This window comes from Furipterus horrens, unplaced genomic scaffold (assembly GCF_987537825.1).
Source record: "Furipterus horrens unplaced genomic scaffold, mFurHor1.1.pri manual_scaffold_4, whole genome shotgun sequence".
Lineage (NCBI taxonomy): Eukaryota > Metazoa > Chordata > Mammalia > Chiroptera > Furipteridae > Furipterus > Furipterus horrens.
The window spans coordinates 176,061,222-176,186,719 of NW_028327174.1; the positions used below are offsets into that span (position 1 = coordinate 176,061,222).

Sequence of the window (125,498 nt, forward strand, 5' to 3'; positions counted from 1 at the left end):
CTGGAAAAAAAGAAATAAAACTGTACCTATTTTCAGATGGCATGAGTATCTACATTGAAAATCCCAGAACTAATAAGTGAATCCAGAAAAGTCACAGGATACAAGATAGACATACAAAAAATTATTTTTATATACTAACAATGAAAATGTGGATATCAAAATTAAAAATACAATACTATTTACAATCACTTAAAAACTGAGATATAAATCTAACAAAACATGAACAGAACTTGTATGCTGAAAAGTATACAATGCTGATGAAAGCAATCAAAGAAAATCTAAATAAATGGAGACATATACCATGTTCATGGTTGAAAAACTCAACATATTAAGATGCTGAGTCTCCCCAAATTGACATAGGGGTTTAATGTAATGTCTATCAAAATCCCAACAAGAGATTTTGTTGACATAGACAAGATTACCCTAAAACTTATGTAAAGGCAGTGAATGGAATTAGAATCATTAAAAGAATTTTGAAAAAGAAAAAGTATACCTTAGTCATTCGGGGCTGCTGTAACAAAATACCATAGGTCCTGTCTTCTCTGCACTGGGAGCAGCTCTCCTGCCACAGCCCCTCATCCCCCAAAAATGTATACCTGCGCCAAATTTGTGTCCATCCCCACCTTGGTCAGGAGCTCCTCTCAGCTGCTGAGCTGGTCACTATCTGCAGTGGTGGTGAAACGAACAGAGACACTGACAGATGAGAGCCTCAGCAGCTTGGCAGCCCTGCATCCTCTGACCTCACCTATTTCTAGCCGCAGCTTCCAAACCAGCGCCATTTCAAGGGACATCGACACAGCAGCCAAGTTCATTGGGGCTGGGGCTGCCACAGTAGGAGTGGCAGGCTCTGGGGCTGGTATTGGGACTGTGTTTGGGAGCCTCATCATTGGTTATGCCAGGAACCCTTCTCTGAAGCAACAGCTCTTCTCCTATGCCATTCTGGGCTTTGCCCTGTCAGAGGCCATGGGGCTCTTTTGCCGGATGTTGGCTTTTCTCATCCTCTTCGCCATGTGAAGGAGCCGTCACCACCTCCCATAGTTCTTTCTCCCATGTCTTGTCTGCCCTGTATGTTCCTTTTCCGATGCCTCCCCAGGCAGCCTGGGGGAAGTGGTTGCTCAGGGTTTGACAGAGGAAAGACAAATAAATACTGTATTAATAATATGAAAAAAAAATACCATAGACTGAGTGGCTTATAAACAATAAAAATTTATTTCTCACAGGTCGTGAGGCTGGAAGTCTGAGGTCAGGGTGCTGGGTTCTGGTGAGAGCCCTCTTTGGGGTTGCAGACTGCTGACTTGTCTTTGTATCCTCACATGGTGGGAAGAGCACAAAAGAGCTCTCTCTGGGGTCCTTTGATAAGGTCACAAATATCATTCATGAAAGCTCTAGCTTCATAACCTAGTTACCTCCCACATCTCCTAACACCCTCACATTAGCGTGAGGATTTCAACATATGAATTTTGAGGGTACAAGAACATTTAGCCCATTGTAAAGTGAAAGGAATGATTTACTCAGTATTAAGATTCCTTATATACTGCAAGAATCAAGACTGTGGTATTGGTAGAGGAATAGACTGTACCAATGAAAAAGAATAGAGAGCCCCAAAATAATAATAAAAAAATCTTAACCTAAGTCTCATACATTATACAAAAATTAACTTAAAATGGATTATACGCTTAAATATAAAATGTAAAACTATAAAACTTGTAGGGAAAAAACATGGTGGAAAACCTTTGGGATGTAGAACTAAGCAGGCAAAAAGTTATCTTTGAGACCAAAAATATCTATAACAGTAAAAATTGCTAAATGAGATTTAAATAAAATTAAAAAGTTATTTGTGAAATATACTATTAAAAGAACGCAGATTGGGACAAAATATTTTCAAACCCCATATTTGACAAAATAATTATATCTAGAATATATAGATGCATTCCCAAAACTTAACAGTAAGAAAACAAACAATCCGACCAAAAAATGGACAAAAGATATAAAAAGATATACTCCACTGAAGAGGATATGCAAATGGCAAGTAAATACATGAAAAGATTCTCAGCATCATTAGCCATTAGGGAGATGGAAAGTAAAACCACAATGAGCTATCACTGCATACCTATCACAATGACTAAAAAAAAAAAAAAAAAAGGTGACAACACCAAATGCTGGCAAGGAGTCAGATAAACTGAATCACTCATACGTTGCTGGTGGTAATGTAAAATGTGCCGCCACTCTGGAAAACAATTTGACAGTTTCTTGTAAAACTAAACATGCAACAACCATACGACCAGCAACTGCACTCCTGGGCATTTATCCCAGAGAAATAGAGACTTCTGTTCACACTAAAATGTAATAGCAAAGAAGAAAAGAAAAGAAGAGAAAAGAAGAGAAGAGAAGAGAAGAGAAAAGAAAAGAAAAAAGAAAAGACAAGAGCCTGGAAAAAACCCAGATGTCTTTCAATGGGTAAATAGTTAAATAAACTATGGTACATCTATATCATGGAATACTACTTAGCAATAAAAAGAATGAGTTAACATCCTTGGAATTATGCTGAGTGAAAAAAAAGCCAATCCAAAGGTACATGCTGTATGATTCCATTATATAACATTCTTGAAAAAATTATAGTGATGGAGTACAGCTTAGTGTTTGCCAAGTGTTAAAGAGAGGGTTTAAGTGGGAGTGAAGTGGCTGTAGATATAAAAGCACAATATGAGAGATTCTTTTGGTGGTTTAAATACTCTGTATCCTGACTATATGAATATTGTTATCTTGATTGTGCTATTATACTTGTGTTTTTATAAGATATCAATAATGGGAGAAATTGGGTAAAAAGTACACAAGATCTCTATATTTCCTACAAGTGCATGTGAATCTAAATAATCTAAAAGTATTATGTTTTAATATAAAATATGTTAGGTTAATAAAATAAACCTTGTATAACTATAATACTATCAGACAAACACATTTCATGAAAAAAAAAACCTTCACTAGAAGTAAAAATAACTCACTTCATAAAGATAACTTTTCAATCACCAGGAAGATAATGATTCTAAACTTGAATGAACCTAACAACAGAGCTTTAAAATATAGAGAGCAAAGTTGGGAAAATTAAGAGATTTTAACAAATACATCATCACAGTGAACACAACTTTCTCAATAATAATACTAGATCAAGCAAACAAAAATATCAGTAAATACAGGAATTACTTAAACAGCTCCATTAATAAGCCTAAGGTCACTTATGGAAATACGGCACCCAGCAAAGAAAACACATTTTTTGTTAGCACACATGAAACATTTATAAGTACTGACCAGATGCTAATCCATAAAACAAGTTTCAAAGGATTGGTGTCAGTCCATGAACTCTGACCACAGTGTATTTAAGTTAGAAATCATTAATAACCAAAAGAAATAACTAGAGAACCTTATGGGTTGAGAAAATTTAAAACAATTCTAAACATTCTGAAGAAGAAGTCCTAATGGAAATTATAAGATATTTAAGATCAAACCATAACTAAAATATGCATATCAGGTTCTGAGGAATAGGGCAAGTGTAATAATCAAAGGGTAAAGTACAGACATAATATTTACCTTAAAAAGAAGTGCCCAAGCCCTGGCTGGTGTGGTTCAGTGGATTGAGCACTGGCCTGTGAACCAAAGAGTCACAGGTTTGATTCCCAGTCAGGGCACATGACTGGGTTGTAAACCAGGTCCCCAGTTGGGGGAGCGTGAGAAGCAACCATACATTGATGTTTCTCTCCCTCTCTTTCTCTCTCCCTCTCTCTCAAAATAAATAAATAAAATATTTTTTTAAAAGTGTTCAAAATTAATTAGATAGGCTTTCTAACATTAGAAATTATAGCAATAATAAATCCAAAGAAAGAAAATAAAAGTAGAAAAAAGTTAATAAAATATAAAAATATACATTATAGAGATATCAACAAAGGTAAAATGCCTATTTTCAAAAAGTTTAATGAAATAGGCAAACTTCTGATGAGATTAATAAAAAGTGAGCGGCTCAAAATACAATTAATTGTGAAAAAGGGGATATAAACACAGATGCAGTGCATCTTGCACATGTACACCAGAAGGTGTGTACAAGGAAATTCACAGCACTATGTTCATTATAGTAAATATCTGAAAAACCCACAAATGTCCATCAACATCAGAATGCTTAAGTAAACTGTGGTATTTTCATATAATGCAATACTATAAGGTTGGTGCAAAAATAATGTCTGATTTTGAGATCTATTTTAAAAATGAAAAAGCCCATGATTATGAAAATATTTATTTGTTAACATAACCTTCTTTCCTTTCTAGAACCTCATTCCATCTATCAACTAGCTTATAAATGCCACGCTTGTAAAATTCTTTAGGTTTTGAAGCAAAATATGAATCCAACTCATTTTCAACCTCTTCTCTTTATGTCAACCTAAGACCATCAAAATGGTCCTGTAGTCCCCGAAACAAGTGATAATCAGAAGGAGCAAGGTCAGGAGAACATGGAGGATGAAGCAATATTTCCCAACCAAGCTCTTTCAAGAAAATTTTGGTGAGTCAAGCTGTGTGAGGACGAGCATTATCATGATGGAAGATGACACCCTTTCTGTTGACTAAGGAGGGTCACTTTTGGTTCAAAGCTGCTTTCATATGACGAAGTTGTTCACAGTAAAGATTAGCAGTAGTTGTTTGATTGTCGTCTAACAGTTTGTAATGGACAATTCCCTCCATATCCCACCATACACTCAACATGATCTTCTTTGGATGAAGTCCTCCTCTTGGTTGTTGAACTCTTCTTCCTCCTCAACTGATCCACGATCGGCGGCATTTAACGTTATGGTAAAGGATCCACTTCTCAGCACCTGTGACAAGCCTACCTAAAAATGGTGCCTGAAGGTGTCGCAAAAGCAATGATTCACAACAAGCAACACGCTGTTACAGATGCTCTGGAGACAGTTTGTGTGGAACCCATTTTCCAACTACTGAAACCTTTCCCATCCTTTTCAGTTGGTGTAGCACGGTTGTACGGGCTACGTTCAGTTGTTCTGCAAGTTCACTGGAGGTAATGGTGGGGTTTGCTGTGACAACAGCTTCCAACACTTCGGGATCAAGTTTTTTGGAGGACCCTCTTTTGGCTCGTTTTTCAAACTGAAATCCCCACTTCGGAAATGGGAAAACCACCTCCTGCAACTTCTTTCAGTCACTGCATCATCCCCATAAGTGTTCTGAATAGACTTTACTGCTGTGCTTGCATTGGCACCTTTATGAAACCCATAGAGTAAAACATTCCTAATGTGGTCTTTAGATGGGATAAATGTGGGTGCAAATATTGTGGACGATTATGAACAATACTTTGATAATCTGAAAAAATAAGGTATAAATTCATCACTGTGACATCAAAAAATTATAAGAAGAGGCACAAATTTAATAAATACTATCTAAAACTCTTTTTTTAGGTCGGACATTACTTTTGCACCGAAAAGTGGAAGTGATAGTGAATGAGCTACAGCTACAAACATCAAAAGGATACATCTTAGAAACAAAATATTGAACAGAAAAGAGAAGAGTCACAGATGAATACATTCCTTATGATTCTATTCATAAAAAGTTTTATATGGATCAAACCATTCTTGTTTAGGGATTTATACATATAGGAGTGATATTAGAAATAGTTGCTGGAAGCCCTGGCTGGTGCGGCTCAGTGTTTTGAGTGCCAGCCTGTGAACCAAACGGTTGCTGGTTTGATTCCTAGTCAAGGCACATGCCTGTTTTGCAGGCCAGGTCCCTGGTTGGGGCTGTGTGAGAGGCAACCAACTGATGTTTCTCTTTCACATTGACATTTCTCTGCCTCTCTTTCTCCCTTCCTTCCTTTCTCTCTGAAAATAAATAAATAAACATTAAAAGAAAGAAAGAAAGAAGAAAGAAAGAAAAGAAAGGAAGGAAGGAAGGAAGGAAGGAAGAAAGAAAGAAAAAGAAAGAAAGAAAGAAAGAAAGAAAGAAAGAAAGAAAGAAAGAAAGAAAGAAAGAAAGAAAAAGAAAGAAGGGAAGAAATAGTTGCTGTCTACTCAGCACAGGCACCAACCAATCAGAGTGGATACCCAGCCAACCAAATAGACACTAGCTGTAAACAATGGGAAATGTTGTAGCTGAGCCACTGGCTGTGTCAGTCCTCCACACCATCATGGTATAAGAATTACACATGAATGATCAGCACAAAATTCTTGTTAGTGGTTGTCTTGGGCTGGGAGATATGAGGAAACAGTAGGGGAGAGGAATAGAAAGGGACCTATGATCACATTCTGATCTCTTAAGCTGGCTAGTGAGTTCAAGGATGTTCATTTGATCACGATGATGATGATAATGTATACTGTATCAATTCCCTCTTTCATATGGATTATACATTTCACCAAAAACTTGTTTTTTAAAGACCACTGAACTTGAATTCAGAAGCCATACGTGCCATGTCTATAATAAATTTACTGATGCTCAGTGAGGTTGTGACTTAACCACAAATGGTAACAGCCTCAAACTAGCCTCTGACTTCCACTCCAGTCCTCGTTCCTCTACACCCAGTTCCATGTCGAGCTTCCTTGAAGCTCCATTCTCTTGGGCATGAATGGTTTGTCAAATGTTACAAGTGAAGGTTGTTGAATCCAGGGCTGCCAGTGTGTGCGACTCCAGGGTCACTGTGCACACCCTGTCACTTGGAGAACTTCTGAAAAAAGAAATTTCCCACTGGATTCAGGACAAAAATATGGTCTATGCCAACAAAATCATTATACAGGAGTTTAAAAAGTTAAAACTTCTAAATCTGAACCATCCTCCAACATCTAGTCCATCTCTTAAGAATAACCATTGTCATGGCCCAAATTTTACTCTTTACAAAACATCTCCATACCCATTATCCCAGTCCCACTCAGCCAATGCTCATTCTGTCAGAATCCACAGCTGGGGTTGGAGTGATCTCTTTCAGCTTTGGCAAGTTGCACAGTGATGTTCCCTGGGTGCCTCCCTCTCCTTGTATGTCCCATAGGGCAGTGCAACCTGTAGCCCACTCACATCCAACCACCCTTCTCCAAGGCCCTTACAGAATCCACCCCCCCCCAGGAGAAATGGATCTTTGTTACCCCATAATAACAGCACTACCTTGGCTGCTTGGCTCTGTAAGCCTGGAGACCCTAGCGGATTCATTTCTTTATTCTTCCGTTTTTAGGAATCAATAACCAGAGTTTTTAAACCTCAGCACTATTGAGATTTGGGGGCAGGTAATATTTTGTTATAGGGGACTGCCCTATGCATTGTAGAGCATTTGTCAATATCTCTGGCCTCTACCCACTAGATGCCATTACCTTCCTCCTCTTTCCCTCCACCCTGTTGTGACAACCAAAAATGTTTCCAGACATTGCCAAATGTCCACTAAGTGTTAAAATCATCTGTCAGTAAGGAGCACAGCCGTAGGCTATGAGCGCCTTGCGGACAGGGCAGTGCCTTATACACTTTGCATCCCTATTGTCTAACATTGTTCTGGCACATAGGAGTTTACCAGTGTAGAAATTTCAACTTATTAAGCACCTACTATGTACCAGATAGAGTCTGGTATAAATCACTGCTGACTGCCCTTCAGACATTCACAGGCCACCTTCTTGGATTTGCAATATCTGCATGCAAGCTATTAACTTGATAATGTCTTTACATGGACTCATTTGATCTCAAACCAGCCACCCAACATGGCACCTACAGTACCTGATACAGAGAGGGTGCTTAGTAAATATCTGTGGACAATAAATGAATTTCCCTTTCTATCTCTGAATATCAGCTTCATGGGAAAAAACTGATTCCTTGATTAGTCAATTATGGACTTCTCACTTCTGTAACAAAATAAATCACTGAATTTTGAAATTTTGACACAATGGGATTTTCTTTCCCATTCATAAATAGTCCATTTAGGATGTTCCTGAGTGCTCTGTGCGGCATTTCAGGGACCCCAGGCCCTTGCCGTCTCAAGGCTCCGCCATGCCTTCGGTTTCCATTTACAGTAAGTAGAGACAGCAAAAGGGGAGAGAGAGCATGGAGAAAGCACCCCTCTTCTTCACGGCTAAGTCCAGAAGTGATACCCATTGCTTACACTTGCTTTCCATTGGTGAGAACCACTCCCAAGGATTCAGCTCAGTGCAAAGGGTCCTGGGAAATGGAGTCACTGGCTAGCCAGCCACTTCCCAGTGATGACTCAACACTGTGGATCCAGGTGCACACATCTTGGTAGACACCTAGCTGGCCCTGCCTCAGGTCATGTAAGATACTGTCAGTTCACATCTCAGATGTCTGCTTTCACCCCATGGTACTCTGTCATCTGGGCTAGCTAACCACGCCTCTGATGTAGCCAAAAAGGAGCAGAGTGGGGAAACTCTTGTCTACAATGGGTTCTTGAATTAATATACCCACCCCATCCTTCCCACCCTTTGCCATTAGACAAATGGTGAAACCAAGAGCGGAGCGAGGACATACGCAGGATTACCAACCAAGTCAGGAGCAGTACAGACTCAGAGCTGCCCGCACTAGGCTGGCAGAAGTGGGCCCATCCACCCACCTTCCATGGAAGCAGCCCAGAAAATGAGTGCTGATGCCAACACCCTGCTCCTGACACCTTTGCTTGGATCTAAGCCTTTTCAAAAGGAGCATTTCAAATAGGAGCCATCAACACTTGCAGAGGGTGGGTCTTAATCCATAGAGGATCATTAACTTTACCCAAGTGATGGGACATCCATCAGCACTTCCCATTCTTCCAACAATTATCTATCTGCTAATTATCTGGGATTAAGAATTGACACGGAGCGACATGGTCTTTAACCACATATTTGCACGGCTTATTCATGTCAGTGGGGATGCTCGGTCTCACCCAGTCAAATTGGACACACCCACAATGCTGCACAACACATTTATTTACATCTCCTTGGCTGTCAGCAGCCAATAAAGGACTGCGGGATGTGTTTATTTCCAAAGGGACTCGGATCTTGGCAAAGCTTTCTTACAGGCACATTGGGCGTCTTGGCTTTCTGGCAGTACTGACCTCTGCTTAACTCAGAGCATGCACTCAATCATTTGTCAAACATTCATTAGCTCAAGCATAGTAGCAGGCACGCACTGTCTCTAGGAGGTTTTACATAGATGAATGAGACACTGTTCCTACAGCTTCAGAGGTTTATCTCCAGTTAAGGAAACACATGCAAGCAGAGAGAGCTAAGACCCATGAGAGAGGGAAAATCAGCATGTCATGAAATTACAACAGCAGGAGAGATCTTCTTGGTCTGAGAAATCAGGGAAGGCTTCACAGAGGAAGTGGCATTTTCAGCATAGAGCCAGATAGAGAAAGGAATTCCAGGTTGAAGGAACTGCCAAAGCAAGGGCTGTGTGAGGTATGAGAGGAGATGTGTGAGGAGAATGGGGAGCCATCTAGTGTGGATGGCACACATGCCACAGGTGGGAAGCAGGTGGCCTGGTGGACTGGGTTGCATCATGTAGAACACTGAATGCTCTGCTAGGTTTAGAAATGTTTCCTCTGGGTACAAGGAACATAAAAAGAATTTTTTTTGGTGTGTATGTGTGGGTAGGCATGTTTCTGTAAATTTTCTATTGAAGTATAACATACATAAAATACAAACATTTTCACAAGCTGACCACATCTATGTAAACTGCAGCCCAATAAAGATACAAATCACTACCTATACCCCAGGAATCTCTTTTTCCCCCTTTCAGGAACTCCCCAATCACAAGAGAAACCACTATCCTGACTTTAACACCATAAATTAGTTTTTCCTGTTTTTGATATTTGGCTTATTTTACTGAACATAATGTTTTAAAACTCATCCATGTTGCTATACATAAATTTAGTTTGTTCTTTATTATTGCTAATATCCCACTTCATGAATGTATCACAATGATTAAGGAGCATGTGTAGTTTCCAGCTGGGGGCTGTCAACCTTCTTGCTCACACCCTTTGGTGTTTTATGGATGCACATCTGTTGGGTACATATCTAGGAGTGAAATTGCTGGGTAAGAAGGTACACACATATCTACTTGATAGACACTGCTAGTTTTCCAAAGCTTTCTGTCCATTTACACACTTGCCAGGAATGCACAGGAGTTCTGGTTGCTCTGTATCCTCGTCAACACTTGGAATTGGCAGTCTTTTTATGTTTTATGCTTATTTGTTTGGAGAGGGTGCACGATCCCACCTAGGTTGAAGAGTAGTCACTCTGGCAGCAGCATAGAGTGTGGGGGTTAGGAAAGGGAGCTCCCACAAAGGGAAGCCAGGCAGTAAGGCCCAGGAGGGGGGTAATAAAATCAGTGGCAATACAATTGGAATAAAAAAGGCTGATTTTTTTTAAAGGCACCATCTATGCTGTACATCTGAAACTAATATAAAAACATGTTGAATGCAACTGGTAATTGAAAAGTAAACTTAAAAAAATAAAACCCAGGGGTTGGGGGGAAGGCACTGCAGAGGTGGAATACACAGGACAAGGATACAAAGTAGAAGCAGACTTAAGGTGGAGATGGAGCATGGTTTCTGTATGGGTGGCTGGCTGGGGATGGGGTGTCATGTTTGAAGGCAGGAGAAAACATCCTAGCTTAGTACACACTGTGTTTGAGATGTAGGGTGACAAGACATAGATATCCAATAAACTGTTAGTTATATGGGTCTGTTGCTAAGGGATGAGGTCAAGGCGGAAGCACAGTTAAGATTTATCATCACAGAGGTAGGGGTTAAAGCCAGGGGTGTGGTTGAGATTTCCCAAGGGGGTTGTGTGGAATGAAAGGGGGGAGAGCTGAAGACCAGCCACCTACCTTTAGGGGATGAGAGGAGGAAGAATGAGAGCCAACATCGCTTCCCTCTGAAATGCTGGCAGGGGCAGTGAAGCGTGAGTCAGGCCCCTTAAGTCCCAGGAGCAGCCTGGGGGACATCTCACCCGCCACAGTTTTCTCCTGAATGAACTTGCATCACCAGACTCAAAGCTGCATTGCGAAATCTGCATCAGATTGTGTATCTCTGGTGGCGTCCTAGGGACTATGGGCACCAAAGACTCATAGCATCTTGGGCCTGGGAGTCCTCCTCCCCGCCTCCACAACATCTCTGCCAACTAGTTATCCAGCGCCCGAGGCAGGGAACTCATAACTTCCCACGGCAGCCCATTCCGCCCTTGCGCCAGCGAGGATGTAAGGAAACCTTTTCTTACACATGCAGTCTTGCGATGCTGGAAGCCGAAGGAAAAGATAAAACTGCGCTCCAATGGTAATGACCCTGGGTGGAGTAAGACGCAAGGACTCTGCCTTCTGGAGAATGTTTCTGCTAGTGCACCTACCAGCATCTTCCTGTTGGGGCTGGGGTCATGGCGTTTTACTCCCCACAGAAAACTGCAGTGATTTCACTCCCATTCGCACACCGGATGGGAATGTGGTCATCTGCTGCAGGCGCTCCTCCAGCGTCGTCAGGCAGTGAGTACTGTCCTGGATCGCCGCCAGCCTCTCAGGACTGAAGCAGTGTGTGCTGCAGCACAGATCCGCCAGGCTGGATACGTGGGAAGAACGAGTGGCTGCTAGCTGAGAGCGAGACCCCTGCAAGGTGGGCACAATGCCATTCTGCTCAACTTTTTTTTTTTCCTAAATATTTACTTGCATCCGGCCCTGTGTGGGTCTCTGGAGAAGAAGAAGGAAGACAGAATGATTATGAAATGGCTCCCACCGTTGGGGATATTGGTAGAAGAAATAGGCATGCAAGAAGGAAAAGTAGCTGAAACATTTTTTCCTCTCTGTTTTTATGTCTCCAAAAATACCCACCTAAGCAGCCTCTGCATGATCTGAAATATGAAGATACAGTTTCTGAAAAGACATCAAGGAAAAACTGCCCTTGAGCCTCAGTGGAGTCTTACCCACGGCTGTTAACAATCGACATAGCATGAAACACCAAAGTGTCCATCCTGGGATACCTGTTTGCCAACTGAAAAGACAGGCCTCAGACTGAGAATTCTTAGGAATTTTCCAGAATCTGCAGACTTTGGAAGTGGATAGCTTCTATCCAAGATGACAGAACAAGATCAACTTTCTGATTCTACGGCATCTTTTTCTTTCCCTTTGCTTTACCTTGCTTACTATTGTAAATTGACACCCTCTCTTTTCTTAATATGATTCTCATTACCTTCATCCTGGTACTTCTGACACCCTATCATCATAAGGATTGCCCGACCCACAAACATGGACCATCCCACTGAGCATAGCATATGACCAGAGACTCAACTCCCAGTGAATGAGGTACGGGAGTAAACCCACGGTCATGGGACACACTGCTGGATATCACAGATTGTACCCAGAGGCAGCTAGCTTCATAGAATGCTGTGATGCCCTTCTAAGGCACATTGATGCACCATCTCTGAGGCAACATCCTGAAAGGACAGACTGCCACCCTTCATGATTCAGTGTATTTATTAAATCAGAGGCCCCTGTATGGTGACAAGCCCCCAGTGGGAAGGGTGGATGGCCTGGGAACCAAGGGGCGGAAACAGCACAAATGGAGCCAGCTCTTCCAGGATCTCCCCTCTCTGTGCAGTGAGTCCCTGGGGCTACCGTCCTGGTTTCTAGTGGTTGATTCCCTCCTAGTCTCTCACTTTGTCTTGTTCATTAGATTCCCTAATAGGGCCAGTCCACAGTCAGACTAAAGAATCTCCACACAGTCCCAGCCGCAGCCCTTGCCCCATCCCAAGGTACAGCCCACTCTTATCTCAAACTCTGCCCCAGTCTCAGCCCCTGCCTCAGGCCCATCTGTAATTTCCCAGATTAGGACCTGTGGCATGTCCTTCCCTAGACCCCATCCCAAGGGAAATTCAATCCCTGGATTGGCACTTACGGAAGAAGCTGGAACATGTATGCTGTTTGCCCTCTTTTGGTCCAAAAATCTCAGGACATCTTTAATCCTTTAGCTGCCAACATACCTCAGTGTAGCACTGCCTTCTGGCCCCAAGTACCCAGGTGCAGACTTGCTGGAGAACCTCCTATTAACAATGAGATCTGGTAGCAACTGGAGCACCACCTGCGAAAAAACTTCATCCTGGGCTAACTAGCAGGGGCTTCTCAACCAAAGGGCAAACATAGACCTGCACAGCCCCCTCTGGTAAGGGTCCAAGCAGCAAGGAAGAACTGAGGCCAGATGACACTAAGGCATCCAGGAAGTTCCCACATGAGGGGCCTGCCTGGCACAGTGCCAGCAAGAGAATATCCTGCCCAGTCTAGCGCATAGCCTGAGGAAGAGCCCCCAAATAATCTAGGTATTTAGAAAGCTACCCTATGAGACATTTAGGGCCTGACTGTGAGGAGAAAGTGACTTTATATTGAGCATGTCACTCAAGAAATGACTTATCGAGGGATTCAAGGGAGAGCCTAGAACAGAAGCAACCAGAAAACACCCTAAAGATTTATTTGGACAAGACGTTGGGTAGATGTCTCCAGCAGGAGCTCTGTAGATCTGTAGAGGATACACGGTCCCTTCCTGTGAAGGCCTATAGCTACTTGGAAACAGGAAATTCTGCACTTCAATAAATCAGGAACACTGCCTGAATACCTCTCGGAAGCTTTCATCTCCCAACCAGGCATTAAATGGGCACTACAAGCCCAGAGTACAGGGTTTGGGGTACAGTAAAGGTAGAGCTTACCTCTCAAGGTCCTCAAATCCATAAAACTGTTAAGCTGATAGAGGCCCAGCCACAGTCCCTTCCCCAGTCCACTTTTCTCTCAGCCACTTATGTTTCAGCAATGGCTAAGCCAATGTTGCTTTGAAAGAAACTCCTAGGCTGGTCAGAAGACAAGCTGATCACAAATTCAGTCCTCATCCTGTGTAGTCCTTTTCCTGCCTCCTTCGCTTTGAGCAAGGATGGCCAGAGGGCCCTTAGTCCGAAGAGGAGATCAGACAAACCTTTTAGCTCCTCACACCCATCCTCATAAAGTGTGGTAAAGGGGGACTGTATGGTGGGGAGGGGTGGAGGGGGCAGGAAAGAGAGGCAGTCCAGAGTCACTCCAAATCACACAATGACTCAAGGGCTAAGTGTGGAGCTGTGTTCCAACACACTCCAGTCATGCAGGAGAAGTGCACCAGAGGCAGAGAACAGAGAAGAGAGAGTGTCTGGAGTGGATCACAACAGAGGGGAGCATCTTCTTGGAGTTTCTACTTCAGGTATAGGATGTTGGAGATTAATTTAGGAATTCCTTCAAGGGCCAAAGAGCCCAAGAAGATTGTCACTCCTAAGCCACAATCAGAAGATGTCCTGAGAGCCATTGAGCTGGGAGATGCGCAAAAACTGGATGGCCGAGTAGTCTCAAGGGGCTCCAGTGACCAAGGAATGCCCTCCAACACAACAGTGTCGGTTGTTCAAGATCTGGAATGGCCAAGCTCTGAAGAATGGCTTGCTGCTGAGTTGAGGCTTGCGTTGGAGGTAGAGCTGAAGAGCCAGCCCCAGGGTTTTCCCATTGAAGTGCCCCTTGCCTCAGACAGCCTGCCTCCTCCATATTCTTGAATCTCTAAGTTTGAAGAGTTGCTATTTTTAATGATGCCACATTGTCCATTCACAAACATTGTAGATCGCTTCATGTATTTAGATATTCGATTTCCCTCAGTAATATAATTTTCTGTGTACAGATACTACACACATTTTGGTAAATTTTATCCAAGTATTTAATATTTTATGTTCAATTGTTCATTGATAATATAGAGACAAATTTCTGACCTATTCTGTGGCTTTGCTAAACCAATTCTAGTGGCTTTTTTGGTGATTCTTTAGGATTTTCTAAAGAATCGCTTGTAGCTGTAAACAGGATAATTATAGTTCTCTCTTTCCAGTCTGGATGCCTTTAATTTCTTTTTCTTGCCTTGCTGTATTAGCTAGTCATTCCAGTACAATATTAAAGAGAAGTGGTATGGACATCATTGTCTTTATCTTAAGGTAGAAAGCATTCAGTTGTTCGCCACTAAGTATGAATTTGGCTGAAGATTTTTTTTGTAGATGCCCTTTATCAGATAGAGGAAATTCCCTTCTATTCCTAGTTTTCTGAGATTTTTCACCACAAATGGATATTTGGTCAATGCTTTTTCTACATCTACTGAGACGACTGTATGGTTCTTTTTTAGTGTAAAAATAGGGCAAATTGAATCTACTGATTTATTTAATGTGAAACCAACCCCACATTCCTGGCATAAATCCTACTTGGTCATGATGTGTTATCCTTTAATATATTGTTGGGTTAAATTTCCTAAAATTTTGTTTAGAGTTTTTGCAACTATACTCATGAGAGATAGTGATCTGTAGTTTCTTTCTTGTACTATTTTTGTCTGGTTTGGTATCAAAGTAATATGGGGCACATAGAATGATTTGGAAAATATTCCCTCCTTTTCAATATTTTGAAGAGTTTGTTTAGATTTTTTCCTTCCTTAAATGTTTGATAGAATTCACTGGTGAAGCAGTCTGCTCATCTGTACCATGGAAATCATAACAGTATCTTACCTCATGATGAAATAACCCATGTAAACCTCTTAGCTTTATACCTGACCCCCAGTGCTTGATAAATGTTGGTTATTACTTATTATTACTCTTTCATGGCTTTCATTACAAAAATCCATCTTGCCCTAAAGACCCTTTCATCATTTAAGAATTTTTTTATGTCAAACCTTTTGTTAGATAAACTCCAGCTTTCCACTTCTCAACAGCATGGTAGCTAAATGTATAAGCTGGCTTTTGCTTTATAACAAACCACCCAAAATTAGTGGCTTAACATAACATACATTTTTGTTTTCCCTCGTGATTCTATGTGTTGACTAGGCAGTTTTTCCAGTCTCAGCAGACTCAGATAGAGCTGGATGATGTGGGATGGCCTTACTTGTATGTCTGGTGACTGGTTCAATGTCAGCTAACACTCAGCCATGTGTCTATAATCACCCAGCAGGCTAACCCAGGCTAGTTCATGGGGTAGTAGGATTCCCAGAAGGAAAAGAGGGCAAACTCTGGTGACCAAGCTCCTTTCCACTATGACCCAGTGGCCATTTTGTGCAGAGCTTCATTAACCAATCCATTTCATGTTCACTGTTTTCCCCTTGCTTTGTCATTTGCAAGCACTCCTTATTCATGTAGTCCCCTCTTCAGGGGAAAGGCTAAGGGAGTAAACCCCGACAGAAAATCCGGAGCCGGAGTCCCTAAGGCGGTTTGACGTTGTAGTCAACACCGGCAACTCCTGCGGCGCACCTGAAGCCAAGCTGTATTGACTCCGTCTTTCCCTTGGACCCTTCAGCTGCGAAGAGAGGGGGGGGTCTGCTGCATGGGCAACAGCAGACCCTCCATATCACCCTGCCCAGGCTCTGTAGCTTCAGCTTCACTGGAGAGGACACTCCAGCGTCATCGCAAGATGTCGATTCAACACGGGAGGAGACAGATACCGTGTCACTCCCGAGTCGGACTGCACAGCCATTCTCGGCAGTGCAGATAGACTCTTAAGAAGCTACACCATCGTCTCTCGAGACGGACAGCTGCCAACGACTATAACAGAAGATATCTTTGAACGTGACCTTTTCTCTTGGACAAGAATTAAGGAAGAAAAATCTCCAGCTCTGATATGAAGGGGTCCCTGCCTCGAAGTCCCTGAGGTGCCCTGGATAACCTGCCTAACCCCTCTGTGGTCATGGCCCTGCCAACTCTCTTAGACCTTGACTCCTCCCCCAACCCAACCCAGACAAAGCCTGAGTCTCCAAATCTATTGGCAGCTCTACTCCACCCCCACACACAAGCTCTGCTCTGCCACCTGCCAACAGGCCAGCCTGTCCTTCCTCCTAGTCTGCCCCACCTCCCCCTCAGCATAACTTCCTTACAATGGGCACAGCTGATCTCCAGCTCCAAGCCTCTTCTCTCCTGCTGCCTGAGCTCAGAGTTCCCATTCTGACACTGGGTAAAGGCCAGCGCTGGGGCTGCTGGGAAAGTGATCCCCACCGGTCACATGGCCCCTGAGTTCACTAAATGCATGCAGACAGAGAACCAGTGGGTGGAGCTGATGAGTGAGTGGATCCTGCAAGCAGAGACCCATCCCTTCGTCCACATTGGACGAAATGCACAGATTTGGCAAGTACTGGGCTAAGGTGCTCAGCCCTCTGCCAGCAACACTATCCACATGGGCGCCTGTCTTCTGCCCAGAGGCAGGATACTTGATCCAAAACTTTGTCTCTGGAAGAACACAAAACATCAGTGCACCCTCGGGAACAAACAGCCCAGGCCCAGCCGTTTAACTGCCCCAAACTGGCTGAGTTCCACAGCTAATGTGTGACCTGGATGGTTTCTGGTTTTAGGTTCCACACATGATGCTCCGGGAAAAAATAAAACTGTCTCTAACTACATTTACAAAAAAAAAAAAAAAAAAAAAAAGAGGGGGCAGAGAGAGGGAAGGAGGATAGTTATCTATTTAGATAAATAAATCTAATTTATTTATTAGAACATTTTATTCTCATGTTCCATGTATAAGAATGTGTGCTCATAATTAGAAAAATATCCCTAATATACTGAAGAGAATAAAATAAAAAGTTGTCTTCCCCAATGAACCTCCAAAGACCATCTCCCAGAGGCAACCACTGTTAGTATATTTTTACTCTTTCAGAAATTTTCTGTGTAACATGGATTTATATAACCTTGTTTTACATATATGAATCAGATATTATAATACATACTTACTATTTATGTTGTATTTATATGTTTTCTCATATAGATACATGACTAAATCATTTCAAAATATAGTCCCTGACTTAGAAGCACATGATAACCCCAAATTTAATTTGTAAATTACCTTTCTGGAAGGAACTCAAAACACCTTTTCAGAGAAATAATATTCTAAACCAGGGTCAACAAACTTTTTCTGTAAAGGACCAGATAGTAAAACATTTTCAGTTTTGTGGACCACAGTGTCCTCTGGGATTTTTTATTTGTATTTGTTTACAATACGTTTTAAACGTCAAGACCAACCTTAGCTCTTAGGCTCTACAAGTGCAAGCTGTGAGCCTAACTTGGCCTTTAGGTTATAGTTTGCTGACCCTTGTTTTAATTAGTGGTTAGGACCCCAGCTTAGGTCTCAGATGCAAAATTAACCCATACTATGTTGTTACGATACCAAATTAAATAATATATTTAAAATTGCTTTGTAACCCATAATATCTATATAGGTATGAGGAATCATTACAGTTCTTCAGTGTTTAGCATGTGGGTAATTTTTTAAAATAAAAATTGTTAATGCTGAATAAATACGTATCCTATAGTTTGAATTGCATAAAGAATTAGTGAAGACTCTGAATAGAATTCTCAAGTAATTTACAAGGCAGAAGAGGTAGATAACACTATATTGATCTGATCCTACATACACTCAAATCTGGTTTGTGTGGTGTGAATTCACAGGCCAAGTGGCCCCCTGCATCAAAAAGCAGAGTATATCAATGAATTTTTGCCCCCTGTGGGCACTGAGAAAGCTTTTCTTATGTTTGTTATGCAGCCATAAGCACTGACCCAAACCTTGAATCCTCTGTGGTTTGCACCTGCTGGCACCTACCAAGGAGAGCAGGGTCAGAGCGGAATAGAGAGGATGCTAAGAGTCATTTCTAACTATCTAGATTAGGAATAATGACAAAACATTCCCTATCACTAGTCATTGAGCTTTAACTTGTCTCTTTTCTGTCACAGAGGTTGAACTTACCTTAATATATTCTTCACACCATGACTACAATTTTATTTTCTTACAAAAGAAATGCAGTTTCCTGAAGTATCCGGGTAGAGCTCAGGAAAGAAGGTAGAAGGGAAAGGAAGCTAAAGAGGACCATGTGCGAGAAAGGGACTGAGCGGTAACTGCGTCCACCAACAGTGAAAGTGGTTCATGGCACACGTGCAGCCCCACGAGGGAAAGCCAGGTGGGAAGAAGTGGCCTTGGGCATGTGGCATAATGTCAACTGGGTCCTTAAGGTGGGGGCACTTTGTGACAGCTCCCTTAACAAAACATTCCATGACTTGCTAATGGAGTCCTTTTAAAAATCCATGTATACATTTCTGTATACAAAAAAGAAAACAGAGGCATCTATATGTTGGATTTAGGGAGCCCTTGATTCTCCTGAGTCTGCTTGTCCCACCAGCTTAGCTGGAGCAGAGTGGCAGAGGAAGGATGTTAATGATTATAGGCCCAGTAAAAACTGTACTTAAGTTCAGAGACTATTAAAGAGTTTAGAAAGTATTCTCCCAAACATTATCCTTGTAGCAACAAGGTCAGGGAGTTGGAGATGGATGGAGTGACTTGCCCAAGGTCACACAGCTAGCACAGGGCAGAGTAGAAAACAGCACCAGGAGTTTCTGAGGCAAAACTCAAGTGTTCTCCACATCTCCCACCCTGCTTCCCAGGAGGTTCCACACAGGCCTGGTGGGAATAGGCATTTCTGCCTTTATTCCTCTCTCTGTTCTTCAGTTAGTGGTCAGATTCCCGTGAGCATCAATCACTCTAAGTAAGGTGTCCTGTGCTTAGTAAAGCTATGGAATGCTGAGCATCTACATCCACACTGGCAGAGGCAGTAGAGTCTAGGTGGGAAGGGAGCCAGCTCTGGGGCCAGACTGGGTGGGTCGAAATCCTCAATGTGAGTTGACCAGCTGTGTGAGCTTGAGCATGTGACCTAACCTCGGATCAATGTATGAAAAGCACGTAGCCCAGTGTCAAGGACATGATACAAGTTTGGTAACTGACACCGATTTCATTATTATTGAGTCCTCATTTGCCTTCTTTGGGACCATTATTATAAAAAGAAAACTATGAACAAGAGGTAAATTCATGTCTTTGGCTTCATTTTCTTCTCTTCAAAGAAAAGAATCACAAACACATACACAGAATGAATGCCTTGCACATACATGCTTGTGGGTTTGGCTTATGAGCCTTCCTGGTTTTACAGTCTCCACATGCTGAAATAATGCATCCCACCCCTTAAACCAAGCTCCAATTAAAAAAATAAATGGCACTCATTCTTCTAACCTCTTCCTATACATGACTGACAAGCATCCACATTTCTTGTGGAAATTACTGTTCTGGAAAGCTGGAACATGAGGGCAGAAAACCCAAATTACCTGAACATCCTGAACTTCTGGAGTTGATCTCCAAACTAGTGAAAAGAATCAGCTATCAAGGGCTCCACCTACAGGCACCAAAAAGGAAAGGCTAAATGTAAGGTCGATGTCATTTAGCACAGTACAGTGAATTGTGTCCGTTTCTTCTTCTAAAAAAGTTTCCAAGATGAAAAGAGACATAAGACTTACTTAAAACTATTTCTCTTTCTAGGGAGGGAAGTTCATGACCTAGATATCCAAATTTCCTCACAACAAAACACTCAGGGGCTTGAGGATTGGGGTGGAGAAAGGTTTCAGAACATATCACATGAGAAATAGCTAAAGAAAATAGGGTGGTCTCATGACAGAGGACTAAAGGGTGAGAAGCTGGGATGGTATCTGACAGACTAACGTGGGAGTGAAATTAGCCCTATGCCACGTGGTCCCACTAGAGGGTGGAGTTATTGGAAAACAGACTTTATCTCATACAAAAGAAGGACATTTTAATAATGAGCACTGTCCATACATAATGAGGTAAGGAGGGACAGATCATCACTGAGGGTTTTAAGCAGGGGCTAGAAGGCCAAACGCTAAGAATACTGCAGAGACTGGTGGGATGGCAGAGAACTAAGCTGGATTATATTTAGGATTTTATTTTATTTTTTAAATAAAATTTTTTACTTTGGAATAATTTTAGATATGCAGAAAAGTTGGAAAGAGTACAGAAAGTTCCCATATAACTCACCCAGTTTCCTCTAACATTACCTTCTTACATTCCCATAGCACATTTGGCAAAACTACGAAACCAACATTGGTATGTTGCAATTAACCAAACTCCAGACTTTATTCAGATCTCACCAGTTTTTCCCTTAATGTTCTTTTATCCAGTCCAAGGTTCAATTCAGAATACCACATTGCACTTAGGAAAATACATATCTGTTTTATTTTTCAAAACATTTAGAACAGTGTCTGGTGCATAGTAAGCACCTGCTCTATTATTTCATCTTATTAGATGATGTTCGTGTGGGTGAGATGGAATGTTTCTAACACTTATACGTTAACAAGATTTTAGTGTCTACTTCTGGCCAAGATGCAGGCCTAGACAGACATGCTGCATCTCCCTCCACAACTAAGAAGGAATACAACTACCTCAAAACTAGAGACAACCAGAAGTTCCAGAAAATCGAACTGCATGGAAATCCAACAAACAAAGATATAAAGAAGAAATACTCATCCAGAAAGGTAGGAGGGGCGGAGAGGACGTGGTGTGGTGGTGGCAGCAGTGGTGGCAGCAGCAGGGTGCCAGAAAGCGCAGCCACACATTTTAAAAAGTCAGGAGGGACACCTGGGGAGCACTCCCAGCACCAGACCAGACCACACAGCTCATGGTCCCAGTGCCAGGGAAAATAAAGCCTCATTGCTTCTAACTGTGCAAACCAGTGGGGGTTGGGGTGGATGAAGAAACAGCTGGTCTCTCAGCAGAGTCTGCTTGTTTAAAGGGCCCCAAGGGTCCTAGAACATCCACAGACCCACCCACTCTGGGAACAACAGCCAGAGCAACAACTAGAGAGGTGCCAGTCCCATACAAAGTGGGAGAAGTGCCTGGAAAGGGGGCAAGTGCTGAGCAAGTGACACAGTTCCCTCTCAGACCCCTCCCCTACACACAGCGCCACAACGTGGTGAAACAGGTCACCCTCTACTGACAAGAAACCTAAGGCTCTGCCACTTACAATGTAACAGGAGCAACAGCTCTACCTAAGACACAGGGGCAAACAAACATAGAAGCCTGTCGGGATGAGGAGACAGAGAAGTATGGCCAAAAGGGGGAACGGATCAAGGCTCCAGTGGGAAAACTAAGCAACAAGGAGATAGCCAACCTAACAGATGATAAAGATGCTCACAGGCTTGACAGATATGCTTAAGTACCGCAAACGCATAAGGGAAGAAGTTAAGGCTATGCTAAATGAAACGAAGGAAAAGCCACATAAAACCAGTAGTGAAGGGAAGGAAACCGGTGTTCAAATTAATGATTTGGAACAGACGGAGGAAAACAACAGTCAACCTGTACAGAATGAGGAATCAAGAATTGAAAAAAATGAGGAGAGGCATAGGAACCTCTGGAACAACTTTAAACATGCCAACATCCAAATCAAAGGGGTGCCGGAAGGAGAAGAGGAAGAGCAAGAAATTGAAAACTTATGTGAGAAAATAATGAAGGAAAACTCTCCATATTTGATAAAGGAAATAGACATATAAGTCCAGAACGCACAGAGAGTCCAAAAAAAGCTAGACCCAAAAATCAAGACATATCATAATTAAAATGCCAAAGGTGAAAGATAAAGAGAGAATCTTAAAAGTAGCAAGAGAAAAGCAGAGTTATCTACAAAGGGGTGCCTATAAGACTATCAGCTGATTTCTCAAAAGGAACTTTGCAGGCAAGAAGTATTCAAGGTGATGAAAAGCAAGGACTTACAACCAAGGTTACTCTATCCAGCAAAGCTATCAATTTAGAATGGAAGGGCAGATGAAGTGCTTCCCAGACAAGGTAAAGCTAAAGGAGCTCATCATCACCAAGCTATTATTATATGAAATGTCAAAGGAACTTACTTAACCCTTTGAGTGTCATGCATAATTCAAAATTTGGATCAACATGAAAAAAAATTATATCAATATATAACCTGAGGTTCAAAAAAGAACAAAACATAAAATACGAATTATTCCATTGTTATTTACATTTGTAGCCACTGAAACTAGGTGAAGAGTACTCAGGACCTCCACACTATTTTTGCAACTTCTTTTGAATCTATTATGATCTCAAACTTAAAAGCTTTTAAAAATCAAATTAAAGATACTTCCCCAAGAGGTTCTAAGTAACCTCAAAGACAACTCAGTTTGATTCAAGAATGCAGTGTCATCAGCCACAAATGACTCTTCAAGTATCTGGAGGCAGCAGGGCTCATTTCAAAACCATGATCAATCAACTATTAAGATTTACAGTTGTGATTAAGAAAGCCTACGTCATGTTTACAGGTGTCTAACTTGGTTATGTTGATCATAAATCTTGTTATGTGAGATCACATCAATAAAATCACCTATAGACAATATATTCTTATAACTGCTTCCTACATGGTACTCACAGGAATCATGTACAGATTTAATTACTATATTTGCCTAACTGTAATAGTCATGTCCTTATGTCTTCCTCCTCCACTAACTATGATTTGCAACAAGAACTGCATCGTGTTCATCTCATTTTATCACCAAAACCTAATCCGATAGACAGCCATAGAATAAATAAGAAATAAACCAGTAATTAAAGTTATTTTCTTGGACTTCTGAGGGTGACTTTCTTTTTTGATACAAAGAAATAATGAGTCTCTATTCTGGAATCAGGATTAAAAATTGTGTGTGTGTGTGTGTGTGTGGTGTGTGTGTGTGTGAGAGAGTCTCTAAACCACAGGGGTTTAAACTCTAAAGAGCTTTATAACCATTTGTTTTTCATTTGTTAGTTTCCTAAGATATAGTAACTCAGTTTGATTTAGAATAAAATAGAGGTCAGGCTTTTCCACACAGAAAAACCAATATGAATTGTTGAACAGGTCCCCTCAGCTTGAAAGTCCCTGCTAAAATGATCTCTGCCGAATTTTATCAAGTGTCAAGAACAATCAGCTTCTTCCAGGCATCACTGAGACAGTATCACCTTTGGATTCTTCAACAGCAACCAATCAAGAAGCACACAGCAATTTCTTTAAATTGTATCCATTGGTTTATTAAAATATGTACATGTTTTTCAAATAAAGATTATGAACAACTCAAATCAATCAAAACAGTGAGACCACAGTGTTGCTTCTTTCTGTAAAGAAGGCACAAAATTAGCTTGTACAAAAAACTCACCAGTCACAACCGAAGTCAAATAGGCTGTGTCTTAAAGGAGTGATAGAAGACACTTATGATCCCAGAGACACCAAGGACTTCACAAGGTCAGTATTGTGAACAGGCTCAGAAGCTGGCTTGATCCTTAGAACCTCTGCAAAGCCATCGCCAAACCAGCAAGTGATGTGTGCTGTGTCTACAGTAAAGTAGAAAAGGCGGTCCTGGCAGAGCTTCCGTCGATATGTAGACCGAGGGTCGGCTGATAGCACGGCCACGATGGCACGCCTTGCTTCCTCTGCTGATTGAAAATACTTAAATGAAGCCCGACCAACATCTGCAATGAGAACACCACAACTTAACGCTCAAACTCATGCAGGTCAAATTCTATTACAGCGAACTTCATTGAGGAGTTTGGTTGGTTCCTTGAATATCAGTTGAAATGAACGGGTTGGAAATCTATTCAGTCATTTCAGAAAATGTCATCCTCAAGTGGTATTTAGACTAATATATTTTCCTTCAGGAAGCCTTCAACTGTCATAAAACTTATGTATCTCCCAAAACTTTCACTTGCTGAACAAAATAAGTCATGGTGATATTTTCCCTTATTCCCCTAAATAGGAGGGCTGAGCTTTCGTTTTCTGGCAACCTAAATGCCACTTTTCTATCCTTAGTGTAGACTTTAATTCAATTCCTTGTTATTTTCTTCTCAGAAGAAATGGAGGCCTGTTCAGGGAAATGCATGACAGTCCCAGCATTCTCAGGAAGCCACAAGAAAGAGGACTAAACCTGCACATATGCAGAGCACTAGCTACAGGCCAGGGAGGGTGCCTCAGAGAGCAGGTGTCACGGCCCAACAGTTAAGTGACACATCCTTTAAGGATCAAAGACATTGAGCAAGTACTCATGAAAACCGTAAAATAGCTACACTGACAAAGTTCAATGCTATCACTAAAGAACAGGCCACCCCGTTCCACCCAGGTGAATAGATGTTTACCCTGCTAAATGGCAAAACTTCCCACATTTATAGCATTGTAGATATTTTAATTTTAAAAAATAGTCAAATAAAAAATTAATTGTGACCCTGGCTGGTGTGGCTCAGATGGTTGGAATGCTGTCCCATAAACAGAAAGGTCACAGGTTTGATTCCCCGTCAGGGCTCCTGCCTAGATTGCGGGTTCAGTCAGGTCCCCAGTCAGGATGCACAGAAGAGACAACTGATCGATGTTTCTCTCTCACATCGATGTTTCTCTCTCTCTCTCTCTCTCTCTCTCTCTCTCTCTCTCTCTCTCTCTCAATCTCTCTCTCTCTCTCTCTCTCTCCCTCTTTCCCTCTCTCTAAAACTAAAAATCATGTCCTCAGGTGAGGATAAAAAAATTTTTTTAAATGAACTGTGACCTAATTTTTAATAGCTACAACATGACATATACATCCAAAAAAGGCCGAGCCCTTCCAAAAAGGCATGTGTTTTAAACAATGTTGCTCCTGTTCAAAATATCATCTAGAGTGGTTGTGGGCTTTTATCCTTCTGAAAGTAAATTCAATTTTTAGAAAAAACAGTCAATTTTCATTCTAGGTTATATCCAATAAATACGTTGGTAAGTAAAGCCATGAAGTCCATTTTTGGTCAAAAACCAAGGACCAATGACACAGTGCTAAGATTCCTTTGTTGCATAGCTAATAAAATGACTAACACCACTCGAAAAAGCGGAGTTACAAAAGCATCACATACAACAAAGAAAAAAAAGAAGAAGAAAATCACACACTTCAGCCCTGACTGGTGTAACTCAGTGGTTTGAGTGCTGGCCTGCAAACTGAAAGGCCGCCAGTTCGATTCTCAGTCAGGGCACATGCCTGGCTTGCGGGCCAGGTCCCCAGTTGGGGGTGTGCGAGAGGCAACCAATTGATGCTTCTCTCCCACATCGATGTTGTTCTTCCTCCCTTCTCCTCTCTAAAAATCAATAATTTTTTAAAAATATATATATCACACACTTCAATGACAGTGTGTCTGGTAGAAACTCCAGGTCTTTGCCTATCTGTTCATTTGGCATAGGTGCCTTCCCTCACTTCCCTGCCTACTTATCCTTCTGGGCTCAGCTCAGATACCTTTTCCTCCAGGAAGTCTTTCCAGATTCTCTACCCACTGCCCAAGTCAGAATCCTTCTCTTCCTCCTGTTCCCACAGTACTCTATCCTAGTGTCAATATCCATCCCCCTATTTCAATATCTTTCATCTTTTCTAGACTCTAGATTTTCTGAAGTCATTTCTTATTTCTATCCTGGCTCTGATTCTGCTGTTATATATCATCCCTGTTTTTTAGTTATATTTTGTAATTTCTTTTTAACAACTTTTAATCAATAAAGTACCACACTGTAGTTCGAAAAAGATAAAACTTTCCCAAGTAGGAAGCATTCAAAGATAACTACAAGTCAAGAGATAAGTATAAAGTATCTTCTATGCAGCACTGCTCTGTTCTATTACAAAAATCATTTTAAAACAGAAATTCTTCCTCCCTATCAACTGTACAGAGTGCTAAAAAAATGTTCATGAACAAAACTTTTAAAATAAAGGTATCAATTTAAAAATCAAATGCTCTGCTTAAACATTAAGCCTTAGGAAAGAATGAGAAGCACAACGCTCCAGTGGCAGATGAAATCTGACATCTCCTTCATAACTGGCGACTTCTTACTGGAACCACTGCACCCACCTCTAAATAGCCCTGTCCTGGCTTATATTTAAGTCTTTTATCCACCTTGAGTTTATTCTGGTGTGTGGTATAAGTTGGTGGTCTAGTTTCTTTCTTTTTTTTTTTTTTTGCATGTTCCTGACCAGTTCTCCCAGCACCGTTTATTGAAGACACTATTTTTACTCCATTTTATGCTCCTGCCTCCTTTGTCAAATATTAATTGACCATAGAGACCTGTATTTATTTCTGGGCTCTCTATTCTCATCCACTGATCTTCCTATGTCAGTGCCACACTGTTTTGATTACAGTGGCCTTGTAATATAGTTTGATATCAGGTATTGTGATCCTTCCAACTTTGTTCTTCTTCCTCAAGAATGCTGAGGCTATTTGGGGTCGTTTTTGGTTCCACATAAATTTTTGAAATATTTGTTCTAAATCTGTGAAATGTCATTGGTATTTTAATAGAGATTGTGCTGAATCTATAGACTGCTTTGGGTAGTATGGACATTTTAATATTGTCAATTCTTCTAGTCCATAAACATAGTATATGCTTCCATTTATTTGTATCTTCCTCAATTTCTTTCTTCAGTGTCTGTAGTTTTCCGAGTACAGGTCTCTTACCTTCTTTGTTAAGTTTATTCCTAGGCACTTTATTTTTCTTGTTGCTATAGTGAATGGGATTTTTTTCCCTAGCTTCTGTTTCTGATATTTCATTGCCGGTGTACACAAATGCCTTCAATTTCTGAATATTGACTTTGTATCCCACTATTTTGCCAATTCACTTATTAGGTCGAGTAGTTTTTTTGTGGAGCCTATAGGGTTTTCTATGTATACTATCATGTCATCTGCAAACAATGACAGTTTTACTTCCTCCTTTCCAATTTGGATGCCTTTTATTTCTTTTTCTTGTCTAATTGCTGTGGCTAGATCTTCCAATACTATGTTGAATAAAAGTGGTGAAAGCGGACACACTTGTCTTCTTTCTGATCTTAGGGGGGAAGCTTTTAGTTTCCTGCCCATTGAGTATAAGCCATGACACCATAAAATTCCTAGAGGAAAACAAAGGCAGTAAAATTTCAGATATCCCACACAGCAATATTTTCACCAATATATCTCATAGCACAAGGGAAATAAAGGAAAGAATAAACAAATGGAGCTGTGTAAGTCTGACAACCAAGGATTTAAAGAAGAGACATTCATCCAGATGGGTAGGAGGGGCAGAGTTGCAGAGACAGGCGGAGTGGCAGCGTGGCACGGAAAGGTGGTGGCAGCAGCAGTGGCAGTGGCATGGATGGGAGGGATACCTTGAGAGCAAGCAATCCCAGCCCCAGGTCAGACCGCATAGCCCAGGGTTCCAGCACCAGAAAGATAGAGCCCCATTACCGCTGGCTGTAAAAATTAATGGGAATTGTGGTGGTGGAATAAACTACCGGATTTTTGACACTTAAAGAGCAAGCATGTTCTAAGAACGTACACAAACCCACCTATTCCAGGATTCACCACTGAGGCACCAGTCACACACAGGAAGGGGGTAAAGTGACTGGAAACAGGGTGAGCATTGGGCAAACCACCAGAAGCCAGATGACAGTACTGTCCCCGCTCAAAGTCCTCGCTACACAGCCACAAAGCAGTGAAGCAGGTTGCCCCACCCTGACAATAACCTAAGGCTCCACCTCACACAACTTACATGTTCCTTTTCTACATAGGCCATGCTATGAAGACAGGGAGTGAAAGCTGCTCTACCTAATACACAGAAACAAACACAAGGAGGCTGCTAAATTGAAGAGACAAAGAAATATGGCCCAAATCAAAAAACACATAAAAACTCCAGAAAAAAAACTAAGTAAAACAGAGATAGTCAACATATCAGATGTAGAGTTCAAAACACTGGTTATCAGGATGCTCAGGCAACTCCTTGAGTATGGCAAAAAATAAAGGAAGAAATGAAAGTTACACTAAGTGAGATAAAGAATAATCCACAGGAAACCAACAGAAAAGAAAACATTGGATTCAAACCAATGTTTTGGAACATAAGGAAGAGAAAAACATTCAACCAGAACAAAAAGAAGAAGCAAGAACTCAAAAAAAATTACATAGGCTTAGGAACCTCTGAAACATCTCCAAATATGCCAACATCTGAATCGTAGGGGTGCCAGAAGGAGAAGAGGAAGAGCAAGCAATTGAAAACTTATTTGAAAAAATAATGAAAGAAAAATTCCCTAATTTGGCGAAGGAAATAGACATGCAAGTCCAGGAAGCACAGAGAATCCCAAACAAGCTAGACCCAAAGAGGATCACACCAAAACACATCATAATTAAAATGCCAAAGGTTAAAGATAATGAGAGAATCTTAAAAGCAGCAAGAGAAAAGCAGAGAGTTACTTACAAAGGAGTTCCCATAAGATTATAAGCTGATTTCCCAAAAGAAACTTTGTAGGCAAAAAGGGACTGGCAAGAAGTATTCTAAGTGATGAAAAGCAAGGACCTACAACCAAGATTACTCTACCCAGCAAAGCTATCATTTAGAATTGAAGGGCAGATACAGTGCTTCCCAGAAAAGGTAAAGCTAAAGGAGATCATCACCACCAAGCCATTATTATAAGAAATATTAAAGTGACTTATTTAAGAAAAAGAAGATCAAAACCACGAACATTAAAAAGGCAACAAATTCACAACTATCAACCACTGAATCTTAAAAACAAACAAACAAACTAAGCAAACAAGCAGGACAGGAACAGAATCATAATTATGGTGACCATATGGAGGGTTAGCAGCTAGGAGGGGGAAGAGGGAGAAAGATGCAGGGATTAAGAGGCAAGATTGATAGGAACAAAATAGGGGGAAGTTAAGAATAACATAGGATCTGGAGAAGCCAAAGAACTTACACACATGACTCATGGACGTGAACTAAGGGGGAGAATTGCTGGAGGGAAGGCGGGTACTAGGTAGAGGAGGGCAAAAGGGGGGGTGGAAATTGGGACAACTGTAATAGTATAATCAATAAAATATACTTTAAAAATAAAATGTTTATACTTTGCCTGAAAAAAATTTCAGATAGCCCATGCAGCAATATTTTTGCCAATATATCTCTTAGGGCAAGGCAAATAAAGCTAAGAATAAACAAATGGAACTACCTTAAACTAAAAAGCTTCTACACAGCTAAAGAAAACGTCATCAAAATGAAAAGGAAACCAATCATATGGGAAAACATATTTGCCAATGATACATTGGATAAGGGTTTCATCTCTAAAATATATAAAGAACTCATTTGACTCAACACCAGGAAGACAAACAATCCAATTAAAAAATGGGCAAAGGACCTGAACAGATACTTCTCCAAGGGGGACATACAGAGGGTCCATAGACATATGAAAGGAAGTTCAACATCACTAGCCATCAGAGAGATGCAAATTAAAACCACAATGAGGTTCCAGTCAAGAGGGCAGCACAGGCAGATATGGCTCACCTCTGCACAACCACATCAAAATTACAACTAAAATATAGAACAATCATCAACCATAACTGTGAGTAACTGAGTTGAATGGAAGTCTGACAACTACGGAATTAAAGAAACCACATCCATCCTGACTGGTAGGAAGGGTGCAGATGCAGAACAGGCTAGTCCCTCACCCAGGTGTGGTGGATAAAAATTCAGGAGGGATGTCTCAGGAGCGAGGAGTCCCAGCCCCACACCAGGCCCCCCAGCCCAGGGGTTCAGCGCCAAGAAGATAAGTCCCCATAGCTTCTAGCTGCAAAAACCAGTAGGGATTGAGTTGGTGGAAGAAAGTGCTGAACCCCAAGCAGTTCCTCTTAAAGAACCCACACACGGATTCACTTACTCACTTGCTCCCTCTGAGCTACAGCACTCGGCTGGCAGCTTGAAAAGCACCAGTGGGACACACGGAGGAACTGGTGTGTCTGGCATGAAGGCCAGCAGAGGCATTGTCTCTTTTCTAAACCCTCCCCCAACAGAGCTGGCAAGCTGGTGTCATATCTGAGACTCCATCAACCTAACACTGACCCACCTTGGAAATCCCCAGAAACTCCACCCCTCCCAACTTAGGCCTACCCAAACTACTTTTCCATATGAATGGCTGGTCTTGGCTCATGCTTCACAACTTCCTAAATCCTCTCAAACAAACAACAGCTGGCCTCAGTGAGCCCCAGGCCTGGCACTACCAGCAGCCAGCCTAGATTCACAGCTTGGCTTTGCCTGGGAATCTCCAAGCCCAGCACAGGTAGCAGCCATCTCAGATTACTTTATAGCTCAGGCAAAGAGGCCCTGAGCAAAACACAGTGAGGGCTGACCTTGGCCTGCAACACCGGGGAAACCTCAGTGGACAGCTACAGATCACATTGGATCACCACCACCCTGCCCCTGCACAGCTGATCCTCCACGGAGGGTGGAGGATCAAATGAACACTAAAATGACAACAAACTCACAACTATCAACAACTGAATCTAAAAAATAAAAACAAAAACAAACTAAGCAAACATCCGTAACAGGAAAAGAATCATAGGTACGGGGGTCATTTAGAGGGTTATCAGCTAGGAGGGGGAAGGAGGAGAATGGAGGAAATTATGCAGGGGTCAAGAAGTATAATTGGTAGGAAAAAAAATAAGGGGATGTTAAGAATAATATAGGAAAGGGTGAAGCCAAATAACTTTACATGCACGACCCATGGACATGAACTAAGGGAGGGGGATTGCTGGAGGGAAGGGGGTACTAGGTGGAAGGCGGCAAAGGGAAAAAAAATTGGGACAACTTTAACAGCATAATCAATAAAATATACTTAAAAAAATAAAATAAAACCACAATGAGATACCACCTCACACAGGTCAGAATGGCCACTATTAACAAATCAACAAACAGTAAGTGCTGGTGAGGTTGTAGAGAAAAGGAAACCCTAGCGCACTGTTGGTGGGGATGCAGACTGGTGCAGCCACTGTGGAAGACAGTATAGAGTTACCTCAAAAAACTAAAAATGGAACTGCCTTTTGATCCAGCAATTCCACTGCTGGGATTATACCCTAAGAATCCCGAAACACCAATTCAGAAGAACCTATGCACCTCTGTGTCCATAGCAGAGTTACTTACAATAGCCAAGTGCTAGAAACAGCCTAAGTGCCCATCAGTAAACGAGTGGATCAAAAACCTGCGGTACATTTACACAATGGAATACTATGTAGCAGAAAGAAAGAAGGAACTCCTACCTTTTGCGACAGCATAGATGGAACCGGAAAGTATTATGCTAAGTGAAATAGGCCAGGCAGCGAAAGACAAATATCATATGATCTCACCTATAAGAGGAACCTAATGAACAAAACAAACAAATGAGCAAAATAGAACCAGAGGCATGGAAACAAGGAACAAACAGACAGTGACCAGAGGGGAGGGGGGAAAGGGAGAAGGGAAAAGGAAAAGGGTCTAGTCAAGGAAATGTATAAATGACCCATGGACAGGGACAACAGGGTGGCGATTGACTGTGGGAGCAAGGGGGGAGGGCAGGGCAGGGGAGAGCAATGGGGGGGTGGTGGAAATTGGGACGATTGTAATAGAACAATAATAAAATAAAATTTTAAAAAAGAAAATTAAAAAAAAAAAAACACAGCCCTGTCCTTCATTCTAGAAGACCGCTTGGGATCTGTTGGAGAAACCAAGACAACGGTATTTTTTAAGAACCATGTGTTAAAGCAAACAGGCTCCAGGTAAAACCTCTGTGGCCTCTCTTCTGCAATAAAGTACTGTCTCTAGTGCTGGGACTTTATGAGGACAATTTCTGTGCTAAAAGACTTTGCCCTCAGAAATACAAAATTTGGCTAAATCTCCTACGAAAAGCTCATCTCTATTTAAAAATAAGACATGGACAGTACCTGCTTCACCTTCTGAACCAAGGTGTTCAAGGTCCCTCTCTGCGTGAGGAGTAAATCGAACTTCCAAGGCGGCCACAGGGGCCTCTCGCACCCAGGCAGGAACCACACTGCGGTGGGCTGCGTCAGCCATCGCGGAAGGGCAGTGAAGAGCCCCCAGCTGCACCTCCGCACTGTTTTCTTGTGTGACCACTACTTCTTTCCCTCTCCTTGGCCTCTTATCTGTACCTTCCTGCGCAAAGCTCTTCTCCAGGTGATACGACCCAATCTGCTCCTCTGCGACACTCAATCTCTGACCACTTCTTGATTCTAAATCCAAGTCTGCTGCTCTCTCCCTGTGCTTAGGCGAGCTGCGCTGGATTTTGGCTGTGTCACTGTGTTGCATGTTGTTTTCTCCTGAAGTTCTGTCTTCGGCATATTTAGGTTTCTCCTTGGTGTGACTACAGGGTTGTGGTTCATCACACCCTGAGATCCGTTGCTGGGCACAGCTGTCAGTCTTACCATCAGACCAGGACAGGGTTTTGGGGTTATATTGGTTATTCTGTAAATTACACTGCCCTAAAGGCTCAATCAAATTTTGTGGTGAGTCATAATCAGCTATGTAGGGCTTTATGTCCAGTACAGGTGTGCCATGAATCATGTCAATTCCAGAAAGGTATATAGCTCCACCTATAATGTAAAAAAATGCCTCTTAGAAAAGTGCAAATAATTGGAGAAGCAACATTACCTACCTATACCTCACCAAGCTTACTCACAGTTCTTTTATGTACCAGGATCTCTTACAACTGCTGCTGACGTACACTGGAAATCCATTCTCCTTATCTGTCAAACTCCTACTTGCTCTTCAAGGCTCTCATCTAACACCTCTTCTACAAAGCCTTTCTGGCTCTTCCAGACATAAGCATTCTTTCCTTTGGGTTCCAGAGGAACCTGTATACAAACCTCTCCTACAGCCCTTTTCACATGGTCTGACAATGACCTGCTTAGAGTCTCTCTTTCCCTAAACAGTGAGAACTTGAGCCCTTCAGCACTAGGTGGCGGTGACTCATTTTTCCATCACTGTGGCTTCTTACTGTTGCAGGCACATCAGTGTCTTCAGTGTATTTCTGTGGGACCAAGAAGGGTTTCCATTGTGGTAAATAGCCTCTAAGGTGTCCCCCATGATGCTCACCTCCTGGTGTTCATGACCCTGTATAATCCCATCCTCTTGAGTGTGACTTGCTATCACTCCAGTGACTACATTACATTATCTAAGATTCCTATGCTTGCTGGCAGACTCACTCAAGAGGCACTCTCTGTGGGCCTGATGAAGTGAGCAGCCACACAGGGAAAGCCCAGGCGGCAAGGAACTGCAGGCAGTGTCTAGGAGCCAACAACCAAAAGAAGCTGGGGCCCTCTGTCCCACAACTATAAGGAGGTGAATTCTGCCAACAACCTGACTGAGCTTGGAAGTGAATTCTTCCACAGTTAAGCCTCCAGATAAGACCTCATCCCAGCTGACACTTTAATCACAGCCCATGAGACCCTAAGCAGAGAATCCAGCTCCTGACCCTCAAAAACAACAATGTTTCAAACCCATAATAAACCGGTGTTGTTTAAATTGATAAGTACATAATTTGTTATGCAGAAATTGAAATCGAATACTTCAAGACTCAACTAAGCAGAACACAAGTCAGCAATATCAAATACTAAGAACAGGTCTCCTGTTCTCTCACTTACACAGCTGCTATCCAGTTCCTACTACGGGTGCAAATTCTACTAATTTGATCCTTGGAAAATTGCCCAACTGAGCATCAAAAACTACATGTGATCACATTCAATTCTGTCTCCATTTAAGAAAAACATGACTAACAAAGGACATTGATGTAAGAGTTCATGGGATTTGGAGTCAGACAACCCCCTGGCTAGATGCTATTAGATAAATTATCCAACATTAAAGAACATCACTGCCCTCATCCATAAAATGGAGACTGCCACCCTATCAAACCCACAAGCCACTATGAGAGAACATGATTGCTCTTTAGAAACTATAAATACCATGCAAACACTAGCAGTCACTACAATGCTTATTTAGTAAGAGTATCTAAAGTGCTACTGTCCTTGCCTTTCATCTTTTTTATTTGATCTCCGCCATGAGAATGTCTAAAATTATGCTTACTGTGAATGAACTCAGAACTTTGGAAAGATGATTTTGCATTTTCTAAGTGATTATGCCTAAATTTTTGACAAATGTAACAATATAAACAAGCTCTGAGCATCCTCTGAGAGCTTATTTTAAAGGGTTTCAATGCTAACATTTGTTAATCATTTCATTTTCTTCAATGTCTCATGGTTCTCAGGGTTTAACACCACTGGTACTTGTCTGAATAACAGCCAGGGCTGAACACTATGTTGATTTTATAAGACTTCTTTTTAAGGAAAAAAAGGTAAAAGTAGAAATGACATGTGTTACCTTCTACCTTTTCCAGCTTGGCCAGGGTCAGGCCTATTGCATTGGGACGGTGTGGGCTCCTTGTGGAGAAAACTCCAGTCTTCGCACCATTCAGCCTAGGAGGCTGCACTTTCGCCTTACAGCTCAGATGACCATTTTTGTGAAAAACAAACAAGATCCTATTAAAAAAACCCAAACCACAGAGTAAGAAGAAAAAAAAATCGCAAGTTAATTTATCATAATAAATTAAGGGGAAAAATAACTTTAATCCCCACCAATTAAAACAGAAATTCTTTTAATGGTATTAAAATGTAATCTGTGAAAAAAAAAAAACACCAGTCCTGTTTCTTGAAGGAAGACAACAGAGTCTTACACATAAAAGTGGCACATGGTAAGAACTTAACAGATGTCTGTCCAATGCCTGAATGAACAATACTTACTAGGTAAGTGCCAGTACATGCCAGGCAGTATATTAGACATTTTTATACTCATTTCATTTAATCTGCTTAAGAACCTTAAGAAGTATAATTTATCCCCCATTTTAAGGATGAGGAAATTTGAGGTTCAGAAATGTTAAATAAGATTAAAAGCAAGGCCCTGACCGGTGTGGCTCAGCTGGTTGGAGCATCATCCCATAGACCAAAGGGTTGTGGGTTTGATTCCTGGTCAGGGCACATACCCATGTTGTGGGTTCAATCCCTGGTTAGGGCACTTCTGAAAAGACAGTCAGTTGATGTTTCTCTCTCACATCGATGTCTCTCTGTCTGTCTGTCTCTCCCTTCCTCTCTCTCTGAAGGCAATGGAAAAAAAATGTCCTTGGTTGAGGATTAAATAAATAAAAGATCAAAAGCAAAAATCTATGAAGAAAAACATAACAAATCTGAAATCATTAAATTTACGTACTACAAAATGTCATCCCAGGAGAAAATGTTTACTGTGTGTGTAACAGACAATGGGTTAATATCTGTGATATATAAACTGTTCCTACAATCACAAAGTAAAGGACAACTCAGTATAGGAAAGTAAACAAAAAACATAAATAGGTAGTTCACAAAAGAAACAGAAACAGTTAACAACATATGAAAAGATGCTGAATCTCATTAATAATTAAGAAATTAAACTGAAAAAATATTGTTTTTCCCTTTCAGGCAAAAATGTAATAAACTGATAATATATAGTGTTCTCAAGGGTGTAGAGAAAAGGTCATTTCATATACCTTTGAAGCATAAATTGGTTAAGCTTTTTAGAGGGCAATTTGGCAGGAGCACTTCCAAATTATAACCCAATACAGCCAATTCTGATATCCTATTCATAAAAATATATAACTGCCCAAGAATGTGTATCTAAGAGAATTTGTTACAGCATTACTGTAATAGCAAAATAAGTCTCCATTAACAAGTGAATTGCAATAGGCAGCCATTAAAGAAAAAAGAAAGAAGGTAAATCCATATGTACTGTCATGATATATAAGAGGAAAACATTATTCCTTTAAAAAAAAAACACCCACTCTGTATGTGTATATTTATGCTTCTATGTGTATAAAAAAACACGAAGAGCCCTGGCTGGTGTGGCTCAGTGGATTGGGCACCAGCTTGTGAACTGAAAGGTCGCCGGCTCATTCCTGGTAGGGCACATGCCTGAGTTGCGGGCCAGGTCCCCAGTAGGGGGCATGCGAGAGGCAACCGATTGATGTTTCTCTTTCACATTTATGTTCCTCTCCTTTCCCCTTCCCCTCTCTCTAAAAATAAATAAATAAAATCTTTTTTTAAAAAACATAAAAAAAAAAGAAAGAAAATGTCTGGCAGGATATACACTGAGCTGTTAACAGTGATACTCTGAAAATTGTTGGGGGCAGGGGATGAAAGAGGAGAAACATAGGAGGGATAAGGAAAAAAATCTACATTCTCGAGTCTATTGTTTTATATCAGCAATGTTCGTTTTGTTTTTCTTAATTGATTTTTTTTGAGAGAGAGAAAGAGGAAGAGAGAGAGATAAAGAGAAAGAAACACTGATTTGTTGTTCCACTTATTTATGTACTCTGGTTGATTCTTGTATGTGCCCTGACTAGGGATCAACCCCACAACGTTGGCATATCAGGATGACATTCTAACCAACTGAGCTACCTGGCCAGAGCAACAGCAACGTTTTTAACTTAAATAATTCATCCAAGATCATACAAACGAGATCAGAACACTCATGTTCCTTCTACTCTACCCATGTTCCCAGATTAACATAAAAAATAACTAGTTCAGAATAAACATTTAATTTTAGGTCTTCACCAGTTAAATTAGACCAATTCAGACTGCTGATGCTGGGATGAGGAAGAATGGACAGAATTCCAAGTGACATTAATATAACACAGGCTTTAACATAGGCAACACTTTACTTAAAGTATCCAGATTTCTAAAGTATCTTTTGTCTTTTAGGATAAGTAGACTTAATTCTTGATGGGTTCAGAGCAGGGTCCACAAACTTCTTCTGTAAAGGGTCAGATAGTAAATACTTTAGGGTCTGCAGGCCAGCCAGTCTGTGCTGTAATTATTCAACTCTGCTGCTGTAACACATGCAAGTGGGTATTCCCATAAATTTGTTTACAAAACAGAAGGTGGTGTGGATTTGGTCCATGGGCCACAGCTTGCTGACTTCTGGAGTAGAGGACACAATGACTATCCATAGACAGAGTCAAGCTTTACAGATTTCAGCTCAACAGAAAGGTGTTGATCACAATTGAAACCAACTGCAAATGGATCGTACTCCTCAGTGAGTCCCGATCTTCCCTCAAGGTGTCCAAGCTATGCAGACAATCATGTGCATGAATACAGTATAGGAATTTCATGCAATAGACAAGGGTGGTCTGGATGGCAGGCTCCAAGGTTTCCTCCATCAGTGGTTGCATATCAACTGGAATACTTTTTACTCAGGGGAAAGATCTGACCCAAAGTACCACTTCTAACTATAAAACAACTTACCAAACATGAGAAAACTGTTCTAAACCCATTAAGGAATGTTCAGGATTATTAAAGATGCTCTTTCTAATTCTCAAACAAGCCCTTGAATGGCTACAAATGGATGGCTGCCTTGGAGTACCATTCTTGGCTGAGAAACAGGATTCCAAGTAGCCAATTGGCTCAGTTAAAAGATTCCCTACAGAAGAAAATTAGATAAGAAATCATTAGTCAAAAGATCATCAAAGATGTTGGGAAACAATGGCTTTTTTAATGTAGTCATTTCATAGTTTTAAAATCTACTAGGTATTATACAACTTCAGAACATGATTCTTATAATAGTCATGAATACATACAAATATTCTCATCATTATATACACACTGTTATATCCCTTTAGATTATACACCAGAAAGAGCACAAGTCTAAGAAATAAAGAAGGAAAGGAAAAGAACATTGTTAGAGGACCTACTATGACCACAATTCAAATTCCATGCTACCATTACTAAGTTATGTGACTTTGGTCAGGGCTAAGAGGGTATTTCAAATAGAGAAAATAACATGCACTAAGTTAAATGAGAAATATTATTGGATATGCAGGGAATGAGCTATCTTGATTGGCTGGAGTGTGAAATACATGGCAATGAATAGTGAAGGGAGACAGTGGTTGTATTTAAGTAAAGATGCTTTCAAGTGAAAACAACGTATGAAACAAACTAGTTTAATTAAACAATAACTTGAATGTATGGAATCATACTACTAAAATATCTACAGGCAAGTCAGATTTCAGGTTAGGCTTGGTCTAGTTCCTCTCTGCTCCTCTATAATATAAGCTTCATGTGGGCAGGAGATTTTCTGTTTTGTTTATTGCTATGTTCTTATTGTATAGCAGTAGTTGCCTGCAAGGGAGTATGTACTCAAAAAATTCATGTTGCTTGGAGAAGGGATTATATAAGCCTTAAGTGATTAAAATGGAAAGTGACAAAAGAGAAATATGTACAACATAATCTCATTTATGAAAATTTGTTTATATATTTACCTATCTAAATATGTACATATATATCTAGAAAGCTATCTGGAAGGATGTTCACCAAATGTTAACAGTGGTCAAAATGGATGGAGAGAGATCTGGAGTACTTTTACATTTAACTTTGTACCTTCTATAATATTTGAAAATTTTGAATTATTACAAATCAGTTTTAAAATTTTTTAAAAAGCAGCAACTTCTTTCAAAAGAAGAAAATATTGGCAATGCAGCAACAGGACAGGTCCAAGGTATCCACAATTACCATTCTCAATTTATAGAAGCTTTTTGTTTCACATTTCTTGAAGGCTTTATTAACTTCTTTTAAGAGATGATCTAAAAACACTGTAGACTCTCATTTTATTTCTGGCTTCCATTAAGTCTATCCTACCAGGCCAGATGGTAAGACTATAGGCCTGGAGCTGTCCCTCACAGCACCTTTCGTAAGTTTTCACTTTAAAAACAAAATTAATTGAGACATATAAAATATATGTAACACATATGTAAGTAATAAAGCATAATGTTATGATGCAATCCTGTGTACTCACCACCTAGCCCAAGAACTAGAGCATTGCCAATAACGTCCATCTTTTTTTTCTTTCCATCTTTTTATGTTCCTTCTCTCCTACCTCACAACCTCCTTTCACCTGGAGATAACAGAAGCCTGACTGTGGTCTTTATCATTCACTTCCTTTTTATATATGACTTTATCACATGCATATGCAAACTAAACAATACTTCATTTTGCCTTTGAGTTATAAAAACTGGCTTAAAACTGTATGTTATCTTCTGAGACTTGATTTCTCCCTCTCAAAATTAGGTTTCTAAGATCCATGCATATTGTGTATTTTTTCTTGATGACTTTAAATTTTTTCCAAGTATGTTTACAGGCATCCTCCCCCCCCCCTTATCTATGCACTGTGAAACAGATATAGTAAATATCTTAAAGATGAAGAAACTGAGGTCAAACAATTCTCTGGTGTTCAGTAAAACATCGTGAAGAAAAATGGCCAAAAAGGATTCCTAATCTAATCAGCTGGGATCCCTGTGTTCTATTTGCATTTGTTTAACACTTTCCAAGCATCTACAATTGCCTGACATCGTGCTAATTTTGGAGAAAAGATACAAACAAGAACTCTTGTCACAAATTAACAGTATGTTGGGGAGAATCTCAAAACATGTCTCATTATCATGGGAGATGTTGTACCTGCAGTAATGATCAAAAATTTCTGCCCTTGACTCTCTGATTGGGGGCCTACAAGTTTATAGCTAGCTGAGCTCACCACTTCACTGAATCAGGTTACACACATGCTATGATAAATAAGAGTGGTAACCAGTTAGATGTATTTCACTCCTCTTTTGCGTTTCTATTAAGAACATAAGCAAGATAACAATGGGTTAGCAATGAACTGAAAGCATACTCGGGAGGTGTGTTGTAGGAGTCCTTCAACTACAACACTCTTAAAATTTGGGACCAAATTTTAAGCACATCCTAGAGGGAACTTACCATATTCTAATATGTCTGAATCCTCTGGAACTTATTTATATATTCTCTGTGCCCTATTCTTGGGATTATATAAGTGCTATGAAATACAAATGCTCAGTACTTTCCAAACATCAACGCTACTTGAACGCTCTACTTGAAGTAGAGGCCTGAGAACATCCACCCGGAGTAATCCTCATCTCATTCCTCTTGCCTCATATCTCAAAACAAGCAAATAAATGAAATATTAAACACCTGCCATTTGATATAAGTGCTGTGCTAAGCGCCTGGGTGCAGATATAGGAAGCAGTTATTGCCCTCAAGGATGTCCAATATATTGACAGAGATGGACAATCAGAATTAAATCGAACTGCCTTACATGCAGGATAGGGATAAGAACAGGTATGCCAGGTTAGTACTGGCATGAGAAACACATGGAAATGGGGTGAAGTGATTCCCTAAAGTTACATGGGGAGGTTTAGGGCTGGTATCAGAAGAGAAAAAGGATAGAAACAACACAGGGCCACTACACTACCTGTGTGACCTGGGAAAAACTGCTTACCTCTCTCAATCCCAGTTTTCTCATCTATAAAACCAGGACAATAGTGTCTATATTGGAAAGTTATAAGATTACTAAAATATGGAAAGTACCTAGTACAACAGAAGGTGCTCAGCAAGGAGTGGTTATTGTTCAGGTTTTTCTTTCCTTTTAACAATATTACAACTGTATTAACTGCGTAATAAGAAAAAACCAACAAGTTATTCATGTAGAGGTTTTTGTATACAAGGTTTATTTACAAGTCTTGTGCAGACAGAAAAGTTCAGATCCTACAGGTATAAATGACCCATGGACATGGACAACAGGGTGGAGATTGACTGGGGGCGGTGGGGCAGAGGAGAGCAAGGCGGAAAATTGGGACAACTGTAATAGAAAAACAATTTAAAAAAAGAACAGTTCAGGTTCCCCCACCCCCAACAAAAACAAGTTTAGGTCCTTTCCACCTCTTGCCTGGACTATTAAATAACCCTTATTATAATCTGTCTCCCCTATGCCAGTCCCCTCCCTCCTCAAAACACACTACACTAACCCACCAGACTCTGAGTTCCTTATGTCATGATACTCTCTAACTTGAACTTTCCATGTTTCCCACTGTTAACAGAGAGCACATTTCTTAGCCGAATGTCCAAGGTTTTCTACAATCTGAATCCAATCAACAGTTCCCATACCTCCCTGTTTCATCTAATACTTCTGGATTTACAGCTCCCTAACCCCATGCTCTGCAGACCTCTGAACCACACTTTTTCTTGCCTATCAAAATATTAGGCTTGTGATCTGGCAGTGTACAACAACTTTTTTAAAAATGAGCAAGAACGATGACCAGGTAACAGTACTTTTAGGGAATTTAAGGCAAACATTTAGAACATACACAAAGATTTTAGTCTCAAGAACTTTCATGTAAAACAATGAAAACTGGCAATAACCTAAATGCCCAATAGGGAACGTGTTAAATGTAATCCCTTAAAATTAAAATTAATTGCAATGGATTTTTATGAAATCTTAAGTTTAAAAAAATTTTTATTAACAGTGGGATCGTGTATATCAACTCATATTTCTAGGGTGTATGCACTAAAACAAATATGGAAGGTATACATCAAGATATTAACAGTGGTTTTCTCTGGGTGATGGCTGACTACTTTTTCTTCCACTTGCTTCCTGTAGTTTCTAAAGTGAATATATTTTCCTCTACATAAAGAGGTTAAAGTAAAAAGAAGCACACTCATTTCCATCTTTCCGGGCCCAGTTTAAAACTATTTCCTCCCCTGACCCTTCCCCGTGCCTTCTTCACTTCCCACAGCGCGGGATGCTTCTCGCTTGTGGCACTTATTAATCCCTAACCCGCATAACATCAGCGGTGTACATGCTATCTCTCCCTTGTGAACGAAAATGCCCTAAGAGAAAGAGCCCGTTACACTGGACACAGCAGTTCCCGGAACCGTGCCAAACCCGGGCGGACCTTAGCTACCAGGAAACGTGACGTAACGTCATCCCGCCCGCCTCAGACACATCACGTGGTCGACAGAACACGTAACCCGTGCCTTCGCAATAAGTATAATGACACACGTCATCAAGGTCTCACATTTCACGTTCCTCTCGGCAGTGAAGTGGGTTACCCACACATCTGAGTACGAAACCACCAGCCTCTCAGAAGTTACCTGTCTCCAGAGCTGGCTTGATGCACCCACACGGGGTCGCTGTGGAGTGAGGCCCCGATTCCTCCCAGCCGCGCATGGCTACTGATCACGGAGGTGCCTACCCGATGGGTTCTAGCCTTCCGCTTCCGGTCACCATGCCTGGCGCCTGCGCAGTAGCTGCACCGGCAGGGCGATGCTGGCTATCCGCGCAGGGGTGGAGTGTGGGTCGCGCGCTTGGTGTGCGCAGGCAGCCGAGGGGTTACTGTTGCGGTGAAGAGGTGTTTGTCAGCCTCTGTTCTTCTCTCACGCGGACCCACTGCAGTTGCCACCCCTTTCAGGGCAGTCAGCGACTCCCAAGTTCCCGCGCTTTCCAGGGGAGTGGGGAGCACACTAATGAAGATTTAAAAGACGTCGGTCTCCAAATAAGCAACCTGCATATCCAACGCATGACGCTAATTTTTAAAGAAAAAGATTGTGTACGTACAATCACCACATAGCAAAATTATCGGATGTTAGGAAGTGATTAAAATTCTCCTTGGGTTGCGAGAATACCCATGCATTTATACTTGTATGTATGCACCCAATTTTTTTTCCATAATAAGAATGATGATCTGTGAGAAAGGAACCCAATTAAACGTTATTTCAAGTAAAATACATGGGGAACCCAATACCGGATTAGGGGTTTTGAAGTGGGGACTGCCCTGGCTGGTGTGGCTCAGTACATCGAATGCTGCCCACCTGCGAACCAAAGTGTCGCTGGTTTGATTCCCAGTCAGGGCACAGGCCTGGGTTGTGGGCCAGGTCCCCAGTTAGGGGTGTGCCAGAGGTAACCACACATTGATGTTTCTCTCTCTCTCCCCCTCTCTAAAAATAAATAATAAATTTAAAAAATAAAAGAAAGGAAGAAAAAGAGAAAATGTTTTTAAAAAGAAATGGGGACTGCCTCTTGCACTCCCTACCTCTAGGGAACTAAAATGAGAATGAAATTGAGAGTCAACATGCCGTTTACAGCGAAGGGATTGTTATGGGTTTGGGGCACCTCTGAAAAGCTGAGGACCAACAAGAATCCTTTTTTCATCCTGTGCGATGATGAACAGTTATCCCTGCACGGGTAGCCTATCCTTTTACCCACTTACTAGTAACATCATCCCTCACCTATTTACCTATTTTCTTTCTCTGTGTGCATAATTCTGTTTCTGGGCTTTTTATCCTTTTGGTTCACATACTGGTGGTTGTGGGGGAGGAGGAGGTATATTTCCTGCAATATAAATTATTCAAAAGCATACAAGTCCACAGATTTAAAAGCTTAACAACCAGTTTTTTTTTTAAGCTGTTTATAAACCTATTCATTTGAGCACTAGCAGAAGACAACCAGCAGAAAGAGCTAAAGATTTGAAGAGAAGGTTGTGGTTTTTTGTTTTTTTGTTTTTTTTTACAGGCATGTTAAAATTTGACCAAATTCACATATGTGTCCCCTGATAGGTCTTTTCCACATGAAAATTTGGAAAATAACGCTATTCTGTTTCCAGTTGGAAACAGCACTGTGTAGCTGAAGAAACATGTTTGAGAATCGCTAGGCTATATACATGGTGTGAAACTGGGGTGGTAATAGCTATACTTGCCACTAGATGGTGGTGCTGCGAAAAGTGACAGTCTTTCTTAATTTGTGGACTGAATAGCGTAGAAAATGAGAGGCATTTGCCTTTCTGGACATAGTTGTCATATCTCATGACAATCACACACAAAAATACTTTAATTGACAAGTGTGACAAGTACTGAAATGCAAAGCAGACTTGGGGACATGGATGGAGTAGATTACTACCTCTTTTAAAGGTAAAACTTCTTTATGTAAAACAGGAACTTAAATATGTAGCACTTTTAATACATGATTTGAGGTTTAATTTATCCCGTCGAGTTATATATGAATATTTGTAGTTTTTAAGACAACCCTTTCTCTGGAGGTAGGACTGAGGAATCTGCCTAAAAAGACAACCTAAATGATTCTAATACAGGTGGTCATCAGCCTGCACATTGAAAAACACTTTTTGGCATAATGACTCAATCTTTTATTAGGATGGAGGGTCCCTTTGAAAACCAAATAAAGTTTTGGACCTTCTCACACATCATGTTAGATTTAATAATATAGGGCTCATGGTGTGTGTGTGTGTGTGTGTGTGTGTGTGTGTGTGTGTGTGTGTGTGTGTGTGTTTTAAGAACAACCATTGTACTCACAATGAGAGAAAGACAGCACAAGATAGGGCTAGATAGATTCTTACAAAACTTTAATTCTGACTGTGACCTCAAGGTTCTAAGCCAAGAAAAAAAAAAACCTGGAAAATATTTAGATGCTAAATGGTGTTTGAATGAGAAGAATGAGAAAGCAGAGGTTGTATATATATTTAGGGAGTAGCGTAAAGAGGGCAGGCAGAAAGGGTCCAAAAAGGTAGAAAGAAAAGATCCCTCCTTCCTCTAATGCACTATATGCTCATTCTATCTCCTCCCCCATCCTTGTTCCCCGTACATTGTATACATGGAAATCTCTTAAGGTTCATCTTAAAGCAATGCTAGCTAGAACTTGAGATTTCAGTTCACTCCTTTTTCTCTAACCTTGATCCACCCTGGCAGGGGAAATTTTGACAAAATTTTCAAAGATTGAGCACCATCATGCAAAGCACTAAGGAAGTTAAATGTGACTTTGGCTGAGTGGCCCCGCCTCTCTGAGATTATTCCCTCATCTGTAAAATGGGATGATAATCATTGCCCAGCCTATTTCAGACTCTTGTACAGATTAAATTAAGAAGTATATTTAAGAGTATAAATTCTGAAGTGCCATCGGTTATAAGGTACTATCATATGATATGATATACTGCCCTCAATGTTGCTTGAGTAATATAATGGGCTATGAGTAATTATTGTACAATTAATATATCCTGGGGGTGGAATTTTAAAGTTCATGGGTAGGGATGTGGCTAACAGGAAGGAAATAGCATTGTAACCTCTCACTATACCAATGGTTTTCAACCCTAACTCTAGCTGCACATTAAAATCATCTGGAGAGCTTTAAAATATCCTATGCAAAGTTGTATCCTAGAGAGGATCCTGAAGCAGAAAAATGACATTAGTAGAAAAGTTAATGAAATCTAAATAATATCTGTAGTTCATTTAATGGTAATATAACCATCTTAATTTCTTAAGTTTTAATAAATGAACTCTATTTATATAAGATGTTAAATTAGGGCAAACTGGGTGAGAGGTATAGAGGAACATCTGTACTACCTTTACTTTTCTATAATTCTAAAATTATTCCTCAGAAGTTATTTAAATAAAAAGTAATTAAAAATACACCTCCCCTGGCTGGTGTAGCTCAGTGGATCAAGGGGCAAGACTGCGAACTGAAAAGTTGCCAGTTCAGTTCCCAGTCATGGCACATGCCTGGGTTGCAGGCCAGGTCCCCAGATGGGGACATTCAAGAGGCAACGGATTGAAGATGGAGGAATAGACAGACATGCTTCGTCTCCCTCCAAAACTAAGAAGGAATACAACTACCTCAAAACTAGAAACAACCAGAAGTTCCAGAAAATCAAACTACATGGAAGTCCAGCAAACAAAGATATAAAGAAATAATCATCCAGACAGGTAGGAGGCGCGGAGCTGGGGCAGAGAGGACGCCGTGTGGTGGCAGCAGTGGCGGGCTGGCAGAAAGCACAGTCTCACATTTTAAAAAGTCAGGAGGGACACCTGAGGAGCATTCCCAGTTCACCAAACCTTGCAGCTCACTGTCCCAGCACCGGGGAAAGTCAAGCCTCGTTGCTTTTGACTGTGCAGACCAGTGGGGGTTGGAATGGAGGCAGAGACTGCAGGTCTCTCAGCAGAGTCCACTTGTTTAAAGGGCCCCCAGGGTCCTAGAACATCCGCAGACCCACCCACTCTGGGAACTACGGCCAAAGCAGCAGCTGGAAGGGCACCGTCCCATACAGAAGTGGGAGAAGTGCCTGGGAAAGGGGGCAAGTGCTGAGCAGGCAGCATTGTTCCTTCTCAGACCCCTACCCCACATACAGCGCCACAACTTGGTGAAACAGGTTGCCCGTTACTGACAAATCCCTAAGGCTCCGCCCCTTACAACATAGTAGGAGTGGCAGCTCTTCCTGGGACAGGAGGCAAACAAACACAGGAGACTTCCGGCCAAGATGGAGGCCTTGACCAACATGCCCCATCTCCCTCCACAACTAAGAAGGAATACAACTACCGCATACCCAGAAATAACCAGAAGTTCCAGAAAATAAATGGAAGTCCAACATATGAAGTTATAAAGATATGGTGCTCGTCCGGACAGGTAGGAGGGTCAAAGCTGGGGAAAAGAGTTCAAGCTGTGCTGTCCGCGGCAGCAGAGGCAACAACAGAGGCAGGAGAGCAGTAAGCACAGTCACCTGTATTTAGGGGGAGGTGAGAAGCACCTGGGGAGCATCTGTGGCTGCAAACCAGACCCGTCAGCTTGCGATTCCAAAGCTGGGGAAGGCAGACCTCCATTGCCTTGGACTGTGAGGCCCGGAGGGGGTGGGGATGGAGGAGGAGGCCCCCGTTCTCTCAGCGGAGAGTGAACGGCAGGAATCCATCTTGGACCCCCACCCCCGCAGAAAACGCCACAGCATGGTGAGACAGGTCGCCCAGCTGTAACAAGTACACGGGGCTCTGTCCCCTATAGTGTAGGAGGTGTGACAGCCCTGCCCAGGAAGCAAAGGTAAACACAAGATGGCACAGATCATGATAGAGATCCTGGTGATGCAGCTGACCAGACAGCAAATATCTAATCTAATGAAGCAGCAGATAGGAAATCTTTCTGAGGCACAGTTCAGAGCTTTGGTTATAAGAAAGCTTACAGACCTAACAGCAGGTCTTAAACAAGATGGGGTAGGAATGATGGCTAGCCCTGCTGAAATGAATGAAAACACATATGAAACTAGTGGTGAGGGCAAGAAAACCAGGGATCAAATCAATAAATCAGAACATAGGGAAGGAACAAACAGTCAACCAGTGCAGAAAGAGGACACGAGAAGTGAGGAAAATGAGGAGAGGCTCAGAAACTTATCGGACAGCTATAAGCGGGCCAACATCCGAATCATAGGGTTACCAGAAGTTGAAAAAGAAGAACTAGAAATTGAAAATTTATGTGAAAAGATAATGAAGCAGAATTTCCCTAACTTGGGGAAGGAAATAGACTTACAGGTCCAGGAAGCACAGAGAGTTCCAAATAAACTGGACCCAGGGAGAACCACACCAAGACACATTATAATCAAAATGTCAAAAATTAAGGATAAAGAGAGAATCTTAAAAGCAGCGAGAGAGAATAAGAGAACTACATACAAAGGGGTCCCAATAAGACTCTCAGCTGATTTCTCAAAAGAAACTGCAGGCAAGAAGGGACTGGCAAGAAATATTCAAAGTAATGCAAAGCAAAAACCTACAACCACGATTACTCTATCCAGCGAAGCTGTCATTCAGAATAGAAGGGCAGAGAAAGTGCTTCCAGGACAAAGTAAAACTGAAGGAGTTAATCAGATCCAAATTACTGTTATATGAAATGTTAAAGGGACTTGTTTAGGAGAAGGAGGATCAAAGCTATGAACATTAAAATGAAAACTGTATCACAACAACCAACAACAGAAGCTAGGGAATTGAAACAAAGGCAAACTAAGTAGGCAATGAGAGTGGGAAAAGAATTATAGGTGTGGGGAACATATTGGGGGGAGGTCAGTGGGGAGGGGGAAGTGGGGAAAGGGAAGTGAGGAAAGGGAGGGAGATGGTACAGAAATTAAGAAGCATAGTAGGAGGGAGTGGAGTAGATAGGAAGATGTTGAGAAGAACTATATGCACAACCAATGGACATGGACTAAGGAGGGGAACTACTTGAGGTAGGGGGGGTCACTGTGTGGAGGGGAACAAAAGGAAAAGAAATTGGGACAACTGTAATAGCATAAACAATAAAGCATATTGAAAAAAAAAAAAGCAATGGATTGATGTTTCTCTCCCACACATCAATGTTTCTCTCCCGTTCTTTCTCCTTCCTTTCTCCTCTCTCTAAAAATAAATAAATAAAATCTTTAAAAAATAAATAAATATACCTACATCTGATGTCACCCTAGACAGGTGAATAGAAGCCCCAGGGAGGTATCTGAGCATCTGTAATTTTGAAATCTTCCCCAATGGTTCTCATATACTGTGAGGGTTGATAACTGCTGTTCTGTGACATGAATGCTTGAGAGACTGGGATTGTCTTGTTCTTCATTGTAGCCTAGTATCTAGCACAATGCCTACATGGAGAGCTTGTGCAGTTATGCCTTTGCTGAACCAAACTTTATTTGTAGAAATCTCCTTTGAGTCCTCTGTCACAACAGAAGGAAAACTGAAACTAATCTCCCCATGCCCTGAAAAATATACCGGTAGGTTTTCAGATGTCTTTCCACTTATAATAGTCCCTGCTCCTGCCCCCCAGCCTCATGTCATTTTCAGTTAATTCTGACCTTTATCACCAGAAAAATATTCCTAAAAATACTAAAACTGCCACTTCATTGTTCGAAAGCCTCACTTAGTTCCCTATTCCCTAACAAATAAGTGATATACTTCAAAATTCTGTACACTTTAATAATACAAGATTTTCAGCCTGCAAGCCCGCTATTCCACATGGACCCTGCATTAACTGAACATCTTGAATGCTTGAATTCACTCCTCTGTGTCACATACAATAATAATGTTGTTATCGTCACCTTTAATGCATATCCTCTCCATCTTTCAAGTTTTCACTCATGAGTAATTTTTTTCAGGTCATTCAGCAAAAAGTGAGCATTCCCTTTATTGTATCTACTGTCCAAATGGCACTAGCATTTACTATTTTCTTTTATAATTATTTGTTTTCTGTCTTATTCCCTCATAAGGCTAGATTAAATTCCTGGTCAGCAAGGACTATGTTATAGGTTTTCTAACCCTCAAAATGCTTATCATGATGTAGTTCACACAGTTAATCATATAATAATGATTTAATGTACATTTTGCACAAATACAATATATAAAATGTAAAACTAGAAAATCAAAACTCAAATACACAAGTAAACTATATGCAGCACTCCAATATATCTTTGAAGGAGTCACAGAATGATAAGAATTGTTAAAATTAACTAGAAAAACCAACTAAAGCCTGAATAAAAATTTGATGCTATTATTACATTAATAGTTGAACAAAGTTTACAAGAAATCTATATGCTTACTCAAATTTTAAGTATTCAGACTTAATTTTTCTGCTCAAATCAAAGAAATGTTTGCTCTTAGGGTGAAATTATTCAGACCTCCTCTTTCCTATCTTTGAGTCTCCCCATCACTATCTTTATCCCAATATACATATACATACACATACACACATACACACATGCACACACACATACTACAGGATATTGTCTATGTGATTGATCCTGAAAAAATACATTAGTTCTCTTTCAGATATGGTCTATACATGGAAAAAAACACTTCAAATATTAATTGAATATTGTAGAGATTTCTGCAATAATTTGAGAATATCACATGTAACAGGATGTGTATTTTGTTGCACACTGTAATGGCTGAGCATTGTTAAAACAAAACATAACTATAGACGCCATTTTCTGGATGACTCTCTTGAGGAGCATTTGGAATTGCTGGTATCTCTGGTTCTTGTGCTTTAGGTTTTTCTTCCATTTCTGTAAAATCAAATAAGATAGAAACATAGGTTCAATAAATGGTATTGGGACAATTGACTATCCATTTGGAGGGGAAAAAATTACCTCACACCTTGCACAAAAACAAAATTCAGGTTAATTAAAGATTTAAATATTAAAATAACAAATGTTGTGGAAACAGTAGAATGTTCCTATAATCTTAGAATTATAAAAGGCTTTCTAAGCAGATCATAGAGCAGAAACCATAAAGAAAGACAGGTTTGAACAACTAAAATTAAAATTAACATTTTCTCATATACATGGCAAAAAACACTATTAAAGTTAAACCATAAACAACAACTGGAAAAATACTTACAATTTATATGTAGGTAAAGGTTTAATAACTATTACTTAAAAGAGATTTTAAATCAGTCAAGAAAGATTGGTATCCCAAGTATAAAATGGAATAAATATTCAAACAGGCAGTTCTCAAAAGAAAAAATTCAAACTCGTAATAATCATGAAAAGATGTCAAGTAGCATTAGTCATCAAAAAGTGGAAATTAAAACAATTAGTTTTTTAAAGTATATTTTGTTGATTATGTTGTCCCAGTTTTTTTCTCTTTGTTCCCTCTCTCTGCCCAGTACTTCCCTCCAGCAACCCCACCCCCCTTAGTTCATGTCTATGGATCATGCCTGTAAGATCTTTTACTTCACCCTTCCCCATACTGTTCTTAACATCCCCTCTTCTATTTTGTACCTACCAATTATGCTTCTTAATCCCTGCACCATTTCCCCAGTTTTTGGTTTTTTTTTTTTAAGATTAAAAAAAAATTATTCTTAAAAAAAAATTATTTATTATTTATTTGTTTGTTTTATTTTATTTTTAGAGAGAGGGGAAAGAAAGAGAGGGAGAGAAACATTACTGTGTGGTTGCCTCTCACTCGCGCTCCCAACTGGGGACCTGACGTGCAACCTAGACATGTGCCCTGACTGGGAATTGAACCAGCGACACTTGGCTCACAGGCCGACGCTCAATCCACTGAGGCACACCAGCCAGGGCAACCCCATGGTTTATTGCACTTCTCTTTTAGGAGAAAAGAGCAAATAAACTATCAAAGGGATTTCTTTAGGAAAGAATTCCCTGGAGATAGCAATTCCCTGGAAAAAAATGACTGCCAGCCTCAGCCATTTCCTTATAGTACACTCTACAGTACTGCACAAAGAGAAATGAGATTTTCAGTTATGTCCCTAGGCAAGTCAGATTGAAGAAAGGTCACATTATTTGCAAAATGCTATGCTTAGGAGAAAGCTTTTCAGGAACAAACATTAAAATAAAAAGGGTTTCTGGTAAATGGGATAAATCCTAGTAACAGGGATCATACGTATTTTATATCTTTTATCTCCCTCGGTACCTTATTACATGAATTTAGTTGCCTTCTGTTTGCCAGGAAATTTTAATTTTTGAGAAAAACTTTTTTCAATTTTTCTTGTAAATTGAAACTTAATTATCCTTTAAAATATTCTGCACATAATCATCCTATATTGGGTTCATTTCTCTTCACTGGCTGAAGCCTCCCCCGATGGATAGTGTGTACATATACCTACTATACACTTATATTTTCAATTATTTTCTTTTAATTCTTTGGAAATATGCCAAACAGACATTGGTTAAATTAAAAACTAGCCAATGACATTAATGATACCCCTTGAGATAACTGGGGATAACCTAGGATTCTCAAAGGATGTAAAGCACCACTCTGAAGGAGATATACCTATTTGGTGCTCTAATTATAAATAGGAACATGTCATTGACTTGTTGCCTGTGAACAACTCCTACCTTGAGGAAAAACATCTTTAGCATCTTCCTGGTGTGCTTTAGGGTCCTGGCCTTGGGGCCCACCTTCTTCTTGGTTTGGTTCTGGAAAGCATTCTTTAAGCACATTCTTATTTTTATATGCCTTAGTAGAGAGGTCTTCAGGTCCAGGTGTTTCTTGGTGTATTTCAGGTGCACAGTCTTCAGGCCCAGGTGTTTCTTGGTATATGTATATATCAGATGGATATTCTTCAGGAGTAGGCATTTCTTGGATTGTTTTATGAGAGAGGGCTTTAGGCATAGCAATACCTTTAGTATATGCTTTATGAGATAAGTGTTCAGGTTCAACTGTTTCTTGGTATGTTTTTGTAGAAAGGTCTTTAGGCACAGCTATTTCTTGTACTTTAGGAAAAAGGCTTTCAGCTATTCCTTGACCTGGTTCAGTAGTGTCTTCCTCGGGTTCAGCTTCTTTTTGGTATGTTTCAAGAGCATAGCCTTTTGGCACATTTGGCTTGGGGTGTGCTTCAAGAGAGCATCCTTCTGTGTCAGCTCTGTCTTCATATGTTTTAGGAGGAAGGGCTTTGGCTACAGATGCTTCTTCACACATTTTAGGGGAGAGATCTTTGGGTTCAGCTATATCATGGCACATTTTGGAAGAATGACCTTGAATTACAGCTCTTTCTTGGCACATTTTAGGAGAGAGTTCTCCTTGTTCAGCCATATCTTGGCCTATTTCAGAAGGGTGGTTTTGTACTGTTGTTTCTTGGTACTCAGGATTTTTCTGATCTATAATGCTTTCTTGACCTATTCCAGAAAACTTTTTCTTGGCTGCAACTCTTTGTGGGGAGGCTACCGGAGGGAGAGCTTCAGTTACGTTCCTGGGTAACTCATTTTCTTTCTCTGTAGCTGCCAGTGTTTTCTCCATCGTTTCCTTTTCTAATTTTGATTGAGGCTCCACCTTCAGTTCTGTGTTATGTTGTCTCTTTCTGCCTCTTTGATTTCCTTTTCCTGTTCTCTGCCGCTTGTTTTTTTTCTCTCTATGGAGAGATCAGAATTAGTGTCAGCAATGGGGCTACAGAATTCAGGTAAATGCTCAGTAATAACAGTCCCAGTTTCCCACTGCCTTGTTGCACGACCTTTGAACAACTCACTTAATCTCTCTGGGTCTCAGTCTCGTTTGCAACATGAAGGAGCAGTGCTAGATGTTCTCAGATGTCAGGAGAGGAAATGTCCCTCAGGGACCTTTTATCTCCCATACCTTGCTCACCAGGAAGTGTAGGGCGTGTTTTTGAGGGCATTCTGGTTTATACACTAGTCTCTTTGGTTTAGTCTGGATGAGTCAGTCCCACTATGCCCTGGGAAAACCCACACAGTTGTGTTTCTAATATGCTCAGTCCAGGCACCTCTCCTTGTCTGTGTAGCCCACAGGTGGATGATGTATATGGCTTGCTTATCTAATACAGTGTCTTGTGTGAAGAATGCTAAGTAGTTACAACACATCAAATGAGATACTGTAAGCTGGGTCAAGAGCAGCAAAAAAAAAAAAAAAAAAAATTCTTGAGGTTAACAAGCCTGGTAGAAAGGCACGCGTGACCATATATATCATGCCTACTCTGAAGAAACAGCTAGATTAAAGATCTAAAAGATGAAAGCATATGCATGGAAATTGCAACCAATGTCAAATTGTTAGGTACTGCAAGTATAACCAAATACAGGTCACTAATAGAGATGGGCTCAGGGGGGAGAAAAAGTACTGTAAATAAACACTTCATCATTTTTCTAAACCTATTGAAATTCTGTGCCATGCTCCCTGCTCCACCGAGCCTTCTCTCACAGACCACAGGGCTGAAATGCTCTCCCTGCTTACTGTGCCCATACGATTTATTAGGAGGATCATGCTTAAGGCAAGGGAGGGAGGCACAGAGGCTGCCCCAATCTGTAGTTATTCCATAGAAACCTTTTTAAAAAAAAACAAAAAACTAGATATTCTTTGGTGATAAAACCAGTGTCTTTTATTTTTAATATGCTCATTGGTTTTAGAGAGAAAGAAATAGGGAGGGAGGGAGAGGGAAAGGAAGGGAGGGAGGGAGAGAGAGAGAGACAGACAGACAGACATCAAAATGAGGGAGAAACACCATTCTGCTGCCTCCCATATGCACTGGACCAGGGATCAAACCTGCAACCTCTTGGTGTACAGGATGATGCTCTAACTAACTAAGCCACCTGGCCGGGACAAAAGTAGTGTCTTTTATATCTTTGTAGTGATCATAGTTCCTTGCACACCTGAAAAATGTATATATGCCTTATTTTGTGTATGTTTGAAATTTTTCATAATAAAAAAATGAAAAAATTTTTATTATGAAATAATAAAATTATTATTATACCTCACCAAAACCAGTTTAAAGTCAATATAAAAAGCTATATATGTAATGGGGCAGTCAAAATATTAAAAATAAATTAAAAGGAAAGGTAATCTAAAAATGGTGGTATGTCACCTCAGCATTTTGAAGCCTAACTCCAACTAACCGAGGTAAGAAGGTAAATTATAAAGTCCTCATTGTCAACTTATTTGGTTATGAGGTGGATACCATTATCTCCATTTTGCTGATGACAAAACTGAGGCCCAGAGAGAGTGAGTAAATCATCTAAGATCAAATGGCTGGCAAGTGGGGGAGCCAGGCATCCAATCTAGTCATCATGGTTGTAATAGCCAGGCTCTTAGCCATTACATTCTGCTGCTCCTCTGGAACTGCTCGGGTTTCACCATGTGGTATGCTGTAAAGAGAACAGCTCTCAGTAGTATAGAAATGTGTCACTAGAGCAAGACCAGCCAGCTGCTGAGAGGCTCACCAAGGTGTCAGCTACTTCAATGACTTCCTCAGCCTTGGCTCCCTAGCCCAGCAAGCACAGAAACCCAATTCTATCTTCATGCTAAGACTAGCTCCATTTATCGGGGGCAGAGCTCATCAACCAGCTCCGTGAGACTGATATGTCAACCCAAAGACTCATTTTTTTTTTTTTTTAGAAAACTTTATTTTTTCTTCTTTTTAAAAAATGGTTGACACTATTACAGATGTCCCCCATTTTCCTCCCTTTGTTCCCTTTCCCGCCATCTTCACCACACTGTTGTCTGTGTCCATGGACTATGCATACATGCACATATTCTTTGGCTAATCTCTTTGCAGCCCTTCCCACGCCCCCCACTCCTCTGAGATCTGCCAAGGACCCATTTTTAAATGAACAGTGAGAAATGCAAAGTCACACAGCACAGAATACTTGGGTGGACAAATGCACTCCTTCTGTGTAGCGAATACTTGGGAGGCCAATTAATGATCAGAAGGTAGCTTGGCAAGTATAGAATTAGGGGAGTTCATAGGATGCTCCTCAACAGAGTCACCTGCCACAGGACCAAAGTACAGACATTTCTGCTAAAACATAATAAATACATTTCTGCAAATCCTCACTTTCTGAAAAATCATGCACTAAAAGTAACAATACTTATGGAAAAAATAGAGTTGGGGCAAATGACTCAAAACCTGTGCAAACTTTTAATACTAGAAAAAAACAATAATTGGTACCTGAGATAACTTGGGTAGTCCAACAGGTAACTTATTGTGACTGGGGGCTGCCTCGGGAGATAGTTAAAAAATGCACAAAAGCAAAAGTGTAAATGCAGGTTTGCAGGTGCAGAGATCATGCAAATAAGTGTGGCACTGAGCCAGTGGAGCTGCCACGAAATTGGGCACAGAAGGAAGTGCAACCTGCTACCCTTCTCTTGGGAACAGCCCTGGATGCAGGCTGAAAAGTATCCTGCCTATAGAGCAGCCAGGCTGAAGGCTTTTTTTTTCCTGCTAAAGGTTTTTATTCTATTGCCACTATTCTGGTTCTATTGACTAGGAAAAATCATGAATCAACACAACTTCCACATTATACTGACATCTTTCACCTACTAATCAATCATATGTGTGCTAATTGGTATTGTAGCAGAAAAGACAATAGTCAGTCCATATTGGGGGTAGAGGCTCTTTCTTTAGAATAGTGCTTAGATCAGTGGTTCTCAACTGGGGGTGATTTTGCCGCCTCTCTGCCTGCCCCAGAAGACATTTGACCATGTCTGTTGACAATCTGGTTGTCACAACTACAGGGAAGACAGAAGTACTATTGGTCAGAGGTGCTGCTAAACATCCTCAATGCGCAGGACAGCCTCTCAAAGAAGTACCCTGCCTATGGTGTCATTAGTGCCAAGGTACAGACACCATGGCTTCGATGGATGCTGTGCTCCTTGGCTTCTGGCCTCCCCTTTTCCATCTCCAAGCGAGCAACAGCTCTGTTTTCACAACCATATTCTAAATGGATGCAGTTCAATGCTGCTTAATTTACAAACATGTTCTTGTACATGGCTTAGATTGGAGATTTAGGAACTCCCAAACTCTCCTCTCACATCACCCAGTTACAATGTTTTGGTTTCCTCCATGGAGAGTTAATCAGGCTCATTCAATAAGGATTACTAATAGAAAGCTTGGAGAATAAGCTCAGAGATTTCCTCAACTGTGTTTGTATTACCAGAGTGGTTGAACACCAGGCCTCTCTATAATATACTTTGATTGCCTGGTGTTACAATTAAAAGAGACCAGAGATAAAATTCTGTTCCCACCACTTTACTAGCTGTGTGACTTGAGGCAAGAGATACAACCCATTGGACTCTTAGTTTCTTTTTTCTTTTCTTTTCTTTTTCCTTTTGGAAACAAGGATAACAGCTTCTGATCTACAGGATTATTGGAACAATAAAATATAGTGTGTGAAAGTGCTCAGCAGTAGTTGGCACATAGCATTTGCTGGATAAATATCAGTTCTCTTTTTCCTCGCAAGGATACCATACCCAAATTGCCATTGTGAAGTTTGCTTTTCTTGTGCTTCAGCTTTTCTTTTTCTGAGTTGCTCTCTGTTTCGCAGACTCCAAGTTCCAATGACATCTGTAGGATCAAAATGAAAGTTACAGGAGATAGATGAACTGTGACACTAATCAGCAAGAGCCCTTTGGCAAAGTGATGGAATCCCTATGCTGGGTGTCTACTTTCTCCTAGCTTTTTGGGGACAAGGACTCTACTTTATTTATCCTTCTACTGCCAAAGAATGCCTAGGAGCGAACAGTAAAGATTTTTAAATGAAAAGGTCAGTATTTGTATGTAACTGTGCTACCAACCTATTAATTTCTTCAAAATAAATTTTACATGTCGTACAAACATAAAAGAAAAAAAAAAATCAACCACGTTCTGCCATCCTTAACATTACAACCTGTTTTCATTTTATTCTTCATATCTATCTAGTTCCTATATTATACAAAATTATAAAGAAAGCATATAGCAGTTTTATCATTTATTAAATTATATCAGAAATATGTTCCATGATCTGGTCTTCATAATTATAACTTTAATGACTGCATAATACTTAATCAAGTTGATGCATTCTCATTTACTCATTCATTCCATTTGTATTGGACATATAGGTTGTTGCCAGTTTTTTTTTTTTGTTTTTTTTTTTGTCATTGTAGATCAAACTATAATAAGCATACTCATGAATATAGCTTTCTTTGAGGGGGGCAGTTTTTCTGTAGGATAGTGTTTCTCCAAGTTCTTTGGATTATGAAAAGTATCATCAAAAATGTTCTGCCTCCATCCATGTTTGAGGAAGGTGAGCGGGTCTTTGACGTAAAATTTATCAGAACCTGTGGAGTGATAGCAAATTTGCACTGGGGCTCCCAAAAGATAGAGCATGCCCCTTACACCCTGGTGCCTTTTGTTCTTAGGACAGAAGTTATTAATGATAAACTTGGGTGGGGAAAAGTTATATCTTTACTTTTACCAATCTCTAATTAAAATTACTATTTCCTTCAACTATGAATGTAGGTAACAAACCATGGTAGTTTTAGTAGTATGTGACTTTGTCACCAAAAGAAATTACAGATTTTTTTTTCATCTAACATTACAGTTGTTCGAGATACCTTGAAATATCATTTATTTGAGATGATAGATTTGACTTCATACAATCATTACTAGATTTACCATTAGATCTTGTATTCAATGCATCTATAAATAAGCACGTATGTCACAATAGCACAGTTTTTCATTTTGACAAGTGTATCTCAATTGTTTCCTTTGGAAGCCTATGTATTTACTTTTCTGTATTTAAAATATTACTCTAAGAAGGAATCTCAGGGTTCATCAAAATGCCAAAGGGAGCCATGGCACAAAAAAATTATGAAAACACTGTCTCAAGTCCTAGGATTCTGCAAAACATTTTGAGAAATGCAGCTCTAGGATAGACCTAATGAGTAAAATTAGTGAACCAAAAGAATAAGCATTATTGTTCTTGCAACTTATTGCTATAGCTCCCAAAAGTTATACCGAATCTACACTACCAAAGAAGTATACAGTTGTACTTACCACAACCATCCAGCATTGGGCATTTTCATTATCTTTCATTTAAATCTATTTCTTATTGATAATTTACTTATTATTTTCTTGTGTTTCTCTGGCTTATAAGAATCTTAGCACTAGAAGACACCTCAGGAAGTTATACAGCCCGATTCTTCCCACCTGTGGTTATATGAGTGTACTCAATCATGCCCTTTTTTCCATAAAAAAAGAGGAAAATAATCATTGCCCCAATTCTTCCCAACAGCTACAACCTCTTTTGTTACCTGGAACGTGGTTCTTTTCTTGATGAAGATCAGGTGTCTGATGGGGCGTCAAATGAGATTGGTTCTTTCCCAAATCCATCTTGCTGCAATACCTTCCTGCTATTTGGTCTGACTTCCTCAAGTTGCCTTTTTAAAAAATATATCAAAAGCAAACAACGGTTAAAAAAAACACACACACATAGACACACAAGTTCACTTGACTTCCCGCCTAAAAGTTTTATCTGGTTGGACCACAGCTGCTGGCTAGTTCTACTTTCTTTATCAGACTGCACAGGTGTGAGTAGGGGTCATGGCTGCTACTATGCACTCATAGTCCAGCACAGTTAGTGGTTATACAGGAGCCCCATGACCCCAGCCTGGTATGGCACAGCCTCCAGTTCAGCAGCCATTTGGTTTTGTCTGCCAAGAAGTGCCCAAGTCTGAAGTTGTTTTACACATGGAGATGGCATAGTGTAGAAAAAACACTAGGTCTATGATCTAACCAGATCCATGTCCTAGAACAAGTCACCCACTCCTTTCCGTGGCTCTCTTTCTTTATTTGCAAAATGGGTAAAAATAGTTCCTGACTTGCAAACCTCACACAGTTCTTGTGAAAATAATGAATATGAAAATCATAAAGTGTGCCACAGAGATGTGCAATTAATCTTACATCATTTTTCTGCCTGTGGCTTTTTTTTTCTTCACCTTAATCTGTTGCAAACTAATGTAAAGTCTGGCTGTATATGCTGTTATAGACATAGAAAATAGGAATTCAAAGCAAACTTGGGCCCTTTTCTGCTAACCCAATCATTTACAAGTGACTCAAGATAACTAGTGGAACCCACTGTTACTCATCCAGGGAAGGTCAAAAAGCATAATCTAATGAACATATCACCACATTATGTCACACAACTGAAGTTGAAGCAAAAGGAATCACCCCATTTCCAATCAGTTACCCCACTGGTAAAGGCAAAAGATACAGGGAACCACAGCTGTTCAACTAAGGAAGGAACACTGAACACCTTCTGATACCTGCAGCCAGTCTGGGAGCTGCGGGGTCAACAATGTGTCCTGGAGTCACAGACTGAATTGGAGAGAGTTTTGATTCCAGTGTTGCCACATTCCCTAATTCAGTGACCTTAGGCAAGTTAGTCATGAAGCCACTTTACCTCTCTGCATCGTGGGGACAATATCTTCATCTTCCTCATGGGGTTACTGGGATGACTGAATTGAATAATCTGTATAAGGCTTTTTATGTGCCTGACATGTTGAATTTGCTTAATTGTTAGTTGCTTTTGTTAATAGTAAAAATATAGTAGCCAGATTTTGGAAAACCAAGTCATAGTTTAAATGCATTTAAGAAACAGAAATTTTGAAAGGGATCCTTCATAATATGAATAGGTGCCCCTACTTCCATAGACTCTTTAAAATTTCTTAAATTTTATTTATTGATGAGAGAAAGAGAAAGAGACATTGATTTGTTCTTTCACTTATTTGTACATCCATTGGTTGTTTCTTGTATGTGCTCCGACTGGGGTTTGACCCCACAACCTTGGCGTATTGGGACAATGCTCTAACCAACTGAGCCACCCAGCCAAGGCTCCACAGACTCTTAAGGCATTAGAACGGAGAGAGCCTCTGGGACCATATAGTCCTTCTCGCTATTTTATAAACAAAGAAACTGAGAACTAAAGAAGTATTTACCTGTCCCAAATTTTCTTACTTAATGCTGGCAGCACCTCTTACTGATTATACTAAGATGGGCTATCTTCTTTTGCTTGATCTTGCCTGGGTATGAAAATGTATGTGTGTTGTGAACATACATATTGAAAAGTATTGAGAATTACATAACACACACACACAGGTACCCATCACCAAAACATAACATTGTTTTTAATGAGCAGATCTTAATGCTTTAGCTTTAAGTTTCTCAGTTCCTCATCTTCTTCACAAGTCTCCATCTAAAAATTCAGGTAAGTTCAGGGAGTGCCTATTCAAAGGAGTCCTGTAGGGAATGGAAGGCATGCTTTGTGGCTTATCTCTAGATTATTTTTTGATTTTCAGAGAGAGGGTTCTAAAAAATCAAATGAAAATTAAAAGAAGCGTTGAAGATTAGAAAATAATAGCATTTTATAATTTAAACTTTCAGTTTTAATATTGGTGCCTTTATTTGAGTTGTTTTAGTTCTTTCTGGTTAGGTTGTTTCTTATGAAAGCTCAATAGACCTTATAGAATACTTCTGGCGTACCTTACAGAAGATGTGGAAGTACTTTGTAAATAGAATTATCCTTACTCAGAGTTTATAACACCCATTTCAACGACTCAACAAACCTACTGAATAACCACTCTGTACCACATACTGAGCAAGGCTGTCAAGCCACGAAGATGAACAGACGTAGCCCCTGAGTTCTAGGTACTGTAGGTTCACAGAGAAATGTATACATCTTTATCGTAAGAAAATATTTATATTATTTATTCCCTTTGCAACCTTCCTAAGTTGATCCCACCCCTGCCTCATGTTCTCTGTATCTAGGAGCAGAATGTGGAGGGACTATAAGAGGGTGGGGTCCCAAGTTAACAGTTAATTAGGGAGGCAATATTGGGTGGAGGGGGCCAGTGGAGGAGGGACTTTGAAGCAAACTAGATTGGAAGTTCAGGCAAGGTGTCTCTTGTGTGATAAGCAGGCCAGAGCAGGAACTTGTCTGGGACAAAAATAGCCACACTGTAAGTTCACAAGCCATAGTTCATTGTCCCTTCTCTCTGTAGAATACTCTAGAGTCATTGTCAGAATGTGAGCTGTTAGGCCTTAACAAGTGCTGCCTTGTTCTAGAGTTATTTGCATAAATATACGAAACCTTCCTCTAGGCCACAAACTCTCAGACTCGCCTCTCTATTTCCACAGTATAGTCTAGTGGGAGGCTTGGCCCACAGTTGTCCCCATAAACGCCCTCAGTCCTGTGTGCAGGGCCAGCTTCATGAACATGTAGCCTGTGAAAGGGCCTCATACACCTGGAGAGGCTGATATGACTGTAACCTAATGATAGTAATAACAGCATCTGTTCTAGGACTTCCGATCATTATTCGTTGGCACTGTCCCATGTGCTGGAGGTGTAGCAGTTAAATGGCAAAGTCCCTGTCTGTACAGAGCCTGCAGTCTAGTGGGATGAGATAAACAATATGCAAATAAATAAAATATGGTACATATCAGATGGTGATAAGTGCTTTGGAGAAAAGCGAGCAGGGGATGACAGAATGGGGAATGAAGGAGAAAAGTTGATGGTGTTTGCTATTTTAAGTCAGAGGGTCAGGGAAGGCTTTACTGATGGGAGATAACTGAGTAGAAATGAAGGAAGTGAGGGGCCAGCCAGACTGATATCTGGGAGGGCACCCTGGCAGAGAGGCACCAACAAATGGCCTGAGGTGAGGGAGTGACTTGGTACCTCTTGTGAGGATTTCTACTCTGATTGAGATGCATAGTCATGGGATGATTTTGAACAGAGGAGGGATGCGACCTGGCTTATATTTTTAAAGGATTGTTTTGGCAACTGTGTGGTGAACACAGGGGAGGAGGTGGAATCAGGGATATGAGTTAGGTTTTGCAGTAATCCAGGCGAGAAACTTGGACTGTGACAGTGGTGGCGAAATGGTCAGACTCTGGAACAGCTTGTAAATTGGACATTGCGTGAAAGATTAAAGAGTCAAAAATAATGACAAAGATTTTGGTCTGAGCAATGGGAAGAATGGAGTTACCATGAACAGAGGAGAGAGACTGGGAGAAGCAGGACTGCAAGAGATGATCAGGAGTCTTGTTCTGGACATGCTAACAGGTTAGGGAGAAAACAGCAAAGGAGCAGCAGAGGAAAACCAGAAAAGTGTAGTGTCCTGGAAGCCAAGTGGAAAAATGTTTCAAGGAGGAGGGAGTGATCAACTGTATCAAATTTTGCTAATAGGTAGAGGAAGGATTGAAAATTGTCCTAACAATTTAATTCAATTCGATATAGACTGTAGAGCCCTGAGAGGTTAAATGGTTTGGCCAAGGGCGTAGACAGGACCAGCTACATAATTTGCACGGTCCAGCACAAAATGAAAATGCAGAGGTCCTCCTTCAAAAATTAAGAATTTCAAGACAACCACAGAAGAAAACTAAACCCAGCACAGGGGCCCTACTTTCATAAAGATCTTACTGGATCCTTGCAGTAAACTTAGGAAATAGTTATTAAATATTATCATTTTTCAGATCATGACACTGCTTGCTCAGGCTGCTTTGTCTGTGGAGTAGCCCATTCTTTGTCTCACTGCTTCACTAATAAACTCACTTTTACCTTAAACTAAACACACACACACACACACACACACACAAAAACACACACTCAGAGTACAGAGCGATTTAACTAACGTCACAGAGCTAGACTGGTAGTTTGAGCCTGGAACCTAAGCCATCGACTCCAAGGCTGGCCTTCTTTCGACTAGCCCAAACTACCTGTTGAGGAGAGAATTGCTTTCTTTCCTCCTGACCCATCTGGAGAAGGTTTAAGTATTGAGGACTTGCTCGTGCATTTCAGAGGCCTGATTGAACTGGGTAGATGTGGGAGGGAAGGAAGCAAGTTGCGAAGAACTCTTGTCCTTACAATGGGGATGAAGAGGGAGCACTAGGTACCATTATGACCTGATAAAAGTGCCCCAGACCTAATGTAGTTTTAGGCTATATTGATAAAATTACAGTGCTCTGAAACCAGGGAGATCAGAGTCCTGCTACACTTTGGTTTGTCATTCCATACCTGGAGTGTTATACTGTGAAGACCAGGTGAACAGTATATGAAAACATGTACTAAAAGAGACTCTCCTATTTCCTGGCTGTGTAATTTGGGGGAAATCACTCAATTCTTTCCAATCTTGTTTCTCCCCTTGTAAAAAGTAATAGCTAGCAGGGATTCTATGAGAATAAAAGTGATCATGAGTGATTTTTATAAAATGAAAAGCATTGTGCAGACAGAGGTGCCATGAACTTGGGAGGTGTTAATAGTATTATTAGCATGTTCTAATGATGCACATGGACACTTTCCTTGGGGGCATTTGGGTGGAAAAGACGAAAGAGGGAAGATATTGTACACTTCTTTTTCTTAGTGTTCCTTCCTTGCTAAAATGCTTTTTCAAAGTGTTGACTTCTTTTCAAAGAGTGGGGCTAGCTTTGCTTCCCTAAGTGGGGAAGGAGAGTTTCTTCTTTCCCTCCCTCACAGTCTGCTGGTGCATGATAAATGCGTCTGTCTCTGCTAACACAGATGCTGCTGTACCCATACAGATAACATGTTCTCGAACTTTAGAATGGCTGTAGCCTGACTTTCAATCTAGTTTGTGCCAAAGTCTTTCCTCTGGCCTCCTCCACTAATAGTACCTTCTATTTCTTAATGTGTAGACAATTTTGCACCTCTGGATAAACCTTAGTGAGTAGTCATTTGTCTGGGGAAGAACAATCTGCTCCCACATTGGGCCACTGTCACATCCCTACCCTTTCATTCCTGAACTTCCTGCGTGAACAATGTACTCTCATTCTACCTTTTTTTCCCACACCACTTAGTTATTCCTTCACGACTGCACTCACTTTTTCTTCCACATGTTTTTCTGCCACAAGTCATCAGTGGCTTCCTAAGAGCCAAGTCCAGTGATGTCTTCTCAGTTTTCTCTCTCTGACCTTGCTGTGGCTCATAAGTCCTCTGATAACATCTACCCTCCTTGAAACCTGCTCTGCTGTTGGCATCCATGGCAGTGTGTTCTTCACCTCTCTTCCTCCTCATCCTTTGTCACAGGCTTCTTTTTCATTCCTCTAGACGTGGGGAGGGTTTCCCAAGGAGGATGCCCTCATCCTTTTCTCTTTGTACTCTCGCCCTTCTTAGACATCAATCCAATATATACCTTTAACTATCACCTCTATGCAGATATCTCCTAAATAAATATCTGAGTTCTAAGATCATATTTTAAAGGGTCTCTTGGATATCATTCATCATCTGAATACCCCACTGCACCTCAAAATTAGCAAAAAGCAAATATATTTCCCCCCTAAAGCCAGTCTCCTCTGTGCTTTATTTGTGCTAGACCAGGTGCACCACACTCCTGGTCATCTAGTTCTGAGCCTTCAGAATTGTCTTTGACTCTGCATCTCACACCCAGTTGGACACAATTCTGTGAGTTCATCTTGCCAGCATCCTACAGGCTCATTCCCTTCTTTTTTGTCCCATACCATCATCTGAGACAGGGACCTCAACTTCTTATTAAACATATTGGAAAAGCTTCCTAAGTGGTTTGTCTGCTTTCACCTCCCTTCACCCCCCCCACCGATGCCACCATGTACAAATAGCCAGGACAATCCCCCTATATGTAGCTCTGAACAGGTCCAGTGTAACCTGTAGAATAAAGACTAAAAGTCTCAGCCTGGTATTTAAAGAGACCTTCCCAATATTCTCTAAAACATTATTATCCTGAAAATACCCAATATTCCAATTAAACAGAGCTACTTACCCACCTTATTTGGCCTTGATTCTAACACCCGCAGTATCTTTAATCATGCCTCCTGGCTGTTTGGTGTTCTTCCCTTGTGTCTGCTCATCAAGAGAGTGGGTGCTTTCATCACAAAGCCTTTGGAGATGATAATGATGATGGTGAGGATAAGTTAGCCACTCTGCTAACTGACATTTTGCATACATTATCTGATTCAGTTCCTCCAACTAATATTATCCCTATTTTACTGATAAGGAATTATTGTTTAAAAAAGGTAGGTTACATCCCAAAGTCACATAAGCTCATAAGTGCCAGAGTAAGGGCTCAAAACCAAAAGATGGGAGTCAAAGAAGTCTTTCTGGAACAGATGATTTTGAGCATAGTTTTGAAGGGTGACTAGGAATTAACTACTGAGACACAGCAAGGCTAAGAGGAAACAAACACAGGCTCTGGAGTCAAATCTAAGTTTATTCAAATTAGGTTCTGTAAGACCTTGGACGAGTTACTTAAAATCTTCCAGCCTCATTTCCCTCATATAGAATGGACATTGTAACGCATACTTTTCATGACTGTTATGCAAATTTAGAATGATGACCTATGCAAAACGTCCAGCACACAGCAGACCTTAATGCACTGGCTGTTATTATGATTGTTCATATCTCAATAAGTGAAACAGGACTACTAAATAATAAAACTAGGGAAGGCATTAGAGTTATTTTATCGACAAGGAAATGGAGACCCAGAGAGAGGCCACTGTCACATAGATTCAGTGCCAGTTGGAAGTGGAAACCAAATCTTCTGAAGAGTTCACCATTTTCCCTTTACTTACCTGGTGTTCCAAATTCTTCCATCTACATGCCAATCTACCTCATTCCCTAGCTTAAGGAAGTATTTCCCAAACTTTACAATTGTATATGGTCCATGTTTGTAATTTTTGTCATATTCTTTTAGTAGCATCTTCTGTATTATTATTTACTTAATATTTTTCTTCAAATAAGCTTATTTCAACTAAAAATATTAAAAATGAAAATTTTATATCACCATCATAAATGGAAAACCAACAATATCACCTATGAAATTACAGGTCTGTGGTATGATAATTTGAAGTCACATTAAAATAAATATCAAACTATTAAAATATAAAATCTTTCATCTATAATTATCCATACTTCCCTGAGTAAAATACATGCTGCATCTTGGGAAATGCAGACCTATGTAATTAATCAATGAATTCTTTTCATTTCACAGAACTTTTAGATCACCTTCAAATCTATCCTAAAGCCAAACTGCCCTTAGCAGTGAGTGCTTTATAATTTGGAAGGAACAGAGCAAAAGGCCCAACCCACTTCCCAGCCTGTCGTGGACCCACTGTTATTCATGTCAGATACTCTCAGTGGCATCCCTAGTTGAAAACCAGCTCCTGTTTTTGCTGTTTCTTCACCCATTGGAGTTTTAGCTACTGTGGTATAAAATATGTACTAAAACCTAATGATGCTTTAGTCCCACTTGTTTGGAAACTTCAACTCCCTGCTTCCAGCATATTCTATCCCCTGGACTTGGAGTTTAGAGTCACAGTAACTTGGATCAGGCCCTGCCTGAAAGGGACCACCACTGAGGCATTGTAACCTTCCACATGGCTCAGCCCTTACAAGGTACACATTCAGTAGTCATCACCTGAACCAATCAAGGTAGAGGTGCTTCCGTCTAGAATTGCTGCCACTAGGTGGACATCAATGGCAATTGCACCATTCTCACCTGTCAACTAGGTCCTGAGCTTTGGCTCTCCCACTTACCCTGGAGGCAGCCTGCTTGCTCCCTAATTCTTTGACACTGTGTTCTCTCTCCCTCCACGTCATCCTCTGGGCGATTTAGCAGTTGGGGATGTTTGCATGGCAAACACTTAGCTAATTGTTATTCCATCACAATCTGTTCAACAAATGGTAGGCTCTTTGTATTTTGTGTGTGTATGTGGTGTGTGTGTGTGTGTGTGTGTGTGTGTGTTTTAGTGACACTCTGGTTGTATTTTTAGCTGAGTTGGAGAGGGAAGGAATTAGTTACTTTAGCAGGCAAAAAATTGTATTGCCAGGTCTTTTTGGCCTGGCATTCTCCTAAGTGGCTTTGAGCACCTTTAACAGATGGAGCTCAGGACAGGCTCAGATATGATTTTATCAGCATATATCCTGGGCAAGTTCTGTGTGAGGATGAAGACTTCCTTTGTGCTTCTTTATGTTCTGCATTGTCACCATTTATTGTTAGTCTCTCATCTCATTTCAAGGAAGGCAGCCTGGCTCAGCCATGACAGACACCTGTGTGGGAGTCATGTAGCAAAGACTGATGTTCCACTAAAAGAAAAGAAGGTGGCAGGCCTGGTCCAGCACTCTGCAATGAGCTCCCTCCCCATCAGTAAGGGCACATTTTATTCTAACACTTAAGTGTCAGAATGTTCTTGGTAATGGGGAGAGAAATTAAAACAAACCCAGACAGAATAGCCATTCTCAACGACTGCCAACAACACCCAGAATTACCCATAATTCTATCTGAAGGGCCTGGGACTTCTTCACGAAACAAAAATAGGATGTTATATGTTATTATTCATAGACTTTATCATTGAAATTTGGCACTGCACTTCACTTCTCAGAAAACATTAACTAATAGAAGCAACTATTACCCAGAAGAGTGTGTGGGGCAGTGGACAGAGCATGGACTCTTGGGTCAGGAGATAGGTAGGGTATCTATTTCCACAGAGCTGCTCTTAGCTTCTGTTTTTACCCAGTTCAGATGTGTATACAATACTTTGTTCTCATGCAAGGAGGCTGGGAGAATCTTGTCAGACTAAACTTAAATAACTTGGTCCATCCCACCAAGGCAGGTTTTTCTTTCCAGAAAATTACACACCTACTGTGACCTATGGAAAACTCTATTCCCATATCACACCACCAAATATGGCACCCAATGAGATTGACTCATCTCTCTGAGGAGGGACAAATAGAGTGAATCTTCACTAATCAAGCCAGTCCATTTAATTCCCCTTTAGTGGGAATTAAATTAAGATCTCAATAATACATGATGACAGTTCTACTTTCTAGACTTACAGAGAAATTATGACCCTAGCTCTAAATCCTACTTATCTCTGACAGAGGAAATGAACAACTGATCAAGTAATAGAGTTGCCACGTTGTAGGGAGTAGGGGTGGAAAGAATAGATTGATGACTAGGTGATGGAATAAGTAAGTGGTGGGCTGGAGACTTTTTGGTAAATCAGACAGATTCTGGGCTGAGCAAAAGAGCTATTTATTTTGGAAATTACTTGTAAGCTGATGATTGTACTTTATGGAGTTCCATGAGTCTGGAACAGAGTAAACACTAAGTTTCATCGAATTTCATAGCTTTAATGTCATCTAGTCAAATTTCCCAAGAGATGCCTGAAAGCCCTCTCCAGACTCAATTTGCTAGAGAATGTCTTTTATTTTAAACATTTAGTTAAAGAAAAAGAAGCAGAGATTTTTAAAGTAACCCTCATATGTTATACTTCTGTTTACTACTGCATGACCCCAGGAAATTTGCTTCATTTTTATGGACCTTTGCTCAAAATGTGACCTTGGGCAAGCCACTTCACCTCTCCAGATATTTGTTTCCTTATCTATAAATAATAACCCTAGCTCTGCCTTGCTTGCCCCACAGGGTGAGTAACAGACTAAAGAAGATAGGAATGGAAGTGTCTTGGTAACCATAGGCATGGTATACTTTTAAAAACATAAATAAATGTTGCTATTAGCTCCTACATTCCCTCCCCAGCTATATAAGAGTAGCATTGTTTCATCTCTCTCCATTCTACTGAGAGGTTTCCCCTTCTTGCTCATAATTCCCTCCAGAGAGTTACCCACAGATGGGTCTCTACAAGAGCATTCTCCAAGGGGGTCAGTCCTGTGCTTTTTCTCTCATTAAATAAAACCAAACAAAAAACAAAACAGCAAGGAATAAGTTTGTGCTGGTCACAGTGTCTGCTGGGGGAGCAGTCAGTGTACAGTGAGGCTTTCAGTGGAAACAGCTGCAGGCCTCTTGCTTTCCCCACATCCTCAAATACCAGAGCCACTTGTCCATAGGCCTCTGTCAGCCTGGGTGCACCCAAGGAGCATGGCAGCAGCAAACCACACAGAGGAACCTCATAGTCTTCATTTTTAGTCACAGTAGAACCTCATAATGGCAAAGATTGTTGCTCATGCCAACAGGCCTTTAGTGCCTGTTATGAGTCAGGTCCTGTGCTTGCAACTGGGGGTAAGAGATGAGTCAGATGTGCTGCCTGTCCTTGGGCAGTCTAGTGGGAGGAATAGACTCATGTGTGTCATACACAGGATGTGTTATGCCAAAGCCTGCACAGTGTTTGGTCACAGATAATGGATTTCTTCAGTCTGTCTGAGGGCTCAGGGTATGCTACTCAGAGGAGATGAGATTTAAATGGAATCTTAACAGGAGTATAGGAATTCCCCAGGGGAGATAAGAGTGTGTGTGTATGTGTGTGTGTGGGGGGGTGCATTTCAGTGGGGAGCCTCAAGTACAAAGGCACAGAGATGTGAGTGGACACCTCGATTCTGGGTAATGGGAAAGCTGGAGCATGTGCTACACACCAGGGAGTGGAAAGACCTGAAACCAGAAAGCTAGTTGGAGGCCCAAGGAGCAGGCCTTAATGATGTCATGAGGAGCCACAGAAGGGTTATAGGGAGGAGAATGCCATAATCAGGTAAGGTTCTTAGAGCATTTAGGTGGTACTGCAGGGGCTGTGTGGGAAAGGAGAGAAGATAAATTAACTGAAGATATTGAAGGAAGGTGCAGATTCTAGAGAGATTTGGGAGATAGAATCGATAGATCTTATTGTGAGAAATTCTAAGAGCTTTTGACACAGGAAATTAAAAGAGAAAGAGGCAGACTGAAAATTTAGTGAGGGCCCACAGGTAAAATTACAAAGGATCTTGCATCAAACAAATCAGACCTTGATTCCAACTTCTTGACTGACTGGCCAAGATGGCCTATGTAATGTTTGTGGACAGGAAGTCAAATCCTTTTATTCCAAATTATTTTTACAGCTACAAAGATGGATTCAGCATATATGGCTAGCTGGGCCAATGTTTCGCTTTCCTTCTTCCCTCCTGCCCCACACCTTAGCCCCAAAGCTAATTGCGTTGTCAAGGAGGATGCCTTCCCCAGATAGAAAAAGGAACACATCGTGGTTAAGGATTGACAAATAGCTGTACTGGAATCTCCATACTAAGTCTTCTCTAGGTTCACGCATTATCACTAAGAACTGCATGGCTCCGAATGCTCTGTTGCCTAAAGCATACTGTTACAGACACACTGTGGGACAAATTCCCAGAAGAACTGGCATTTGAGCTGGGTCTTGAAGGAAAGCAAAGGAAAAATAGAGTATTCTAGAGAAGAACTGTCCCATAGAACTTTCTTCAGTGATGGAAATGTTCTTCTCTTCTACCCAATATGGTAGCCACTCGTTGAATGTGGCTATTGAACACTTGAAATGTGGCTAATGTGACTAAGCCACTGATTTTTTTTAAACTTAATTTTTATTCATTAGCCACCTCTAGCTAGTGACTACTATATTGGACAGCACAGCTCTGCAACCCACTGAGCATGCCCAGATTTTTCTCTGCCTGCTCATTCTTTTCTCTCTCTCTTTCAAATAATAAGAGAAAGTTTATTTAGAAAGTTACGGAGATAGTAGAAGTCAGCCAGCTGGGCTGTGTAGGCTCAGGAAACAAGTCACAGAGGCAGAAGAAGGGCCCTTGGAGCTTAGGAGAGAGAAAGGCAAAGGAAACACACCTTGGGGAAGAAGAGGGGAAAGGGAAAGGCATGGGCATGCTCCCTGAGGAGAATGCTCACGCATGCTCATTCTTTGCTTCGTTCTCCTTGTGACTCTTGCTTATCTCCTCTTCTGCCTAGTCTCTCCAGTTTCATTTACTGATTGGCTATCTTCCAATATTGCTTCTGTTTCCTGGTTATTGATTTCCCCTCTTTCTCATCACAGCAGAACCCTGGACTTCTTCCAATGGCTCATACCTTCTTACCTCCCAACCTGTGCTAGTGTGTGGGCCTGGATAAAGTAGCTTCGCAGAATCCTGTCCTGGCACATCTGGACCTTCAATAGGTCTTATTCACTCCCTCCTTTCCTTCCCTTGGTTTCTTTTCCAGGCCACTTTAACCAGCCAGTTAGTAACGTGGAATATTCATTGATGTTTTCCCTCCCTGACAACTTGAGTTAGAAGAAAGAACAGCTGAGAAGGAAGTGTGTATATTGGGGGTGGGGAGGGAGGGTTATAATTGGTTGAATGAATGCTTTGATTTGGGGTCTCTAGTAGTAAGTGAAGGGTTCCATCCAGAGGTCTTTTTCTGTCAGATGTTTTTTAACTTTGATTTATATAAAGTGAGGAATGTTGATAGATTGATACATTTGTGGATTGGAAGGATTGGTTCAGGATACTAAAGAGCTCATGACAGGCCAAAGCATTGGGCCAAATTGAACATGATGAAATGTAATGATGATAAATCTCAGACCCTGTATTTGGGTGAAAATGGCTATTTGCCTAAATATCAATATATGATTTAGAAGACTTGGTTGTTTTAGCTGATCATGAATCAGTGCTGGATAACAAGGTTATACATACTCTTGGAAAGCACCAATAGAATCATATCCAACAAGAGTGTTCATATTCAAAAGAGACCTGCTCGTTTCCACACTGATCAGACCACACCTGGATCAGTTTCAGGTTCTGAGCACCTCGCTTTAAAAAGGGGGGAGACTTTGACAAACCGAGTGACCACAGTGACAAAGGGACTGGCAACCATATTAGGACCTGGGGCAATCAAACCTTACAAGAACAGACCATGGGGACAGGGTCTTTTTCCTCAATCTTCGAAGAGCAGTCACAGAGCAGAGAGCAGACATCTCCAGAGGGCAGAGCAAAGACAAATGAATGAAAATTCTGGCGGATTTCAACTCAGTATGAGAGAAATGTTTCCAGTTTCCAGAACTGTGATTTTGGCAATTTAAGCTGCAGAGGCAGAGTTTAGTAGAGACCCTGGAGGAACAATGTGAAACATGCCCAAAAGTCAGTCTGCTCAAATATTGATTGTCTCCACAGTGATGGATAGTCCATTCAAAATGTGTAGGCTTTCTACTTGCTCACCCCAGTTAGCTTACAGGTTCTATATTAAGTGTCAGACTCTTCTCATTCCAGCTCAGCGTTCAGATGAAATAACCTTGGGTCTTTGCATGTAGGAAACACGTTTCAAGCACAGAACCTCTAGCACCAAACAGAATGGCAACATAATTTTAGCTCCAGAGCAAAATGGGTTTCATAATAGTGTCAGTATGACATGCACATTAGCATTTGAATATGCTGGATAATAAGTGTGCTAATTTCTCTGAGAAGAACACTTGAAGAATGAAATAAGCTGGGATCATGAGAGGAGAAAGGGGCTAGCAATTTATGGCACCACTGCTGCTTGATGTTCAAAAGCACATGACGTACCTCATCACCGGTAGAAGATAATTACTGTGATTATAAAATGTAATAATAATAGTGGCAGGAAGTGATCAGAATTTCATTGGAAATAAGTTTGTGATACAGTTTTCTTTTACCACATTCAGATTTATTACTAATAAATTAGAATTGGACCCTGCTTGGTTGTTTGGTTCCTTCACAGTTTAAATGTGAACCCATAACTATATTACTGATCTCAACTTTGCAGACAGTTTTCATGGGAGATGAGATGCCAGGATGGAGAGGCCTCACATTGCACACGGGGACATGGTAGTCACTTTGTGCTGGAACAGAAGCTGTAATGAGGAGCTGGTGCCCCATGCCTTGGGTGACCTAGACCAACAGTCCTCAAAGTCTGGTCTGCAGACCTCTCAGGGATCCTCATACTCTTTCAGGGGGTCCCTAAGATCTTTTAAAATTATTCTCCTAAGATGTCATTTGACTTTTTAACAGTATTGAAAGATGCTATGGCTTGTATCATTCAATTTATATGCAATGTCCAGATTAGGCAAATCTATAGAGACAGAAAGCAGATACACAGTTGTCAGGGACAGGGGAGGCCAGAAGGTGGAGTGATCATGTTCTGAAACTAGGTAGTGGTGGTGGTTGCACAACACTGTACATGTACTAAATGCCACTGAATTGCATGCTTTAAAATGGTTAAAATGGTGAATTTTATGTTATGTGAATTTCAACACAATTAAAATACAAAAAAGTAAAGGTTGCACATTGTACTAGATGAACAGTTCTTCCCATCCAGACTTGAAGCTGCCTGAGGGTTTTTCTAGAAGTTCTCTTTGCCAGGTCTTTCAATAGCTATAGTTCTTAAAGTAGTGAAACATTGTCCTTATTCCCCTCACATGCTAGTTCCTTTAAAGCTACTTCTTTGGACTTTGCCCAATGCTAGTTTCTCTACTTGAAATATCCTTTTCGTCAACTTAGAAAACTATACGTGTTCTTTGAAGCCCACCTACAATGACACTCCCTTGGTGAAATCTTTGTGGGCCTTCACTTCCAACCCCACCCCAGGAAGAACTGTCCCTTCCCCCATCTGGATTCTTACAGTGCTTTGATCATATTCTTTATATTATATTCCTGATATAAAATCTTATCACATTGGAACCACAATTAAATAGCACTTTTTGCTAATGTGTCTGTCTCGCCTAAAAGGTGATTCTTAAGAACAGGAGTATTTTCTTATTATCCCTAAAGGCAGTACACACAATACACACACAAACACACACACAAAGCTATCCAAATGTTGTGCTAATTAATAACTATGTTAAGTACTTTTAAAAAGGCTTTACAGACATTGACTCATTCGATCTTTATGACTTTATATACATTCTATAGATGCTTAAACTGAGGAAACAAAAACTTTAGGCCACGAAAAGATGTTAAAATACAAAACCACATGCTAGCATCTGGTATCAAACATGGCCCACGGCTGGTGCTCATTAAATGCCTGTTTCTTCTGACAAAAGAAAAAATAACTAATAATCTTAAGTGAATGAGATATATTCTTATGACTTGTTAAATGTTTCCATCTCTTTTGTAGACCTCATAGAGTGTTAAATAGGGCAGGGGAGCTCCAAGGTCATCCTGTGGAAGAAATATGGATGTGGAGCTTAAGGGGACAGATCAGGAGGAGGGAAAGAAGTTTCCCAGATGCAGAGGAGCAAATAAGTTAATCAAGAGAGAAAGGTTAGCTTAAGGTGATTATTCAGCCAGCACTTAGGAAACCCCCTACCCAGAAGAAAGGCCAGAGGAAGGCACAGTGCAGATGCCCCAGAGCATGCATTCTCAACAGCAGTATGCAGAGCTTCAAGTCAAAGGGCACTGCGAGGCTTCCCACAAAAACCAGCTGCAGCCCTGGCCAGGTTACTCAATTGGTTCAAGTGTCATCCCAATATGCCAAGATTATGGGTTCGATCCTGGGGCAGGGCATACACAAGAAGCAACCAGTCCAATAAATGCATAAATAAGTGGAATAACAAATCTCTCTCTCTCTCTCTCTCTCTCTCTCTCTCTTGCCCTGACCCACCCACCTTCTTCTCACTCTCTAAAAATCAATTAAAAAAAAAAAAAAACCAACACTAGCTGCAGTCTCTTGTTCCATCCCATCCAGAGAGCTCTCCCCAGAGGCAACTACTGCCAAGTCTTTTAGCTATTTCTCCTGATGTTTATCTGCATATTTGTAAATACATGCTTCTGCTGCTATTTCTTGACTTTTGCACTTCAGATGTTATCTGTTGACTTCTTACTATTAGAAGGTTGGAATTTAGCTCTCTGCTACCACTTCTAAAAGCCTAGTGGGCACTAGGTAACCAGAAACTGAGTGACCCATCTAAAAGGACGGCACCTGCTACTTTCAGCAGGTTATTGCCAGAAAACACAGCTCCATGTTGGCAGAATGGATCAAAGTATGTTCGTTTGTAAGTAACTAGAACACAACTGAAAAGCAATAAAACTCACACAAAAGTCCAAGGTTGGTTTGATTCAGCACAACACCAATGCCATCAAAGCTGACTTCAATGTGAGGTGGCTGCCAACAAAGGCTAGGGCTCCTCACCCATATCCAGACACATAAAGACCCCATCAGGAAGCCTCTTTCTTAGGAGCCCTAGCAAACCTCTGTTAACCTAGATTGGGTCATGTGTCTGTAGATTCTGTGGGGCTCCACTCAGACCCCTCTTCAGCGGGGACACACACATCTCTCAGCTGCTGGGAATATTCTTGCTCTCAGTCTCAGCAAGCCATTTCCCCAGAGGTTTTACATTCCCTCCCAACGCCAGTGCCTGGCTGATTGATGTGAGACTACAAATACCTGGCTCCTTTATTTCAGTTTGGGACACCTCTGAAGGTCCATGACTATGCTTGAGGTCCTGGTGGGGCCAGCTGAGGCTTTGGTTATAACTACTACATTGCAACTATTGTGGTGGTCAGCTTCTTTCCATGCTCACCCTGTCTTCATGTCCCCATGGGTGAATGACCCAAGAAGATTCCTCAACAAACTTCTGCATTCAACTCTCCATCTCAGATTCTGTTTCCAGTGAACCCAGTCTCTAAGATGATGCTCATTTCTGACAAGAGGTGAGACTATGCTGATGAATTAGGACTAGTTTGCATGCCCAGCCCTAGAACCGGGGGGTGGGATCAGCCTTTCCCAAAGCACATAGGCTGAGCCAAGGGGGATGAGGATTGGTACAGAACTTCGAATCATTTTTAAAAAAGAAAAAAGTCATATTGGGGAGGTAACTACACAGATCTTTTGATCTTTCAAGAGAAGTCAAAGATGGTTTATGTAAAAAGTTTCATGATGTTTTAATGCTGGAAACTAATTGAGATATTTTTAAATGCTATAAAGAGTCAACCATACATGGTCCATTACTGATCCACATTTCAGCAATTTGCAGACTTGGCCAGAGGGAATACTAGTGTAGTTTGCAGCACAGAGAGCAAAGCTAGGACTAATAGCTATATGAAGTCAAGATTTCAGCTCATCCTAAGGAACAGTTTCATAATGATTTGAGCAATACAAAAATGGAACAACACATTTGAAGAGGAGGTGAGTTCCTTGGCACCAAAGTTTATATTTTGAGTCTTGTAAGAATTTAAACAATATGATCTTTGAGGCCCTACTCACTGATAGCCATATAAAGTCCCATATATTCATAAAATGTCATTGATGTGCCCTCAGCCTGAAATCAATGGCAAGCAGCATCAGGATTGTGCCAATAATACAACTGAAACAAGTTTTAGTTTCCTTTTCCCAGAATATACACTCCACGTGACTCATCACTTTCAGATAGTTACTTTAATACCAAAGGAAATAAAAGGTAAAAATATAATCATGGAATTCACGGCTCTGCTCTTGCCTTGGCTATAAAAATGCCACTAGCAAATCCTTTACAAATATCACATCATGATAACTTCTGTTGCTTAGAAATTAGCATTATAGTCTGGTATGTCAGAGCTGGAAGCATCTCAAAGATCATGCAGTTTTGCTCCTTCATTCAACAGAAGACACAGAGAGGGAAGGGACCCACTGAAATTAAACAGAGTTGCCAGCACCAGGATCCAAAGCTTTTTACTGTCAGAGCAGAGTTCTCACTGCCACCCAGGAAGACCATTTTTGTCACTAGGCTGAAACAATCCCCTACTGTCCAGCTATCCTGGAGTGACAGGACTTCTGGGTTCACAAACTTTGAAGATTCTCACCGATGGGAGGTAGCCAGTCTCTGGTCCCCATTCCCTTTCAGCAGCCTACAATGCCTAATCTACAGGGATAGTTTATTTGATTCTGTTCCTGAACAGCCTGCTGAGGCTGTTGTAGAAAGAAGTACCTGGCTGTCTGGTGACAGTCATTCCCTGGTAACTCCATGCTTTCAACTTTTCACAGAAACATATCTGAATAAATGGGAAATTAGGAATCTGATAAATGTTTGTTTATGCTTCATTTCTGTTTTGAAAAGGTAATATGTTCACATAATTTTTTTAAAAAAAGTTATACTCTAAAAGTTTCACTCCCACTTCTTCCCCGATTCCATTTACCCTCTCTTACAGGTGATTTATCTCATTAACTTCCTGTGAACCATCATAAGAAAATTGAAGCCTATTCCTCTAATTCTCAAACAGTCTGGTAGGGCGGGGATATTTATTCATCCTCATTTTACCTATGTGGAAACTGAGACTTAGGAAGTCTCAGTAAGTGAAAGAATGAAAAATGAACCATGTCCAAAGTCAGTGTTCTTTCCACAATGTCACTGCGCCTTTAAAAAGTCCCCCAGTGTGTGGTAAGAGCTTAGCTACCAGGAGCAGGATGAAGCGTCCAGTGGGCCTGAAAGACAGGCCGAGCCACTGAGCCAGGGCTCCTTAAACTTCCTCATGGACAGAGCCCGCAAAGGGCCCGATAGTCCAGGCTGTGAAGACAAGAGGGACTCAAGAGGCAGATGGCCTGCTCTTGTCACTGCTTCTTCATCTCATTTAATCTGTCACAAAGCTCTATCAGGTCTTTCTCTTCTCACAGAAAAAAACAAAAACAAAGACAAACAAAAAACTTTGATCTAATCTTCTATTACCTCAGGTGTGGGTTATTGTCACAGGCATTTAATGAGTTTCCTGGTGCAGAAGTAGCTTTAACTAAATGAGCATGTATCACATCCAGTTTCCATTTATAGCATGTGTGTAAATTATGCTGATCCTTTAAAAAGCCTAGTATTTTGTCCTTCAACTCCACATAGTAGAAACAACCCCATTAAGTGTGTTATGAAAAGGGTCACACAAAGACATGCTCCAGCTCCAAAACAAGGCTGGTCTCTCTCTCTCTTCCTTCCTCTCTAAAATCAATCAATGAATCAATCAACCAATTTTTTGAAACAGTGGCTGCCTAGTAGCCCCTTGCTATCTCTCAACTTCTCGATAAAACAGCTGACAAAGTAGGGAAATGAGGAATCGCCCAACACTGTGCAAGATCTGAGAGAAATGTAATGCCAGAGTCTCAGCAACATCTCTACACTTTTAAAGTGCATAGTGTTGCAACTGCATTAAGGAAACCGGACCCATTTTTGAGCTCATATACCCATTTTCATTCCATGAACAGACTGCTTACAAGAAAAGGTAGGAGGGCCCTGAGCCCCTCCCATACCAGGTGTCCTCTGCACCCTGGGGACGTTCAGCTCTTTGGGAACAGAGCGATCTCTGAGGCAGGCAGAACACCTTTGCCCGGCATCCACGCCCACCATCAGGAGCCTCCTCTGCAAGCTTGCTTGCTTTTAAGTTTTTTTTCCTTTCTCAAAATGTTATTTAAAAATTTTTTCAATTGCAATTGACATTCAATATTATATTAGTTTCAGGTGTATAGCATAATGGTTAGACATTTACGTAATTTACAAAGTGATTCCCCCCCATAAGTCTAGTACCTGCCTGACACCATACATAGTTGTTATAATATTATTGACATTTCCTCAGCTGTACTTTACAGCCTCATGACTATTTTGTAACTGCCAATTTCTACTTCTTAATTCCTCCACCTTTTTCACGCAGCCCCCAATCCCCATTCCTATCTGGCAACCATCAGTTTGTTCTCTGAATCTGTGAGTCTGTTTCTGTTTTCTTTGTTTGTTTATTTTTTTTTTTAGATTCCACATGTAAGTGAAATCATATGGTATTTATCTTTCTGACTGTCTTATTTCACTCAGCATAATACCCTCTAGGTCCATTCATGTTGTCACAAATAGTAAGATTTTATTTTTTTTAATGGTCAAACATTACATATATGTACCAAATCTTCTTTATTCATTCCTCTATCAATGAACACTTAGGTTGCTTCCATATATTGGCTATTGTAAACAATGCTTTAATGAACATAGGGATGCATTTACCTTTTCAACTTAGTGTTTTGAATTTCTTTGGATAAATATCCAGAAATGGGATTGCTGGGTCATACGGTAGTTCTATTTTTGAGGAACCTCCATACTGTTTTCCACAGTGGCTGCACCAATTTGCATTCCCACTAACAGTGCACAAGGGTTCCCTTTTCTCCACATCCTCGCAATACTTGTTTGTTGATTTATTGTTGATAGCTATTCGGACAGATGTGAGGTGACCTCATTGGGATCTGAGTTTGCATTTCTCTTATGACTAGTGACATTGAGCATCTTTTCATAAGTCTATCAGACATCTGTATATCCTCTTTGAAGAACTGTCTATTCTGGTTCTCTGCCCATTTTTTTAAACATTGTTTTTGGTGTTAAGTTGTATGAGTTATTTACATTTTGGGGGTATTGACTCCTTATCAGATGTATCATTGGCAAATATCTTCTTCCACGTAGTAGGTTGTCTTTTCATTTTATTGATGGTTTCTTCTGCTATGAGAAAACTTTTTAGTTTGATATAGTTTCATTCATTTATTTTTTCTTTTGTTTCCCCTGAGGAGACATATACCAAAAAAATTGCTAAGAATGATATCAAAGAGTTTATTGCCTTTATTTTCTTCTAGGAATTTCATGGTTTCAGGTCTTACATTTAAGTTTTTAATATATTTTGAGTTTATTCTTGTATACGGTGTAAGAAAGTGGTCTAGTTTCATTTTTTCTACATATATCTACCCAAGTTTCACAATATCATTTGTAGAAGAAACTGTCTTTACTCTATTGGGTATTGATTTACAGTGATCCCTCACTTATCGCAGGTATTACGTTCCAGACCGCCTCCTCCCTGCGAAGTAGGAACCTTACATTTATTCTACACTCTTAAACCTAGGTAACTTTAACAACATATGTATACAGTACCGCAAAATCCCGCGATATAGTAAAAAATCCGCGATAAATAATTAAATATAATATTTTTAAAAATCCCCGCGATACAGTGAGGCCGCGATAAGTGAACCATGATATAGCAAGGGACTACTGTAATTTCATTTGTTTCAGAGTAATGGATGGACAGAATTCTAAACACCAAATAGAACCACTTCAGAACTGGTCGCCAAAACAGCGACCCATTCTCCAGAGACAGCAATTTCAATTCCATTAGCCTCTGCCTCTAGTGTTTATTTCCTTTTATATAAATAATGTGGTTATACTATTTTTATGTTTTTATTAATTTTAGACATTAACAGCTAATATTAACTACTGACTTCCTACTATGAAAAGTAAGAATTTGGCTCTCTTACACTCTCCCTCCCCCACAGCTTTGATGTTCCCTAACATGCGGTATTGGTTATTTGTCACTGTGATAACACCGTGTCTACAGATGAGCCATATAACTTAGTGTAAATATATTTCTTGTGCAACTTCTTATTTTTCCTGGAGTTAAGGATTATCTCTTTTTGTTGTTTATTATTCCTGTAAAGTCACCTCTCAGTGTGGTTACAAGGGTGGCAATCTTCATTTTTATTTTCCAACTTCCTCTGCCCTCTTGTTCCACCTGCTTTGGGTTGCGCCCCTGGCCTACTGTACAGCTACCCTAGTGGAAGTGTAATCTCCAGCAGCTTCCTGAGAAAGGCTCCATGGAAGGCTAATATTTTGAGATCTTGAGTGTCTGGAAATATTTTTATTCTACTCTCACTCTTGAATAATAGTTTGGTTGCTTGATAAGTTCTGAAAGGAGGATCCTTTTCCTCAGAATTTCCCCAGGAGGCATTAATTAATTGGTTCACTGTCTTCCAGTTTCTTTTGTTCTATTGAGAAGTCCCATGCTATTTTGATTTTTGATCCTTTGATTATGACCTTTTTTCTCTTAGGACAGTTTTAGTATCTCTGGTTTTCTGAAATTTCATTATAATGTATCTTGGTGGGCTGTTTCAATCTGGAAATCCAGAAGAATTGTGTTGTATTATTGTTTGATAATTTCATCCTTTCCGGTTATAGGTACTGAAAATACTGGCAATTGGGGGGTCTCACGGTGGAAATGCCAGCTTGCTTCCTGATCACCATTCAGCAATGTCCACTAGTCTCTAAGACCTACTGGTGCACAAAGAGTTTCCAGTCACCATTTTAGTGCCTCGCTCGTAAATACAGATACTCATGGATGACTCTGAAAAGTCTCTAACACAAGGGCCAGAAATCTGAGTTAGTAAAAAGGAACATGGAGAAGATGGAGGCCATTCAGATATCAGAATAAAATTTTATCTCCTCAAAGATAAAAGAGATGTTACATCAATGAAATAAAAACAAGATGCTATGAAAAATGAACAAGTATAAAGAACATGAAAGAGCCTTTGGAAATTAAATTATTGTAACTAAAATGAAACAGATTTGGTTACCTTAGATACTTTCTCTTAATGCAGTCACTTTCCCCAGAAAAGAATCCTCCAATCTCTTGACCTTGGAGATTAGCTATTAGCATTCTGGAACTAAGTTGGTGGCAGGGAATTGGAGGGATATCTCACCATTTTGGGATGTAGACTACCACTTTATTCCCTCCATTTTATCTCTTCCCTCTTTCTTGAACTCCAATTAGTTAAGTATTGGACCTCCTGGACTGACCCATTAATTTTATTTTTCCTTTACCCGCAATAATTTCTTTATCTTTTTGTTCTACCTCCTGAAAAAAATTCCCTCAACTTCATCTTTAAGCTCTTTTAAGGGTTTGGGGTGTGTGTGTGGAGATAAGCATGTAAGTTAAATTTATCATGACTAACCAGATATCCTTCTGATATCATTAAACACCTAGACCGATAGGATATTCTTTGAGGGAAAGAGAAGTAGGAAATGGGGAGGGAGATAAATGAGAGGGGGGGTAGCATAGGATTAGTGGTGGTACTGTGTATCCTGAATGGTATGTTCTCCACTTCTTAAGGTTAATGGAGAGGCATCCTCATCTGGACCTTGTGTCTCTGAGTCCAGAACTGTTCTGAGCCCATTTCTCCAGAAAGTAAACTTCTTGTTTTCTGCCCTTCGTCTACTGATCCATTTTCTAAATTCTCCCAGATGGGTATTGGTAAGGGTATAGACAAATAAATGAACAAGCAAAACAGAGATGGAGGTCCAGAAATAAATTTAAGAATATGTAAGAACTTAAGTCACATTTTATTTCATTGGGGAAAGATGGTTATTTAATACATAGTATTGGAACAACTAGCTAATCATTAAAAGTAAAGAAAACTAGAGATTTACCTCAAACCATACATTAAATTATTAGTCTATAGAAAGATTTCACATAAAAATGAAACCAGAAGTACCAGAGAAAAATATAGGTGAATATTGATATAATCTTGGAGTAGGAAAGGCCTTACTAAGCAGGGCATGAAAACAATAACCATAAAGATTAGGTTTAAAAAAAAAAAGATTTTATTTATTCTTAGGGAGAGGGGGTAAGGGAGGGAGAAAGAGAGGGAGAGAAACATCAATGTGTGGTTGCCTCACATACCCCTAAGCAGGGACCTGGCCTGCAACTCAGGTATGTGCACTGACTGGGAATTGAAACAGCGACCCTTTGGTTTGCAGGCCAGCATTCAATCCATTGAGCCACACCAGCCAGGGCAAGATTAGTTTTATCCTAAATAAAATTAAGATTTTTATCTTCATCACCCTCCCCAGTGTGTGATTGTATCCATCCCAGAATCAAAACAAGTGGGGAAAAATACTTTGAACATGTATATCAGACAAAGGGTAAACATTCTTTATACAGAGCACTTATTCAGAAATAATTTTAAAATACCAAGAGACAACTTAACAAAGAAATACAAATAGCATATAAATACCTAAAAAAAATTTAGCCCCATGAGACGGGCCCTGGCTGGGTGTTCAGTTGGTTAGAGTGTCATCCCGATACCCAAGGTTGTGGGCTTGATCCCTGGTCAGGACACATACAGGAATCAACCAATGAATGCATAAGTAAGTGGAACAACAAAATCAATCCATCTCTCTCTCTTTCCCATCTAATAAATGAAGAAAAATAAATAAAAATGAGATAGCACTATCAACTTACCTAATTAATTTTAAAAATTAGTTTTAGAGATATTCATATTTATAAAATTTACATACTTGACATATAATTTATATAAGATATAATTTATATTTATATCATTTATATTATGTATTTATATAGCATAAAGTTCATCCTTCTAAAGTGGACAATTGAGTAAGTTTTAATATATTCACAGAGTTGTGCAACCATCACCACTATCAAATTCCAGAGCATTTATTGCCCCAAAAAGAAACCCAATACTTATTAGCAGTCACCCCCCTTACTCCCATTCTTGGCAACCACTAAGCTACTTTCTGTCTCCATGGATTTCCCTATTTTAGACATTCCAGATAAATGGAAGCTTACACTATGTGGCCTCTTGTGTCTGGCTCCTTTCACATAACATTTTCCAGTTTCATTCATATTGTAGCATTTATGAGTACTTCATTCCTTTTATGGCCAAATATTGTATAAATGTATTGGTTTCCTATTTACTGCCATAACAAATTACCACAAATTTAGTGGCTTAAAACAACACAAATTTATTATCTTACAGTTCCATAGGTTAGAAATATGAAACAGTTATCACTGGGCTAAAATCAGGCTGCTGACAGTTTCATTCCTTTTTTAAAGATTTTATTTATTTATTTTTAGAGAGAGGGGGAGGGAAGGAGCAAGAGAGGGAGAGAAACATCAATGTGTGGTTGCCTCTTGCACACCCCTAACTGGGGAGGTGACTCGCAACCCAGAAATGTCTTGGCCATCTTCAATTGAGTTATTTGTCTCTTTGGGAATCGAACTGGTGACCCTGTAGTTCACAAAATGGCGCTCAATCCACTGAGCCAAACAGGTTTTATTCCTTTTTGCAGGCTCTATGCGAGAATTTGTTTCCTTCCTTTTTCGAGTTTCCAGAGGTCATCCACATTCCTTGGTTTAAGGCACCCTCCAAGTTCAAAGCCAGCACTGGTAGATTGAACCCTTATCAAGTCACATCACTCTGATCTCTTCTTGCACAGTCAAATGTCCCTCTTCTTTTCTCTTCTGCCTCCATCTTCAACTTTTGAGGACCTTTGGCCTATATGGATAATCCAGGATAATTTCATTTCAAGATTCTGAACCACATCTACATAATCCCTTTTGTCACCTACGGAATTTATTCACAAATTGCAGAGATTAGGGCACAGACATCTTTGGAGAGACATGATTCTGCTTACCTCATATATATACCACATTTTGTTTAAGCATTCATCAGTTGATGGACATTTGGGTTATTTCCATTGGGGTATTAGGAATAACGTTGTTATGAATGTTCCTATACAAGTTTTTGTGTGGATTTACATTTTCAGGTCTTTTGGGTATACAATTTAGTGGGTTTTAGTATATTCACAAAGTTGTGCAACCATATCATCACCATATAATTGCAGAATATTTTCATCACCCCAAAAAGAAAACCCATAGCCATTAGCAGTCACCTTCTATTCTCCCCTTCCTTCCAATTCTGACAACCACTACTTTGCTTTCTTACTCTATAAATTTGCCCATTCTGGACATTTCACATAAATGGAATCATATACTATGTGGCTGGCTTTCACGTCTGGCTTCTTTTCATTTAGCATATTTTTAAGTTTCATCCATGTTGTAACAGTGTCAGTACCTCATTTCTTCTTATGGATGAAAAAATTCCATTGTATGGATATATCACATTTTGTTTATCCATTCATCAGCTTATGGACATTCGAATTTTTTCCAATTTAAGGGAATCATAAATGCTGCTGCTATAAACATGGGTGTACAAATTCTGTATGAACATATATTTTCATTCTCTTGAGTTTATAACTTGGAGTGAAATTGCTGTCTCTGTTTAACTTTTTGAGGAACAGCCAAGCTGTTTTCTACAGCAGCTGCATCATTTTACATTTCCACCAGCAAAGCACAAAGGTTCCCATTTCTCTACATCCACACCAACACTTGTCCATTTTTATTACAGCCATCCTAGTGGATGTGAAGTGGTATCTCATGATGGTTTTGATTTGCATTTCTCTAATGCCTAATGATGTTTAGCTTCTTTTCACTTGCTTATTATTTGTATATCTTCTTTGAAGAAATGTCTTGCCCATCTTTAACTGGGTTATTTGTCTTTTTGTTATTGAGTTCTAACAGTTCTTTTATATTCTGTATACAACACCCTTATTAGATATATGATTTGCAAATATTTTCTCCCATCCATGCATTGTCTTACTTTTTTCTGTTCTTTTTATCCTCACGCAAGGGCATTTTTCCCATTACTTGTGGAGAGAAAGAGAGGAGAGGGAGAGAGAGAGACAGACAGACAGACAAGACAGACAGATATCGATTGGTTGCCTTCCCATACATGCCTGACTGGGGATCAAATCTGCAACCTGGGTTATGTGCCCTGACCAGGAATTGAAACTGCAACCTTTTAGTCTGTGGGACGATGCTCCAACCAACTAAGCCACACCTGCCAGGGCATCTTTTACTTTATTTATGGTGTCATTTGAAGCACAGAAGTTTTCCATTTTGATTAAGTCCAATATATCTCTTTTTTTCCCCTCTGGTGTGTTGTACTTCTGGGGTCTAAGAAATCTTTGCCAAATCCAAGGTCATGAAGATTTATTTCTGTTTTCTTTCAAGTCATAGTTTTAATTCTTATATTTTAGTCTATGATCCATTTTGAGTTAATTCTTGTATATGGTATATCGCTCCTCTGCATGTGGATATATAGTAGTCCCAGCCCATTTATTTAAAAGACTATTCTTTTTACATTGAATTATCTTGGCACCCTTAGGTTTTCAACCTTGTCATTAGTTGAAAACTGATTGATAAAAAAACTTTTAAAGAGAATACCTACTTTAGGCAAGGGTGAGTGGAAGCTTTACACAGTGTTAATGGGAGTATAAAAGCAGTACAGCCTCTGAAGTGCATTTTGCTATGCATATCCAAATTTGAAATATATATAACTGATTCAGGAATTATACTTCTAGGAATTTATTTCAAGGAGCCAACTGTAGAAAGGTGTTATGTACAATGATGAACAACTGGGAAAAACCTAAATGTCAATCAGTAGGAAACCAGGTGAATAAATTATGCTACATTGTACAGTGAAATATGATATGAACTTAAAAAATGATGAATTAGACTTATATTTATTGACTTGGAGAAATCCCTGTGACTTACTACCAGGTGAAAAATAAAAACATGTTACAAAGCACCATTTACAGTATATGCATTTATATATTTTACATATGAATATACATTCATAGAGACAGCTCAGAAAATACAAAAAAAATGTTAACAGTGGTTGCCACTACGTAATAGGATTTGGGCTTTTATTTTCTTCTTTATACTTTTTGGCATTGCATGAATTTGCTACATGAATATGTATTGCCTCTACATTCAGAAAAAGAAAAGCTATTTTCATTTTGTAGGAGAATGTGAAGCAATATATATTGTAGAGGACTATTCAATGGCATGGAAGTATGTTCATAATATATTGTCAAGTAAAAAAAAGCAAGCTACAGTATCATCCTGCTTTTGAAAAAAAATTAAAAATACAATATATATAGTATTTCTTAGGTACTATAGTTTTTTTTTTTTCACTACTTACTATTTCTGAAGTAAGGATGTCTCTTATAATCAATATGAATATTTAATGTATTGGGTTTCCTCCTTGCTGCCTCCCTGAAAAGCTGTTATTATTAATGAGATGATGCTTCTGGCAATCTGAGACTTGAGAAAGGGCCATATGTGTACAGAGAAAAGACTGGAGGAAGACACCAAAACCTGATCGGTGCATGCTTAGCGTTGAATTGAGATTTTAATTTTCTTCTCTTTGTTAAGCATAGTTTCCAAGGTTTTCTTTTTTAAGATTTTATTTATTTATTTCTAGAGAGAGGGGAAGGGAGGGAGAAAGAGAGGGAGAGAAACATCAGTGTGCAAGAGATACATCTATTGGTTGCCTCTCAAACACCCCCAACAGGGGACCCGGCCCACAACCCAGGCATGTGCCCTGATTGGGAATGGAACTGGCAACCCCTTGGTTCTCAGGCTGGTGCTCAATCTACTGAGTTACACCAGCCAGGGCCCTAGTTTTCTATAGGATATGCATAAATAGACATAAAAGGAACCTGGCTGTCCTGCTTTCCTTCTTTCTTTTTAAAAGATCCAATTAGGTTTATTAGGTGATTAATGAATCCGACAGCATCTCATCTAGCAACTAGAAGGGTGCTCCTGCCCTGCTTTTCAAGAAGTAGAGTGTGAGCCGTAACTGGTTTGGCTCAGTGCGTAGGCCTTTGTGAACACAAAGGTTGTGGGTTAGATTCCCGATCAGACCACATGCCTGGGTTGCAAGCCAGTTCCGCCCACCCCCGCTCCCCGCCATTGGGGGCATGCAAGATGCAACCCACAACTGAGAGACGTTTCTCCTCCTCTTTCTCCCTCCCTTCCTCTCTCTCTAAAATTAAGTAAATAAAATATATATTTTTTAAAGTAAATAAAAAAAAATGGTGAGGGTATCTGCGACTTTTGGCCTTTACCAAAATGAGACTAGCAAATCAGGGAACACATAAATTATGCCAGGAGTATCAAGAACCTAGAGAAAGGACTACCTTGCACGGCCACCAAGGGGCCTCTGGCGGGACTCGAGCTGGCAAAGCAAGCTCGGAAACAGATGGGAAAGTTCAGTCAGCAGGAGCAGGACTCTTGGATAGTTCTGTGTGGACAAGGAAATCCCTGTTATGTAGGAGAGTCCAGATGGTGGGAACACTGGCTAATTATGGAGGGGAAGCATATCCAACACTGTGGGGCCACTCAGATATTTTCCAGCCTAGCTCAGAAGCACAGTCCCAGTTCATGAAGAGAGACTATGGACTGCATGAAACAGAAAATGAGTCCACCCCTTTTAAGAGTCAACTTACGTTGGTTTGGGGTGAGCCCTTTTCTCAGTCAGAGGGGCACAGGAAATTAAGGACATGAAGCGGAGGTGGAGGACAGCAGAACTTCTATAGCCCTTGAGGAGGCCGGAAAGCTGTGGGCCTCTACTTAGGGTAAGGGAGGGACACTGGGGCTTGCAGTGACTGTGGCAGACACTGTGCCAGGTAGGAGCTTCACCCACATGATCATGTTTAATCCTCATAACAGTCCTGAGATGAGCAGCCTGAGGCTCAGAGAGGTTATGTAGTTTGTCCAAAAGCCTCATTAGAGTCTTTCTCTGAAAAGGGAAAAACATTGAACAAAGTTAATACTCATATTTATCATATTAACTCATTTTTTCATAATTGTAGGTGAAAAAAAACAAGTTTCAAAATAAATCTTATCTACCCTGGCTGGTGTGAATTGAGTGCCAGCCTGCAAACCAAGGGGTCGCCAGTTCAGTTCCTGGTCGGGGCACATGCCTAGGTTGTGGGCCAGGTCCCCGGTTGGGTGTGTGCGAGAGGCAACCACATATTGACGTTTCTCTCCCTCCCCTCCCCTCTCTCTAAAAATAAAATAAATAAAATCTTTAAAAGAAATCTTATCTGATCTTAAAATTCTTTTTTTAAAAAATTATATATAATATAGAAAAAAGCTGCAAGAATATACACCTTTAATGTGGGTGTATCTCAATGGTAGGAATTTAATTTTTAAATTTTATTTTCTGTGTTTTTTTTCTCCCCTGCTCCCCCCATACAATGAGCATGTAAATCTTCTTGAAGTGAAGAAAACAAAAAAGGTTTTTTAGAAGCAGTTGGTAGATCCAAGTATTGAAAATGAATTACGGTGAGACTTAATGACAGAGAAACCCAGATTCTTACTCAGCTAGGTGAATTCCACTTGGCTTCTCTGAGTCTGTTTCCTAAACATAAAAGGGGATTATAGTGTTGTCCCAGTGAGCTGCTGCCAGGATTAAGTGAAATGCAATATACATGAAAGTTCCAAGCATAGTACTTGGCATAAGGTTGGTACTTAATAAATATTAAACCTAATGTTGGTAGTCATAGCTCTTCCTTGCTGCCCCAGGAAGGCCCTATCACCTCTAAGCTGTTTCAGAGCAGAAAGGAACCTGGTTCCCTTGGCAAGGGCCCCATACTAGACCTACAACTGCCTACACACCTGACATCCTCCCCCCTGTTTTTACCATCCAGAGACTCACAGGATCTCATATCTTACCCAATTTTCATCTATTTGCCTCTCCCCCTCCCTTTGTCTCAACAATCTCAGCTGCCTAGATAGTATTCTTGAGTACATGCAACATTATTTTCAACATAACACATTTGCAGACCACTTATGTTCTAAAGATGGCCCAGGCTCCTACTCTCCATTTATGTCATCCAGAAATATTTGCGTGAGCTCAGTGTAGTTGAAATTTTAGATCCTTCAACTCCCCATGTGTTGTCTAACTGCTGTAACAGGTACACACTCCATGCTATGGAATGTCAGAGGGTAGATTTAGGAATGCATACACATGTATATAGCAGAGGGGAGTATGAATGGAAATGTTTAGTTTTTTTTTAAGTAATGATTTCTTCACCCTATATTATATATTAGCTTCATATATTGTCTTTACAAAAGAAAAAGGGGTGTCATTCTGCCAAACTGATTTCAAAGCCAGTTAAATCAATGCCTGAATTGGGCTGTTTCCTCTCATCTTCAGATTTATTAAAGTTTGTTTCCAGCCACAAAATCTGTGGAAGGTTTGGATCTTCTGATGATTTGACAAATGACCTGCTTGGTGCTGAGGCAATGGAGTGGAGAGCAGGTCCAAGGAGTTAACAAATTAGTGCTCGCCTCATTTTGGAGCTTATTGGAATACACACATATTCTGATTAACAGGCAGTTTTAAGGCTAAAAGGGGTGCCAAAACCAGGCATTACTTGATATTTTCATAACTTATTAAGCAAACACAAATGTCAATGGAAGTAAAAAGATTCACCCATAATTCAGACCCCCTAATAAATAAGCTGTTTTCATTTTTCCTTATTCCCTTCCAGCCCCTATTCAAATCCATATAGCTATGAACATGATAATAACCATGGATTAGATACAATTATATATTCGAGTTCTCTCTCACACCCAGATGCACACTTAGAATGATGTTAAGTTCAGCAATATTCCAAACCAGGGCACTGTGACAACAGCCCCTTCAAGGCTGTGGACTGACAGTCCAGTGGCAGATGTTGGCAGGGCAGTGAGACACACCCTGTTCTGCCTGTGTTATTTATGCCTCTGGCAGTGAAGCCCCTGACAAAGAAGCATGTCACTGGAACACATGCTCTTTGTTCACAGAGGTGCATGCCAGCACCGGCTGTGTCAGAAGGGACAGTACCGGGTCTGTAGTCTCTCCTCCTTTGGCTCCTTTGCTTTCTTTTTATTTGCTGCACATTGTGGCTATGGTTATTAATTACTTTGTAGCTTAATCTTATGAAACATTTATCTAGTGAGGAAAGAGTCCTTCATGCCTTTGAGTCGGGCAGAGAGGACAGGGTCCCAAGATCTGCCTGGTTTCTCACTAAGCATCAGTACCACCTCCCCCAAGAGCCACCAGGTTACCGCTCTCTAGCACAGAGCTCCCTGATCCAGGCTCCTTCACAATCTTCCCTTTACCTGCAAGATGGCACCTGAATGTTCTGTTTGGTACTAAAGGTCCTCTGCAAATGTTCCTGACCTCATGTTCCAAATCAGGCTCTCATTCTAGGACTCCATTCCAGTGAGGCTGATGGTGTAGCAGAAAAGATGGCAGACTTTGGAGTTAGAGCCATCAGGGTTTAAATCCTAGCTCCACCTCTTGTTGGCCATGCAGTTTAAGGTTCGATTCCTCATGTGTAAAATGATTAAAATATGATCTACTTCACAGGGTTGTCTTCGGATTCATTGAAACAGAACACATTAAGCTCTAAAAGTGCATGATCAGTTCCTGCTTGTTAGGTCATGGAACTGATGTGCTAGTTTTACGTAAAAGCCTTCATCTTATGGCCCCGCGGGTCTCATGACCTCACAGACCTCCCGTGGTGTCCTGAAAATACTTCCCTCATCCTTTTCTCCCGTCACAGAGATGTCTGCTAAGGTGAACATTTTAAATACCAGAGCTGGGAAACAACATACTAGAAAGTTTTTGCCTTTTTTCCATAGCCTTTTAAAAACTTCCTTTTACTTTGAAATTTTGATTAATTACATACTTTAAAAATGGATATAAGTGGTTTTGTTTGCCACAGGTAAAATGGAAGGGGGTGAGTCTTAAAGAAAACCTTAGGTTGATGCATAGAATTGTTTATTCACAAGTTGTTCCCAGTCTTTGGAGCCTTTTGTCTATATTAGAAGATGGCATCTGATTAGACACATGACGTATTTACTTACTTTAAGCTGAATATAAGCTTATATTCCTCTATGAGGTCTGCAAAGCAAACTTAGTGCTCTAACCCTGGCTCTCAGGGTGCTCTCTGAACCAGACCACTACAAAGGCTACCTGCCAAGCTTCACCCAAACCGAGACCATCAAGAATTCACACACCTCACAGGGGTCCCCTAAGGAATAATGGGATAAAAGTCTTCGGGAAAACTCTCTAAAACTCCAAGGCCTCATTAGAAATGCTAATTGCTGCCTTTCTAGCCTACATTTAAATGTTAGAAACCCAGGGAGATTCTACTGAACTCGGGGACGCTGGGCTCCTCTGTGGCTGGGGCAAGTGGCCGGAGCCGCCCAGCAAAGGCCGACTCCACCCGGTGCCACGAGGTACAACGCTCCGGAGGGGGTCCGCGTGGCCGTTCCATGACCACTCGGCCAAGGAGACGGCGAGGGTCGGGCTGTTGACCCATTCCGTGGGGAGCGGAAGGTGAACCCGAAAGCCGCAGGTCCCGCGCGCGCTCCCTTCACGTGTCCCGGCTTCGCGGGCGTCGGGCTGGTAGGTCGAGCATCCGCGGTCGAACCTGGCCTTACGGACCCCTGAAGCCGGACGTAAAGCCTCCCCCTAGCCCCTCCAGCAAACGCCCAAGCGCGGACCGAGACCCGCGTCCGGGAGCCGCGAGGTGGGACCCGGAGTACCTCAGCTCCGCGGGCTGGGAAGCCCCCAAGGAAGGTCTTACATCAGCCACCCCACGTGCAACCGGAGGGAGGGGAGGAAGTCGCTCCAGTCCCCAGGGTTGCGCCTTCCCCCCCCGCCCCCCACCCCCAGCCTCCGCCCCTCCCGCCGCGTCTCTCCGCCCCGTCCTTGGTGCAACCGCGGCCACCTAGTCGAGCGGCGCCGCGCGGGCCCGAGTCGAGCGGAGCAGCCGCCTGCGCCGCATCGCCTGTTTAAGCGCAGTGCGGGGCCGCGGCCGGGGGCGGCGGTAGTGAGACCAGCGCTGCGCTCCAGCCCCCTTTTCCCTCCATGGTTTCTCTCCGCTCCCGTGAGTAACTTGGCTCCGGGGGCTCCGCTCGCTTGCCCGCACGCCGCCCGCTGCCCAGGACCGCGCCGCCGGCCTCTGCCGCCTGCAGACCCCTTCCGACGGTCCTAGCTGCGCAGGCCGGGACGCCTCTCCCCCCTCCGCCCCCTCCGCGGAAAGTTAAGTTTGAAGAGGGGGGAAGAGGGAAACATGGACATGAAGAGGAGGATCCACCTGGAGCTGAGGAACCGGACCCCGGCAGCTGTAAGCAGAGCCCCCTTAGGACGCCCTCTCTCTCCGATGACTTGCATGTAATGGTGGCCACCTGCGGGGCCCCGGCCGCGGGTTCTCTGGCCCCGGAGCGAGGAAGGGAGCAGCTCGCGGGCTCGGACGGGGAAGGCGGGCGGGAGGGCGCGGAGGGGGGAGCTAGCGCGCGGGGATTAACTCTTTGGCGTCCGCGGGGCCTTCCGGGGAAGGCGGCGGGGTGGGAGAAAGCAAACTTTGAGCTCCTCATCCGCCCGGGTTGTTCCCGGAGGAGCGTGTGTGCCTGTGGCCGGCGGCGAGGGAGGGAGGAGGGGGTTGTGTAACGCTGGGAGCCATGTTTGCAGCCTCCCAGGATGCGCGGCCCGGCTGGGACAGGGCCTGCCGAGGAGCTGCGCGGCCATCCCGGGCTGGGCCCGCTGCGGGCCAGGCCGGGCTTCGTGCGCCCTGGGCTGCCCGGGGGAGGGGGCTCGAGCGTGGAGGGTGGGGGTGGCTCCCTCAGCCCGGCCTCGCGTTTGGCGCCGGCACGGTCGAGGGCAGGGGCCATGAGGCGAGAAGGACGCTTTTTGCCTCGGAGTTGGGCGAAAAGCCCCCTCGGGTGCTCAGGGGCTTAGGCGGGCGCGGCCTAGCGCGCGCTGAGCGGGGGAGGGGCGAGCTCGAGCAGCGGAGGTGGCGCAACTGCCGCCCTTCCCGAGGCCAAGTTTGAAAAAAGGACGTGGTTCCCGCCATTTTTCAAGCCTAAAAATAAAACTTTCTCCACCACGTCTCTCGCTTCCCCTTCGCCTTCCGGGCCTTCCACACTCCCAGCCTTCCAGGGCAGGTCCCGGTCGGTCTGGGCCAGCCGTTGTGGCGGCGGCGGAGCCCCGGACCCTGTCCGGGAGGCTGGCCCCTCGGTGTGGGCGGGCGGCGGCTCCTCGCGCCAGCCGGGGCGCGCCACAGACCGACACAGCGCCATGTTGGCGGGCACCCGTCTCCCTCCGCCGCCAGAGCCGGCCTGCGGCTCGGCCCTGCCCGTCCACCCCCGGCGCTGGCTGCTAGCCGCCGCTCCCCAGGCGGAGCTCGTCTTGTTTTCTGCCTGCCTCGCCAGGGCTCGGCTGGCACTAGTGGGAGCCCTGCGCCTCGCCGCCGACTCGTCGTCTCTCCGGAGCGCTCTGTTCTCCTTCCTTCTTAAAAGGGCAACGCCAGGCGGCCGGCTCCGCCCGGGCCAGGCTCCGGGGGTGCGGGAGGGCCTCCGAGGCCTGTGTCCCAGCAAGCGTGTAGTGCGGCCGACTGAGGCCTGCACTCTTGGGTCGTGGGTCGTGGCTGCGGGAGCGGCGGGCGGCCCTTTAAGAATAGCTCCTTTCTTCTCCGCCCCTACCCTCCCGGTGAACTGGAGCGGCTCTCCGAAGCCCGGCAGTTCCGTGCCACCACGCGGGGAGGCCGCGCCCCCGCCTGGCCCCTCATCGGGTGAGTGTGGCGCGCTCTGGCCAGAGCTGAAGACCAGGGGAAGTCCTCCAACCGTGCCCCAATCTAGAGGGTGATGGGTACGACTCTTGCAGTCGGATAGCTGTGGGAACAAGTTGCCAGCTTGTGGTTTACCTGGTGTGAAGTTTTTGAATCCCTGAGGTCATCACAAATGAGGTTGGGGGCGCTGCACCGCGTGGTAACCCCGAGCGTCCCTAGGGGATCTGAGGGCGTGGGCATGTCGACAAGGTCCCCTGGGTTTTAAGGTCGATGCCGGACTGCGGCCGTCCCGTCGGGTTATCAGTCAGACATTTTGTGTCGGCCACGTGCTGGTATAATGAAGGGTTAAGCTTCTTCACACGCTGAAACTCAAAAAGAGTTGTGTTCTTGAGCTGTTAATTTCAGGCACTTAGGTTATTTCTGGGTAGTTGTAAATAAATAGAATGTGGAGTAAATTTAGCCAGAATTTCCAAAAGAAAATACGCACATGGATCTAAGTGTTTTAAAATCTAGATTTGAATTACTTGTGCGCAAACTAAAGTACTCAGTAAGACTTGACTTGGGGTGGTGAACACACAGTACAACATACAGATGATGTATTATATAGAATTGTACACTTTAAACCTACATAATTTTATTAACCAGTGTCACCCCAATAAATTCAATTTAAAAGATTTTTTTTAAGAGGGAGAAAACCTTACAGCATTTGGCAATCAAAAAAATAATAATAATAAAGTACTAAGAGCAGTGTTGTTCCCAATGGGAAATACAGCTGGGCTGCTGTTCCACTGTATCTTCATACATGAGATAACTAATATATTACTTTTTTAAAGTGTGAGTATGTGTGCAAGTGTTAATTTTTCAAGTAATCACCTTAGGCCTTACCCTCTTGCTAAAGACAGGCCAGTCATGTGGCTGTTTAATTAAAAATCAATTAAAAGGTCAGTTTGGCAGTTCTATTCGCATTTCAAGTGTTCAAAAGCCACGACTGATTAGTAGCTACTGCATTGGACAGCACTAGCTTACTGTAATCCAATGGTTCGTTGAATAAATATTTGAGTACTAACAATATGTTAGGACCTGGAAAAGCAGTGTGAACCAGGCAGAAAGCAGTCTCTTCGGTTCTGAGACCTCAGACCCCTGTGGTGCCTGCTGCACTGGTGCAGGTTAGGGGCCTGGAAGAGTGTTACAGAGCCAGCCAAGACTGGGGGGGTAAAGCAAGGCTCCCCGAATGGACTCTGATGGGGAGACTGAGACCAGTAGGAGGTATGTTCTTAGGGAAAAGACAAAAGCTTTGACCTTAAACTGAAGGCTTTCCAGGAGAAAAAATGCTGTGGAGTTTTGAAGGGAAATTTATAAGAATTAAAAAGTGTTTTTGCACAAAAGCATCATTCTTAAGGCAAATGAGAAATTCCAAGATGCCTCCTTGAACACCAAACTCAGCTAGTTACGTGGCTCCTTGAGTTTGTGTGGGGCCAGGTCTTAGAGAGTTGGCTTGGCCACTTGGGATCCTGACGACTCTGTCATTTGGGGAAAGAGGAAGACTTCTAAGTCCAAAACAGTTCTTTATATCAGAGGTGTGTTCTCATAGTTGAAGAAATGGCTAAGATGGCTTTTTAAATTAAGTAATCTTCATAAAGAATGGTGCTAACCATTTAAAAATGCAGGCAAGGATAGGAAATATTTTATATAAAATATTTGTATTGTCCATTACTTCACTAAAAACAAATTGTACAGCCCTAGAACATAGCATATACAACACAGATTGTTGGTACAAGCACCTTGTTAACTATGCATCTAGGGACAGCTGGCCTTGATATTAGCTCTGTTTGAGATTTTTGTCCAAAGTTAGAGAGCCAAGCAGTTCCTGTGGTTCACAGTCTAAGCCCCTATGGAGCGCTGCTGGGCTGTATGCTGGAATGAGACATTTAATATGCCATCAATAACGAGTCTTTCCTTAGTCCCAATTTACTGAAAAAAATGTAGGTTTTCCTCACATTTTCCCCAACTTTCGGTGTCCGTTGTGATATAATTTTGAGCTCAGTGGAGTATTCTAATTGCACAGCAACTAATTGTTTTTTTTTCCTTGTATGAGTAATACATAAGCATTGAAGAAAAATTTGATACAGATAAGCCAAAAAATAGTATAGATAAACAAAATATAAAAAATAGAAATCTCTTACCCACACTCATTCTACCATTTAGACATTCTGGTGTGTTGCATTTAGTTGGTTATAAATAAAATACAGTAAACATTTTTATCTTTCTGTATAATTATTCATTATAGCCTCATTGTTAATGTATGCATATATTATAATTTAAACATCCCCATGCCATTTTAAATAGTACTGAAATAAACCTCTCATAAAGTGAGTCTGTTTTCTGCCAAGTTGCTTTTTAGAATGTTTTCCTTTACCCACCAGTAGCATATGGGTATTTCCTTCATACTAGTAGTTCTATCACCTAATCACATTTGAGAATCACTAATATAAATATGTAGTTATTTTGAAAACATTCTTTTAAAATAACAGTAGGGTAGAAGGTTTGAACATTGGTTAACTCAGAAGAATGGAAATTAGCAAGAGTAGCAGGAGTTACTTTTTCTTTCTACATTTTTGGATTATTTCAGTTACTACAATAATCATATATTTTCTTAAAGGAGAATTGGTAACTTTAAATGACCTTTAATTCCGCCATACTTTTTCTGGCCTCTTATAACAAGGATAACATAAATGGGGAAGGTCACCCAACCAGTTAGATAAAATTGATCTCTGTTTTTAGTGTAGCCAGGGGAATGGGGAGTGAGAGCAAATTGGAGAAGACAGAAGGGAAATCGCTTGATGTCTTCTGCAGCTTCCAACTCTTCCCCATGACTTTTAGCTACAGTATAGCTCCAAGTTTTCAGTGAAAACAGTATCACATTGCTGGTGCTATAGAAAACAAAAACAAGAGTTAAATAGGAATTAGGAAATATTTACCTTAAATTCATATTTGAGTAAAGGCTAGTTTAATTGGAAAATGAGTTATGAAGAAGAGTGAATTTGACCCCAAAAGTTAAATCACCTACTTTTGAGCAGAAGGCCAGCTAATTATTTTGGACCAAATAACTCCCCCTAAGTTGTACACACAAATATACAAGTGCCTGCCCAAACTAGGGCCATTTCTCCTTGATTAGAACCTCCCATTTATTCTGGATTTGGATTGGGAGGCAACAGGCTTATATATACACCTGTCTGGCCCCACCCCCACCCCCACAGACACACACTGCTCCATGCACACTCTTGCACAGTTGTTCTCTTCCTTGCAAGGCAGACTGAATCTCTTCACACTTCGGGAAGGAATGAGGGGATGGACAGTCTTTATCTCGAATGCTGCTGACATGGTGTCTGAGAGAAGATACCTTTTCACCAAAGTCCTATTTAGAACGTCAGACAGGCTAGACGGCTGCTGGTGGAGGTCTTTCCAGGCCTGTCACACTTGGGCACAGCACTCAGTGGGACCCTCCTGTGGTCTCTGCTTTCTGCAGTAATTCCCATTCTGCTCTATCCTCTTACTGTGCCTCTGTCTTGGGGAAGCACATTTCTTTACATCCTCAGTTTTCCTAGAAAGGTGCAGGGAATGCCTCTCTTGCTAAGCCGTACAACCCTCTGCCCTACTCTCCCCAGTAAATTCTTTTGCCTCCTACTCATAGGGAAAATTAAAGGTCTCAGCATGCGTTCCCTGAACTTCTTGCTCTTTCATTTAACAGATTCATCTGCACCTGTGCCCATCCTAGCTGTCTTCTGCACAGGAATAACTGCCCTGCCTCCAGTGAGAGTAGAATGATACTGGGTTGGCCAAAAAATCCATTATGTTTTTTTTCCATAAAAGACACATTTTTCATTTTCACCAATAATTTGATTGATTTGGATATTCTGAGTATGTCAGCTATCACCTGCTATTGATTGGCTTGTAGTGGGTAGAGGCCAGGGGTGCTGCTATCCATCTTCCAGTGTATGAGACAGCCCCGCAGCAAAGAATTACTTGGCTAGAATATCAGTAGTACCAAGAAACTTTGCAAAACACTTGACACATTCAGTCAGTCACAGCACCTTCTCCATATGCTGCACAAATCTTTATTTCAGTTGTTTTGATCTTTCTTGAAATAATAAACCATAATACACCAAAAATGTTGCATGTCTTCTTCCATCTTCAGTATTGAAATGGCTGCACAAAAAGTTCAGCAGTTTTGGTAAGCTTTTAAAAAAATGCACCCTGATATGACAGCTGTCACAATTCAATTTAACAAAATTGTTTCAAATGAAATTGAAGACAACTAAGTGCTTCCTAGAGCCACCATATGGAAAAAACATAATGAACTTTTAGGCCAACCCAATATCTCAGTTTTAATATGCATTTGTATTGCTTCTTGTAGTTAAACATTTTTTTAAATGTCTATTGATGATTGCATTTTATGGCTTGTCTGGGTTTTTTTTTTTTTTTGGGTCAGTACTTCTTTTTGCCTTACTAGGGTAAAAACAACATGCTCACGAAAAAGGTGAATAAATGCAAATACCTAGAATTTTCACATATCAAGAAAGGTCATAAAAAATGTTAAATGGTTGCCATTTTAAATACTCAGAAATCAATAATAGATTAGTAGATTCAAATGGTATATTCTTTCATGTAGCAATAGACTGAGAAAACAATCCTAATTACAAAAGAAGTTTTACATTAAGAGATATTGTGGCATTATTTATAATAGGCTTTTGTTTATATCCAAGTTTTCTCTCATTTCATCACCTGCTCAGTCCCCTACAACCCTGACACTCCCATGCAGTATTCTTAGCAGTGACTTTTATTTTTAAAAATAGATTAATATTCTTATCATTGAAGTGCAAAATAAGGTTCTAGAGAAAAGTTTCTCAGCCACTTGCTTCTCTCCCTGAGTGTTCCTAAGATTTTATGTACAAATAAGGTGAATGTGTGCTATATTATGTAAATAACAACATACATTCTGTATGTTTTTCATCCCACAGTATGTCCTGGAAATGAGTATCTTGTTGATGGGCATTTAAGTTCTCTAATTTTTTCAATCACTTGTGCCTTATTTCATAAGCCTCTCTGGGCGTTTCAAACTAATGTTTCACTTTCGGGTACTTCTGATTCTTCTCAAATCTCTTTTCCAGTATCCCTGGGGCTCCATCCTTTGTCCTCTACCTAGGAATTCCATGCTTCCACTGCTGTCTCCATCCTGATGACTCCCAAATACAGAACTTACAACCCAGACCTCCCTCCAACTCCAAACCCACATGTCCATCTGGGGTTCCTTTCACCTGGACATCCCATGGGAACCTTAAGCTTGGTATCCCTTTTGTTATTCCTTACACATCTCCCTCAACAAGCTGTTCCTCTCTTATTTCCATCTAGCTACGTGGTTCCCCTTTCTCTAAAGGAGAACCTCAGCTCCTCTCCATCATCTTCTGTACTTATTTGCTAACCTGCAAAATAACACTTTAACATTTTTTTCCCAATTTCCTCTTTTTGATTCCTGTTCTACTGTTTGGTTCAAGAACATGTTTTAATTCACATTTCGTTGCTTTATGGTAGTTTTTAATGATTCTAGTTACAGTAGAGTTTTACTATTTGAGAGAAATTGTCCAAAAGCTGATTTTAGCCAGTGAGCTGGAAGGCAAAATGGCTTTAGAGGCAATATGCCTGAGTCCTTAATTGGCTTTTGGCATAGTAGTGTGATTCTGTATAATAATTTTGCATTTTCTGTCAGATATAGTTAAAGTCCCCCAAACGAAATGGGACCATCTCAGGAGTGTTGCAGTATACTAAGGTGGGTGGCGATGACAGTTGACCTTTTTATGGTTTGTTGGGTTTTTTTTTAAACGTACAAAGGAAATACCTGCTTGTAAAAAATAAAAAGTATAGATATGAATAAAGTAGACAGCAAGGGTCCCTGTCATTCCCCTATTCACCCCCTTTTCCAGAAGTTAACTGAGAAGCAGAGAGGTTAAGTGACTTGCCCACGGTCACACAGGTTCTAAGTGGCAGAGCCAGGATTCAGCCCAGGCATCTGTCTCCAGAGTCCAGCTCTCCTCAGTTGACCTGTTAGGTTTTCAGATGTGCTGACTTTCACTAGAAGGAATAACAGCAGAGGTATTTAGAGAAAAGAAGGAAGGGAGGAAGGAAGGAAGGAAAAAGATGTAATAAGACTGCATGCACTCTGAGGCCAGGGCTTCTGAGTAGGAAGTAGGCAGGGCAGTGAGAAGTAGTGAAGAAGCAAGTGAGAAGTGGTGGTGGTGTGGGTATCACTGATTCTGTAAATCTGTTTCCTTCTCAGTACATGGGGGATGGTGCTGCAAAGAAAAATAAGTTCTCCATAAATAGCAATTATTACAGTGGGATCCTTGGATTTTGTAAAGGAGGATGAAGCCATTACTAGCTCCTATCATTTTACAACTACCAGCATCTCCCTTTCTCTCTCCCTCTCTCCCTGTCTCTCTCTCTATATATACTTGATTAATGCTATTAAACTTGGCAGATTCACTGCAAGAATGCCTTTGGCAGTTAAAACTAATTTGCATCACTATAAATTGATCAGAATGTGTTAAAAAGTTGCAAGTTTCAGCGTCAACCACAGGGCAAGTGTGGCTAATAAAGATTAGTATAGTATTCACACAGTAGACTATTAAATACAGTATTCCCTCACTTATTGTGGGTATTACATTCCAGACACCCCCGCAAAGTAGGAACCTTACATTTATTCTGCACTCTTAAACCTACGTAACTTTAACAACATATGTATACAGTACCGCAAAATCCTGTGGTATAGCAAAAAACCCGCAATACCTAATTAAATATATTTTTAAAAATCCTGCGATACAGTGAGGCCACGATAAGTGAACTGCCATATAGCAAGGGACTACTGTAATCAGTATTCAGAATCTTCAGATGTGATACCTTTGGATGGATTTGAGTTCTGAATTTCAGGACCTCCAACGAAGGAGATTTTATGGTCTGAAAAAGGAACCTAAATGTCATGTCCGACAGTTCTCTCCCCTGTCATTCTCACATATAATCCAAATCAATCTTTGTTTTGAATTAAGGCCTTTTGTCTCTTGACCCCTTCGTAATGCCAAGATAATCTTAGTGAAGATGAATAAAAACCACAAGTGGAAATGTATAGTGCTGCCAAAACCTGTTGGTGATCTTGACAGGAACAGCAAAGCATTCCTCTTTTCCTGTGTCAGTCTCCTGGGCCTGGGCGTGGAGACTCGGCCTAAAAGAGGGCGAGGGGCATCTTCACGCTGCATTTGTCGTTAAAGCTGCCCCTTGGGAAGAGGAATAGGGGAGATACGGTTTCTTCACTTATATCTTAGGAACTGTAGTTTCTGTCTCTGGAAAGGAAAGAGTTTAAATCTTTATTTATACCATGGTGTAACATTCCACCCTTGGTATCTATTAGTATATTGTTACTAACGGCTTAATCATTTTTCATTTATTTATAACTGTGATCTAGGTCTAAGTAGAGGCTGCCTCTATATGGGGGTGTTTTGCTGGGTATTTATGGTTGGAGTTTTTGCTCTTTGCTTTCTGTGTTTTTGAAAACTTGTCCTTTTTTCTTCTTCCTTTGTCATCCACAGGTTCGAGAACTTGTCCTGGACAATTGCAAATCAAATGATGGGAAAATTGAGGGCTTAACAGCTGAATTTGTGAACTTAGAGTTCCTCAGTTTAATAAATGTAGGCTTGATTTCAGTTTCAAATCTCCCCAAACTACCAAAATTGAAAAAGGTAAGTGCTTTTTCTTTGACAGTAAAAGAGAGAACCATCTTGAGAAGGGAAAAATGTATGATTTTACCTATAAGGAAGCATTTAGTGTAGCAGAAAGCACACGGCCTTTGGAACTGGGCATATCTGGGATTGAATTACAGCTCTTTCGTTTCTTTGATGGGTCATCTTAAGCAGGTTATTTAATCCTTTTAAGGCTCAATTTCCTCACCTGTAAACTGGTGATGCCACCTGACCTTACAGAATTGCTGTGATGTTTGGAAATAATACACGTTGGATGCTAAATAATAGTAGTTATGAATTATTTTGTAGATAATTTATTACTTTATTATTATAAATTTGTTATAATGTTAGATACGTTTTGTCCTTAGTATGCTCTGGTTTAGGAAACACAAGTGCCCTACAACTTTTCAAGTTTTATATTTGTTGATTAAGGGTGAGTTTAAGTAGTAAAAACTTTTCAAATTTGTAGGCTTTGTGATAATTCAAACCCATTGTGTAATTTTTATTTATTTATTTTAAGATTTTCTTTTTTAGAGAGAGGGGAAGGGAGGGAGAAAGAGAGGGAGAGAAACATTAATGAGAAAGAAACATTAATTGGTTGCCTCTTGCGTGCCCGCAACTGGGGACCTGTCCTGCAACCCAGGCATGTGCCCTGACTGGGACTTGAGCCCGTGACCTTTGGGTTCACAGACCGGTGCTCAATCCACTGAACCACACCAGCCAGAGATCCATTCCATAATTTTTAATTACTAGAAGTTTAAAATGTGTTGTGACTTACTGCAAGAATTCATTGTAACAACGCTACTGTATTTCCCTATCCTAGCTGTTGGTCCATTGTTAGCACTTCACTGGTCTAATTGCAAATCAATCACTATCCCCCTCTAAACCCCCTCTTAAAAAAAGTGGGGGGAGATGTTTTTTCATGGCCTTGCACATTTAACTGTCACAGAGCCCCAGAAAGTCAAAACTGGAAGAAACTTTGATCTTTTAGCCTAGCCCCTTATTTTACAGGCACACTAGTAGACCTAGAAAGATACAGTAATTTGCTTAAAGCTACTAGCAAAGGTGGTTAGTGCTAGAGCCAAAACTAGAACCATATCTCCTTTTCCCTAAGCCAGTACCTTTTCTATTATATACAGAAAGTTATGTGGTCATGTAAATGTTGCAGAATTCTTTACTCTTTAGGTGTTCAGTTTATTATCTAAACAAAGGTGTGGTCAAATTTAAACAAAGGGCAGGTAGGCTGTTCCTGTAGCTTGCTTTGAGTCCTGAGAGGGACTTGTTTTTTACTTAAGTACATGAATTAAGAACCAGAAATGCTTTTTACTTATTTGCTTTATTTAGGTAATAAATGTTCAGACAGTCTTCATGAGTTTCAGGGTGACCTGCTTCCTATACAAAAGAATCATGTTATATTTAAATTGGTAAATTTTTCCTTTCTTCTGATAAGTATGTGCTTTAGAGATTCAAGAGTCACCCTTTTTATTTGCATGGGTTATTGGTGACACTGGAAGTTCTGATTAGCCCACTAAACAAGTGATGTCTTTAGCGTATATCCACATAAACTTGATACTAGCAGATCCTAGTAGTATGTGTTACGTGTTGTTTTCTTAGCATCCTGACACATTTTCCTGAATTACTGGAGTCTGTGTACTATAAGACTTATTCAGAAAATAAGTGTATCAGTGATCCATCTCTATAGAGGCTTTATTAAATCCTTCTGAAGTCTTATTTTAATCAGTTACTTGTAGAGTTAGTGTAGGAATGGAGATAATCCATAAATCAAACTTAAAGGCAGGTAGATGTTCTCACAGCTGGTGTGGACTTTGTTTACTTCCTAGAACATGGGTTGTTTTATAGCAAGAAACAGGATCTGAAAGAAATTTGGTATATATTAATAAATGTCTCAGGTTTCCTAAAGTTATACATTGCTTTCATTTCAAAATAATAATGCCACTGAATCCTTTGGCAGATTGACTTATTTCTGTTACTTAAGATATTCTTGTCAAAGGGATGTGACTATTTCGTATGTGTGATACTCTGTATTCTGACCAATGATAATAAGTTTTTTTTTTTTTTTAATTTAATTTTACAATTTATTTATTTTTAGAGAGAGGGGAAAGGAGAAAGAGAGGGAGAGAAACATCACTGTGTGGTTGCCTCTCATGCGCCCCCAACTGGGGACCTGACATACAACCTAGTCATGTGCCCTGACTGGGAATCGAACCAGCGGCACTTGGTTCGCAGGCTGATGCTCAATCCACTGAGCCACAGCAGCCAGGAGTATTCTTTTTTATTTTGATTTACTAATATCTCGATAAAGCTAACACTTGAGTCTTTGTTGAGTATAGACTTATATTTTAAAATCTCTACAATGAGCTCTGGCCAGTGTGGCTCAGTTGGTTGGAACATTGTCCCATACACCAAAAGGTTGGGGGATCGATTCCTGTCAGGGCACATACCTAGGTGCAGGTTTGATCCTTGATTCAGGGTGCATATGGGCGTATCTATCTCTCTGTCTCTCTCTCTCAAATCAATAAACATACAAAAATTAAAATTAATAAGTAAAATCTATACAGTGATTTGCTGTTTGACTGGAATATCCCATGAGAAGGAGAGATTTTTCTGAAATGTTGCGTTCTCTTCTGAAATATTTAATAACACCTAAGGAGCAGGCTTGAATTGTTATTTTCTTTTTTTAAGATTTTATTTACTTTTTAGAGAGAGGGGAAGGGAGGGAGAAAGGGGGAGAGAAATATTGAGAGGCAATCATACGTGCTCTGATTGGGGACTGAAACCACAACCCAGGCTTGTGCCCCAACCAGGAATCAAACTGGTGATCTTTTACTTGTGGGACTAGGCCCAGCCAACTTGAGCCACACTGGTCAGGGCTTCAGTTGTTTTTTAAACTCATTCTTTCAATGATTATTTAAATTTTTAAAAACTACTCTATGCTGCATAATAGGATTATTTTATTGCATGCCATAGACAAAATTATGTCGATGTTTTCATGATCTGCAAGGTACATAGCACAGTGCAGAGGGCATGGATTCTTCTGAAACTAGCCTGTCTGGCTTTGAATCACAGGTCCACCACTGTAACAGCTGTGTGCTCTTGGCATGGTACATAGTCTCTTTGTAGTTCATTTTCCTCCTCAGTCAGTGGGATTAATCATTCTACCCACCTCATGGGGTTATTGTGAGATTGAGTTCATGTGGAGGGGTAGACAAAAGTAGGTTTACAGTTTTAAGTATGTGAAACACAATTTATTCTTGTTGTATTATTTATTGTAGTATTTTCCATACAAACAACTGTAAATTTGTTTTTGTCCACCCTGTATTTCTAGTGCTTTGAACAGCACCTGGCACTTAAGTACTAAGTAAGGGTTAGCTCCAGTTACCATTTTACCATTTTTGGCCCTTAAAAATAGGAAATTAAAACCAGCAGTATGGCGTAAGTTTTTCATCTGCAAAATAAAGAATTTGAATTAAATGCCCTTGACCATCTAATTTTTCCAAGCTCCAATATCTTTCATTCTAAGATTCTAATATTCCTTTTAAAGGCTCATTTCCTTCATTGGCACACCACTTGCTGTGCTACTTGACCTGCAGCTAAGAAATTAGAGTAGGTCCTTAATAAAGGCCAGGTTTATGCAAGAAGTGGCCTCCAGGGAGTTGGTTGTATCAACCCTGAAGCTGTTGCCCCACTCCCTTTCCGGAGGTCATGGACCTTCTTTAAGGGCTTGTTTTGGGGCCTGTACTACTCCTGTAGTCTTCAGGGCAGCATTCCCTGGTGGCTTCCAGATGTAGAACTCCACACTGTGTCAGCACTACAGAATCAGATCAGGTTTCAAGTGGGCATAGCAAGCTCTGCTTGGCACACAATCAGCTGTTTAGAATGCATGGACCATTTACCCTTCCTGGCAAGTATAGAGTATTACAACTTCTCAAAGAATTCTAATTTGCTTTGACCCACTTTTTAGGTTAGATAATGTATTCACTGATGTTAGGGGCCAGCTCTTGAGCAAACTGTTATAATTAGCAGGTAGTTAAGAAAACACAACTCTTCTCAATCCTATCCTGCCTCTCCTCCCTGGGAAATGTTGCTGGGATCTGTAAACCACTCATTTGGGTTTAATCAAACAAAATGAACATAATATGCTCTAATAAAAATAGAGACCATTTGATCTTGGTATTTAAGAACTATTTGCTCTTCTCTGTATATTTGTGTGTGTGCTGTATGCATTTTCTCTTGCAGCTTGAGCTCAGTGACAATAGAATCTGTGGGTGTCTGGATATGTTGGCAGAAAAACTTCCAAATCTCACACATCTAAATTTAAGTGGAAATAAACTGAAAGATATCAGCACCTTGGAACCTTTGGTAAGTAACTGAGAATTTGGAAACCAGGACTTATTGGTCATTTTCATTTTCATATTACTTTATAGTAAGGGAAATGATTGGAAGTAATAAATGATTGCCTGATACTGTGGTAGCTTCCTTCAAAGGGGAGTTCTTTTGTTTTCTTCTTCTTTTTTGTCCTTTTAAAATTTTACATGTTTACGAAATTAAACATTTATTTTTCTTCCCCAGGCTGGCCTGGCTATTCTATACTTTTATAGAAAAAGCTATTTATATTGGGTGGCATATCTGAATGTAGATGGAACAGAAGTCCAAGGACAGTTCCAGTATGTTTTAGGTCTCCTACTCCATGATTTTCTACTCTAGCTGGCTCACCATTGCCCAGAGTTTTGCATGGGAACCCCAAAATCCTTCTCAGTCTTACATACTGGGATAAGCTATGGAAAGTTAACTTGAAGTGCAATGGGTTTAGACTTGCTGTGTGACCTTGGGCAAATTGCTGCTTTTCTCTGGGCCTCAGTTTCCTCACTCATGAAACAGTATAATAATCCCTACCTTACTTACTTAGGAGTTCTGAAAATAAAATAAGGTATTGCACTTACTTTGCTTTGTAAGTTGGGAAGCTGTGCTAGCGGGGTCCACCCTGTGTAGAAGTTGTAGTGGCCAGAAAAGAGCTTTTGGAGGCAAGGATTAATGCAGGGTGTGGGGCAGCCCCCAGGCTGTTCTTTTTGGCTGACACCTGGAAATTTCTATGCATTCAAGATTGTTAAATGACTGTTTTTCCTAAATATGACATTCTATAAATTTGGCATACCAGTAGAAGTCCATTTTAATGAGGCTAACATGATGTACATAAAGTCAGTGTTTCCATTACCTTCCAAGCATCAATTAAGAGAGGGTTACACAGCAGATAGGGATTGCCTTTCAGGATCCAGAAGAGTAGAACCCAAGAGGATAAGGCATCCTCTGCTATCTTTTATGATGTCACAGCATATTTATAATATTTGGATTTCACATCAGTTGTATGGAATGTTCTGTTAATATTTCAAGGGAAGATAGAGTTAAACTATGACTTCTTTCATTGAAGAGGATTTCCTGTCAGAATTATACGGTCTTTTCCCTCTTAATTAACAGTTGAGGTGCTGCTCCAATGTAGATTTCATCATCTTTTACTGAGCTGCTTTACGTGTACGTTTCATTAAGTGGACCATGTTGAGCTCATATTTCTCATAAATGCTGGGAGCCTGTTTCTCACCTCTGCTCCATCAGTTTTGCCCCTTTTCTTCTGCTATAGATAGGCACACCCAGATTTCTAGACTCCCTCATTAAAAAAATTTTTTTAAAATTTATTTTTAGAGAGCGGGGAAGGGAGGGAGAAAGAGGGAGAGAAACATTGATGTGTGAGAGACATATCAGTTGGTTGCCTCTCGAACACACCCTGGCACTCACCCTAGCCGGGGACTGAACCCACAACCAAGGCGTGTGCCCTGACCAGGAATTGAACTGGTGACTCTGCTTTGTAGGATGATGCCCAACCTACGGAGCCACACTGCTCAGGTCTAGACTACCTCATTTTTACTAGTTCTATTCTTCCAAACCAGTCCCCATTTCCAATGTTTAAATAAACATTTATTGAATTTTGCAGTAACATTTGCCCACTGTAACCTCATGTAAGCCACAGAAGAGAGAATAACTGTAGAGAAAATCAAGTTTAGAAAACTTAATTACTCAATGGTCACAGGATAGCGGCAGAATAGGGATTCAAATCCAAGTCCACCATTCTTTGTTCTTGGGACCTGTTCTTTTCTTATCTTCAAATTTATTCCATATCCAAATTGACCTAAACTGTTTCAACAGGAGCACTACATTAAGTGCCGATGGTATCTAGGTTGGACATCTACACTAAGCCTTTATTGTTTGTGTTAATGACAGACCTATCATTTTGGGTCACCGTGAACATGGGAACCCCCTTTTTTCTGGAACATAGGACCAGGTAGTACCTTTCCATGCTAGATCACTGGCTGTTGCCTAATTCTTATGGCAACCTGAGGCCTCTTTGATGTTTCATCAGAAGCCTTCGTCAGTGCCCTAGCACATGGAGGCAGAGCAGAAGCAAACATGGTGCAGAAGCTTGGGTGTTCGTGACCTGATCAGTGATGTGTGAGGGCCCTTTGGTGGCTGTGAAAGTCTCAGTCCCCTGGGACAGTGAAGAATGAGAAGTAATCGTTGTTCTAGTTAACCATTTTGGGAGGATCTGCTATGTGCCATACACCGTAGTGGGTGCTTTGTGTACGTTATCTCATTAGTAATCCTCAAGGAACATTTCTGCAAAGTAGGTAGAAATAGCATGGCCCTCATTTTACACATGAGGAAGCTGAGGCTTGGGAGAGGCTGAATCCCTTGTCCAGAGTCACACACTTGGCTAGCCAATGAGAGAGCTGCAGGGCTGCACACCCAGGGCTGTCTGGGAAAGCGTGAGCTCCCGCCCTTCTCTGAAATTGCTGCTCATATTCCTAGGGGTGCTAAGTGGGTCCTCTGCAGTTAGAACATGGAATAAAATAAAACTGTAGGAGAAAGTGAAGGGGGGAAATGTTGGGTCCATTTTGACTTCTGAAAGTATTCTTCAGTGGGGAAAAACACCATCCTCATCCTCATTAACCACATACATTTGAACACCGTCTACATTGAGCCCAGTTCTTACAGTCAATGCAATGATTGTGAATGCCTCTGCTTGCTACAGGGATATTAATCGAGAGACAAAGAAGGCATCAATTCAAACTTCCTTGGACACCTTTTTTAAGAGACCTGGGCCATCCAAACCATCCCCCAAAGCCCTTCTAAATTCTAAGAAGGCAAGCAAAATTATTGTTAATAAAATGTTTAATGTTTATTATGGCTAGCCTATTAATTTTAGGCCACATTTATGATATGATAGAGCTGTGATTTTTTTTTTTTTTTTTTGTAGCAGTATTTAGACATTACATTGGGATCCTGAATGATCTGTGTGTAGTGCATTTGGGGCCTTAAACTGTAATTTTACTACTTGAAACAATTCTAGGTACTACAGTAATTTATGACTTTGTTGTTTATTTGCTTTCACTTAGGTTTCTAGCATACTTTCGGCATGTTCAAATTATAATGGGTTCTTTTTCAAGAAGAAGTCAAAAATATTACAGATTTAGAGTTTCAGAAACAGGAGAGCCTTGGAGGCCCTATGTACTGGGATAATTGAGAGAACTAGAGAAAGGGCTTGGGGCACCATAGAGCATGAAAAATCAGGGGTTTAACACATTTTTTGTGCATTTTTTCCTGGGGAATATTTTGAGAAGTACAGGGCTCATTCCTTTGAGCAATGAATTTTTAGACTGAGCCTCTTTGGGAAAGCTACCTAAATTTACTTGTGGTTATATCCTAACTGGTATAGAGCCAACCTTTTTGTGAAAAGAGTTTCCAGTATGCTAGCTAGTTGTCTGGGGAGGTATTTCAGCATTTCTTTTTTCTCTTTGGCAAGAATTCATACCTGGGCTTCTGGAGGTCAGGGCCTGCCCACCGGGGAACCTAATCTGAAAGCTACACGACATAAAAGCAGCTCTCCCAGTGATGAGAAGGACTGGGGACAGCTTTCTGAAGACCTCAGGGGACTGACTTACATAACGCTGGTGTTTTGAGGAGTACGGTTTCCTGTTGCTGTAACTCTGCTCTGTGTTCCCAAGGGCTGCTCAGTGAAAATAAAATAAGTGTGGGAACTTAATGTTTGACCAGGAAGATGATGATTTTGTAAGTGCAGGGGTCAGCAACACTTGCCTCTAAAGGGCACAATAATAGATCGTTTAGGCTTTGTTGGCCAGTCACTGTCACAATTACTCAGCTTTCCCACTGTAGCACAAAAGAAACCGTACATAATATATAAACAAATGAGTGTGGCTGTGTTTGAATGAAACTTATTTTACAAAAACAGTCAGTGGGCCGGAACAGGCCAGCAGACAAATACAGACACCTCAAGTCCTGAGACAAGGTTTTGTTTAGTCTGCATTCTTCTCAGGTCCTTGTGAACATTGAAATAACTTTCCCAATAAAGCATCAAAGCCTTTAAACATCAACATGTATTTTTTGCAACTGAACTTCATGCAGAGATCCTTTTCCTATTTTTTTTTAACTACTTTTTTCTTAGAGAATACCAAGCTTTTTCTTTTGATTCAGAACCATTAAAAGTTCCATTTATGAAGCTATGTAGCACATGCCCTTCAGGCTTATTGCCCCTATCCTGAAAGGCACCAGGCTACATAGCACTTCACATTTTGTGTTTGCTTTTATATGTATCGCACCCTCTGCACTTTTCCATAAGAGGGTCTGCTCTCCCTTCCTGTTGCTCTCTCCGTACTTGCCTATAATAATGCCTCTTCCTTCCCAACCTCATAATTTGCTCTTAATCAGAACTTAATAGATGTGGGGTTAAAGTACCAATACGTTGATGTCATAACAGATGAAGGTCTGAGTAAAATCCTGGAAATTTTCCTATCCACTTCGGTTGCTCAGAAAGCTTTTCTTGGCCAGGCTTTTAGATCCTAACTATTATAAATGAAACGGAGGTTCCAATCGAATGAGGTATTACAACAAAGTTTCAAGGTATGGTAACAACAGAAGATTACATGGAAAACTCTGGTAATAAGAGTCATTCATTTCCCCCCAAATTATAAAAGAGTGCAATGTTTCTCTATTTCTGAAATTTGAGCTCTGAGTTTCCCTTCCTTTTCCCCAGCTTGTATTGGTTTCTGTCTTCCTGGAAAATGTCTGCACCACCTTTGTGCTTTGTTACATTCCGATCTCTGGTGTTTCACATCGATGTCTCCCAAGTAGAAATCTCCAACACCTTGAGATTGAGTTGATTGATTGATTGATTGGATTGGATGAGTTTTTTCCCATCGAAGATAATGCTTGATACCCAATGAGTTCTTATTGGCCACTTGATAACTCAAATGTTTAAATTCAGTTTTCAACCACATTTATTAAATTCTCTGATTTGTCTCATAGTGTGAAAAAATCCAGTTTTAAGAACCACTTTTTTCAAATTCATATTTCTTAAGACCAATGCTGCCAGAAAAAGACAGTTCTTTGAGAAAGGGTTAGAGAAGGGAAGGACCAGTTAAGAATCTAGTGGCCTCTAATATAAAGGTTGTGAAGGACTTGAAATGTTTTCCTGTGTACAAGGCTGAGTGGGAGTACTTAATTGAATACAAGCCTAGAATTTTACCTCTTTAGGAGATGGGTTTTGTTGCTTATGTTCCTTTGGTTTAGGAGGTGTGTTTTTTCATCCTTTCCTTCAGAAAAAGTTGGAATGTCTGAAAAGCCTGGATCTGTTTAACTGTGAGGTTACTAACCTGAATGATTACCGAGACAGTGTCTTCAAGCTCTTGCCCCAGCTGACCTACCTGGATGGCTATGACCGAGAGGATCAAGAAGCTCCTGACTCAGATGCCGAGGTGGATGGTGTGGATGAAGAGGATGATGATGAAGGTGATTGGATGTAACATTTATGAGCCTAATTTCTGTCTTTAAAGGGTTCTGATAAAGCTACTGAATGTTCTTGCTGTTGAGAAAAACAACACACTCATGCCTATAGGCATTTGTTAAATTTGGAGCTAGGACCTCTGTTTAATTTTAAATAAGTTCTTGGGACATTGAAGCCTTTTAAGTGATTCCAAATAAAGTTTGTTAGCTAATGCCTTGAATTTCATGCCTAGAGATCGAAGACTGCTGCAACCAATTGAAGTATTTGTGATTTACAATTTACTAAAAGGACTATCATTTTATGTCCCCTGCCTTTCTCCTAGCTATTCCCTTGTCTTGGTTATTGCTTTCTCCTCCTTACAAACGTGTCTTTGTCAACACTTCCAGGAAGACTGTTCTGACACCCATTAGAGGTTAGGTTCCTGAGCATGCTAGAACATCCTCTTGCTACCTCATTCATAGCACTTGTCACTCTCTGCTATCCTTGTCCCTCCCAACGGTGCTATGACTGTCTACTTGGGTAGGGTTTTTTTTCCTCTATTCACAGGGCCCAACACTTAGGTACTTGGTACATGTTTGTTACATCCAAATAAATAAAATAGCTTTCCTGCCTTTAATATATGGCTACAGTTTAAGAAGATGATGATTTCCAAGTACTATATGATGGATTCCATTTTTCATTAATAAGGGAAATAATCTCTGGCTATAACATAGAATTAGAACATAGTTTTTATTTTTGACGGTTGATCAAGTTTTTTTACATTCAGTTATTTTTAAGAATCTTCAAATATCTTCTACCCAAAATATTCCTTCTGATCAGCTTGTGCTTTTCTTGCACAATGACGCATTTACTGTGAGTCATTCTTAGGATAAATGGTTTCTTGCCTCCAGGTGGCTTAGGGGAAGCAGAGTGATTAGTTTTCACATCAGTCAGCATGAAGAAAATGTATTCTACTATAATTTCTGATGTCGCTGCGATTTGTGGTATTATTGTATTTGAAGCATTGTTTAATTTTTTTTCTTCTAAGTTTTAAGTTTTAGCCCTTATATTTATGTCTGTGGTCTATTTTAATTTTAGTTTTTCAGTTACAGTTGACATTATATTAGTTTCAGGTGTATAAGGTAGTGGTTAGGCACTTATATAATTTACAAAGTGATCCCCCGGCACCATACATAAGTCATTACAGTATTATATACTGTATTGCCTATGTTTTACTTGACGTTGAATCATAATTTTAAATATCTCTTTTCTATAAAGATAAAAATATTTAAGACAGAAGATTGAGAAAAGCAGGAGGAAAAATATCAGGCAGCTTGGGTGTGATTATTGGTGTAGTTAGTACTCTGGAAGCATTTTTACAGTTTTGTAGGATATTTGAAACAAGACAAAAAGATAGGATAAGGTGGCAGCATGGACACAGAATAGGACATCTCACTCTGTTCCAAATATTTATGTCAAATAGTCACAAGTGAGCAAAGCGTGTGGTAATGGAGAGGCACCGGCTGCTTGTGTCGGTCGGAGTGTGAGCTGGGACTAGGAGATTCAAAGGTTGAATCAGTGTTAGCCCAGCAGAGGAGAAAGGGAAGAGCGTTCAGAGGCCAGGAGGCAGGGGAGAGCACTGCAGGCTCCAGGACCTGGAGAGGTGGGAACTGCTTGGTGGGAGGCCACCTCCAAATGGAGGAGAGACACAGAGAATGGAGGTGTCTCTCAGCCTGCCTCTCCTGCTGGTCAGAGGGGTCTCCCAAGTTCCCCGTTTGGGAAGCTTTGTAGTGGTACCCTTACCTGAGAAGGATTTTTTGTTTTGTTTTCAGTTTTTTCTAACTTTGTTACTATGGAAATTTTTAGACATAGACAAAGGTGGAAGTCATAACAAAACTTCGTTGCATCATTTCTTCAGTGAGTGTATTTTATTGATTATGTTGTTACAGTTGTCCTAATTTTTTTTCCATTTGCTCCCCTCTGCCCAGCCACCGCCTTCCCTCCAGCAGTCCCACCCCCCCCTTAGTTCATGTCCATGGGTCATGCATATAAGTTCCTTGGCTTCTCCCTTTCCTATATTATTCTTAACTTCCCCCTGTCTATTTTGTACCAACCAATTATGCTTCTTAATCCCTGCACCATTTCCCCATTTCTCCCCCATCCCCCTCCCAGTTGATAACCCTCCAAATGATCCCCATACCCATGACTGTTCCTATTCTGGTTTGCTTATTTGGATTTTGTTTCTATTTTTTAGATTCAGTTCCTTTTTTTAAAAAAAATAATTTGTTTATTTTTAGAGAGAGGGGAAAGGAGAAAGAGAGGGAGAGAAACATCACTGTGTGGTTGCCTCTCACTCGTGCCCCCAACTGGGGACGTCCATGCAACCTAGTCATGTGCCCTGACTGGGAATCGAACCAGCAACACTTGTAGATTCAGTTCTTGATAGTTGTGAGTTTGTTGTCATTTTAGTATTCATAGTTTTGATCTTTTTCTTAAATAAGTCCCTTTAACATTTCATATAATAATAGCTTGGTGATGATGAACTCCTTTAGCTTTACCTTGTCTGGGAAGCACTTTATCTGCCCTTCCATTCTAAATGATAGCTTTGCTGGATAGAGTAGTCTTGGTTGTAGGTCCATGCTTTTCATCACATTGAATACTTCTTGCCAGTCCCTTCTTGCCTGCAAAGTTTCTTTTGAGAAATCAGCTGATAGTCTTACAGGCACTCCTTTGTAGGGAACTCTCTGCTTTTCTCTTGCTTCTTTTAAGATTCTCTCTTAATCTTTCACCTTTGGCATTTTAATGATGATGTGTCTTGGTGTGGTCCTCTTTGGGTCTAGCTTGTTTGGTACTCTCTGTGCTTCCTGGACTTGTATGTCTATTTCCTTCGCCAAATTTGGGAAATTTTCCTTTATTATTTTTTCAGATAAGTTTTCAATTTCTTGCTCTTTCTCTTCTCCTTCTGGCACCCCTATGATTCGGATGTTGGCAGGTTTAAAGTTGTCCCAGAGGTTCCTAAGCCTCCTTATTTTTTTTAATTCTTGTTTCCTCATTCTATACTGGTTGACTATTTTTTTCTTCCTTATGTTCCAAATCATTGATTTGAACCCTGGTTTTCTTCCCTTTACCATTGGTTTTGTGTGGATTTTTGTTTGTTTGTTTGTTTCACTTAGCATAGCCTTCACTTCTTCCCTTATGCATTTGCCATAATCAAGCATATTTGTCAAGCCTTTGAGCATCTTTATGACCAGTGTTTTAAACTGCATCTGTTAGGTTGGCTGTCTCCTCATCTGTTAGGTTGGCTGTCCCCTTGTTGCTTAGTTCTCCCACTGGAACCTTGATCTATCTGTTCCCTCTTTTGGGCCATACTTCTCTGTTTCCTCATCTTGACAGGCTCCTTTGTTTGTTTGCCTCTGTGTCTTAGGTAGAGCTGTTGCTCCCGTTACATTGTAAGGGGCAGAGTCTTAGGTATTTGTCAGTACAGGGTGACCTGTGTATGGGGGAGGGGTCCGAAATGGAACAATGCCACTCACTCAGTACTCGCCCCTCTTCCAGGCACCTCTCCCACCGCCGCATGGGACTGGTGCCTCTCTAGCTTTGCCCTGGTCGTCGTTCCCAGAGTGGGTGGGTCCTGTGGATGTTCTAGGGCCATGGGGGCCCTTCAAACAAATGGACTCTGCTGAGAGATCGACAGTTTCTTCTTCCACCCCAGCCCCCACTGCTTTGCACAGTCAGAAGCAATGAGGCTCTTATTTTCCTCAGTGCTGGGACTGTGGGCTGTGCGGCTTGGTCTAGGGCTGGGAACGCTCCCCAGGTGTCCCTCCTGACTTTTTAAAACGTGTGACTGTACTTTCTGCTGGCCTGCCACTGCCGCATCTGCTGCCGCTACCACACCACGTCCTCTCCGCCCCAGCTCTGCCCCTCTGGATGAGTTTCTTTGTATTTTTGTTTGTTGGACTTCCATGTAGCCTGATTTTCTGGAACTTCTGGTTGTCTTTAGTTTTGTGGTAGTTGTGTTCCTTCTTAATTGTAGAGGGAGATGCAGCGTGTCTGTCTATGCTTTCATGCCGGAAGTCCTTCAGTGAGTGTCTTAATGTACATCAGTTTACCAGGAGTCCTGGCCTCCAGATTTTAGGAGACTGTTGGACCAAAGGACTGAGCTACAGCATCTTGGGAGAAAGAGGGTGACTGTAGTTCATGGTTTTCCCTGACATTGGTGTAGCCCAGCATTTGTTCTGTGGACCAACCATAGCTCCCCTACACGTTAGCAGGCGTACCCAGTGGGACATCAGGGGTATCTAATGAATTCCTTTTGGACTAATTGCAGAAGGAGAAGATGAGGAGGACGAGGAGGATGAGGATGGTGAGGAGGAAGAGTTTGATGACGAAGAGGATGAAGATGAAGATGAAGAGGTAGAAGGGGAAGAGGATGAAGATGAAGTCAGTGGGGAGGTCAGTGCAACTCTGCTGTCCTCCTTCCTAATTAAAATTAGTTAGAAGCGTATGGTTTTTTAAAAAGAAAGGAAAAGGCTTTTTAAAGAAATTAGAAAACTTGTGACTAGACTATCAGCCTGATTAATTTAGCTCTTGTAACTTCCATCCCCTTTTAATAAATACTAAATGGAATGCTAACTGAACACAGTGCTTAGCTCTGCAAGATAAAATTTGACCATTTAACTTGGGAGGAAACAATGAGTTGAGTAGTCTTTCAATAGGGTGAAAAACCTAGAAACATTGAAAACTGAAGTTATGTCTGTCCCTTTGTTGTATTGAAAGGAAGGGTATGCTTACCAAGTCTGAACTTGTTCTTATATATGCAGCTCAATTCAGCAAATACATGCTTCCTTTGTTAAAGAGCTGGGGATGCAGAGTTAAATAAGAATGTGGTCCTGCCCTGAAAGAGCAGGCAGTCTGGTTTAATGGGACACCTAGTAATACAGTATCTCAAAGGAGCTGAGTGCCATAGAAGGACAGGAGAAAGGAGTGACTTAACTTGGACTCTCAAGGAGGTTTGTGAAAAGTCAAAGGAATTTTAGGCATCATCAACATGCATGTTGTTTTTAGTACAGAAATAAGGCTGAGCATTTGTATAATTTTCATAGGTCTTTAATGAAATTAAGTTCCTGAAAGAAGCTTTTTATAACAATGGTAATTTAGAAATCTTTGTCCAAACCTACTTTGAAATTCAAGATTTTTATATCATTTCTTGAATTATTCATTTAAAATTTATACTAATTAAACATGTCTGGCAAATAAAATGCATGCTTCTGAAAACAATTTTCAAAGAAAATTTTAAATTAAGCTTATTAAGCAAAACCAACATATCTCAGTACATCAAACTAGATAAAAATAACATTAAAGTTTTCTCCTTGATGGATTGTTATATTTACTGAGAAATTATTTAGTTTTTGTATTTCTCAACTTGGCAGAATTAATCTAATAATGCTATGCCATTACCATTCTTTAGGAAGAAGAATTTGGACATGATGGAGAAGTTGATGAAGATGAAGACGATGAGGATGAGGATGAGGATGAAGGTGGGTCTAATGCATGCACCTTGTTCCTTCTCACTTAAAAATTGGGGTGGGGGCAGCTTTCCATTAATTTAGAATTTGGAACCACTGAGAAAATACAATGCCCTTTGCCCTGGTGGTCGTCATAGGCTCTTTGTATAGCTTGGTCAACATGTGCGCGCTAGTGCAGCTCACCTGCTCTATAGCGAGCAATTAAGAATGCCTGTTTGAGGGAAGGGGGTCCAGTTTTCAGTCCCCACAGTTGAACTATGTTTTTAGACCCCATCATTTGGGTTACTGTCAGGCTTGAGATTTCTGTGTTTTGAATTCTTTCATTTAAAAAAGTCTTAATTGGGTCATAATTTTTGCAGGATATATACATATCACCTTCCCAATTTTATCAGTGTTATTCCTCCCCACCCCCAACCAAAACCAGTGAAACCTCCATTTATTTATTACTAATTGAAAGTACAGATTCTCATGCTTGTGTAGGTTTTAGAGTACCCGGCTGTTTGCTGTGCTTTCCATTGGTTCAAATATTTTCAGCATCTGTTCTCTATGTCAGGCACTAGACAGAATTTACAATGATAGAACAATCGTTTGGACCTGGTTTCTGCCTTCAAGGAGCTTTTTGGAACATAATTTGACAAAGATTTAGCTTAATTGAAATAGCCTTGAATTTTTATTAATTGAAAAAACAATGATATGTAGGTCTCTTGTGCCTAAGAAATCTCTTTTCAGTTAATGCTAACTTGCTACAATTTGAGTGTTGCCCTGTTTAAGGCTAAATACTTTGTGTTATCTCATTTACTCCTCAGAATAACACAAATCAGTACCATTGTTTCCATTTTATAAAAACAAGGAAACAGACTGAAAGGGAAGGGGTTAAGCAGCCCGCTCAAGGTCCATTTGTTAATAAGCATGGTTCGAAACAGTCTTACTCATTCCAAAGTCCTTGCTATGCATTTTATTTAATAACTGCTAGCATCTTGTTGGACCAACATGTGTAAGAAACATTTGGAAGACTGAAACTTAAAATTGAAAAAAAAAAAAAATGGTTTAACTTTGCTATGATTTAAGATGCTCCTGTGCATTTTGCCCTTCTTGGTTCTGTGGTCACCATTTTTGCTTTTTAAAATTAATGCCTTTTTATTAACAACCTATCAGATCAAACTGACATCTTTTTTTAACTATTAACCTTTTTTTAATCTCTTAACCATCAAAAATTTGTTTTTGCCTCTGTTAGCAATAACCTAGGCAAAATGCCTTTTCAGTTGTCTCAAAGCGATTTTTTGTTATTGTACAGAGGAGGAAGAAAGCGGGAAAGGTGAAAAGAGGAAGAGAGAAACAGATGATGAAGGAGAAGATGATTAAGACCCTAAATAACCTGCAAGAAAAGAACTGTTCAGTATTGGTTGGACTGCTCATATGGATTTGGTAGCTGTTTAAAAAAAAAAAAAAAGGTAGCTGTGATACAAACCCCAGGATACCCACCCACCCAAAGAGCCAAAGAATAGTTCCTGTGACATTCCGCCTTCCTCCATTTAGTCCCTTTTGGAAATTCACCACCAAGCTTGGGAACTGCACCCCAACAAAATTGTAAGCGTTGTTAGGTTTTCATGTAAGACTCTTGCTGTAGCGTGGATAGCTGTGATTGGTAAGTCAACCGTCTGTGGCTACCAGTTACACCAAGATTGTAACAGCATTTTTACTTTCTGTACAACAAAGAAGCTTTGTAAATAAAATCTTAACATTTGGGTCTGTTTTTTTCATGCTTTTCTTTTCTTTTTAATGAAATCTTTTTACATTAGGACATTTTATGTGACAACTGCCAAAAAGTATTTTTAAGAATTTAAGTGAAATAAACATGTTCCTCTTTGGTAAAGCCTAGTTGTATGCTTACATTTTTAAATTGGACTTTAATTGTAAGCTCACGTTAAAACACACTAAAGAACTGGTTTCTTTGGCATTTTTATATTAGTGTTTATTGAAGGGAAATGAACAAGTGTGTAGGATCTTGAAGCATTTAAATCTAGTTTCATTCTTGATGACTGTGGGAATAAACAAAGTAGGCTTTTTAATAATGTTTGAAATTTAGTGCTCTAGAGCCCCTGAAAGCAAGTCAAAATAATATTAGATTAAAATAATAGTTGAATTATGGGAAAGAGGATAGTATAATAAAGGAAAAAGCCTTACCCCGGATCCTGGGAGATCTGAATTCTAGTTCTGGCTCTGCCACTGATCTTCTGGGTGACTTTGTGTTGACCTCTAGATCACCTCCCAGTCTATAAAATTGTGGGGGTGTGGTCAAATGGCTACTGAAGCCTTGCAGCACTGATGGTCTGTGACCCTCACTGACAGGAAGGTCTGAAGGAAAAAATGGGCTTTGCACCATGGCTGAATCATGTAGGATTTGACTGACAGGTGAACAGAGTATGGTTTGTTATCAAGACAGGCGTGCTAAGGAGGAATGACATGTGAAAAGCCTTGCGGAAGAGCTGCCTGGCACTGCCTGAAGTCAACTCAGCTTTTCCAAAAGATGGAAATTGTCTCTATTCTTACAGATCTTAAAGGATTTGGGGGAGGGGTAAGATACTCTGCAGTCTGCATTTAATGGCTAACCCATTTAATAGATGCGTGACTGCATTGCCAATATTTTTGAAGTGAAAGATTTGAGGATTGTTTTAGTAAATCTTAGCTGTAAGCTACTAAAATGAGGGAATTTTATGCATGTAAATGCAATGTTAAAGATTGGAATCTAATTTGAATTTATATCTAGAAAGTTAGAGCGTCATTGGAACCCCTAAATTGTCTATTTTAAAATTGCAGCCTCTAGTCTAAGTCGAGTTTGCTTTTTGCAAAGGAAATTCCAGAAAATTGGATTTCTGGTTTCTTTTATTTTCTCCAACTACAGGCCTTATCTACCATTTGGCAAACCTTCAATACGTTATAAAGCATTTTCTTCTGTAGCCTAAGTGTCCTTAAGGCTTGGCAGATGTTGTCAAATATTAAACAGTAACTTTGAATGGACATTTTTCTTGCTTTTTCAATTTTACAGAATTTCCCAGTATCTACCAAGCATCTAAGAGATTTGAAGCTCCTGGCTGGGCAAGAGGGAAGAAGGTTGGGATAGAGACAAGCCAGTCCTTGGGTTCTCAGAGCAGAGAAGTGAGGACTTGGGTGATACTACTAGGACCTAGAGTAAGCGTTGGGATGACTCAGGCTGGAAAGGTGGCTTCCAACTAGCAGGATTGCTGAAGTCTCCTAGGAAGGAATGTTCCAGCCCTATGAGCAAAAATATGCGTAGGGTTTAGAAATAGGAATGGAGGAAGGAGGGAGGAGCATGATGAGCTGAGGTGGGGATTGCTGCATACGTTTACACTTGAATAGGCAAGTTTGACTAGAGAATGAGAAAGAATAGAGGAAGGGCTGGTGAGACTGGACTACTAATTTGGGACCTTACTCTAAAGGGCCTTGAAAGTCCAATTTGCTTGTGCATTCATTTTATAAAATGTCAGTTTGGCCTACTCAGTGTGGCCAGTGAATATGCCTAGGGAAGTATCAAGCCAGGTTTCCATTTCTATCTTTTTTTTTTTTAAATGCGGTTTTCCAGAAAGCTGTGGTGACATTCTGATTTCTGGGAGGTCTGTGAGGCTCAGCTGTTCTTGACTACAGACAATTTTTCTCAAGTTCTTGAAGAAGCAGGTTTATTGGTGATAAGCTCACAGAGCAGACCGTATTTCTGGAGTTGTCTCGCACCCGAAGGAGATCTTTGAGTTATAAAAGGTCTGAGCTGCGTGGGAGCTGTGATGGGCCAGATGCCTGGCCTTAATGTGATCCTTTGTGGTCAGTAGAGGCATCTCTTTTGCATACCTGTGCCCTTCAACCAGAGCAATGGCTCTCCCTGTGTGATATGTTGGAATGTCATGATTGCATTTGAATCATTTGTCCTTCAATAATGAAAGGGTTGGAACCATTGCTCATTGTAGAGATTAGGAAACTGAGGCACAGGAGAGAGAGAGAGAGAGAAAGAGAGACAAGAGCTGTTTTCAACTTTCTGCTCTTATCTTGAATTCACTCCTGCTACAGGAATCTAGGACCGGAAGGGTTACTGACACTTCACGCAGACAGACCATTTTGTAGAAGATGCTAGCCCCCCACCCGTATTGCCAGGACTTCCTCACACGTGAGGATAGTTACAGCAGGGTCAGTCCTTTGCATTTCTGGCATTTCTCTTTGGGGTACACTACCCTGCCACTAGAGAAAGGGGAGAGAACCACTCTACCCTTAGGCTGTGACCTTCTCTTTTTCTCCAGCCCTGTCAAGTTGTGCTGACATCAATTTTAATGAGGCTGGTGATACCACTGTGTTGACAGTTTGCAAAGGGAGTCAAGTTACCAGCCCTCTTAAGCTTTGGCCAGCCAAACAGTTGTGCTGCAGGAAAACCACCAAGATTACAGGAAGTGTAGAAGTTATTCCCAGAGCCAATTGGGTCAGCTTCATAATCTCTGACCACATACTTTATAACTTGTCTCAGCAGTGTTGGGGAGGGCACACGGAGAAGAAAATGACTGAGTTATTCAGATTAAGGGGCTTGACCCTAGGCCAGAAGGGGTTTGTGTGTGTGTGTGGGGGGGGTGCATAATGGCAGCACCCCCACCCCAGCCCTGAGAAAGCAAGCGTGGAGTTGTGAGGGAGACCTCAATCCAAAGACCTGTTCTAGCCCAGCCTGGCTATTGGCTGTGTGACCTTTCTGAGTTGCTTTTCTTTCTGTGAGCGTTCACTCAGTTCCTCACCTGAAAATACAGGGCCCAGCCCTGGCCAGATGGCTCAGTAGGTTGGAATGTCATCCCACACACCAAAAAGTTGCGGGATCCATTTCCAGTTGGGGCACGTTGGAGTGCAGTGGCAGGCAACCAATCAATGTTTCTCCTCATCTACCCCCCACCCCAATATCAATAAGCATATCCTCGGGTGAAGATTAAAAAAAAAATACAAGACCCAAGCTAAGTGAGCTTGCAGCTGTATAAATCCGCATGTGGTACACTCCAAGTTCTAACCAGCAACAGGGATGCTAGTAGTTACTCATGCTGTCACTTCCAGTTACCCCAGCACCTCCCAAGGAGAGGTGAAGGTTTGGGGGCTGGTGGTAAATGTCAGCTATGCTTTGGGCCCAACAGAATAGAAAGGGATAGACCTGTAGCAGGAGAACCAGAGGAAACTGTAAGTTACTTGGAAAACGCTGAATGAGGACTGCACCCCCAGGACAAACAGTGAAGGAGCTCTTTTCCAAAAACTGCCATAGGAATCCTAGAATGTCAGTTTTACTAGTCACACTGGTCAGTCTTCTGGTCAGTAGCATTCCAGTCTCAGGTGAGCAGGAGCAGGATGTGTATCTGCCACTAGGGGACACTTCTGCAGCAAGTCAGGAAGGGAGCAAGACGGCTGTTTGTGAGAAAGAGTCTTTAAATCCTCAACCTTCTTCCCCTGTGATATAACACACTGTCACTGCCATTTTACAGATGTGGAAACAGGGATTTAGAGGTGAAGGGCCTTACCCAAGTTTCCATAGCCAGGAAAGGGTGGGTCTGGCTTGCATTCCAACCCAGCTCTGCCTGCGTCCAAAGTTGATGCCCTTTCCCCAGCATGCTCCTTAGGCCCTCTGGCTCCTGGCTCTGCTGATGAGGAAGTCAGTGAACCTGTTCCTTCCTTCTCAGTCTAGGAGCAAGGTAGATGCTGGCTAACAAGCCCCTGTTGCTTCCAAAGGTTCTGGACAGTGAGAACAGTGGAAGTTTTCAGAGTTTGAACCATGAAATACTTAGGGGTTGGGCAAACAGGGAGGACTCTATGTTGACAACTACCACTGTGGGGTTGGGGAGCTTGGATGGATCAATACTTCACTTCTTCCTCAGAGGAATTTTCCAGAAAGCTGACTTGAAGGAGCAGTGGTGTTCCCCTAAGAGGCTGAATGTGGCTGGCGAGTAAACAAAGTCAGTTACGCCTCAGTCTTAGTTGTCGTCTTTCCTTTTCTGCATTTGCTCATTAAGAACATGTTTATTGGGACCTACTAAGTATTAAGAACTCCTGTGCTTGGTACTCAGGATATATGTAGTAAGAAACAGTCCAGACCGTGCTCTCAAGGGGCTCCTGGCCCCGTAGGACAGTTGTTAATACAAGGCTCTAAGCAACATTGTCTTGTTCACCATTGTATTGCTGGGGCTTTGCTCTGGGTTTAGTACTTAGTAGGTGCTCTAGATGTTTCCTGGCTCAAAGGAGCTAGGTCTAGAGGGAACTACAAATGAGAAGAGGCAGTTACCATAAAGGGTAGTAAGTGGAAGAAAAAGAAGGTCCTATGGCAGCCCAGAGAAGGCTGTGGGAGAGATCAGAGAAAGTTGTGAGAGGAAGTACCTTCTAGGCTGAAGGACCTGCAGAAGGGGGCCAAGCATGGCTCAGTATGGTGAAAGTAGAGGACTGGGGAACATGCAGGCTCAGTAAAACAGCCTGTGCCAAGCCTGGAAGTGAGAGAACATGATCCTCTAGGGGAACTCAAAAGCACAGAGTGGCAAAACATTAGGCAGGTGGCTCAGTTGGTTGCAGCATCATTGTCCCATGCACCAAAAGGCTGCAGGTTTGATTGCTAGTCAAGGCACGTGCCTAGGTTGCGGGGTCAATCCCCAGTCAGGGCATGTGCTGGAGGCACATGTTTCTCTCTCACATCTATGTTTCCCTCTCTCCCTTCTCTAACATTAATAAAACGTATCCATGGGCAAGGATAAAAAAAAAAGTTAGGTAGGAGTCTTAGGTTGGAGGAAGCTTTGCAGGAGCCAACTTCCAGAGGGACTTAGCACAGTCAGGCTGCCCACTGAGGCCCCAGACCCCAGGGTTTCATATCTGGGAATTGGGCCCTTATTCTATACCTTGATCCCCATGACCCAGCACTCTGGGTACCTTAGTTTCTCCAAAGCTAAGTTCTTCCTTGCCTCTCCTGCTACTAACAGAAGAAAAAAAAATCCTTCGTTGGTTTTGTTTTAAAGACCTTCCCACATGCTCTCATCCATTTCAACAGATTGAACATTGATTCATTATGCAAGCAGAAAAAGCAACAGAAAGTACCAGGAACTTTAAAAAGAACAAGAAAGAAATGAAAATTGCATCCTTTTCCTCCTTATTATAGTAAGGTAAAGTAGTACTAGAGTTTACTGAAAGCTCTTTAATCACCAATAACATCAGCCTCACTTGCTTTTGTAGAATAACTTTTAAAACATTTTCTCCTTTAAACTTAATTTCCACTTATTCACAAATTAAACAAAACCATAATGGTTTCTTCAGCCCAAAGTGAATGAGTCACTTCATTGCTGGATTTCCTTTTCTCTGTAACCAGGGTCTGTTGATCAGCCTCAGCCAGGTGTGAAAGGCCATTTAAACTTGAAAGGTATAAAGCACACCCATCTAGCCCAGCCCACCCACATGTCACGGATGGATGAGCTCTGCAGCAATCTCCTCCTTTCCTTTGGCTGCTTCCTCCTGGCCTCCAAACATGCACTTCTTCAGAACCCCTCCACTCTGGGGCCCCATCCAGCCCACCATGCATTTTCCATCTGCTTTTAATAACTGAACTTTCGCAAGGAAAGGTCTATGTTCACCCCTTCTGTTTCCTCACCTCCCCTTGGCCACCAGATCAGCTGTGAACAGTGGCTTCCTTTTTCCCAAGTCCCCCCTGGATCTTGCTCCTCATTCTCCTGAACTACTCCGGGCCTTTGACCCTGTGTGTCTCCCCTCCCTGGGACAATGCCACCTGCTTCTGGTCCCTTTCTCCATTCCTTCCTGGGTGGCTGCACGGGGCGCATTCCTCCACACTGCTTAGCCCTCTGCACACCCTCTCCTTCAGAAGTCCAACCTATCCCTTGGTCTTTTCCTCCCTTAGGACCCAGACCTCTGCTCTGAGCTTCAGACCTGCCTTTCCTCCTGCATGGTGGGCAGCTTCACCTGCATATTTATACCAACGGGTCCAAAACCTACCCATCTCACGTTCCACC

At 41.1% G+C, this 125,498-nt stretch overlaps 3 protein-coding genes, 1 long non-coding RNA gene and 1 pseudogene across 10 annotated transcripts; 2 read left to right on the forward strand and 3 right to left on the reverse strand.

Moving 5' to 3' along the window:
* The first annotated feature begins 573 nt into the window (after positions 1–573).
* Positions 574–1,163, forward strand: LOC150013429 (ATP synthase F(0) complex subunit C2, mitochondrial pseudogene; annotated as a pseudogene).
* A 22,730-nt stretch (positions 1,164–23,893) lies between these two features.
* TRMO (tRNA methyltransferase O) lies at positions 23,894–42,764 on the reverse strand. 5 transcript variants are annotated; one of them, XM_090274464.1, is made up of 6 exons: positions 42,655–42,719; positions 39,506–39,604; positions 37,960–38,134; positions 35,012–35,169; positions 32,563–33,228; positions 23,894–24,339 (listed from the first exon to the last, which is right to left on the reverse strand). In XM_090274464.1, exons 2-6 carry the CDS (start codon positions 39,543–39,545, stop codon positions 24,080–24,082), a joined length of 1,299 nt encoding a protein of 432 aa, XP_090130590.1. In that variant the 5' UTR covers positions 39,546–39,604; positions 42,655–42,719; the 3' UTR covers positions 23,894–24,079. The 5 variants fall into 5 exon arrangements, with proteins under 5 accessions (XP_090130590.1, XP_090130592.1, XP_090130591.1 ...); XM_090274466.1 differs by lacking the exon at positions 39,506–39,604 and having other exon boundaries at positions 23,894–24,300; positions 42,655–42,764; XM_090274465.1 differs by lacking the exon at positions 39,506–39,604 and having other exon boundaries at positions 23,894–24,303; positions 42,655–42,764.
* A 6,885-nt stretch (positions 42,765–49,649) lies between these two features.
* On the reverse strand, positions 49,650–58,972 carry HEMGN (hemogen). Its single transcript, XM_090275930.1, has 4 exons — positions 58,831–58,972; positions 57,010–57,103; positions 52,155–53,167; positions 49,650–50,357 (listed from the first exon to the last, which is right to left on the reverse strand). Exons 1-4 carry the CDS (start codon positions 58,907–58,909, stop codon positions 50,251–50,253), a joined length of 1,293 nt encoding a protein of 430 aa, XP_090132056.1. The 5' UTR covers positions 58,910–58,972; the 3' UTR covers positions 49,650–50,250.
* Positions 58,973–82,981: 24,009 nt separating this feature from the next.
* Positions 82,982–92,354, reverse strand: LOC150013432 (uncharacterized). 3 transcript variants are annotated; one of them, XR_016510811.1, is made up of 3 exons: positions 92,295–92,354; positions 88,196–88,488; positions 82,982–83,232 (listed from the first exon to the last, which is right to left on the reverse strand). It is a non-coding gene; the product is annotated as an uncharacterized LOC150013432 (long non-coding RNA). The 3 variants fall into 3 exon arrangements; XR_016510810.1 differs by lacking the exon at positions 92,295–92,354 and adding an exon at positions 90,861–90,943; XR_016510812.1 differs by lacking the exons at positions 82,982–83,232; positions 92,295–92,354 and adding exons at positions 86,675–87,164; positions 90,861–90,943.
* A 137-nt stretch (positions 92,355–92,491) lies between these two features.
* On the forward strand, positions 92,492–119,219 carry ANP32B (acidic nuclear phosphoprotein 32 family member B). The gene is made up of 7 exons (XM_090274468.1): positions 92,492–92,878; positions 101,953–102,102; positions 106,360–106,482; positions 111,786–111,975; positions 116,277–116,401; positions 117,417–117,486; positions 118,769–119,219. Exons 1-7 carry the CDS (start codon positions 92,825–92,827, stop codon positions 118,834–118,836), a joined length of 780 nt encoding a protein of 259 aa, XP_090130594.1. The 5' UTR covers positions 92,492–92,824; the 3' UTR covers positions 118,837–119,219.
* Positions 119,220–125,498: the final 6,279 nt, after the last annotated feature.

Bases quoted from the DNA above. Each gene is read 5' to 3' on its own strand.
- TRMO (XM_090274463.1), bottom strand. From the start codon at position 42,730: ATGCGCGGCTGGGAGGAATCGGGGCCTCACTCCACAGCGACCCCGTGT. The intron at 35,170-37,959 runs GTAAGTTGTTTT...TTTTTTTAATAG, and splicing joins GAACAGTTTTCTCATGTTTG to GATCTTGTTTGTTTTTCACA. The intron at 24,340-32,562 runs GTACTGTCCATG...TTCTCATTGCAG, and splicing joins TGGTTCAGAAGGTGAAGCAG to ATGTTGGTCGGGCTTCATTT.
- HEMGN (XM_090275930.1), bottom strand. From the start codon at position 58,909: ATGGATTTGGGAAAGAACCAATCTCATTTGACGCCCCATCAGACACCT. The intron at 53,168-57,009 runs GTATGGTATCCT...ATCTCTCCATAG, and splicing joins ACTTCACAATGGCAATTTGG to AGAGAAAAAAAACAAGCGGC. The intron at 50,358-52,154 runs GTAGGAGTTGTT...TTGATTTTACAG, and splicing joins TAAAGATGTTTTTCCTCAAG to AAATGGAAGAAAAACCTAAA.
- ANP32B (XM_090274468.1), top strand. From the start codon at position 92,825: ATGGACATGAAGAGGAGGATCCACCTGGAGCTGAGGAACCGGACCCCG. The intron at 102,103-106,359 runs GTAAGTGCTTTT...TTTCTCTTGCAG, and splicing joins AACTACCAAAATTGAAAAAG to CTTGAGCTCAGTGACAATAG. The intron at 106,483-111,785 runs GTAAGTAACTGA...CCTTTCCTTCAG, and splicing joins TCAGCACCTTGGAACCTTTG to AAAAAGTTGGAATGTCTGAA.